This window comes from Bufo gargarizans, chromosome 8, assembly GCF_014858855.1.
Source record: "Bufo gargarizans isolate SCDJY-AF-19 chromosome 8, ASM1485885v1, whole genome shotgun sequence".
Lineage (NCBI taxonomy): Eukaryota > Metazoa > Chordata > Amphibia > Anura > Bufonidae > Bufo > Bufo gargarizans.
In genome coordinates, this window is record NC_058087.1 from 14,734,787 (window position 1) to 14,851,871 (window position 117,085).

General features: G+C 44.0%; 2 protein-coding genes across 2 annotated transcripts; one reads left to right on the forward strand and one right to left on the reverse strand.

The window, feature by feature from the left end:
- Positions 1-2,270: 2,270 nt before the first annotated feature.
- Positions 2,271-46,718, reverse strand: LOC122944649. Its single transcript, XM_044303167.1, has 3 exons — positions 46,596-46,718; positions 32,105-32,494; positions 2,271-2,416 (listed from the first exon to the last, which is right to left on the reverse strand). The coding sequence occupies exons 1-3, from the start codon at positions 46,716-46,718 to the stop codon at positions 2,282-2,284; spliced, it is 648 nt and encodes a 215-aa protein (XP_044159102.1). The 3' UTR covers positions 2,271-2,281.
- LOC122945715 (polypeptide N-acetylgalactosaminyltransferase 3-like) lies at positions 32,247-93,098 on the forward strand. The gene is made up of 11 exons (XM_044304876.1): positions 32,247-32,377; positions 57,693-58,282; positions 60,406-60,578; positions 63,344-63,493; positions 64,916-65,150; positions 69,502-69,619; positions 70,411-70,611; positions 71,772-71,903; positions 81,028-81,132; positions 87,304-87,456; positions 91,717-93,098. Exons 2-11 carry the CDS (start codon positions 57,783-57,785, stop codon positions 91,837-91,839), a joined length of 1,890 nt encoding a protein of 629 aa, XP_044160811.1. The 5' UTR covers positions 32,247-32,377; positions 57,693-57,782; the 3' UTR covers positions 91,840-93,098.
- The last annotated feature ends 23,987 nt before the right edge of the window (positions 93,099-117,085 follow it).

Sequence of the window (117,085 nt, forward strand, 5' to 3'; positions counted from 1 at the left end):
GGGCGCCTCCCCCCAGGGCCCTCTATATCGAGACCTAGGTTTAGTAGGAATGCCGAGTGGAATAATTCGGCCTGAATGTCTCTTTATGTGTGTCACGGTGCTCCTACATGGATACCGCTGGACCCCAGGCTATGGCTCCAAAGCAATAAATAGGGGGAATAATTGAGGGATTTGAAAGAATAATTTGAGTTCCAGACCTTGAGATGAAGTTCAATGGCAGCTTTACTTGAATAAACGTTTCTCCAAAACCATTTCAGGCTTTGACTTGGTTCCAGCAGGCCTTATCATTAAACTGGCAGGCAAACTAAACCCTGCTCTAGCCTTCTCTCACTCTGCTGTACTGACAAGCTGACTTGATAATTTGGCTTCTTCTTTATGCTGCATAACTTTTTAGTCAGACTCCTCATGGCCAACAGAGCTTAAGCTGCTCTGGCTGGTGTGGGCACGTCCAGCAGATACGTGCCCCTGCACAACCTTCCACTTGCAGGGGGTAAACTCCAACTGACTCCAGCTAATCCCCACCCTTCCTTCAGGAGGTAGGGGTAGCCCACTTCCCAACAGAGAGAAGGGGATAGAATGGAATGGAAAACTCCATTTTACTTGCCGTGTTTGCTGCCACCTGCTGGCGAACCAGGCACATTACATGAACAGTTACATAACATTAATATAAATGAACAGTATTGAGGGACCTGGAAATAAATAGGTGACATACAGGTTAGACAATAAAAGATATCAGCATGTTGCAGAATTGGTAACACCACTCTGGGGTTTTACAGACCCTCAAGAGTTGAAGGTGACTATAAATCCTGTGTCTCTGGAGGACTCAGTACATCTATGCAGTATAGGTCTCTCTGTGATTATTTCATTATAAAAGGCCCCCTCTAAACAGATACATAAACCGGGTAAAATATTTTCTTTTACCTTTTTGTGATGATTTTCGGAAAGTGAATTACAAACTAAAAAGTCAGATTTGAAAATTCTCAGTCCAGCATAAAAATGTCACAGACACTCACGTGACAGGTGCCAGAAGATCAGAGAGATTAGCAACACATGGGTCAATCTGACTTGTTCCTTGTGGATCATTTGTATCTGTGTTGTTTTGGCAATGACCACACCTCTTGCAGGTGTTGTTGGTTTGGTCATTTAACTTATTTATTACTGCTTACCCCTTCTGGGAGTGTGGTTTATAGCTTCAGTGTCTGGACTCTGGCCTAGCTAGTTGTTGGATCTTGGTTGAGCTCCTGGCACTGCCTTTGCTCCACGTGAAGTTAAGTGTCGTCTTCCCTAGTTGTATTTTGTTGTATATTGTATTTCCCTGTCTTTTGTATCTAGAACTGAGGGAGACTCCTGTTCATCCTTCTGGTGGAGAATAGGTTGTCTCAAGTCCTGTCACTATACCAGGACCCTACAGTGGTGTGTTAGGGCTCTAGGTTCCTGTATATGAACTTTCCTACCATCGAGGTCAGTTCATACTGATAGGTAGTCAGGGCTTGGATTAGGGTTATTCTACGAGGTCACCTTCTTCTTTACCCTAGTTTCCAGGCCTAGTTCCTGTCCCCTTTCCTCCTGTGCTCTGTGTGGAGTTTACCACCCACACCGCATCCGTGACATTATAAACCACCAAATAACCGTCATTTTGTTTGTCTGCATCAGTTTAGCCATGGATGCTATCCTGCACTGGCCGGACAGCTGCAGGGGCTGTCTCTGGAGGTAGCTGACCTCCGCATGACTGTCTCACAGATTCAGAGACCACAGGTGACTGATCCTATTGGTGGTTACCAGGCCTGTCCGTAACCTAAAGTTGCCCTCCCGGATAGATTCTCGGGGGGAAGTGATAATTTCATTCAGTTCAGGGTAGCGTGCAAATTGTATTTTAAGCTATGTCCACACTCATCTGGGGATGAGAGTCAGAGAGTTGGTGTGATTATTTTATTGCTTATTCATCCCTCCGATCGGTGGATGAATTTTTTAGAGCTCTAGGTCTCATCTATGATGACCCGAATCGGACCTCCCTGGCCGAGACCAAGTTACGCGGCCTGCGTGTCGGGGAGAGCGTTCTGCAGAGATCTATTGCTCTGAGTTTAGGAGGTGGGCTACGGATACTGAGTGGAATGATCCGACTCTCCGTAATCAGTTCTGTCAGGGATTATCTGAGAGACTGAAGGACGCTTTGGCCTTTCATAAGAACCCTGAGTCTTTGGAAGCCGCTATGTCTCTTGCTATATGTATTGATAGAGGCTTGAGAGAGAGAGAGATCGAAGGGCCCACTCTCTCAGGACGTTCAATTACATAACGTATCATCTTCCTCTGACACTTTTGGTGAAGCCAGTCCTGGGTTTGGGTCGGGAGACAAACCCATGCAGTTAGGGGGAGCTACCCCTGGATCCACTGGTAATAGGAAGGGAGTGTGTTTTTTCTGCGGAAAAAGGGGACATTTTATCAATGTATGTCCAGACATGCAATGGCAAAAAGAGAGAAAAAAGACATTTAATTCTCATTTGACTGCTGGTGGAGTGAGAGGAGAGTCAGAAATGTGCATTTGTTTTTTTACCGGTAGTACCCAATTTCTCCTGCTGAGGTGGCGCTAGAGTCCAAGACTGTGGGGATTGAGGTGTTTATCGACAGTAGGCAGGGGTGAACCCGATTGATGCTCAGTTTGTCCGTATGCACAGGTTTTCACCAAGTGTATTATAAAAACACATTCCCGTATTCACTATTAATTCTGCATCTCTTGCTTAGAAGTGTTTGTCTTAAGTGGTGCATGATATCAGATTACGAATGGGGGAGTGGCCAGCAGCGCATGGAGTGAGCCGCGTCTTAGCTCAGCTCCGGTGCTACATCTCTGAGACGGCGGCTCAAAGCGCATCATCCCCGCTCAAAAACTGCCTGCACTTAGACCAGCAAGTACTGACCCAGTCATGACAAAGACTCGGAGAAAGGCGGCCACGGTCAAGTTAACAGAGTTTTCAACAACAAGCGCACCACAAGATGGTGGCGGTGGTGCGCTGTTAAGGCAAGAGGAGGCAGCACATGTAGCAGGCTCTCCTGCAGGCACCCAGCCACTCGCGTCTCCTATACAGGGGCCCTTTCTGCAGTACCCTGCTTCCTCCTCCAACAGCTCAGGGATGCATTTTCTTAATAACATGCAGGGGGCAAGTGTGGCAATACCACATGTCAGCCATGAGTCCTCTCCAGGACAGTTCTTTACAACTGATGGGAGACCCTTAGTACAAGCAGCGCCACTGGATCAAAGATATGGGGAATGTTCAAACGCAATGTACCCACAGCATTATTCTAATATTAATAACACTGGCACAGATAGACCAGTTACAGAATCGCTCCTTAAAGCACTAATGAGTGACTTGAGGTCCTCTTTGCAAGAGGACTTTCGTACTATGTTAACACCTTTGCAGAAGGAAATCTCAGAAGTGGTAAATCGCACATCCCATTTAGAGAATAAAATGTCTGAATTTGCTAAAGCTCATAACGAGCTGGTAGACACTACCAATGAAAAAGATGAGGAGTTGGCGGCCCTTCGCGTAAAAGTGATAGACTTGGAAGACAGGTTTCGTCACAATAATATAAGATTCTGTGGGATTCCGAAAACAGTGAAACCTGACCAACCTGACAGACTTTTTTTACAGTTATGTTACCTCCTGCATCTCCAACTGAGCTCTTCATTGATAGGGCTCACAGAATACCGAAACCTAAAACATTGCCAGCAGACATCCCTAGGGATGTAATAGCATGCATTACTTTCTATCATATTAAAGAAAACCGTATGGCTGCTGCACGCAACAATCCAGTAGTTCTCTCTACACTGACTTGTCCGCAGCCACTCTCAGTAGATGTCGGGAATTCCATTAGGCTGGGTTCACACGAGCGTGTCCGGATTAGGTCCAGATGCGTCCCGGTGTATTGCGGAAAACCTGCGTGAGTAGGTACGCAATTGCAGTCAGTTTTGACTGCAATTGCGTTCCGATGTTCAGTTTTTATCGCGCGGGTGCAATGTGTTTTGCACGCGCGTGATAAAAAAACTGACTGTGGTAACCAGACCCGAACTTCTTCACAGAAGTTCAGGTTTGGGTTTGGTGTATTGGTTGCTAGGTGACAGTCTATTCACTGTATTATTTTCCCTTATAACATGGTTATAAGGGAAAATAATAGCATTCTGAATACAGAATGCTTAGTAGGTGATCAATTGAGGGTTAAAAAATAAATAAAAATTAACTCACCTTCTCCTCTTGATCGCGTAGTTGCCGGTCTCTTCTTTACTTCTTTAATGATGAGCTGCCGGCTAAAGGACCTGTGGTGACGTCAGATCACATGCTCCAATCACATGGTCCATCACCACGGAGAGGAGAAGGTGAGTTAATTATAAAAAAAATGTAACCCTCAATTGATCACCTACTAAGCATTCTGTATTCAGAATGCTATTATTTTCCCTTATAACCATGTTATAAGGGAAAATAATACAGTGAATAGACTGTCACCTAGCAACCAATGTGTGAAAATCGCACCGCATCCGCACTTGCTTGCGATTTTCACTCAGCCCCATTCACTTCTATGGGGCCTGCGTTGCGTGATAAACGCACAATATAGAGCATGCTGCGATTTTCATGCAACGCATAAGTGATGCGTGAAAATCACAGCTCATGTGCACAGCCCATAGAAATGAATGGGTCTAGATTCAGTGCGGGTGCAATGCGTTCACCTCCCGCATTGCACCCGTGCGGAAATCTCGCCTGTGTGAACTCAGCCTTAAGCTACAAAAATCCGGAGAGAGCACAGAATTCCATATAGTTGGGGCTTTCCAGCTAAATTGTTGATATCCAGAGAAGGAAGCCAGCTTGTAGCGTCCACTCCATCAGAAGCTCTACAAATGATCTCTAAATGGAACATATCTGTACCTCATGGATCTGTGACACCACCAAAACCTGCCTCCCCAACGCACTTGGAGGAAGAATGGACCACAGTCAGGCAGAGGAGTTCTCCAAATGACTGAACATGATCGTGAGTAAATAAGCTTTTTCTGTTTTATTTTAATTTTTTCCCTTAGGGAATAATCCTTTATTGTCTCAAGCCTATATGGCCGAATCTGGGACTTTTTGTATCTCCCCCCTAGTAATGCCACTTTCCATCTGATCTAGGCGTTAGATGTTCCTTGAGATGGAACCCACGGTTTTTGTTCTACATTTAATGTTTATGTATTTGTTGTTTGTTCTAATTCTTTTTTTTTGTAGCCGGAGAAAACGCTTCACTGCAACTTAAAAATCCTTGGAGCCTGAAATCATGTAGGTCGCCAGTGATTTGGGTGAGTGGAGGTCGCCAACTAGCGGCCTTACTGGTACATTACAATGGTACTTAAATTTACTTCAATGGATGCTAAAGGCCTAAATAGCCCATTCAAGAGATCTCAATTATGGCGAAGGCCATTAAAACTAAATCTGACATCCTTTGTGTACAAGACACAAACACATTTGCTTGCAGGCGACCTTCACAGACTCAAACATAAGGATTTTCCTGTTATAATTTCAGCAACTGCGAATTCAAAAAAGAGGAGTCTATTTAGCAATACGGGATACTAAAGCATTCAAGCTAATAGACTCTTACACAGATGAAGGGGGCAGATAGGTGATCTTAATAACATGGTGTACACTCTAGTAGCTGTATATGCTCCCAATTAGGGATGAGCGAACCCGAACTGTATAGTTCGGGTTCGTACCGAATTTTGGGGTGTCCGTAACACGGACCCGAACATTTTCGTAAAAGTCCGGGTTTGGGTTCGGTGTTCGTCGCTTTCTTGGCGCTTTTTGAAAGGCTGCAAAGCAGCCAATCAACAAGCGTCATACTACTTGCCCCAAGAGGCCGTCACAGCTAGGCCTACTATTGGCATGGCTGTGATTGGCCAGAGCACCATGTGACCCAGCCTCTATTTAAGCTGGAGTCATGTAGCGCCGCCCGTCACTCTGCTCTGATCAGTATAGGGAGAGGTTGCAGCTGCGACGTTAGGGCGAGATTAGGCAGTGATTAACTCCTCCAAAAGACTCCATTCAGAGATCGATCTGCAGCTGTGGATGATTGAACTGCTGCTATTGAATTGCTCACTGTTTTTAGGCTGCCCAGAGCGTTTTTCAGTCACTTTTTTCTGGGGTGATCGGTGCACAAGCTGCCACCAAGTGCATTTAGTGTGGTTGTTTTTTGGCTATATCCTACATCAGGGTGAAGCTGTCACACCAAGTGCATTTAACCATCAATAGTGTGGTTATTTTTTGGCCATATACTACATCAGGGGCAAGCTGTCACCAAGTGCATTTAACCCTCAATAGTGTGGTTGTTTTTTGGCTATATCCTACATCAGGGTGAAGCTGTCACACCAAGTGAATTTAACCATCAATAGTGTGGTTATTTTTTGGCCATATACTACATCAGGGGCAAGCTGTCACCAAGTGCATTTAACCCTCAATAGTGTGGTTGTCTTTTGGCTATATCCTACATCAGGGTCAAGCTGTCACACCAAGTGCATTTAACCATCAATAGTGTGGTTATTTTTTGGCCATATCCCAGTCTAATTCTGACTGTAAACGTATACCTGTCACCCAGCGCCTAAATAATAGGCCTCAAATTTATAGTCAGCTAAATCTGTGGTTATTGCTGTAGCTGGTCAAGTTATTTAGTGTCCGTCAAAGCACAGTTTTTGTTCTGGGTTGAAATACAATTCCCAATTTAGCAATTCTCTAAACTAGTGGTTTCTGCTGTATCAGGCCTACTTTAAATTTATCCCTAAAAGGGTATATTCGATTCAAGGTGCAGATAGGGTCATTCTCAATAACTTCACACAAACGCTACTGTGCATATCCCAGTCTAATTCTGTCTGTAAACGTATACCTGTCACCCAGCGCCTAAATAATAGGCCTCAAATTTATAGTCAGCTAAATCTGTGGTTACTGCTGTGCCTGTATTAGTGTAATACGGTACCTGGTACCTAAATAGATAGCCAGATAGTGTTAGGCGTCTTTAAAAAAAGGCCTGAATTTGAATTCAATACATTGGGCCAAATAATATTTTTGTTGTTGTGGTGAACGATAACAATGAGGAAAACATCTAGTAAAGGGCGCGGACATGGTCGTGGTGGTGTTAGTGGACCCTCTGGTGCTGGGAGAGGACGTGGCCGTTCTGCCACAGCCACACGTCCTAGTGTACCAACTACCTCAGGTCCCAGTAGCCGCCAAAATTTACAGCGATATTTGGTGGGGCACAATGCCGTTCTAAGGATGGTATGGCCTGAGCAGGTACAGGCATTAGTCAATTGGGTGGCCGACAGTGGATCCAGCACGTTCACATTATCTCCCACCCAGTCTTCTGCAGAAAGCGCACAGATGGCACCTGAAAACCAAGCCCATCAGTCTGTCACATCACCCCCATGCATACCAGGGAAACTGTCTGAGCCTCAAGTTATGCAGCAGTCTCTTATGCTGTTTGAAGACTCCGCTGGCAGAGTTTCCCAAGGGCATCCACCTAGCCCTTTCCCAGCGGTGGAAGACATAGAATGCACTGACGCACAACCACTTATGTTTCCTGATGATGAGGACATGGGAATACCACCTCAGCATGTCTCTGATGATGACGAAACACAGGTGCCAACTGCTGCGTCTTTCTGCAGTGTGCAGACTGAACAGGAGGTCAGGGATCAAGACTGGGTGGAAGACGATGCAGGGGACGATGAGGTCCTAGACCCCACATGGAATGAAGGTCGTGCCACTGACTTTCACAGTTCGGAGGAAGAGGCAGTGGTGAGACCGAGCCAACAGCGTAGCAAAAGAGGGAGCAGTGGGCAAAAGCAGAACATCCGCCGCCAAGAGACTCCGCCTGCTACTGACCGCCGCCATCTGGGACCGAGCACCCCAAAGGCAGCTTCAAGGAGTTCCCTGGCATGGCACTTCTTCAAACAATGTGCTGACGACAAGACCCGAGTGGTTTGCACGCTGTGCTATCAGAGCCTAAAGCGAGGCATTAACGTTCTGAACCTTAGCACAACCTGCATGACCCGGCACCTGCATGCAAAGCATGAACTGCAGTGGAGTAAACACCTTAAAAACAAGGAAGTCACTCAGGCTCCCCCTGCTACCTCTTCTGCTGCTGCCGCCTCAGCCTCTTCTGCTGCTGCCGCCTCGGCCTCTTCTGCTGCTGCCGCCTCGGCCTCTTCTGCTGCTGCCGCCTCGGCCTCTTCTGCTGCTGCCGCCTCGGCCTCTTCTGCTGCTGCCGCCTCGGCCTCTTCCTCCGCCTCTGGAGGAACGTTGGCACCTGCCGCCCAGCAAACAGGGGATGTACCACCAACACCACCACCTCCGTCACCAAGCATCTCAACCATGTCACATGGCAGCGTTCAGCTCTCCATCTCACAAACATTTGAGAGAAAGCGTAAATTCCCACCTAGCCACCCTCGATCCCTGGCCCTGAATGCCAGCATTTCTAAACTACTGGCCTATGAAATGCTGTCATTTAGGCTGGTGGACGCAGACAGCTTCAAACAGCTCATGTCGCTTGCTGTCCCACAGTATGTTGTTCCCAGCCGGCACGACTTCTCCAAGAGAGCCGTGCCTTCCCTGCACAACCAAGTATCCGATAAAATCAAGTGTGCACTGCACAACGCCATCTGTGGCAAGGTCCACCTAACCACAGATACGAGGACCAGTAAGCACGGCCAGGGACGCTATATCTCCCTAACTGCACACTGGGTAAATGTAGTGGCAGCTGGGCCCCAGGCGGAGAGCTGTTTGGCGCACGTCCTTCCGCCGCCAAGGATCGCAGGGCAACATTCTTTGCCTCCTGTTGCCACCTCTTTCTACTCAGCTTCCTCCTCCTCTTCTTCCACCTGCTCATCCAGTCAGCCACACACCTTCACCACCAACTTCAGCACAGCCCGGGGTAAACGTCAGCAGGCCATTCTGAAACTCATATGTTTGGGGGACAGGCCCCACACCGCACAAGAGTTGTGGCGGGGTATAGAACAACAGACCGACGAGTGGTTGCTGCCGGTGAGCCTCAAGCCCGGCCTGGTGGTGTGCGATAATGGGCGAAATCTTGTTGCAGCTCTGGGACTAGCCGGTTTGACGCACATCCCTTGCTTGGCGCATGTGCTGAATTTGGTGGTGCAGAAGTTCATTCACAACTACCCCGACATGTCAGAGCTGCTGCATAAAGTGCGGGCCGTCTGTTCGCGCTTCCAGCGTTCACATCCTGCCGCTGCTCGCCTGTCTGCACTACAGCGTAACTTCGGCCTTCCCGCTCACCGCCTCATATGCGACGTGCCCACCAGGTGGAACTCCACCTTGCACATGCTGGACAGACTGTGCGAGCAGCAGCAGGCCATAGTGGAGTTTCAGCTGCAGCACGCACGGGTCAGTCGCACTGCGGAACAGCACCACTTCACCACCAATGACTGGGCCTCCATGCGAGACTTGTGTGCCCTGTTGCGCTGTTTCGAGTACTCCACCAACATGGCCAGTGGGGATGACGCCGTTATCAGCGTTACAATACCACTTCTATGTCTCCTTGAGAAAACACTTAGGGCGATGATGGAAGAGGAGGTGGCCCAGGAGGAGGAGGAGGAGGAAGAGGGGTCATTTTTAGCACTTTCAGGCCAGTCTCTTCGAAGTGACTCAGAGGGACGTTTTTTGCAACAGCAGAGGCCAGGTACAAATGTGGCCAGCCAGGGCCCACTACTGGAGGACGAGGATGAGGAGGAGGTGGATGAGGATGAAGCATGGTCACAGCGGGGTGGCACCCAACGCAGCTTGGGCCCATCACTGGTGCGTGGCTGGGGAAAAACGCAGGACGATGACGATACGCCTCCCACAGAGGACAGCTTGTCCTTACCCCTGGGCAGCCTGGCACACATGAGCGACTACATGCTGCAGTGCCTGCGCAACGACAGCAGAGTTGCCCACATTTTAACGTGTGCGGACTACTGGGTTGCCACCCTGCTGGATCCACGGTACAAAGACAATGTGCCCACCTTACTTCCTGCACTGGAGCGTGATAGGAAGATGCGCGAGTACAAGCGCACGTTGGTAGACGCGCTACTGAGAGCATTCCCAAATGTCACAGGGGAACAAGTGGAAGCCCAAGGCCAAGGAGGAGAAAGAGGTCGCCAAGGCAGCTGTGTCACGGCCAGCTCCTCTAAAGGGCAGGGTTAGCATGGCAGAGATGTGGAAAAGTTTTGTCAACACGCCACAGCTAACTGCACCACCACCTGATACGCAACGTGTTAGCAGGAGGCAACATTTCACTAACATGGTGGAACAGTACGTGTGCACACCCCTCCACGTACTGACTGATGGTTCGGCCCCATTCAACTTCTGGGTCTCTAAATTGTCCACGTGGCCAGAGCTAGCCTTTTATGCCTTGGAGGAGCTGGCCTGCCCGGCGGCCAGCGTTTTGTCTGAACGTGTATTCAGCACGGCAGGGGGCATCATTACAGACAAACGCAGCCGCCTGTCTACAGCCAATGTGGACAAGCTGACGTTCATAAAAATGAACCAGGCATGGATCCCACAGGACCTGTCCATCCCTTGTGCAGATTAGACATTAACTACCTCCCCTTAACCATATATTATTGTATTCCAGGGCACTTCCTCATTCAATCCTATTTTTATTTTCATTTTACCATTATATTGCGAGGCAACCCAAAGTTGAATGAACCTCTCCTCTGTCTGGGTGCCGGGGCCTAAATATATGCCAATGGACTGTTCCAATGTTGGGTGACGTGAAGCCTGATTCTCTGCTATGACATGCAGACTGATTCTCTGCTGACATGAAGCCAGATTGTCTGTTACGGGACCTCTTTCCTCTGCCTGGGTGCCTGGGCCTTAATATATGACAATGGACTGTTACAGTGGTGGCTGACGTGAAGCCTGATTCTCTGCTATGACATGCAAACTGATTCTCTGCTGACATGAAGCCAGATTCTCTGTTACGGGACCTCTCTCCTCTGCCTGGGTGCCTGGGCCTAAATATATGACAATGGACTGTTACAGTGGTGGCTGACGTGAAGCCTGATTCTCTGCTATGACATGCAAACTGATTCTCTGCTGACATGAAGCCAGATTCTCTGTTACAGGACCTCTCTCCTCTGCCTGGGTGCCTGGGCCTAAATATATGACAATGGACTGTTACAGTGGTGGCTGACGTGAAGCCTGATTCTCTGCTATGACATGCAAACTGATTCTCTGCTGACATGAAGCCAGATTCTCTGTTACGGGACCTCTCTCCTCTGCCTGGGTGCCTGGGCCTAAATATATGACAATGGACTATTACAGTGGTGGCTGACGTGAAGCCTGATTCTCTGCTATGACATGCAAACTGATTCTCTGCTGACATGAAGCCAGATTCTCTGTTACGGGACCTCTCTCCTCTGCCTGGGTGCCTGGGCCTAAATATATGACAATGGACTGTTACAGTGGTGGCTGACGTGAAGCCAGATTCTCTGCTATGGCACCTCTCTCCAATTGATATTGGTTAATTTTTATTTATTTTATTTAAATTTTAATTCATTTCCCTATCCACATTTGTTTGCAGGGGATTTACCTACATGTTGCTGCCTTTTGCAGCCCTCTAGCTCTTTCCTGGGCTGTTTTACAGCCTTTTTAGTGCCGAAAAGTTTTGGGTCCCCATTGACTTCAATGGGGTTCGGGACAAAGTTCGGGTCGGGTTCGGATCCCGAACCCGAACATTTCCGGGAAGTTCGGCCGAACTTCTCGAACCCGAACATCCAGGTGTTCGCTCAACTCTACTCCCAATAAGAATCAACTTAGATTTTTCTAGAGACTTTTCGCGAGGGGGGGGAAGGCAGTCAGGAAGGGATTCCTTCGTTATATGGGGGATTTCAACTCACTTATGTGGCCTGAACTAGATTCCTCTGCGATCTCTAAAACAACTCTCCCCTCTAAGGTATTTTGCCTAACGCAAAAAGAAGGATTATTAGATGTATGGAGGTTGAAACACTCCACCGAAAGGTATTATAGTTTCTTCTCCTCTGCTCATAAAACTAATTCTAGAATAGACCTATTACTGACGGACTATAACATCTATCGAAGGGTGACATCCTGCACAATAGGTCACATAGAATGGTCGGACCATGCCCCTATTTTAATTATGATCTCGGAGAAATATAACTCTCCTTCCACTATACCATGGGGAGTTAATGGAAGGATTTTACATTCTTCCAAATATCTACCCCAGTCAAGGATGACTCTTGAAGTGTACTTCTCTTTTAATGATCGGGGAGATACGGGCATTGCTCCAATTTAGTGTGCTTATAAAGCCTTTATTCGTGGTCATTATATTAGTATAGCATCCTGGGACAAAGCAGAGCGGGATGCTCAGTGTGTGCAGCTTACTGACTCTATTATACAGCTCACCCAAATGAATAGTCTTATGACCAGAGAAGAGAAAAATAACTTAAGGACTTGCACAACAGGTTGCATCTTCTTCAGCTTCATAAGTATGAGCTAGCTTTAAGAAAACTTAAAGAGGACCTTTCATCGGTCCAAACATTGTGAACTAAGTGTCATGATCTGTACAGCGGCGCCCAGGTATCTCACTGCACTTACTATTATCCCTGGGCGCCTCTCTATTCTCCCGCTATGCCCTCCGGTATGTTCGGTCACTTGGTTATAGTAGGCGGAGACTTAGGGGTCTTGGTTATAGTAGGAGGAGACTGCCCTTGTTCTCCTGGGTGTCTTCTTCTCCCATAGGAGGTTTTTTCTCCCAGGCTGTGAGCTCTGCGCTGCGATTGGCCAGCGCTACAGCCTAGGAGAAGGAGACGCCCAGGAGAACAAGGGCAGTCTCCTCCTACTATAACCAAGTCCCCTAAGTCTCCGCCTACTATAACCCAGTGACCGAACATATCGGAGGGCATAGCAGGAGAACAGAGCGTCACCCAGGGATAATAGTAAGTGCAGTGAGATCCCTGGGCGCTGCTGTATATATCATGATACTTAGATCGCAATGTTTGGACCAATGAAAGGTCCTCTTTAAAGCATCATACTATGGCCATAATAACAAGGCCACCTCTCTTTTGGCATCTAGATTAAAGGCCTTACAGGCTAAATCCAAGATATCCTATATATACGATTCGAAAGGGGATAAGATTTTTGACCCTAAAGGGATAGCAGACTCCATAGCCGGGTTTTACTCCAAATTGTATAATTTGAAGGAGGACACTAACACATCCCAACCTGATTCCAAAGCCATTGAAATGTTTCTTAATTCGGTGAAACTCAAAGTTTACATCTGCAGAAATTACTGGGGCCATTAAATCCCTCAAATCCAATAAAACTCTGGGTCCAGATGGACTTTCCAATAATTATTATAAACAATTCTCCTCCATTTTGGTGCCATACCTTTGCAGATTGTTCAATTATGTTCGTGACTCAGGGTCCTTCGCTGAAGAATTACTTTCAGTAACGATAGTTGCATTACCTAAACCGGCAAAAACGCCTGACAAACCTGAAAATTTCCGCCCGCTTTCTCTTCTGAATACGGATTTGAAATGATATGCAAAGAGTTTAGCTACTAGATTGGCGGATATCCTTCCTAAATTGATTCACGATGATCAAGTGGGATTTGTCAAGGGTAGGCAATCAGTAGACGGCACAAGGAGACTTCTGGACCTGGGGGGGGAGGGGTGGAGACCTGTCGAACGCCTTCTCTGCTGCTTTCCCTTGATGCGGACAAGGTGTTTGACAGAGTACATTGGGGGTATCTAGAAGCTGTACTAAATAAATTTGGGATCATTGGCCTGGCACAAAAAGCCATATTGGCACTATATTCTATCCCATCAGCGAAGGTATTGGCCTCTGGTCACTTATCGGATTCATTCTATATTCCAAATGGGACAAGACAAGGGTGCCCCCTTTCCCCCTTAATATTCACATTGGTCATGAAACCTTTGGCGGAGACTATCAGATCATTAAAAGGGATTGCAGGCATTAACATCAATGGGGTAGATCACAGAATAGGGCTATTCGCTGATGATGTCATTATAGCTTTAACCAATCCCCAGAAGTCTCTACCAGAAGTTATGAACCTTCTTTCACAATTTAGTGACATTTCATATTATAAGCTCAACACTAACAAGTCCCTTATATTAAATATGGGGCTTTCTCCCCGGTTAGCTTCTCAGCTAACATCCCAGTACCTGTTTAATTATCACATGAGGGCTTGCCATACCTGGGAATAACACTTACATTTCCTTCTAAAGAATTGTTTGTCTGCAACTATGTTCCTTTGAATAGGACAATCAAATCTGATATATCCACCTATTCTAAGGTGGAGGTATCCTGGGTGGGAAGGGTAGCAACTACTAAAATGATGCTCTTGCTCAAAATACTGTACTTTTTCAGGGACCTCCCTATTTTGATACCCCAAAAATACATCGCCGGCTTGCAATCATTATTGAATGCCTTTGTTTGGAATAATAAAAAGCCTAGGGTAGCTGCATATACTTCTGAGGCACAAGGCGGTTTAGGCCTTTCGAATTTACTGTTATTACCATGATGCAATACTTGATCACGTAAGGTGCTGGTTACAGGATGATAATGTACCACAATGGATTTAGATAGAAAAAGACATTATAAACCCTACACCCTTAAAGAACTATTTATTGGTGATCCTTATAAAAAACTCGATATTGATTCCGTCATTGCCACCGATGAAAGCAAGTTTAGACTAATGGCTTAAAATGGTGGTAAAGAAACAATTGGTGTCATGGAATATATTTGACATCGCCTTACATATGTTGGAACTGCTGATACCAGATATCTATTTTTCAAATTGGATAGCTGCGGGAATTACCAAAGTCCGTCAGATCTGGAGTTCAGGTCAGTTAGTTCCCTTCTCAACTTTAGCTAGTTCCTTTCAGATATCCAATAAAGAGTTCTATAAATACTTGCAACTACAATCCCTTTTGGGCTCCCTTTCAAAAAACCCAAGACTCGCTACTTCAACTTTTGAGATGTATTTTTGGGGCACATCTGACCATACTAAAGGTTTGTCAAAAGTTTATAAACTACTTCTGGAACATAGGGGTCAGGGTTGGTGAGATGGACATCTGAACTGGATCTACCTAATGAAGAACAAATTTGGCATATGGCATTTACTGCAGCAAGGAAATTTTTGAGCTGTGCAACACACCTTGAATCTGCACTTAAAATGCTATATAGGTGGTATATAACACCTGAACGCTGATCACAAATATATTCAGATGTATCAGCAACCTGTTGGAGATGTGTTTTATGTCACCCATCGCCTTCTCACATCTTTTGGCAATGTGAAGCTCTTATTGTCATCTGGGATAAAACACTATTACTGAACAGAATTTTGGGCACCTCCATATCCAAAGATCCTGCTCTCTGTTCATTACTAATAGGGATTGAGGATTTTCCAAGGGTCCATAGGGTCATAATATTTCATATTTTTACAACAGTAAAGACGTTAATAGCTAAACACTGGCGTTCCATCCACATTCCTTCACTTGATGATATAATACGTAGCATGGGCTATAAATGTGCAATGGAGGGCACGATGGCTTCCTGTAGGGGATCTTATGATTCTTACTTGCAATATTGGAATAAGTGGCTGAAAGTGTATCCGAACTGAAAATACCTTGATATATATTCGGCTCACCTATGTGATTATTATTTTTTGCTCCTACTAACATTGCTCTGTTCTTCTCCGGCATAGTTGTGTTGTATTCTAGTTTTTGTTTCTGGTTCCCTCTTCTCCTCCCCTTCTCTCCCTCCCCCTCTCCTTCTTTACTTTATCCACCCTTCCCAGGGTAACTATTTGACAACTGTCTGCCTGTAGCTTGACTACTACTGAATTGTGTATACTGTCAAATGTAACTATTGTACTGTGTATACATAGTATTTCTTTTTGATCATCAAACTATTGGGCTATATGTTTATACACTGTAACCTGTTACCCTTTGATATTAATAAATATTTTGTGAAAGATATCAGATTACGAATGGGTGACTTTCATCAAGAATTTATCTTGTGTTTTGTGTTGAAAGGTCTCCCTGCGCCAGTGGTTCTGGGTTTGCAGTGGTTTAGCAAGCACAATCCAACTATCGATTGGCAAGCTAGGCAGATTCTGGATTGGGGTGATTATTGCATTGACAATTGTCATAATTGTAATAATACATCTTTTTCTGTTGTAACTAGCAAGAATTTACCCTCTTTTATATCTTAGTTTGCCGACGTGTTTTCTGAGAGTGGATGCCAGGATTTACTTCCACATCAGGAATATGATTGTCCTATCAATCTTTTTCCCAGAGCTAAATTGCCTAAATCTAGGTTGCATAACCTTTCTCAAACTGAAAGATGGGCCAGAGAGAGTATATAACCTTCCAATTCTCCAGTGGCAGCAGGGTTCTTTTTTGTTAAAAAGAAAGACTGAGGTCTTCGGCCATGTTTGGATTTCCGTGAACTTAATCGGATCACTGTCCGTGATCCCTACCCTCTTCCTTTGATTCCCGATTTGTTTAACCAGATTATTGGCGTTAAGGTGTTCTGCAAGTTGGACCTAAGGGGGGCATATAATCTGGTTAGGATCAAGGAAGGGGATGAATGGAAGCTGGCTTTTAATACTCCTAAGGGGCACTTTGAGAACCTGGTCATGCCTTTCGGGTTGACCAGTGCTCCTGCGGTGTTCCAACACTTTGCAAATTTCATTTTTCATCACCTAGTGGGGAGGTTTGTAGTCGTGTATTTAGAGGACATTCTAATTTATTCTCCAGACGTGGAAATACAGTTGCAAGAAAAAGTATGTGAACCCTTTGGAATGATATTGATTTCTGCACAAATTGGTCATAAAATGTGATCTGATCTTCATCTAAGTCACAACAATAGACAATCACAGTCTGCTTATACTAATAACACACAAATAATTACATGTTACCATGTTTTTATTGAACACACCATGTAAACCTTAACAGTGCAGGTGGAAAAAGTATGTGAACCCCTAGATTAATTACATCTCCAAGAGATAATTGGAGTGAGGTGTCAGCCAACTAGAGTCCAATCAATGAGATGAGATTTGAGGCGTTGGTTACAGCTGCCCTTCCCTATAAAAAACACACACCAGTTCTGGGTTTGCTTTTCACAAGAAGCATTGCCTGATGTGAATGATGCCTCGCACAAAAGAGCTCTCAGAAGACCTGAGATTAAGAATTGTTGACTTGCATAAAGCTGGAAAGGGTTATAAAAGTATCTCCAAAAGCCTTGCTGTTCATCAGTCCATGGTAAGACAAATTGTCTATAAATGGAGAAAGTTCAGCACTGCTGCTACTCTCCCTAGGAGTGGCCATCCTGTAAAGATGACTGCAAGCGCACAGCGCAGACTGCTCTATGAGGTGAAGAAGAATCCTAGAGTGTCAGCTAAAGACTTATAAAAGTCTCTGGCATATGCTAACATCCCTGTTAGCGAATCTACGATACGTAAAACACTAAACAAGAATGGATTTCATGGGAGGATACCACATAGGAAGCCACTGCTGTCCAAAAAAAAACATTGCTGCACGTTTACAGTTTGCACAAGAGCACCTGGATGTTCCACAGCAGTACTGGCAAAATATTCTGTGGACAGATGAAACCAAAGTTGAGTTGTTTGAAAGTAACACACAACACCATGTGTGGAGAAAAATAGGCACAGCACACCAACATCAAAACCTCATCCCAACTGTGAAGTATGGTGGTGGGGGCATCATGGTTTGGGGCTTGCTTTGCTGCATCAGGGCCTGGATGGATTGCTATCATTGAAAGAAAAATGAATTCCCAAGATTATCAAGACATTTTGCAGGAGAACTTAAGGCCATCTGTCCACCAGCTGAAGCTCAACAGAAGATGGGTGTTGCAACAGGATAACAACCCAAAGCACAGAAGTAAATCAACAACAGAATGGCTTAAACAGAAGAAAATACGCCTTCTAGAGTGGCCCAGTCAGAGTCCTGACCTCAACCCGATTGAGATGCTGTGGCATGACGTCAAGAAAGCGATTCACACCAGACATCCCAAGAATATTGCTGAACTGAAACAGTTCTGTAAAGAGGAATGGTCAAGAATTACTCCTGACCGTTGTGCATGTCTGATCTGCAACTACAGGAAACATTTGGTTGAAGTTATTGCTGCCAAAGGAGGTTCAACCAGTTATTAAATCCAAGGGTTCACATACTTTTTCCACCTGCACTGTGAATATTTACATGGTGTGCTCAATAAAAACATGGTAACATTTAATTCTTTGTGTTTTATTAGTTTAAGCAGACTGTGATTGTCTATTGTTGTGACTTAGATGAAGATCAGATCACATTTTATGACCAATTTGTGCAGAAATCCATATTATTCCAAAGGGTTCACATACTTTTTCTTGCAACTGTATATCAGGATCATGTGAGACAGGTGTTACAGATCCTAAGGGACAATACATTGTATGCAAAATTAGAGAAATGTGTTTGGGCTACCTGTCATCTTCAGGTTTTCAAATGGCTCCAGAGAAAGTTTGTGTTGTATTGGACTGGGATTGACCCGAAAATCTGAAGGCTCTTATGCGGTTTTTAGGGTTCACCAACTATTACGATAAATGTATTCAGAATTATTCGACAATATTAAAACCCTTAACTGACATGACTAAGAAAGGGACGAATGTCTCAGTGTGGTCTGATTCGGCGTTGCGAGCCTTTTCTGTGATTGATTAAAGAATGCTTTTCTTCTGCCCCTATATTGGTGCAGCCGGATGTATCACAACCTTTCATTGTGGAAGTGGACGAGTCAGAGGTGGGGGTAGGAGCAATTCTTTTCGCTCCTACCCACCCGCTCATTTCATGGTGGACGGTAGTTTGGAATTTCAGATCGCCAATATAGTTGACTCTTGAGTTCTCCGTAGATCCCTTCAGTATCTTGTCCACTGGAAGGGTTACGGACCAGAAGAGAGGATGTGGGTACCAGCATCCGACGTGAATTCCAGTCGCTTGGTGAGAGCCTTTCACAAGTCTCACCCAGATAAGGTCAGTCCTGGGTGCCCAGGGGTCACCCATAGAAGGGGAGGGGGCACTGTCACGGACACTCCTGTTACAGGTGCCAGGAGATCCGAGAGATTGGCAACACATGGGTTAATTTGTGTTAGCCCAGTGGTTTGTGCCGGCACCGCTGCCCCTAACCACGGGCGCCAGGCTCCGTCTTTTTTCTCCTGCTGACATGCTGACAAATGCGAGCAGCAAGTAGCTTAACTATGCTATCTGTGTTCCATGCCAGTGTTCCCTTTCTGCTGGAGACTTGCACTGGTGTTTGAGCTTGCGTGGGTGTGTCTCTCTTCACCTATGAGGCAACACATACACGCCCTTTGTCTAACCAGCCGATGGCTGGATTGCTGCAGGTATTTTAAGGTGCTTCCTACCACAGGAAGATGCCTGAGCAACCTCATGGTTTTAGCTTGTCTATATCCAAGTGCTAAGGTATCTCTCTCTTGTCTGCTTCGCTGTGTTCCGGACCTTGCTTATTGTACTCCAGGACTTTGCCTGTTTGCCGCCTGCCTTTGACCTCGTTTATGAACTTTGCCTGTTTGCCACCTGCCCCTCACCTCGGATATCGTTTATGGACTTTGTTTACCACTTGCCTCTGACCTCGGACTTCGCTTGCTGGCCTTGCTTGATCGCTGCCTGTCCTGACCCAGAACCTCCTGGCCCGCACATCCCCTCGGTTATGGCTCAAGCCTATCCTCACCATCAGAGGCTCTATGACCTAACCCCTCAGGTGAACACCGTAAAAAAATAAAAATAAAAACGGTGTAAAAAAAGAAACTTTTTGTCATCTTACATCACAAAAAGTGTAATAGCAAGCGATCAAAAAGTCATATGCACCTCAAAATAGTGCCAATCAAACCGTCATCTCATCCCGCAAAAAAAATGAGACCCTACCTAAGATAATCACCCAAAAACTGAAAAAACTATGGCTCTCAGACTATAGAGACACTAAAACATGATTTTTTTTGTTTCAAAAATGAAATCATTGTGTAAAACTTATATAAATAAAAAATGTGTATACATATTAGGTATCGCCGCGTCCGTGACAACCTGCTCTATAAAAATACCACATGATCTAACCTGTCAGATGAATGTTGTAAATAACAAAAAATAAAAACGGTGCCAAAACAGCTATTTCTTGTTATCTTGCCTCACAAAAAGTGCAATATAGAGCCAAAAATTATATGTACCCTAAACTAGTACCAACAAAACTCCCTCCCTATCCCATAGTTTCTAAAATGGGGTCACTTTTTTGGAGTTTCTACTCTAGGGGTGCATCAGGGGGGCTTCAAATGTGACCATGGTGTCAAAAAAAAAAAAAAAGTCAAAAAAAATCTGCCTTCCAAAAACCATATGGCATTCCTTTCCTTTTGAGCCCTGCCGTGTGCCTGTACAGCAGTTTATGACCACATATGGGGTGTTTGTGTAAACTACAGAATCAGGGCCATAAATATTGAGTTTTGTTTGGCTGTTAACCCTTGCTTTGTAACTGGAAAAAAAATATTAAAATGGAAAATCTGCCCAAAAAGTGAAATTTTGAAATTGCATCTCTATTTTCCATTAATTCTTGTGGAACACCTAAAGGGTTAACGACGTTTGTAAAATCAGTTTTAAATACCTTGAGGGTGTAGTTTCTAGAATGGGGTCATTTTTGGGTGGTTTTTATTATGTAAGCCTCACAAAGTGACTTCTGACCTGAACTGGTCCTTAAAAAGTTGGTTTTTGAAAATTTCAAGATTTACTTCTAAACTTCTAAGCCTTGTAACGTCCCCTAAAAATAAAATTGAATTCCCAAAATGATCCTAACATGAAGTAAACATATGGGAAATGTAAAGTAATAACTATTTTGTAGGCATTAATATGTATTATAGAAGTAGAGAAATTAAAACTTGGAAATTTGCTAATTTTTCCAAATTTTTGGCAAATTTTGAATTTATTATATAAATAAAAATTGAATTTTTGGGACTCCATTTTACCAGTGTCATGAAGTATAATATGTGACGAAAAAACAATCTCAGAATGGCCTGGATAAGTCAAAGAGTTTTAAAGTTATCACCACATAAAATGACACTAGTCAGATTTACAAAAAATGGCCTGGTCCTGAAGGTAAAAATGAGCCCGGTCCATAAGGAGTTAACAGTATAAATTAATTTTTGAAGTTATTACCCGGTTGCTTCAAACCAACTGAAAACTTTGTAAGTTCTTTTTTCTTGAGATGAGGAGGTATTTTGTTTTTTATATTTTTACTGAGACTGTGTAAATGACTAGCACATGGCAGGCAGAAAACATGAGTAACAGACACAGAACATAAAAGATCATAATTATATTTTGTTTGCTTAGCATTGCATGCCTGCTGCTATTTGCTTGAGGTTTGTGCAGTATTTAATTCAGGACTGGTTGTAATGACTCCTCCTTAGGGGTTGTCATACTCATCCCTGTCTGTGACTTTCCAACCACAGTCATAATATGATCCCACTCTACAACAATACAAAAATATCATGAAAGTAGGATTTGCAGAAAATGTCCTGTCTATTATATTTATGGGTATTCTACACAACGGGGAACTTCCCTACTTCAAGGATATATCAAAGGGGTTGTTTCAGAAATGACTTCATTCAGGTCAGCCATTCTTTTGGGGATCAATGGGTGTTTGAGAGGCTGGACCTCTACCAAGCTGAACCTATTGTAAAAGTAATATCAACCTTTTAAAGGTGATGTCTGTGGGATTTCATTATTTATGCAACGCATTTGGAAAGTCTTCAGATCCTTTCAATGTTTTCCCATTTTGTTAAGGCTACTTTCACACTAGCGTTCGGGCGGATCCGTTCAGAACGGATCCGCCCATAATAATGCAGACGGAGGCTCCGTTCAGTACGGATCCGTCTGCATTATTTTAGCAAAAAAAAGCTAAGTGTGGAAATAGCCTGGGACGGATCCGTCCAGACTTTCAATGTAAAGTCAATGGGGGACGGATCCGCTTGAAGATTGAGCCACATTGTGGCATCTTCAAACGGATCCGTCCCCATTGACTTACATTGTAAGTCTGGACGGATCCGCACGCCTCCGCACGGCCAGGCGGACACCCGAACGCTGCAAGCAGCGTTCAGCTGTCCGCCTGTCCGTGCGGAGGCGAGCGGAGCGGAGGCTGAACGCCACCAGACTGATGCAGTCTGAGCGGATCCGCCTCCATTCAGACTGCATCAGGGGTGGACGGCTGCGTTCGGGTCCGCTCGTGAGCTCCTTCAAACGGAGCTCACGAACGGAATACCGAACGCTAGTGTGAAAGCAGCCTAAGTTAAACTACATGTTATGCTAAAATAGAAAATTTACGTTTTCCTCCATCAGTCTGCACTCGATACCCCATAATGAGAAAGTGAAAAGGGAATGTTAGAAATGCTTGCAAATTTATTGAAAAGGAAAATCTAAAAGTTTGCATGGACATAAGTATTCTGGCCCCTTTCTATGACTCTTGACATTTAGCTCTGGGGGACTTCCATTTCCCTTTATCATTTTTTAGATGTTTCTACACCATGATTGAGTCCACCTGAGGTAAATTCAGTTGATTGGACATGATTTGGAAAGACACAGCCCTGTCTGTATAAGGTCTCACAGCTGACAAGGCATATCAGAGCAAAAACCAAGCCAAGAGGAGGAAAATAACTGCCTGTAGAGATCAGAGACAGGATTATGTGGAGGCACAGATCTGGGAAAGGGTAATAATAAAGTTTTTTTAAGCGTCATGTTTGTTGAAAACCAGGCACTGCTCATCATTTACCCAATACCATCCCTACAGTGAAGCATGGTGGTGGCAGCATCATGCTGTGGGGGTGTTTTCCAACGGCTGGGGCAGGGAGAATCATCAGGGTCGAGGGAAAGCTAGGGACAACTTTGTGAATGTCCTTGGGTGGCCTAGCCACAGCTCTGACTTGAACCCAATTGAACAACTCTGGACAGACCTGACCTAACAGAGCTTGAGAGGATCTGCAAAGAAGAATGGCAGGAAATCCCCAAATCTAGGTGTGCAAAACTTGTGTCATCATACCCAAGAAGACTGGAGGCTGAAATTGATGCTGAAGGGGCTTCAACTAAGTCCAGAGTAAAGAGTCTGAATACTTATTTCATTGCCAGATTATTATTATTTTTTAAGTCTTTTACATAAATATAAGGTTTTAAAATTTATATTTTCACTCTGTCATTATGGGGTATTGAGTGCACAATGATGGGGAAACTATTAATTTTTATTTTATTTTAGCATGAGGCCACAACATAACAAATTGTGAAAAAAGTGAAAGGGCCTGAAGACTTTCTGAATGCACTGTATGTGGGGCAGAATGGGAAGCATTAGTCACCTATCCACCACCAATGCTGTCTGATGCTTACAAGGACCCCTCTGGTATCCACTTCCGGTTCTCATCTCAGGACACATGAAATGCCTGGAGATACCCGCTTCATCAATTACTGGGCAAGCAAAGGCGCCACTCTTTGTTTACACTTGAGGTCTAATGAAGACCCTACTGACCATAAGAAGGGATCCAACTGGGATTGTTATTACCTATGTGGATCCTTACTTGCATTTTGGCGTGAATTTGCCCACCGAAAATGTCCTAGTTTTCTTGCTAAAGATGGGCAACAATAGCTGATTGGGACCTATGTCTCTGGGTTACTGAAGAAGATTTTATCCTCTGCCTAGTAACAGATGGGTCATTGGCTTAGTAAATACATGTGGTGTTACTTGTTAGGTTTCCAGAAATGTCTGGGAGGCTCCTGGAAAAATGGGAGATCTACCAGACTTCATTTTTAATCCCATGATGTGGCATACAGGCGTGTAACCACTACAGCCAATCAATGGCCCCGTTGGTCACATGCCGTTAACATTTGATGAACACATGTCATGAACCGTGACCTCCAGAGCAAAGGTGGGATTTAAAGGGAGTCTGTCAGTAGGTTTACAAGACCCTAAGGGAAGTTAAAAATGGTGACAGGGGCCATGAGCAAATCGCCGGCTCGGCTATTTCCATCAGCCCCACAGAAGTGAATGGAGCGGTGGCAGTGCTTGTGTGGTGCACTTCCCATTAATTTAAATGGGACTTCTGAAAATAGCCAAGTGCTCCGCTGGGCTATTTTTGGCACTCCCATAGAAGTGGTGCGCTCTCTGTCACTCTGCAAGTTTCATTCTAAGAATAGGACAAACATTGGTGGCCTATCCTAGCGATATGCCCTCAATGTCCAAGATGGGAATACCCCTTTAAGAACATATCATATTTTCATCAGAATAGGCCATCAATCTAATCAGTGAGGACCGTCCTCTCCGACCGCGGTGCCCCTTCCCCTGGCTTTTTTTCAGCATGGCCGGCACATTATAATCAATGGTCCACCATAAATGACCACATATTGGTGTATAACGCATCACCTGACAGGAATATATTGGCAAAAGTCTCAGCTTTTAATATCTACTTGTATGACTAGCCAGTATAGTCAGTGGTATATCCGTTTGGTGCAATGTTTTTGTGATATATGATTGTATTTTCATCCGCACAATGCCTTGTTGTGTATGGGATGCCTTAGTGGTGCATGTGGACCGCGCCGACATCCTCCATTGTATGCATTTTTTGCTGGGGATAGTCGTCTGCTGCGGTCCACATGCGGTGGGACTGCTCCCCCAATGTAAAACACGCTACAGTGTTCGGGGTTTGAGCAGTTCCTCCATATTTGCCACAATATTTTTGTGTTTTTTTGTTTGATATGCAGTGTATGTGCCTTTACTTGGCACTTAAGCACTTTTGCACCTGGTAACCTCCATCACATTGCATTAGTTGTCCTGCTATGCGGTTGTGTGGAAGCTTGGCTGTGAGCTGGATTACATCACCTTCAGACCTTGTTCACACCATAGGTAGCTTAGTGGTAGGACCCCTTGCCATGCTGAGGACCGTGACGTGGTGCATGATGGGCTCCGATATCTTCCTGACAGGAATATATTGGCAAAAGTCTCAGCTTTTAATATCTACTTGTATGACTAGCCAGTATAGTCAGTGGTATATCCGTTTGGTGCAATGTTTTTGTGATATATAACGCATCACCCACTGATAGTTATGTTTATAGCTGAATAAATCTGTTAAAAAGCAATAATAAAAGACAGGACAAGTAATAGTTAATTTGTGCTTAGTCTTTCCAGTGTGAAAATCACGAGCTTCTATGAAAATGCAGTAACTGTGATGATGTGATCTGCTTGTAATAATAACAGGGGTATTGTGGTTACCACTAAAGTTGCTGAAATCAGTCGGGTACTGGACGAGGTCCAGATAACATCACAGTTTCCAGAAAATGACAAAGAACAGGCTGTCGCTGCCTCAGACCCTATTTGGAAAAAAAACACTGCCTGTGCCGTACTACGGACAGAAGTGGCAGCTGCAGTAGAAACCTTGGGGGTCATTTATGAAACTGGTATAAAGTAGAACTGGCCTAGTTGCCCATAGCAACCAATCAGATTCCACCTTTCATTTTCCAAAGGAGCTGTGAAAGATGAAAGGTGGAATCTGATTGGTCGCTATGGGCAACTAAGCTACTTCTACTTCACACAGTTTGATAAATGACCCCACTTACGTTCAGGGGCGGACTGGCCAAAGACCCTACAGGGAAATGTCCCAGGCGGGCGCCAGAGCCCCCCTCATGGCCAGGTTCATATAAATTTGATACTGTCAGCATTATTTAATGCTAGGAGCATCAGACACCTATTCAATTGCCTGGCGGGCGCAGGTGCCCTCCTGATTTAAAGTGCATGGCCGTCCTCAGGACAGAGATACAGTTGAATACTGGGACAGCACTATTTGGTGCTGCACTGTGGTATCTGGTTCTGCTGGGGCCATATTCTGTTCTGCACTACAGTACTGTTGGCCCCGTGTACTTCTGTTGGCCCTGCCTACTTGTGTCGCTTGCCATTCTGTCAGTCTGGACCCACCTAAAATATGGGAACATTTTTCGTTTTTTTTTCCAGGACCAGTTTAAGTTCCCAGTCCGCCCCTGCTTGTATTATGGGGGCAGCAGCGCCAGCGTCACCCCTAGGGTATATGCACACCACAGTGTAGTTCATGCTGATTTTTGTGAAGTTTTGGCTGAATTTCCACACCAAAACCGTATCTGTTACTTACAGATTCTGACGTGGATTTGCTCCAGGTCTCATCTTTTGAGCTGAGCATCTGGACAAACTGCCGACTTCAAAATGTGCATCTTGCTGGTTTTACCTGCAGCTTCTAACAATTGCAATTATCTACTGCAATCCGGTGCCCATTTCAGCCATGTTTTCCATTAGCAGTTTTCCTCCTCATCTGTTAGGGAATTTCCTTTGTGGAAAACTGGCTGACCTGTTACATGTGCACTTGGCAGCTGAAGGCATCTGTGTTGGTCCCATGTTCATATGTGCCCGCACTGCTGAGAAAAACGATGTTTTGATATATGCAAATGAGCCTCTGGGAGCAATAGGGGCGTTGCCATTACACCTATAGGCTCAGCTCTCTCTGCAACTGCTCTGCACTCTGATTGACAGGATCAGGCCCTGTTAACCCCTTCAACCCCGGGCCTGTTTTCACCTTCCTGTCCAGGCCATTTTTGCTAATCTGACATGTGTCACTTTATGTGGTGATAACTTTAAAACGCATTTACTTATACAGGCGATTCTGAGATTGTTTTCTCGTCACATATTGTACTTCATGACGGTTGTAAAAATAAGAAAATAATAATAATACATTTTTATTCATAAAAAAATACCAAATTTGCCAATTTTTTAAAAAAATTTGCAAATTAGCAAATTTCAATGTCTCTACTTTTATAATAGATAGTGATACCTTCAAAAATAGTAATTACTTTACATTTCCCATATGTCTACTTCATGTTTGAATCATTTTGAAAATTACATTTTATCTTTTGGGGACGTTAGAAGGCTTAGAAGTATGGAAGTAAATCTTGAAATTTTTCGGAAAATTTCCAAAACCCACTTTTTAAAAGGACCAGTTCAGGTCTGAAGTCACTTTGTGAGGCTTACATAATAGAAACCACCCAAAAATGACCCCATTTTAGAAACTACACCCTCAAGGTATACAAAACTGATTTTACAAACTTTCTTAACCCTTTAGGTGTTCCACAAGAATTGATGGAAAATGGAGATGAAATTTCAGAATTTCACTTTTTTGGCAGATTTTACATTTTAATCCATTTTTTCCAGTAGTAAAGCAAGGGTAAACAGCCAAACAAAACTCAATATTTATAACCCTGATTCTGCGGTTTACAGAAACACCCCACATGTGATCGTAAACTGCTGTACGGGCACACGGCAGGGCGCAGAAGGAAAGGAACGCCATATGGTTTTTGGAAGGCAAATTTAGCTGAACTGGTTTTTAGATGCCATGTTCCATTTGAAGCCCCCCTGATGCCCCCCCTGCAGTAGAAACTCAAAAAAGTGACCACATTTTGGAAACTATTGGATAAGGTGCCAGTTTTGTTGGCACTTTTTTGGGGTACATATGATTTTTTATTGCTCTATATTACGTTTTTTGTGAGGCAAGGTAACAAAAAAATTTATGTTTTGGCACCGTTTTTATTTATTTTTATTTTTACAGCGTTTAACCGAGGGATTAGGTCATGTGACTTTTTTATATAGCAGATCGTTACACACGTGGCAATACCTAATATGTAAACTTTTTAGATTTTTTTTCACTTTAGCACAATAATAGCAGTTTGGAAGCAAAAAATAATCATATTTTAGTGTCTCATAGTCTGAGAGCCATAGCTTTTTTATTGTTTGACCGATTCTCTCAGGTAGGGTCTCATGTTTTGCGTGATGAGGCGACAGTCTGATTGGTACTATTTTGGGGGGCATACACCTTTTTGATCACTTGCTGTGATGTAATGTGACAAAAATGCTTTTTTTTTTACACAGTTTTCTTTATTTTATTTTTACGGTGTTCATCTGAGTGGTTAGATCATGTGATATTTTTATACAGCTGTTTGTTACGTACGTGGCAATACCTAATATGTATACTTTTTTTATTTTTTTCACTTTAGCACAATAATAGCATTTTTGACACAAAAAAAAAGATGTTTTAGTGTCTCCATGTTCTGAGATCTATAGTTTTTTTTATTTTTTGGGGAGATTGTCTTAGGTAGGGGTTCATTTTTTGCGGGATGAGGTGACTGTTTTATTGATACCATTTTGGGGGGCATACGCCTTTTTGATCGCTTTGTGTTGCACTTTTTGTGATGTAAGGTGACAAAAATTGCTTCTTTTTTTTTACACTGTTTTTATTTTTATTTTTTTATGGTGTTTATTGGACAGGGTGGATCATGTGATATATTTACAGAGCCGGTCATTACGAACGCGGCAATACCTAATATATGTGGGTTTTGTTTTGTTTTTCAGTTTTTTATTATAAAATAAAGGGAAAGGGGCATTTTTTTTTCTTTTTTACTTTATAAATTTTATTACTTTATAAATTTTATCAAAGACACTTTTTTTTTACTTTACTTTATTTATGACATTCACTTTTGGGGGTCTGATCCCCTCTGCAATGCATTACAATACATCTGTATTGTAATGCATTGCCTGTTAGTGTATGACACTGAGTCATATACTAACAGGTTGCCTAGGAGACCGGGCGTGACTTAGTTGAGAAACTTCGGTAGTTGATTTTTAAAGTGGAAAACAACTTTAAAACTTGAAACCAAACCATACCTTGGAACCGAAGCCGTGATGGCAACCATAGTCCATCACTTCTTTCCATAAGGGCTCATGCACCTGGTCGTGCCCGTATTGCAGCTCACAAACAGCGGGTCTGCAATATGCAGGTGTAACGCCCCAGAATGGCATTACCGCCTTTTATGCCTCTCTACTATCTGCTACGGTTAACCCAGTGTCATCATGTGTATTTATTGCCAGGTCCTGCATAATGTGAATCTGTATTTCTAAATTTGTAACTTTTGAGGTGTAATGTACCGGGTTCACCAGCAGATGGCGGCATCTATGGCAGAGCTAGTTTGTCTAGAGTGGAACATGTTTTCCATTCTAGCCCCCCTCTCCTGAGAGAGAGGAGTTCAGCTAGTTAGAGCCAGGCTAGCTTACCCCCTGCTTAGGGAAGGCAGCAGTCCCTCATCCCTGCTGGGCGAGCCCTGCAGAAGTGAGTCTAGAGTACCCCCTGCAAGGGGAAGGGTGTGTGCAAGCCAGGATAGCACACCTTCAGCTCTTCTGGGCCTAGAGGCTCAAGCTGCAAGCCTCACAAGCCAGGAGTAAAGTTCCCTGGATAAAGATAAAGACAGACCAGACTACAGAAAGGAAAGTTCAGCAGAAAGGAAAAGTTTCTAGAGAGGTTCAGATGTAGCAGAGCCGAAGGTGTTTGCCTGCCATAACTTATGCCGGGGCTTGCTGGTGACCAAGATAGAATTGGACGATTGTTTTCTGATGCAAGTTTATTCCAGTAAAGCTGTTTTCAACCTTAATACAAAGTCTGGACTCAATCATTTCTACAAATCCCTCAACTATTCCCGATGTTTGCACTGCTTCGGACGACAACGTTTGGGGTTCCAGGATATCCAGGTAGAAGCACCGTGACACGTGCACAGCCACAACATCTAAAAGGGACATTATAGGCTACCCTTGCCCCACTCTGGCATTCCTACACCTGGGTACCAACTATCACCAACACCATCTACTTAAAGGGACTCCGAAAACAACTGGTGTCACGACAAAATTATTTCACTTTAAGAGACCCCTGGTAGTACCCTGTCCGTTGCACGGGCACCGGCCGTGTGCACCCCGCATCACGGATGTGGACCCATTCACTTGAATGGATCTGCAACTACGGAGTGCTTCCATGGGGTTTCTGTCCGTGCCTCCGCATCCACAAAAAAGTAGTGCATACACAACTTTTTTGCGGTGCGGACGGACCATGGACCCATTCAAGTTGAATGGGTCTAAATCCGTCTGCGGAATCCGCACGGATGTTGTACGTGCATTGGGGACTGCAAATTGCGGTCCCCAATACACGGAGCGGCCGTGGGCGCTTAGGCGACAAGAAAACACACATGTGCGAGATGACAGTGCGGCCTCAGAATGACGTCGGAGGAGCTAGGAGGGGACTTGAGGATGAGGGGAGGTGCTGGGCTCACTCTGGATGGGCGCGGCTGGGCTTCACTGACGGTCAGGACAACCCCTTGGGCTCTTTTTACAGGCACTCTGCATATATATAAAACCATAGCAAAACTACGGCCTTCATAAGTTACACTCTGGTATATTTCTGACATGCTACAGGAGACGTAATCGGGTCTATATGCGTAATCTTACAGACAGAATCCCTTTTAGGACACACACCAGAGATGCTGCACGCGTGGTCATACCCAGGAGATGAATTAAGGCGACCATTTGAAGTGTATGGGGGTGTCTTAAAGGGGTTTTCTGAGATTTTTATACTGATGTCCTATCCTCAGGTCTAACACGTGGGACCCCCTCCTGTGAGCGCCGCAGCCTTCTCTCTGCTTTTCCTAGGCCATGTGATGACACGTTCATCATTCATGTGGCCTAGGAGAAGCTCAGCCCCATTAAGTCAATAGAGCTGAGCGGGATACTAGCCACAATCGCTATACAATGTACGGCGCTGTGCTTGGTAAGCTGCGAGAAGCCAGCGGCGCTCTCACAGGAGCCCCGGTGTCTTCTCAGAATAGCTGAGTGGTGGGGTTCTCAGGTGTCAGGCCCCCACCGATCAGATACTGATGACCTATCCTGAGGATAGGTATCGGTTAAAAAATGATGGGAAATTCTTTTAACTCTTCCCTGACAGAAGGATTGGACATGTAGGTGTCCGGCAGAAGCTTATTCCTTCCCCCCCCTGAGAACACACGCTGAGCCGAGCATACATGTGTATAGAGGAGATGAGAGGAACAGTTACTGGCCGAATAACAGCTATAGCTAAAGCACCTGGATCTGAATTCTTTTGTAATTGCATGTAATTAAAAATGTTGTATATCCACTGAGTTATTCAATAACATGTATCCGTATAGGGCCACCTGCTGTTTATTCTTTTTATCTTAACAGCTCACTGAGAAGGCCGCACATGCTCAGTTTTCTCCTACAACTGCCTCCTGAGCTGTGATAGGGAGAGAGCTGCAGCAGAATGGACACGCCCCCTGAGCTGCTGCAAAAAGGACACGCCCCCTGTGCTGCTGCAGAAAGGACACACCTCCCTGAGCTGCTGCAGAAAGGACACGCCCCCCTGAGCTGCTGCAGAAAGGACACCCCCTGAGCTGCTGCAGAAAGGACACGCCCCCTGAGATGCTGCAGAAAGGACACGCCCCCCTGAGCTGCTGCAGAAAGGACGCGCCCCCTGAGCTGTCAGCTTGATATAAACCTAACAAAGCAATGAATGGGGAGATCTCTGGATCCGTGTGAGGTACAGGGCAGGTTCTAGCTTTGTTAGAAATAGATTGTCATGTACTATGTGATGTCTGATTTTAATATTTTTACATTAGGCATGGGATAACCCCTTTAAGGTTCTATTCACACAGTTTTAGCTTGTCATCAGAGGTCTAGATCAGGAGTATTTCTGTCCTATATTCTGATGGAAGGATCTGGTGACAAGTTTCACCCACAGGATCTCCCAAAAAAAGTAGTATATCTATATATTTTTCTACTAGATGCTTCTGTGTGATTAGCTGTCTGCTCTTATGGTATCAGGGTGAGTCAAATGAAACGTCAGCTCTGCTACATCTGTATTTGTGTAGATTATGTAGATGTTTTTTATGGAATCTTCACAGGAAAATAACTGCATTATCTTGGGCCAAGTATTACTCTGCATATGATAGATAGATGACATTTTAATAGATGATAGGTAGGAGTAGATACATAGATAGATATAGACAGACTGATTAGAGATAGATAGAAATAGAAAATAAAAGACAGCAAAGAGAAAGAAAGATAGAAATTAGATAGATGTAGATAGACATATAGATAGATGACAGATCTGCAGTTCTTCTCTATTCGCACACCTGTGTGTCAGGTAAGGGCGTCGGCAGGTAGAGTCGCGCCTGCGCACTAGTGACTTCGTCTTGGCTACGTTGCAGGCTCTTCTCACCTGGGTCCAGCAAAGCGGAAGCGATCTGTGCATCCTCCTCTGCTCCCCGGCTGTCACCACCACCTCCGGCTTCCTTCCTCCACCCGGATCCTCCTCCGTCACCTGCCTCCTTCAGCCGCCGCCTCAGCCCGGCACAGAGCTGCAAAGTGAGGAGAAGTCCAGAAGCGAGAGCCGCCGCTCCATCACTGTGAGTACACAACTTCCAGGAACTTTCCCACCTCGTACACCCCGTATCGGGGGCAGCCCGGTGCCTTATATATACGGGGTGTGGAACCACTACTCCCAGCAGAGTACTACTCCAGAACTAGAGAGCCACAGGTTGCTGGCCATTGGTCTGCCTGCGTGATGTATTGGCTGTGACCACTAGGGGCGGTGTGCTATGGGTTGTAGATAGGACCCATGGTGGTGTACTGGTGGAGAAGGTATATAGTATATACTGTGCTCAGCAGGGTTTCAGTCACTTGTACAAGTTCTTTTAATGTAAGATATATCTTTTATTTGCAGCTGCTTGATGTGCAGATTCACGTGCAGTCCTGTGTAAAAAACACTAATGAAATGACAAACCCTCTCCTGGTGATCTGGGGCAAATCTGTGCCCCACAGGGCATTGTAGTTTATGCGGGTTTTCCTTGTGGGTTTTGTCGCAGATTCGCCCCAGATCTCATACACTTTGCATCACAAAAGGGTGAAATCTGCACTGAAAATCTGCCTCGGATTTCACAATCCACGCCGCCTGCTGAAACTTTCCTCCCCGTGTACATGAGAATTAGGAAATCTCCTCTACGTAGTCAGGGCTGTATTAGTATCATGCACATGTATATATTTTGCGATTCACAAAACACGGATCCGCAAAAAAAAAAAAAACTGATTTACATCTGTGTGATGTCAGTGTTGCATCTCCCCCCCCCCCCAAGCCCAATTGAAGTAAAATCCATGCTTAAAGGGGCTGCCGCACCTCAAACATTAGTGGCAGTCGCCAGGATCCGCCACCAATGTCAGATGGGTGTGGGTCCTGCCGCTGAGAATGGCGTGAAGGAGAGTTTGCCGTTCTCCATTCATTTCTATGGGAGTGGTATCTCTGTAAGCCCCATAGAATGGAATAGAGCGGCGGCCGAGCTGGCGCAGTGCACTCTCCATACGTTTCTATGGGGCTTCCGATAATAGGCGAGCTTGCCGCACGGCTATTTCCGGCAATCCCATAGAAATGAATGAAGGGCAGGTGCGCTCTCCTTCATTGTAGGTGCAGGTCTCAGAGGTGGGACCCACACCTACCTGACATTGGGGGCATATCCAAGGGTTATGCCCCCAATGTCAAAGATGGGAATACCCCTTTAAAGATGATCTGTCACCACTCCTGACATCTGTTGTAGTAACTACTTGCAGTAATAACAATTCTCTTTTTGTGACTCTTTGTTGTGCCATTCCTTTATTATTCCTGCTAGAAGTGTATGAATGGATTGCCTGTAGCTTGCAGTAAAGGTACAGATGGGTGTTACCAGTTGGGGGTGTGCCCCTGCACAGCCTGACACCAGCAGCACTGAATAGACAGAGTCAGACACACCCGCAACTGGTAACACCTTGCTGAACCTTTACTTCAGACTTCTGGCAATTCATTTGTAAATTTCTAGCAGGAATAATACAGGAATGGAACAACATTGACTCATAAGAATAGATGCTCCAGAATTGTCATTACATGGGGGAGGCACGTAATTACTAAAGCTGACGTGTCAGGAGAGGGGGCAGGTCCTCTTTAATACACATTGTGTGTATACCCTAATAGCGGAAATTTATGCACATAATTGGCAAAAAGATAGAAAACGCCAAAATATAGTGTCAAATATATTACGAATGTGCCCACTTGTTTTGTGTACTTGCTGCAGTTTTTGTAAATGTACCGGTTTTACTGACGGCTAATGACCTTTTTTTTTAGACAATGCGCTCCTTGTCATCAGCCCTGTGTACACTGGTGACATTTAGATCCGTCCGGTCAGTGACGGGCCTCACATCATCCTGCTCGTGTCAGCTACGGGGGCTTTATATACACACCCGTGTATACAGGGCGTGAGCGGGACTATAGCCAGAGCAGCCGCTCCACGGCCCGGAGGCTGGGGGCCTCTAGGAGGCTTGTACCTGTAGTGGATTCAGTCCATTGGGCCTTTTGTAGAGAGGGGTTGCTACTATTCTCTTTGGTACTGGGTGGAATCGACCCCGTACAGGACTCCTCTCTCCAGGGAACTGCATTGATAACAAGAAAGGGGTGAGAAATCGGGAATGGAGCGGAGGGGGAACATCGGTGGGGGTCTGACACCGCCACGATCAGCTGTTTGAGCACCACTGCCTTCTCACAGCGCCATACATTGTATAGTGGCTGTGCTTGGTATTGCAGCCCAGGCCCGTATGCTGCAGCTAAGGCCACTGTAGCACCGCAGCCTCCTCAAACATCTGGTCAGCGGAGGATTTGGGAGTTGGTCCCCCACCGATGAGATATTGGTCACCTCTCCTGAGGATAGGTCATCAATTTTCTACCCTCGGGAAAACTTCTTTAATTTGACATCCAAAGATCTAGAAAATCTGCTAACTCCTAACGAAGTTGAGCAGCGTGGGGAGGACCTGTGCGCTAATATTACCGGGCTCTGATTGTGTGGGCACTGCCACCGTGACGAGTATGGCAGCTGTAGTACCTGCTCCACTGACCTCCTCCACAGACTGATCAGAGAAACCACAGGGCTACGCAGTTTAACCCTATGTATGCCAGGGTCTAGGTTGACAGTGGCCTCCAAGGGGAAAACAAACAGGATGGTTCCCTCTTCTTAGGGATTCCCTGTTATGCAGCCTAAATGGGTCCATTGAAGGCTAAAAGGCTGCCTGCTGAGTGTGCCTAATGTTAGTGCGTGCTTAAAGGGTTTGTCCAGGATTAAAGGGGTTGTCTTACTTCAGCAAATGGCATTTATTATGTAGATGAAGTTAATACAAGGCACTTACTAATGTATGTGTCCTTATTGCCTCCATCACACTTTACACTACTCGTTTCCGCAAAAAAAACGGAACCGAAACAAACGGCTACATGCCTTAAGTGCACATTTCCATCTACAGGGAGTGCAGAATTATTAGGCAAGTTGTATTTTTGAGGATTAATTTTATTATTGAACAACAACCATGTTCTCAATGAACCCAAAAAACTCATTAATATCAAAGCTGAATATTTTTGGAAGTAGTTTTTAGTTTGTTTTTAGTTTTAGCTATTTTAGGGGGATATCTGTGTGTGCAGGTGACTATTACTGTGCATAATTATCAGGCAACTTAACAAAAAACAAATATATACCCATTTCAATTATTTATTTTTACCAGTGAAACCAATATAACATCTCAACATTCACAAATATACATTTCTGACATACAAAAACAAATCAGTGACCAATATAGCCACCTTTCTTTGCAAGGACACTCAAAAGCCTGCCATCCATGGATTCTGTCAGTGTTTTGATCTGTTCACCATCAACATTGCGTGCAGCAGCAACCACAGCCTCCCAGACACTGTTCAGAGAGGTGTACTGTTTTCCCTCCCTGTAAATCTCACATTTGATGATGGACCACAGGTTCTCAATGGGGTTCAGATCAGGTGAACAAGGAGGCCATGTCATTAGATTTTCTTCTTTTATACCCTTTCTTGCCAGCCACGCTGTGGAGTACTTGGACGCGTGTGATGGAGCATTGTCCTGCATGAAAATCATGTTTTTCTTGAAGGATGCAGACTTCTTCCTGTACCACTGCTTGAAGAAGGTGTCTTCCAGAAACTGGCAGTAGGACTGGGAGTTGAGCTTGACTCCATCCTCAACCCGAAAAGGCCCCACAAGCTCATCTTTGATGATACCAGCCCAAACCAGTACTCCACCTCCACCTTGCTGGCGTCCGAGTCGGACTGGAGCTCTCTGCCCTTTACCAATCCAGCCACGGGCCCATCCATCTGGCCCATCAAGACTCACTCTCATTTCATCAGTCCATAAAACCTTAGAAAAATCAGTCTTGAGATATTTCTTGGCCCAGTCTTGACGTTTCAGCTTGTGTGTCTTGTTCAGTGGTGGTCGTCTTTCAGCCTTTCTTACCTTGGCCATGTCTCTGAGTATTGCACACCTTGTGCTTTCGGGCACTCCAGTGATGTTGCAGCTCTGAAATATGGCCAAACTGGTGGCAAGTGGCATCTTGGCAGCTGCACGCTTGACTTTTCTCAGTTCATGGGCAGTTATTTTGCGCCTTGGTTTTTCCACACGCTTCTTGCGACCCTGTTGACTATTTTGAATGAAACGCTTGATTGTTCGATGATCACGCTTCAGAAGCTTTGCAATTTTAAGAGTGCTGCATCCCTCTGCAAGATATCTCACTATTTTTGACTTTTCTGAGCCTGTCAAGTCCTTCTTTTGACCCATTTTGCCAAAGGAAAGGAAGTTGCCTAATAATTATGCACACCTGATATAGGGTGTTGATGTCATTAGACCACACCCCTTCTCATTACAGAGATGCACATCACCTACTATGCTTAATTGGTAGTAGGCTTTCGAGCCTATACAGCTTGGAGTAAGACACCATGCATAAAGAGGATGATGTGGTCAAAATACTAATTTGCCTAATAATTCTGCACTCCCTGTATATCTGTAAATCAAAGCCAGAAGAGGACCGTACACAAAAAAAAAGTAAAGATTTCCACCTCTTATGTATTTTGGCTCCATTCACACGTCCACAAATGGGTCCGCATCCGTTCAGCAATTTTGCGGAACAGGTGCGGACCCATTCATTCTCTATGGGGATGGAATGGATGCACACATTTGCGGAGCGCGTCCCCGATCTTTGGGTCCGCAGCTCCACAAAAGATAGAACATGTACTATTCTTGTCCGCAGCTATAGGGGTGCCGGGCGGGTGTGTTGCAGATCCGCAATTTGCGTGTCCACAACACACCACGGACGTGTGAATGGAGCCTTATTGATATAAAATACTCGCCAAAATCTGTGCGTGTAGATCGGTTATATTTGTGAATGCCAGTGCAATATTGTGTGAAGTTATTACTAATTAAAGGGGCTGTCCAGCCATTAATATTGATGGAATAGGTAATCGGAATAGGTCGTAAATATCTGATTGGCGAGAGTCCGACACCCGGCAACCCCGCCGATCAGCCGTTTGAAGAGAAGCCAGTGCCCATGCGAGTGCTGCTTCCTCTTCAGTACACTGCTCGCTGTCTCAGGAGTGCAGTGTAATACAAGCACTTGTTCTGCTCAAGTCAATGGAGCGGGTACTTGTAATTACATTACACCGCCGCTTCATTCATCTCTGTGGGAATTCCGACGATAGCCAAGAGCTGTACTCGAATATCTCCGGAACTCCCATAGAAATGAACGGAGCAGCTAGCGGATACTCTGTTCATTTCAGAGGGGCCTCCATTCTCATGATCAATGGGGGTCCGAGCAGTAGGTCCCCCACTTATCTAATAGTTATAACTTGTACCAACCAGAATACCCCTTTAACTACCAGGTATTTCATGACGCTGGTCAGATGTCTGTTGGTTCGGATAATAAAACCATCGGAGGGGATGAAGGAATTGCTGTGTAAGCAGGTATCGTCTGTCACCTCATTGTCACCAATATAACTAACAGCACTGCCCCATAGAAGACTGCAGACACTTTCACAAGCATACCTGCGTGCCCTATGTGTCTGTATTCCATGTCCAGGAAAAGCACTTTTAGGGCTCATGCACAAGATTGCGTGCTGGCCGGGCCCATGCTGCGGACCGCAATGCACGGGCACCGGCCCTTGGGCAGCCACATGCGGATCGCGGACCCTTTCACTTGAATAGGGTCCGCGATCCGCATATGACGGTCCGCACCGCAAAAAAGTAGTGAATGCACAACTTTTTTGCGGTGCGGAGGCACGGCCAGAAACACCACGGAAGCACTCTGTAGTGCTTCCGTGGGTTTACGATTTGTGCTTCCGGACCGCATCTCCGGGTTTGCGGACCCATTCGGTGATGCGGGGTGCACACGGCCGGTGCTCTGTGTATTGCGGACTCGCCGTATGCGGGCGGCAATATGTCCACTGCGGGGCAACGGCCGTGTGCATGAGCCCTTATTCTGCTGGAAAACGGCTCCCAAGTGCCCAGCTGAAAGTGAAAGTAAAAACAGCTTTCACTCCTGACTCGAATTCTGACGGCTATATCTTCTGATGTAGTGGATATAATGCTGTGGTTCTGGTATAGTTTGAAAGGCTAGAATGTCAGCTTTCAAACAAGGTCATATATCTAGCTGGTACCAATCCTAAAATATGAGCGGCTAAAGCAGCCCTCCCCTCCTTAGTCTGGTTTGCTTTGGGCACTTGGAGCAGCAGAGCCGGGCACTTGGCGGCTGTTTTCCGGCAGAATAAAAGTGCTTTTCCTGGACATGGAATACAGACACATACAGGTGAAGCTCGAAACATTTGAATTTTGTGCAAAAGTCTATTTATTTCAGTAATGCAAATTAAAATTAGAATTTTGTCAAAAGGTTGAATATTCTAGGCTCAGTGTCACACTCTAGTCAGCTAATTACTCCAAACCCCCTGAGCAAAGGGGACCCGAGATTGTGACTTTGGGGTTTTCATAAGCTGTAAGCCATAATCATCCAAATTATAACAAATAAAGGCTTGAAATATCTCGCTTTGCATGTAATGAGTCTCTCATATGTTAGTTTCACCTTTTGGGTCCATTCACACGTCCGTGTGTGTTTTGCGGATCCACGGGTCCGCAAAACACGGACATCGCCGGCATTCTCATAGAAAATGCCTTTTCTTGTCCGCAATTGCGGACAAAAATAGGACATGTTCTATTTTTTTTCAGGATCGGAATTGCGGACCCGGAAGTGCGGATCCGGGCAGCACCTCATGCTGCCCCATAGAATTTAATGGGTCCGCAATTCCGTTCCGCAAAATGCGGAACGAAATTGCGGACGTGTGAATGGACCTTTTTAAGTTGCATTACTGAAGTAAATGAACTTTGCACGATATTCTAATTTTTCACCTGTAGGGCACACAGGTATGTTTGGAATGTGTCTGCAATCTTCTGTGGGGCACTGCTCTTAGATGTATTGGTGAAAAAGAGGTGACAGACTCCCTTTAAATACTCATAAAGGAATGAACGAGATGTTGTAATATGGGTGCCACCTGTTTTACCATGACGTCGCCTGCTTTTGACCCACATCTCTTAATTAAATGCAAGGTTGATTAGTGCACGTTCCTGTATACCGGCAGCTCTGAAAGTCATGCAACGTTTCTCATAAAGTTAATAGACGTCGGTACAGACCGCAGGTGACATGAAGCACAAGAGTCAGTCCAGGATATTGCAGACCGTTACAGATTTTTACATCCAGGTGCATCAGTGGATGCACTTTTGATGTTATAGAGCCGGGCAGATCGATATCTAGTTCTTTGGAAAAAGATTCAGGATAAGGCCTCATTCACATGACTGTTGTTCTGGTCTACATCCAAGCTGCATTTTTTGCGGCTTGGATGTGGACCCATTCACTTCAGTGGGGCTGCAAAAGATGCGGACAGAATGTGGTCCGTTCCGCAGTCCCGCAAGAAAAGTAGAACATACAGGGAGTGCAGAATTATTAGGCAAGTTGTATTTTTGAGGATTAATTTTATTATTGAACAACAACCATGTTCTCAATGAACCCAAAAAACTCATTAATATCAAAGCTGAATATTTTTGGAAGTAGTTTTTAGTTTGTTTTTAGTTTTAGCTATTTTAGGGGGATATCTGTGTGTGCAGGTGAATATTACTGTGCATAATTATTAGGCAACTTAACAAATTTATTTTTACCAGTGAAACCAATATAACATCTCAACATTCACAAATATAAATTTCTGACATTCAAAAACAAAACAAAAACAAATCAGTGACCAATATAGCCACCTTTCTTTGCAAGGACACTCAAAAGCCTGCCATCCATGGATTCTGTCAGTGTTTTGATCTGTTCACCATCAACATTGCGTGCAGCAGCAACCACAGCCTCCCAGACACTGTTCAGAGAGGTGTACTGTTTTCCCTCCTTGTAAATCTCACATTTGATGATGGACCACAGGTTCTCAATGAGGTTCAGATCAGGTGAACAAGGAGGCCATGTCATTAGATTTTCTTCTTTTATACCCTTTCTTGCCAGCCACGTTGTGGAGTACTTGGACGCGTGTGATGGAGCATTGTCCTGCATGAAAATCATGTTTTTCTTGAAGGATGCAGACTTCTTCCTGTACCACTGCTTGAAGAAGGTGTCTTCCAGAAACTGGCAGTAGGACTGGGAGTTGAGCTTGACTCCATCCTCAACCCGAAAAGCCCCCACAAGTTCATCTTTGATGATACCAGCCCAAACCAGTACTCCACCTCCACCTTGCTGGCGTCTGAGTCGGACCGGAGCTCTCTGCCCTTTACCAATCCAGCCACGGGCCCATCCATCTGGCCCATCAAGACTCACTCTCATTTCATCAGTCCATAAAACCTTAGAAAAATCAGTCTTGAGATATTTCTTGGCCCAGTCTTGACGTTTCAGCTTGTGTGTCTTGTTCAGTGGTGGTCGTCTTTCAGCCTTTCTTACCTTGGCCATGTCTCTGAGTATTGCACACCTTGTGCTTTTGGGCACTCCAGTGATGTTGCAGCTCTGAAATATGGCCAAACTTGTGGCAAGTGGCATCTTGGCAGCTGCACGCTTGACTTTTCTCAGTTCATGGGCAGTTATTTTGCGCCTTGGTTTTTCCACATGCTTCTTGCGACCCTGTTGACTATTTTGAATGAAACGCTTGATTGTTCGATGATCACGCTTCAGAAGCTTTGCAATTTTAATAGTGCTGCATCCCTCTGCAAGATATCTCACTATTTTTGACTTTTCTGAGCCTGTCAAGTCCTTCTTTTGACCCATTTTGCCAAAGGAAAGGAAGTTGCCTAATAATTATGCACACCTGATATAGGGTGTTGATGTCATTAGACCACAGAGATGCACATCACCTAATATGCTTAATTGGTAGTAGGCTTTCGAGCCTATACAGTTTGGAGTAAGACAACATGCATAAAGAGGATGATGTGGTCAAAATACTCATTTGCCTAATAATTCTGCACTCCCTGTATGTCCTATTCTTGTCGGCTTTGCACAGCACATTCCGTTCCACTAAATGTGGAACGCACACGGCTGGTATCCATATTTTGTGGACCCCAAAAGCATGGTATGGTCATGTGCATGAGGCCTTCATTTATATCTCTGCACAATCTGTGTTTAAGGGTCCAGTGGGTGGTCTCATCAGTCACTGACACCCTTCCATCTATGACTGTGCATAAAGAGAGGGCTGTCAACCACTGACAGGACCACAGGAACTTCGTGCTGAGCAAAGTTTGCATTAATCAACAGCGCAGTGTCTGTACATGAGGAGTAACACAGTTTCTGGCCATTATATCGCTTTTATATTGGATATTCTGTGCTTGCTGAATATCTGGTTTGCAGCTTTCTCAGACATGGTGAGTGGAGACTAGCTGCCATCCACTGCACACACAGAAAGTAAAGGAGAATCTCCTTGCTAACTGTCTCACAGTCCCTCAGTAGGACAATAGAGGACATTACAGAGAAGTACTGACCTGCATTTTGAAGCACTTGTGATGAGCTATAAGCTTCTTATGTAGCTGTGCAGTCCTGCTCGTCTCTCTGACTCCTCTGTTCCTCCTCACTCCTCCCCTCTCCATAGACATTCATTGACATGTGTAAAACAGTCCTCCTGCAGACATGATCCCATCCTGGATGGGGAAAAGCAGTAAGCAGGGGGCACCGGTACACAGTTGATAACAGGAGAACTAGACATTTGTCACTGATAAAATATATTACCAAACTTCTAGTGGTCGCTTGTGCTATTGATTTAGGAAAATCTAGTGACCATTTAAATGAGTCAATTCGGGACCTCTGAGGATGAGAACCCAGCAGCACAATCAAACCACTCAGGTGTATAGTGGTATTATTTAGAAATGAAACTGCACTATTATATGGGAACTATATGGCATTTATTTTGAGTAACAATTTGCATACACTAAAATAATGCAAATAACTGCCTAGAAATGGCAAGGAGGCTTGATTGCTGCCTAGGGCCCCATTTTCTTACTAGCCTTGACTAGGAGGACTCCATGTACAATGGTATCATGCTCCGTCAGCTATGCTGTGTGCACACGGCCGTATAGTACAGCTGTTTCATATAGAGGTTAGTTGTGGCATGTCCCAATGGAGGCTCCAACGGATATGCTTCCATGTCATATACAGGAGACCACACCGGATGAATCATGCAGCAGCCCCTCGGGAAGATGTCTCTGTGTACCACCCATTGGTATAGCCACCCCTTCCTCTAGGGACACATGCTTTGTGGCTTTTTTCTGTACTCATTGGTAGGGTGTCTAAGCTGAAATCTTTTTGATAATTTCTGGAACAGTCTCTAATAGGAATATCTGCTTGTTTAAATTGGGGCTGCACAAGGTACGGATTTCTGTGCAGGAAATCTGCACCAAAACCGCACAAGACAACGTGGATAAATCTGCACTATTTATTGCGTTTTTATGCATTTTTTGGTGCAGAATTTTTCACAGATCTCCCCCTTCCATTCCAGATCTCCGCACAAAAAATTCTCATAAACAAGTAACATTCTGCGAATGTGAAAATCCGCGTCGCAGGTCAATTTCTGAACCTAAGGAAAAAGCCAAATATACATGAGATACACATCTGTGAGGAATAGGGCCTTTGATGACGTCACTACGTTCATCACATGGTCAGTCACATGGTCTTTTACCATGGTGATGGATCATGTGACGGACCATGTGATGAACGTAGTGACGTCATCAAAGGTTCTATTCCTTACAGAACAAGACAGAAGAGATGCCGGCTGCGCGAACAAGTGGATTAAGGTGAGTTAAATTATTTTTTATTTATTTTTAACCCCTCAAGCCCTATTGTACTATACATTCTGTATTCAGAATGCTATTATTTTCCGTTATAACTATGTTATAAGGAAAAATAATAAAGATCTAGGCCCCATCCCGATCGTCTTCTAGCAACCGTGCGCGAAAATCGCACCGCATCCGCACTTGTTTGCGGATGCTTGTGATTTTCGCGCAGCCCCATTCACTTCTATGGGGCCTGCATTGCGTGAAAAACGCACAAAATAGAGCTTGCTGCGATTTTCACGCAACGCACAAGTGATGCGTGAAAATCACCGCTCATGTGCACAGCCCTATAGAAGTGAATGGGTCCGGATTCAGTGCGGGTGCAATGTGTTCAACTCACGCATTGCACCCGCGCGGAAAACTCGCCCGTGTGAAAGGGGCCTAAGACTTTCTTTTTGAATGAATAATGCAAACGGATCCATTATGAACAGATACAAGCGCTTGCATCAGGGCTGTGGAGTCGGTAGATAAATGCTCCGACTCCGACTCCTCAGTTTTTTGTACTTCCGACTCCGTATTTAATATGCAAATGTATTTTATACATTCCTTGAAGGAAAGAAAGAAGTTCTTCTAAGCTCTTCTAGCACAGAGAGGTAGTTGGGCAGAAGCTGCTGTCCTTCTCCTTTGTGTGCTGATCTTCTGCTGAAGACAGGGCAGTGGGAGGATCCAAGAAGGGACATTTATTTTAAAACATGATTTCCCTAGAAGAATCCCATAGTCATGTTTAAAGTTTAAGATAACATTCTGAGTTTACACGTTTTATAGCCTTAGCTGAATGACAGCAGTTTTTCCAATGGTTTACAGCAGGGATGTCAAACTCGTGGCCCTCCAGCTGTTGCAAAACTACAACTCCCATCATGCCTGGGCATACTACAGCTATCAGGGAATGATGGGAGTTGTAGTTTTGCAACATCTGGAGGGCCATGAGTTTGACATCCATGGTTTACAGCTTCAGTCTTGAACTATTGATCCTCCATTCCCTTCACTTATACAAGTGTCTCTAGTCCTGCAAAACACATATTTACTTAATCCCTTATCAGTGAGAGGCGAGGATAACCATGGGCATTGTGTTCCCTGTAACATCAGAACACAACACAATGGAAAGTATATGTATTGCCACTCCTAATTGTGCATTGCGTGCCATATAGTGAAGCATATGAAAAGCACGCTTCTTCACATCACTGAACGCGTTTGTTTTGCGGTTACGTGAGGCACTGCATGCATTGGCCTTTATTCTTACAGTAGAGAAGTCATTAATTATAACTGTTTATGAATTTGGACATTTAAACTTGCTTTTTTATTTTTTTATTCCAATTTAAATTTAGTAGGAGTCGGAGTCGGTTCATTTTTTGCCGACTCCGACTCCAGGTACCCAAAATTGACTCTGACTCCGACTCCAACTCCACAGCCCTGGCTTGCATTATTGGTTCTGATCCGTCTGTACAGATACAAGACGGATCCCCACCGAACACGTTTTTTTTGTTTTTGAAGCCCTTCAGTCTCAGATGCAGTCTGATGGTTATGGGGCTGCAGTCAGCACCAGTATGGGCCTTAATTTGGGTCGAGGATCGTCCAGTGTCTTGACGGACAGCCAATTGGATCCTCCGGCTCAGTGCTGATGACCATTTTTTTGGGTCTTCCACTTGACTTTTTTGTTCCATAACCCTCAGGATCATTTAAGAAATTCCAAATGACTGTCTTCCTGCGTCCCACCTCAGCAGCGATGGCGCGCTGTGAGAGACCCTGCTTATGCAGTTCAACAACCCGACCACGTTCAAAAAGGGAGAGGTTTTTTTGCCTTTGCCATCACAACGTGTGACTACCTGACAGACAATGACAATTAATCCACATCTTTGCACAGATTTGGCCTTTTAAAGGCATGTGGTCCTAAAATTTGGGTCAGCTGAAAAATAGCCTGTTTCAGTTTAATCGTTATTTTCTATTAATTGAATGCTCAAAAAATGTTTTGTCTCACTCCCATTTCTTCTTGTTGCATGTTGAAGCTCTACTTGGAACCTTGTTAAGATCCAACAATGTAAAATATGATTTTTTGCCATTTTTCAAGTGGTCTTAAACTTTTGATCAGGACTGTATATATCAGCGAGCGATTGCCATCTTATATTTGTTGGCTGTGTACCCAATCTCATTTGCTATTAACCCGCTCCTATGATATCACTTTGCCGCCACGCCTAATCTGGAATCCGTTTTACTATTTTCTGGTTGGAAGCTTTGTTCTTGCTTTACATTATCATGCTGCACTGTGCGAACAGCTCCTAACGATATTTACCTATGGTTGGTGCTATCTCACACTGGTTGGATTTGTACTTAGCGTCTCCTGTTACCTAGCTGATAGCGTATTATTACTCTGTGTTACCACTGCAATTACGTGTGGTTCGGCTCTGTCATCATCTGTGTGCAATTGTGGTTATATCTGCTTGTCAGTCCCGTCGGGTGCACTGGGCTGTGGCTTTAGGCTCGCCTTGAATCTGTTTTAACCCCATTGTCTTATTGCTACAGTGTGGTTATTTTTTTTTATTTTTTTTGTGGCGCTATATCATGCTGCACCATGTGAACAGCCCCTAACAACATCAGTCTGTTAGTCAGTGCAATCTTACAATTATCGGATGTTATGTAAAGGGGTTGTTCTCTGGATAGACCATCAGCATCTGATCAGCCAGGGTCCAACACCCGGGATCCCTGCCCATCGCCTGTTTGAGAAGGCAGCGGCGTTGGCGGTAGCGACGTGGCCTTCTCGCTGTTTACCGCAGGCCCAGTGACGTCACGACTAGTATCGCTGGCTTGGGCGGGGCTAAGCTCTGTTCCCTTGAATGGAGATTAGCCCCGCCCAGGCCAGTGATATTAGTCGTGACGTCACTGGGCCTGCCATAATCACCGAGAAGACCCCGGCGCTACTGCCAACAGCTCTCTTCTCAAACAGCTGATCGGCATGGGTCCCGGGTGTCGGACCCCTGCCGATCAGATGCTGATGATCTATCCAGAGGATAGATAATCAGTTTAAACAAAGTGCAGAACTCCTAAACATAACAAGGAGAGTGGAGATAACCAATAGAAAAGGCCTGTTTATTAACTCATAAATAACCAGTAACTAGTAACACATTTTAGAGCCTAGTAATAAACTCAGACTCAAACAGTAATACGGCAATAATAACTTCAGAGTCCATCCTATACACAGGATGACCCATGTAAAACCACCCACACAGGCCAGTGACCCACCTATTCTGTAAATGGGGGGTAGGTGGGTGGGGAGCGTGGTTCCAGGCTTCACGGGCTGCCGCAGACAAAAGGCAAGCCAGCCTGCGGAGCCAGGTCAATTATAGCCCCCACTCCTGAGGTAGACCAATAGCCCCCACTCCTGAACCCCCCACCAATCGGGTACTTGTTGCTAGGGTCCGTGTATCTCTACCTGAAACTCTGCAACCAGACAGGCCCTAAACTTTAGCCAATTACGGCCATCACTGGGCAGAATATCCACTTTGCCTATTGACCACCGCAGAAAACGGCGGGAAATTTTCCCTTCAAAATCCATACTAAAGGGGGCAGAGCCAACGGAGCATGGTGCAGGACGTTTGAACTCAGAGCTCCTCACCACACTACCCGGCTTATTAGCTAAAACAGCACTTTCACCTGCCAAATCATGGGCAAACTCAGCAAGGAAAGAAGCAGAGACCCAGAGGCCACCCTACCGGTCAAGAAATCTCAGGGGGATATGAATAAATACTTCCAGAAGAAGTTATCCCTAATGGCCGAGTGCTGCAAAATGGCGTCTGCAGACAACAGCGATGCGGCTCATGAGGAGGAAGATTCTGATGGCGCGAGTTCTTGCACTCATTTTGAAGCACAAGGTGGGGAAGACCCGATGCCCATTACCAGATCTTTCCTGAAGCACACGCTAGCACAAGCCTTAACGCCAGTAATGAAGGAGCTGGCTGATATAAAATTGGAGGTAAAGCACAAGGGGCACAAAGTGGAGGCTTTGGAGGAATCGCAAGCTGCGATAGTACAGCACAGTAAAGGGATGCAATCTCAAGTGCAAACGCTTCGCTCACAGATTAACAATGCCTACCTGATCTTGAAGATCAAGAAAATCGGGGAAGGAGAAAGAATGTGAGGCTGAGAGGCATACCCGAATCGGTTCCGGCAGAAGAACTGATGGAAGCGGTCCGTCGCATATTCACCATGTTGCTGGGGTAGGATCGCGCGGCCACTATAACGATCGAAGGGTCGCATAGAGCACGGAGGCTGAAACCTCCGGCAGGAGACCCTCCCAGGGACCCTATTTGTGCTTTGCTAAATTACCTGGGCACTGCAGAAGTCCTACAAGCAGCGAGGGATAAGGAAGAAATCCTGCTTGACAACAATAAGATCTTATTATTCCAGGATTTGCCTGCAAGCACTTTGGCCAAGCGCAGAGCCCTTCGTCCGCTGACATCGGAGCTGAGATCCAGGAAGCATCCCATTAGATGGCTGTTCCCATTCGGCCTGAGCACCACCATAAACAGGAGACAGATCCTGGTGAAGCACCCTGATGATTTACACAAGATCTGGGAAGCACTTGATATCGCGCCGATGGACATTTCACCTTGGCTCCCAGTTGCGGACTTTGATCAGCTTCGCCAGTTAATCATTCCTTCTCCATGGAATCGGGTGACGAAATTCAAGTCTCCAATGAAGAGAGTGGATCCAGCTGATTGAGGTCCTCCACGTGAGACTCTTGTGAAAATGCTTTAAAATCCATACTAAAAATAGTATCTCAATCACTGGGCAGAAATCTTCCTCAGCCAGTGAAGATACTTAACATGGGACGATGCTGATATGGCCATGTGGATCCCTCCTTAATGTCCGGGATGTTAGCAGTTTAGCGGTAATCCCATAGAACGAATGGGTTCGTATGCGAGTCACAAGAAATCCAACACTGCTGGATTTCTTGCGACTGGCGGAGCGATCTTAGTAGTTTTTATGGGATCACCGCTACTCCGCGAACCCGAACCAGGCCTAGACAGTTGTCACCTTACATATCCTTAACGGTATGTCTACAGAGTGATTTTTGGGGGCAAAGCATCTCGCTCCCAAGTATTGCAGTGTAGCAGGGCCGCCATAGAAATGAATGGGGTGGCAGCGCAACTTGCATTTTTGCTGCATCCGCAACGTACAAATTGTAAAAAATTAAAAATCCAATGATTTTTTTATTTTTTGTGTTTCATGTGTCACGCCGCGTCCCCATTCATCCTATGGCAGCCCTGCTACACTGAGATCTTTGGTCGCGGCCAGAATCGCGGTGTATACGTACCCTTATATTGGTTTTGGGAGAGGATATTTCAGGCAGACAGCTGTGCTGCAGAGGAGGGTGACGCCTGCAGCGGACACACCTGTTTAACCAACTCGCTCACTCTGTACATAATGGGCGGTTAATTTCCGACATGCCACGGCCATTGCTTGGGCTAGAAATTAAAACTATTTGTGTACTTCAAGATAACCGCGAGAGAATGTAAATTGCTGAGGAATGTTGACTCATCCAGTCCATGTCAGGCTTTCTCCGTGAATTTCAAGGCTTGTCCTTCAGCTAAGAAGGTTGTTCCCAGCAAATTGTAATTTTCTACATACATTTACTTTTATGAATCAGTTAATCGAAATGTCGAAATGAGGTTCAGGACTCCCTCGCCCTGGACCCTCCCTCCAGGAGACAAAATAGTGAACTGCTCTTCACACGGGACTGCTGTTGTGGTAGCCTCAATCTGTCGTCTTATGTCAAGAATTTCTCCTCCATGTAACACCACATCTTCCATGCGGCAACAGATTTGTGGGAAAGGGATGGCAGGCGGAGGCCTCCTGCTGCAAATCAGCTGTTTGCTAGGGGTGCCAGGATCAGAATCCAGGTTGTTCATCTATTCACTGCATCTCTGACAACCCTCTATCTGTCTCTGACAACCCCAATGAATAACAATCCGACCATATTACAGTATGCTAAGCCGCAACCACTTGAGGCCCCTTGTCAGTGACGTCCCCCTCTGGCCAAATAGGCTAGGGGCAACCGATATAGGGTATGCAGAGGTAGCAGTGGCACCCAGGCACTGTTTTTTTTTAGTTTTTTTTTTTTAAGGCAGCCCAGAGGCTGATCCACCATATACGAAGACCCCAGCATTATTAATGACATATGGTACGGTAAGTTGGAGGTCTTGGGGGCTGTTCCAGTTTTTGCATTGAGGCCCAGGAGCTTCAAATTACACATCTGCTAATAAAGCTTGTAAACCCTGCAAGCTACAAAAAGTCATGTAGACATGTACTATAAACCACAGGTCGTATTACACTGGCATGGTGCCCTGGTAATCTGCTGCCTGTTATGCGTGTGCTTCATTTGCTTTGATGCACTTCACTAGCAGCATGATCTCCGTGAAAGTGAACTCGATATCTACGAGTAGGGGCAGCGCTGAGAAGCGGAAGTAAAAACCAAAGACAGTTTTAGGAAGTCTTTACATAGCTGTGGCCACATCTTTTTGTGCAACTTTCTGTTTTGTTACCTCCAGAGCAGACTTCACAATTCTGCTTCAGGCTATTTGTATTTACTGTAGTCAACACGGACATCTTTTTAGCCAAGTAACTAATAACAGAGCCATAATGGCTATGCTAAATACAGTACTGAACCCGTTCACGTACTATATAGTGGGGTTCATCATGTTTCCATTGGGGTTGCTTAGATGTTCTATTACGAGTCTGTAAAACTGAATGTAGCGCTGCATGAGAAGGAGCTATAAGACTTGTAATCCAGGGTAGGTATAAGAAAAGTTGGTGTTTTCACATAGCAGAGCCCAAGGTTAATGTCTGTGAATGCCGATCACTGACATTTAAACCCTCAGATGCCGTCGTCATTTGTCACCACGGCATCTGAGGTGGCTATCCCTGGGAGTGCTGCCCACCTGGGGCCTGAACAGCTCCTCCGTGTGGCGATTGGGAGAGCAGTTTGCTCCTTCTGATAGCTTTGGATCCTTCAGAGGCTATCACAGCAGTAGTTCCTATGGAGGCCTGCAGGTGACAGGGCTCGGAACATAATGGAACTCCCATAGGCTGCAATGGTAATTCATTTAAGTCTATGGGAGAAGCAGTCCAACAATAATTTGTTAAAGTCCCCTCTGAGGACTTAAAATAAAAAATAAAACCCAAAACGCCCATACTATTAAAATATAAACACATTTATCCCATACAGTGAATGCCATAACTGAGAAAAAACAAATATGGAAGTCGACCCCCCCCCCCCTCCCGTTGCCTATGACAGCACCCTTGGATAGCGTCTGCCCCCTCCTCAGGACAGGAAACGGGAAACACAACCACTTTAAGGGAGGTACCAACCTCCCTCACGCCAGTTCTATTTCCTGTCCTAAGGGACAGAGTTTGGATTCACAACTACGCCAAGGAGAGCTGCGGGTGCCCCATGTGAGTGTTTATGAGGAGGGCCTACCCGGCGGCATAAGTCTTCTCAGGAAGCCGCTGCAGAGCCTGGACCTCTGACTCTTCCCCCTGCTCCGGTCCCTTCTCCGTCGGGAGATTTTACAGGTCTCCTGGACGCGCGGACCTCTGTGGCTGTGTCCGCATGTTCGGCGTCTGTCGTCACTTCCGGTTCCGGTTGCAAGGCGCCGGCGTCGCCTCCGGTTTTCGCAGCAGGAGGAAGCACAATGCTGTAGACCGGAAGTGGGGGGGAGCCGGTGCGCGCCCGGCAGAGTTTAAGTTCAGCCAGCTCACACTGCTAGCTGGAGAAGAAGCTAGCAGTATCTGTCTCCATTTTTTTGCTGACTAGGGAGGGAGATCATGGAACAGACGCAGCGCGCAGAACCCACTGAGACCACCAGTGAATCTTCGGTACCGTGGTGGGGTAAGAGGGGTGAATACCCCAAAATCTCTATAGCTTAATTTTCTTATAAGGCTATTTTTATATTTAGGTTTCCAAGGAGAGTAGAAGGGTTTCCAGATCTAAAGATAAAGGGTGTGCTATTTGTAAGAAAGTTACCCTCAGGCTGGGAAAAAAACTATTTGTCAAGTCTGCGTAGGCAAGCTACTAGAGGATTAGGCCCCAAATCTTATGACAAGCCTAAAGCAGATGATCCGGGATGAAGTTAAGGAGTCGGTGAAGGATTTGGTTAATAGCCTCCTGGAGAATCGCCCCAGCACCTCTGCAGCCCCTTCTATTCCCCCCTCCAGTGACCAGGAACTGTTGTCAGGAATGGAGGAAGAGGGAGAAAGACCATCATCGGATGACTCCCTTGATGATCATTTAGCGGGAAAGCCACTTTTTCAGGCTGAAAATATTAGCTCCTTACTCAGAATAGTGAAAGCCACCATGGGGTTGGATAATTGTAAAGAGGCACAGTCTGTTAGAGACTCCATGTTTGAAGGTCTGGGTCCTAGAAAGATTAAGGGTTTTGATGTCCATGAAAATATTGCCGCTGTTCAAAAAAGAGTGGAGTAGACCAGATAGACATTTGTATTTATTTTTTTATTCCCTCTGACTTAAAACGTAAATACCCGTTTGATGAGGATGTTTTGGCGTATTGGATACCCCAGTTGCCCAAATTTCCAGAGAAGCAGCCCTTCCCTTTGAGGACTCTGGTTCCCTGAAAGATCCCATTGATAGAAGGGCTTGGATTTATTTTTAAAAAAGCTGGGAGGCTACAGCGGGTGCCTTTTAGACCTGCCATTGTGGCCACCTCTATTGCAAGATCCCTGAAGATATGGATGAAAGAATTAGAAGCTCATATTAAGGAGGGAACCCCTAGAGATGAGTTGCTTTCCTCCTTTCCAACCATATTGAATGCCATTGATTTCCTTGCGAAAGCTTCTGTTGACTCTTTAAAATTCTCTGCTTCCGCCCTTTCTAATTCGGCTCGTAGAGCCATCTGGTTAAAGGACTGGAAGGGTGACTCATCCTCCAAAGCAAAATTATGTGCAATACCTTGTCAGGGAGAGTTCTTATTTGGGCCTGTCTTGGATGACCTGCTGGAGAAGGGCTTCCCGTCAAATAACCAGCAGTCTCATAAGAGACCTTTTCGCCCTCAGCCAAATAGAAATGGTTATAGGAGGCAAGATGTATCCAGGCAGATTTCAAGTAATGTAGAGTCTATATGAAAATAGCTCACCTCCTCACTACCACGGTCAGCTGCTCAGATGTGAATTCACCCTTCAAATAAAATAAATTGCAATGGAAGACTGGCACACTTAACATATGGGCAAAGTCTGAACCACAAAATGTTTAATACAGACACAATATGTTAATATATAAAAGATGTTAAATATTTGCTGAAGGCAAATAACACACAAATACGTTAAAAAAAGGTATAGTGGCTCAAAATAGGTAGCTAGCAGTTCAATTTGTTATGCATCCTGAGTTATGGCAACAAAGTATCTACTACTTGAATTGTAATGTAAGGCCTCTTTCACACTTGCGTTGTCCGGATCCGTCGTGTACTCCATTTGCCGGAATTACACGCCGGATCCGGAAAAACGCAAGTGAACTTAAAGCATTTGAAGACGGATCCGTCTTCAAAATGTGTGCAGTGTTACTATGGCAGCCAGGACGCTATTAAAGTCCTGGTTGCCATAGTAGTAGTGGGGAGCGGGAGAGCGGTATACTTACCGTCCGTGCTGCTCCAGAATGACGTCCAAGCGCCCCATGCGCATGGATGACGTGTCCATGCGATCACGTCATCCATGCGCGTGGGGCGCGTGGGGCGCCCTGACATCGCTCTGGAGCGCCCCGGGAGCCGCACGGACGGTAAGTATACTGCTCCCCCGCTCCCCACTACACTTTACCATGGCAAACAGGACTTTAGCGTCCTGGCAGTCATGGTAACCATTCAGAAAAAGCTAAACGTCGGATCCGGCAATGCGCCGAAACGACGTTTAGCTTAAGGCCGGATCCGGATTAATGCCTTTCAATGGGCATTAATTCCGGATCCGGCCTTGCAGCAAGTGTTCAGGATCTTTGGCCGGAGCAAAAAGCACAGCATGCTGCAATATTTTCTCCGGCCAGAAAACGTTCCGGTCCGGAACTGAAGACATCCTGATGCATCCTGAACGGATTTCACTCCATTCAGAATACATGGGGATAATCCTGATCAGGATTCTTCCGGCATAGAGCCCCGACGACGGAACTCTATGCCGGAACAAAAGAACGCAAGTGTGAAAGAGCCCTAAGTCTGAAGTCGCAATTTGATGCCCTTAGTTGCAACAGTATAACCCAAAATATCTCACTGCAGTGGTAGAAAAAATAGAAACGATGTATAGCCAATATGGCAATTTGTTTGTATCAAGTTGGATATATTATGTATTTTTGTAATAAATATAATCACTGGTCAGCAAAGTCCTTTTATGCCGGTACTGATAACCCACTTCGTGGGCTTACCTTTATTTGTCCCGAACTGCTCGTTGATTCCCGTGGTACCTTCTAAGACCAACTACAGACCGGCGTCCCGGCTGTTTCTCTGTCGGCGTCCGCATTTGGTTGGAGGTTGATTCACCACGTGGGTGGTACTCGCGGAACTGGCGTTCAAGGAAGCAGGACAGAGTCTTCAGGTATGTCTCGATCAAATCCTCTGGACGCCGACTGAGAAACAGCCGGGACGCGGGTCTGTAGTTGGTCTTAGAAGGTACCACGGGAATCAACTAGCAGTTCATAACATATTGTGTCTGTATTAAACATATTGTGGTTCAGACTTTGCCATATTGTCCCATATGTTAAGTGTGCCAGATTTCAAGTAGTACTAGAAAATCCAAGGGTTATCTTTTTTCTGGTGCAGAGGCCTAAAAAAGCAGTAACAATGACGCCAGAGCCCCGATAGGAGGTTGGCTTTCTCTCTTCACAGAACATTGGAAGAAAATATCAAACAGCCCTTGGATAATCTCCATCCTATCGGAGGGCTACAAAATAAATTTTCTGAGAATGGCACCAGAAAGATTCGTTATAACAGACTATTGATCCAGTCCCCAAAAACAAGCGGCCTTGTTTTCAGAAGTATCTTCCCTTTTAGTAAAAGAATGTTCTTTTAGAAGTCCCAATGTAGGAAAGAGCAAAGGGGCTTTACTCAACATTTTTTTGTAAAAAAAAAATAAAAAATTTAAAAAGCCAAATGGCACCTACCGTACGATAATAAACTTAAAACTTCTGAACAAGTATCTAGTGTACAAGAACTTTTGTATGGAAACAATCAGATTGGTGATATTAAATCTGTTTCCAGACTGTTTTATGGCATCCCTGGATCTCAGGGATGCATACTATCACGTCCCAATACATCCCGATCATCAGATATACTTAAGAGTAGCGGTTCAGTTGCAGGACAAAATCCTTCATGTACAATTTCAGGCTCTTCCCTTCGGGTATCTCAAGCCCCCAGAATATTCACAAAGATTGTGGCAGAAATGATGGCCCATCTGAGAGAGAGAGAGAGATCTGGTCGTTATCCCATATCTAGACGACTTTCTCCTTCTCTCTTAGACGTCAAATCGGCTAGAGCAGCAGATTTTATGGTTCAGGGAGGTATTAGACAGGTTAGGTTGGGACCTGAACATAGAGAAGTCCAGCCTAGTGCTGAGTCAAGTGTGTACCTTTTTGGGGATGTCCCTAGACTCCAGAACACAGATGTGTTTTCTTCCCCTTCTCAAAGCTTGCCTCATCAGATCCCGGGTTCAGTGGCTTTCCTCTCGCCAGTCAGTGTCTCTGAGGGGGGCCAAGTCAGTCTTAGGTCTCATGACTGCGGCTATTTCCGGAGTGGAGTGGGCTCACTCCCACTCGAGACCTCTCCAACATCAAATTCTGGAAATGTGGGACAAAAATCCTTTGTCCCTAGACTCGGAGATTCATTTATCACCCCAGACGCTCTCCTCGCTGGAGTGGTGGAGGAACCTGTTAAACCTTCATGGAGGTGTTCCATGGCAGAGACAAAATGTCTTATTCCTGACCACAGATGCAAGCCCTTTCAGTTGGGGGGCTCACATAGAATCTCTCCTCCTGCAGGGTCAGTGGAATCAGGAGATCCAGGCCCAATCTCACAATTTCAGGGAATTAAACGCCATCTTAATGAGTCTTCAGCTAATAAAAGGCAGAAATGTTCAGGTTTACTCAGACAGCATGACAGCGGTGGCATACATCAACAGGCAGGGAGGTACAAAATCCCTGAGTCTTATGTCTCTCAGTCAAAAAAATCTTTGTCTGGCAGAAAATTCTTATCAATTTCTGCAGTTCATTTAAAAGGAAAAGAGAATGTAACAGCAGACTTCCTAAGCCGCCATTACATTCGCCAGGGAGAATGTTCTTTAAATCAGGAGATATTCAACAAGATAGTTGCATTATGGGGTCTCCCAATCATCGATCTCTTTGCCACCAGAAACAGAAGGGTAAAGAAATTCTTCTCTCTTTTTCTAGAAGAGCGTCCGTCTGCTGTGGATGCCCTAGCTCAATCTTGGAGAGAGGGACTTCTTTACGCTTTTCCCCCATTGAAGTTACTGCCGAGAGTACTGAGGAAGATAAGAGAGGAGACTGCCTCGGTGATAATGATAGCTCCCTTTTGGCCAAGGAGGGTTTGGGTTTTCTTGGCTACGCAGGATGTCAGTATCTTCCCCTTGGGTCCTACCAGTCTTCCTGGGACTTCTGACTCAGGGTTCCATCCTTCATTTAGAGGTGGAAAATCTGCATTTGACTGCCTGGCTGTTGAAAGGCAGATTTTGAGGAAGAAGGGGCTATCAGAGGTAGTAAATACTCTTTTAGCAAGTCATAAGACAGTCGCGTCCAAGATCTACTTGCGTGTTTGGAAAGCCTTCTGTGCATTTGCAAATGGACCAGTCAATGTATTTGAAGCTCCTGACTTGCCTTTAGTTTTAGAATTTCCACAAGAAGGATAGAGAAAGAAGCTTAGACCTAGTACTCTAAAAGTACACATTTCAGCCTTGAGTGCTCTGTTTAGTTTAGGCTGGCTGAGCATCCCTGGATAAAAAGATTTATTACGCCGATCTCTAAATTAGCCCCAGTACAAAAAGTTTAGAGTTCCTCAATGGGATCTAAATCTAGTTATGTCCGCCCTTATGTCAGAGCCCTTTGAGCCCATTAAAGAGAACTCCATAAGGGTCTTAACATTGAAGTTAGCCTTTTTACTAGCCATTACATCAGCTAGGAGAGTAAGTGAAATCTCAGCCTTCTCTACGGAAAAGCCATATTTAAACATTTTGGAAGATCGGGTGATTATTTCACCGGCTCCTTCCTAAGGTGTCTTCTTCCTTTCATCGCTCTCAGGATATCATCTTGCCTTCTTTTTGTGCCTCTCTAAAAAATTAAAAAATTATCAGAATTCCATTGTTTAGATGTCAGGAGATGTTTATTACAGTACTTGGAAATCACCCAATCTTGGAGATCTTCCTCTAAGCTCCTCATTTCTTTTCAATGCCAAGAAAAAGGTTCTGCTGCTTCCTCACAAACTATAGCCAGATGGATAAGACAGGCTATTCTGTTAGCTTATTCCTCCAGGGGGGTTCCCCCGCCGACGGGATTTGGTGCCCATTCTACCAGAGCGGTCTCTACGTCCTGGGCAGAGAGAGCCTCTGCCTCCATTGACCAAATTTGTAAGGCTGCCACCTGGAGTTCTCCCCACACGTTTTTCGGGCATTACAGGCTTCAGTTACCTTCTCAAGAGGGTCTAGTATTTGGATGTAAAGTCCTTCGGGCAGTTGTCCCTCCCTAATCTGATCTCGCTTATAGATCCAAGGGTGCTGTCATAGAGGAGGGGGGGAAATATGTGATTACACTTACCGGTAATCTTTTTTTACTTGAGCCTATGACTGCATCCGCTTAATTCCCTTCCCCCAAAAAATGAAAATAAAAATGTGATAGATATATATAGGTTTCTTATTGGTATGAGATGTTTGTTTCCTTAGTTCTTGAAATAGTACTGGCGTGAGGGAGGTTGGTACCTCCTTTAAAGTGGTTGTGTTTCCTGTTTCCTCACCTGAGGAGGGGGCGGACGCTATCAAAGGGTGCTGTCATAGGCTCAAGGAAAAAAGATTACCGGTCAAGTGTAATCACATATTTCACCACTTTTTTCAGTCCTTCACCTCCTATAAATAGAAATTTATAAAACATGTTCAAAAAATTATACACACTCCAAAATAGTATCGATAAAATGTACAGATTGCCCTGCAAAAAAAATACAGTACTCAGCTCTATAGACATAGATATCTATCTATATACAGTTATGGAGGTAAGATTATTATAATTTTTTTTTTCCCAAGTCTTTTTTTATTTTACTATTAAAACGCAAGAAAAACTATATAAATGTGGTACCGCTGTAATTGTACTGTATCATAATGTATCTACGGTATATCACAATTTACTTTTGTCGTAGAGTACTTTTTATTTTTTTATTTTTTTCGACATCTCTAAATATGAGACATGTACGTATGAGTCCATGGCAATGGCTACTTGTCTTACTTCATGTTCAGGGGCCTCCTAACAGTCTTTCTTATTTTCCAGGTGATGCAGCGATGACTTTACATTACCCACGATGAAACCTTCACAGTAGACTTTTTTTTATTTCCCAGCCCGAGAAGCCCAAAAAAAACAATGACAAACTTTAAGAGGCTGGTGTTGGGCCAGCGCTTCATCCATTGGAAACTCGCTGCAGCGACTCTTATTTTTATGGGATTTGTGTTTTTAATCCAAAAAGAAGTAGTTGACCGAGAGATGGACGAGCTGACCAGAGAAGGAGGGGCTCACGTAAAAAAAAAGAAAATGTTGGACATGATGATTGATGCTGTGAATAATTTTAAAGACTCTGTGCCAAAAATGCAGATTAATGCCCCTGAAAAACAGAAGGACACTGATGGCAAAAGACCTTGTCTACCTGGGTACTACACCGCAGCAGAGCTGAGGCCTTACCTGGAGAGGCCACCCCTGGACCCTCATGCCCCCGGAGCATCTGGAAAACCATTCACACCGGATAAACTCAGCCCCGAGGAAAAGAAAGAAATGGAAGAAGGAGAAAAGAAACATTGTTTTAATTTATTTGCTAGTGATAGGATTTCACTTCACCGAGACCTAGGACCTGACACCAGGCCCCCTGAGTATGTGTTTCTCGCAATTTTTTTCATAAGTCTGTATATTCTGTCAAATCTTTTAATTAGAAGGATCTCTTGAAAATAAGATGAGAACAGAGTGCCCACTGCTGGGACACTCGACTCGTTAAAGGGGTTGTCCGCTTTCCTATATTGATGACCTATCCTTGGAATAGGTCATCAATATCAGATTGGTGGGGGTCCAACTCTTGGCACCCCCACCGATCAGCTGTTTAGAGAGACTGCAGCGCTCTTGGCTGACCATAGACCATCAATATGGGAAAAGCAGACAACCCCTTTAAAGGGATTTTGTCACCTCCCCTAAGCCAAAAAACTATTTTAAAGCAGCCATGAAGCACAGCTTACCTGGATTAGGCTGTGCTCTTTTATCTTGTAATCCGTCCAGCAGTTACTCCAAAAAACGACTTTTATTGATATGTAAATGAGTCCTGAAGGTGCCCAGAGGGGCGTTTTGTTCTTCTTAGAGAGCCCAGTACCGCCCCTCTTACAGTGCCCAGCCCTGCCTTCCTTGTACTGTCTAACCACCGCCCCCAGCCTGCCACAGCCTCTCCTCCCTCTCCTCCCCCTCCCTCACGCCGAACGAACTCTCGCACAGGCGCAGTACCCACTGAGGGCTGCGCCTGTGCGATCAGCAGGAGACTGAGGGCAGGAGCTTCATCCTCGTCACTGGGCATGCGCCGAGCCCAGTGACGTCCGATGCTCGCTCTTCCCTCAGTCAGCAGGGAAGAGCGAGCATCGGACGTCACTGGGCTCGGCGCATGCCCAGTGACGAGGATGAAGCTCCTGCCCTCAGTCTCCTGCTGATCGCACAGACGCAGCCCTCAGTGGGTACTGCGCCTGTGCGAGAGTTCGTTCGGCGTGAGGGAGGGGGAGGAGAGGCTGTGGCAGGCTGGGGGCGGTTAGACAGTGCAAGGAAGGCGGGCTGGGCACTGTAAGAGGGGCGGTACTGGGCTCTCTAAGAAGAACAAAACGCCCCTCTGGGCCCCTTCAGGACTCATTTACATATCAATAAAAGTCATTTTTTGCAGTAACTGCTGGACGGATTACAAGATAAAAGAGCACAGCTTAATCAAGGTAAGCTGTGCTTCATGGCTGCTTTAAAATCGTTTTTTGGCTTAGGGGAGGTGACAGAATCCCTTTAAAGAGTTTCTCTAGCATGTGTTTGGTTTTCCTGCTGCGCTCCTGCAGGCCAGCCAAAGCATTACGGATCTTTTTGAAATCAATGGGCTGTCTGTGTAAAGCATGGATGTGCTGGGTCCTACAGAGCAAAATGCTCTTTGTATTAAAAATGAAGAAACCGGATCCTAAACTAAGACCATTGTAAGCCAATGGGCACCGGATTAGTCCGGAAAAAAACGGATCCACCAGTTTCTTGTGCCGGGCCCAGTTTATTCAGTTTCCCATGCCTCACACAAATACACTACTTGCAGCGATTTTGTGTCCAGCATGGGAACGCAACAAACTGGTGCTCCGTTTGTTTGTTCAATTTTGTCCCCTTTGACAATGAATGGGGACAAAACTGAAGCATTGTGCTGCGATTTTGAGAGCCTGTGCCAGATCTCAAAACCCGAAAAGGAAACAGCAGATGTGAAAGTGGCCTTAAAGAAACCCCTGAAGGAAAGTGAATTAATTTTTTATTATAGTATTGATTTTTTAAATTTACTATGTTGATTCTATTTAAATAGGACCTGTCGCTTCAACTGACATATCTGTTTTACTAACTCTTTGCATTCACTGTGTAATAACTATTCTGGAACATCTATTATATTGACTCTATGTTGTGCCATTTCCTTATTATTCCTGCTAGAAGTTTGCAGTGAAGGTCCAGATGGGTGTTATCAGTTTGAGGTGTGTCCCTGCACAGTCCTACATCATCCAATCAGTGCTGACAGACTATACAGGGACACCCCCCCAACTGGTAACACCCATCTGGACCTACATTGCAAACTAGTAATTCATTCATAACTTTTTGCAGGAATGAACAACATAGAGTCGTAATAATAGATGACCCCGAATGGTTATTACATGGGGGCTGCAAGTAGTTACTAAAACAGACCTGTCAGGAGAGGTGACAGCTCCTCTAACTATTCACCTCTTTTACCTTCTTAAAGGTGCATTGAGCAAAAGTTCAAGAGGTGCCCTCCACTGCCCACGACAAGCATCATAATCGTGTTCCACAATGAAGCCTGGTCCACATTGCTTCGCACCGTCTACAGCGTCATGTATACATCCCCTGCCATTCTTCTGAAGGAGATTATAATGGTGGACGACGCCAGTACAGATGGTAAGCTGGGAAGAGTGGCGTTTGAAGAAATTAATGAAAATTGAAGCTTTTTCATGCAGTAAAATTCTACTTTTAAACTGAATTTTGTGGTCTGTCGATCAAGTTCTGTAATGACTGATGTACAGTTCCCGCACACCTACATAGTCCATCCGCATTCAGAACCACACTGAGAATTCTTCTAGATTCTTATTGGCATTGACTTTACAATTCGCTGCTGGTTATGTGTCTGTGCACCGTACAGTTTACCTTGATGTAGGTAAAATATTTCATGAATGATCCCCATGTTCCCAAGTGTCATCTGCAATGTGCTCCCCATTGATCTCCAGAATTAACCCTTGTGTCCTCCACATTGTGCGTCCCCCCCCCCCCCAGTGTTAGCCAGAGCGTATCCCAGTCTCCACTGACACTGCAGTCCTCTCATCCCCCTTGTAACATGGAAGAGAGGCTCAGGTGTAACTTCCAACAGGTGGCGGCGTGCATCCTACCTAGCAAAAACTATGATCCCAGCCATTAACATGAAGTTGGCTTGTTGCTTTTCTGGAATGGCTTTCTCATGGTAAGTGGGGAAAGGAAGAACACTAAATAAACAAACTTCAACAGTAAGGCTGAGTTCACACGGGCGTGACTGATTTGTTCAGGATGCGTCCCGGGTGTACTGCGGAAAACCCGCGCGAGTAGGTACCCAATTGCTGTGCGTTTTGATAAAAAACTGACTGTGGTACCCAGACCCGAACTTCTTCACTGAAGTTGAGGTTTGGGTTCAGTGTTGTGTAGATGTTGTTATTTTCCCTTATAACATGGTTATAAGGGAAATTTATAGCATTCTTTAATACAGAATGCTTAGTAGGTGGTCAATTGAGGGTTAAAAAATAAAAAATAATTAACTCACCTCGTCCTCTTGATCGCGTAGCTGCCGGTCTCTTCTTACTTCTTTAATCATGAGCTGCCGGCTAAAGGACCTGTGGTGATGTCAGATCACATGGTCCATCACCACGGTGATGGACCATGTGATTGGACCATGTGATGTGATGTCACCACAGGTCCTTTAGTCGGCAGCTCATGATTAAAGAAGTAAGAAGAGACTGGCAGCTACGCGATCAAGAGGAGATGGTGAGTTAATTATTATTTTTTTAACCCTCAATTGACCACCTACTAAGCATTCTGTATTAAAGAATTCTATTATTTTCCCTTATAACCATGTTATAAGGGAAAATAATACAGTGAATAGACTGTCATCTTGTGATTTTCACTCGGCCCCATTCACTTCTATGGGGCCTGCGTTGCGTGATAAACGCACAATATAGAACATTCTGCTATTTTCACGCAACGCATAAGTGATGCGTGAAAACCACTGCTCATGTACACAGCCCCATAAAAGTGAATGGGTCCCGATTCAGTGCGGGTGCAATGCGTTCACCTCATGCATTGCGCCCGTGTGAACTCAGCCTAACACAGACTAGGCTCCAAAGCTAGTGCGGAGGGGGATGGTAACCTCCTACTTATCCCTGAGCCTCTCCCTGACGGCTGACAGTATGAGCTAATCCTGATGGTGGAAGAACTCATACACCGGAACCTAAGACCTGCTCAAACTGTCACAAACCCTAAATTAGGGAGCTGGGATGAGACTTGCCGGGACCTTCCACCGTGAAGGGACCAGCGTGTCCCTGAGACGTAGACACAACACACACACAAAGTAGAAACAGGAGGACTTGGCTTGAGATGAGTAAGAAGCAGGAGAACCACTAACAACCAGCTTAGAACTCCAGAAGGAAATGGCAACCACAAGGTCTGCAGTGAGAGGCGGGCTTAAATAGAGCTGCTAAACCGCAAATGAGCAGAACCTGTGGAGAGGTGAGATTCAGCCCACAACAAAAGACAGCAAGTTAAAACAGAAAGACCTGTCAGACTCACGTGCTGCAAGTCTATCTGATCTTCTCAGACCTCTCACAGGGCAGTCAGTGACAGGCTTTCTACAAGAGTGGAAGTTTCTGCCCAATTATTTAGGCGAGCGTTTGTGAAGTCAGACTCCGATATTCATCCCAAAGATGTTGGATGGGATTGAGGTCAGGGCTCTGTAGACTAGTCAAATGCTTCCACACCAAGCTCACCCAACCATTCCTTTATGGACCTTGATTTGTGCACTGGGACACAGTCATGCTGGAACACAAAAGGGTCTTCTCCAAGCTGTCTCCATGAAGTTAGAAGCTTATGATTGTCCAAAACGTCTTGGTATGCTCTTCACAAGAACTAAGGGGCTTAGGCTAACCCCTGATAAACAACCCCATAGCATTATTCCTCCACCAAACTGACACATTGCATAATGACATGGTTAGGCGAGTTTGGTCTGGAAGCACTTGAGTGGTCTACACAGAGCCATGAGCTCACGCCCATCCAACACCTTTGACATGAACTAAAACAGAGATTGCGAACATCAATGTTTGACCTCACAAAATGATCTTCTGAATGTATGGGCAACATTTCCCACAGATACTTTCCAAAATCTAGCAAAAAGCCTTCCTAGAAAAGTAGAAGCTGTTTCAGCTGCAAAGGGGGGCACCAACTCCATATTGATGCCTATGTATTTAGAATGAGATGTTGTAGAAGCGCCTGTAGGTGTAACGTGTACTGTCCATATAGTGTTGGTAAGAAACGCAGACTCCTTTGACGTGCATTATATGTAAATTATATCAAACCCTACTATTTTGTTGGCATTTAATGAAGAAATAAGTTTACAGCCATAAATTTGTACTTTATGTATTTTTCAGAATACTTAAAGGATAAGCTGGATGAGTACGTAAAGCCGTTTCAGATAGTGAAGGTGGTCCGACAGAGGGAAAGAAAAGGACTGATCTCCGCTCGTTTGCTCGGTGCTTCAGTAGCAACGGGTGACACTTTGACATTTTTGGATGCACATTGTAAGTAATGGTGTAACTGGTTATAGGACATGAGATGATGTACCCTCCCCCACCTGTAAATTAAAGGGGGGGGGGGGGGGGGCTCTAGGGCCCCCTTTACTAAGGCTCCAGTGTCTCCTTTTTTTCCATTGGTATTTATCTGATTGTAGTCTGAGTGTAAAGCATAAGGGAGGAACCGAGGCCAGTAGTATGTCCATTTTGCTGCACTACAGCGTAGTCACCGATCGTAACTCTGCAAGAAGCCATGTTTTTATATGGAAGATATTTGTCTATTTGAGGCCAAGTGTATCAGTTAAATGATGACCGCTTGATGTGACGTCAAGCAGATTTTATGAACCTGTGACCTTACAGTTTACATATGGCCTAAGGTATATTACTGTGAAGTTAAGGGGTCTTAAATAACATGAACTATATATTTGTAGCTTAGTTGCCCAACGCCTTTTCCTTGACCTTGATCGGTGGCTCCAGCGTTTGACGACATTGTTGTCATCGCCTTGAACAAATGTATCACGCTTGGTACTAGCCTCATAGATGGCTAGTGCATGAGCAGTCCGCCCGTAAGGGAGAATGATGTGCCTGCGCCATTTATTTCTGGAGCCATCAATCACGGACAAGGGGCCTTATATTTATAGTGGTATTATGGCTTCACGATATTATCCTCAGGAAAGGGGATACACACAAAGTCAAAAGAATAGATGATTATCAAGTGGGGGAATCCAATCCAAAGAACAGACATGTCAGGAGAGGTAACATATCCACTTCGCTACCCTGTAGCAGGTAAACATTGAATAGGCTGCAGCCCTTGCCCAAGTGCTGTGGGCCCTTCAGGCTGTGATCGGTGAGTGTGCCGAGAGATGGACCTTCACCAATCCGATATTGATGGTCTATTAATATTGTGAAGTTGGAATACCCATTTAACCCAGTAGAAAAACAGTGTGCTGTAAGTGCTATTCCTTTCTAAAGAGATATATGGGTACAGAATATTGTCCCTAAAGACAAACGGGATTATAGAAGGTAAAGAACATAAAATGCTGTCTATGCATAGGTATGGAAAGAACAAGGCCTATGCTTGCCCTGGTGCTATTATAAACCTGTCTTATAAAAGTCAGGGGATGGACCCAGCACTAACTGTATGTAGTTTTATAGCCTCACATTACTAATGGTCTGTTCTTTTGAACATCAGATGTTGTCTGTACACAACCATTTTAGGAATTTATTGCAGAGAACCTGTAATCTAAGACTCAGCATCTCCATTAAAATCCCATAATGGCACATACTGAAAGTACAAAAAGTGAATTATAAGTATAAAATTGGCACAAGAAGCTGAAAATAGCGCGCCACAAACTGACAACCACCCGGCTTGTACACTGTGAAAAATGCGCACTTTTTATTACATGTACTAATTCCCCTGTATGTTCCTAGGTGAGTGTTTCTATGGTTGGCTGGAGACCTTGTTGGCAAGAATTGCAGAGAATTATACCGCTGTCGTCAGTCCAGATATTGTCACCATTGACCTCGTGACTTTTGAGTTTAACAACCCGTCACCATACGGAAACAATCGCAACCGGGGGAACTTTGATTGGGGCTTGGGATTTGGATGGGAAACCGTCCCGAGTTTGGAGAACAAGAAAAGGAAAGATGAGACTTACCCAATAAAGTAAGATGATAAGACCATATACAATATGCATCAGTAAGGCTAAGCTTGAGTTATTCTGGTCGGTCCGGTGCTAAAAATTCGACTTCTTAAGGTGATTGACAACCTATAGTTTGTCATACTTCTTTCCAAGACTTCTGCTTGGCAAGTTTTTCTGGTTTTGTAATGATACATTCCTGGTTCCGTTCTTGTGCAGCTTTGTATTTCAGGATACTGGAAGAAGAACAAAGAGCTGTAAGAGTGCACAAACTGGTTGTCAGTCAGTCAGACAACTAACTTAGAGGCAGAGGGGGTCAATATTCTTCTCTCACCTACCATCTACACTGGGTCTAGGGGTCTCCCCAGGATGGAGCTGGCCCTGCCCTTAACTATCATACTTGAGCGATCAGGTCTGAAAAAGAAAGCAGTGATGTATGAGCAACACCTCCAGTTCTTGTCTGCACTGCTTGAGGCCTATTGTTGCAAAAGTTGATGTGGAACCACTGTGTCAACCAACAGCTTTGACTTTGGGCTAATTCTATGGGCATTATCCTAGCAGTACCCTGGATTTCACCCTTTAACCCCCTGTACTGGGATCTCTATTTTGCTGCCGGGGAGCCACCAGGCTGCTACCTCCTGGTGTAGCCTGGGGAGAGAGGCACTGGTATAGAGCACAGATAGATCAAGAAAGGCTGAAGTCAGGGCTGGTGGAGTTCATGCATTACAGTAAATGGTCCAAGGTCAGGGCAGGCAACAAAGGTTCAATATTTAGTGCAAGTCAGTTCAGGCACTGGAGGGTCAGAATCCAGGAATCAGGCAGAAGTAGGTATATACAAGCAGACGAACGAAACTGCACACATTTGAAGGAACTGGAAGCTAAATAACCTATTTCTCAGGCACCTTCTTCATAGGGGAAGATGTCTTAAGTATCCAAAGGTGGCTATCCATAGGTTTGAGTAAATTAGGGTGCACTTTAGCCCTTTTAAGAGCTGGAGGGAGCATCATACAGGCAGAAGGGAGAGGCTTTGTTGGCAAGAGAAGGCTGCCGCATGCCAGAGAAGATGTGACCAGCGGCCGGATGAAGCAGACGGGTCAGAGCTGCTGGGAGAACAGAGGGGAGAGAGGAGAGGCGCCCATGGCATACTGGACAGGAGACGCCAATATATCACACATTATATACTAAATTGTCAATGCTGAATGATCAGCAGGTTTCCCATACTGCTGGATATTATAAGTGGTCTCCTCCAAGGCATCTCCGCCCCACAATAGTCCCCCTTTAACTAAAGCAACAAATAGCATGCTGCTGTAAAAGAAATCTGGGCTCTCTGTCTGTCATCCTCTTTTTGCCTGATCTTCTTTAGCCAAATATCCTATGTGGAGTAGTACTGTACTCGCTTGCACCAGGACATGAGGGTGATGGTGGGGGTATAGGATGTCATACATATTTTATAACACTTTCTGACGAGTGGGTAGGCTTGTTAGCATTTTTATAGACCTGATTGATATGGGGGTTACGTTCATTCTTCCCTTTTGATGCTGATTGCTAGAGATTTCTTTCTTGATTGCTGAAGATTCCCATCCTCTACAATGTGGTCAGGGAATAATTCCTGCTGCACTGATTGCATTTGTAGACTCTGATGTATTTTTAAAGGGAATGTGTCATCAGAAAATGACCTATTGTTTTTATGTTAACAATTTTAAAACGTTTTAGGAGATCTTTTTAATTTTAATTTTCCATGTCACCATCTATCTACAGTACAGACCAAAAGTTTGGACACACCTTCTCCTTCAAAGAGTTTTATTTATTTTCATGACTATTAAAATTGTAGATTCACATTAAAGGCATCAAAACTATGAATTAACACATGTGGAATTATATACATAACAAAAAAGTGTGAAACAACTGAAAATATGTCATATTCTAGGTTCTTCAAAGTAGCCACCTTTTGCTTTGATTACTGCTTTGCACACTCTTGGCATTCTCTTGATGAGCTTCAAGAGGTAGTCACCTAAAATGGTCTTCCAACAGTCTTAAGGAGTTCCCAGAGATGCTTAGCACTTGCTGGCCCTTTTGCCTTCACTCTGCGGTCCAGCTCACCCCAAACCATCTCGATTGGGTTCAGGTCCGGTGACTGTGGAGGCCAGGTCATCTGGCGCAGCACCCCATCACTCTCCTTCATGGTCAAATTGCCCTTACACAGCCTGGAGGTGTGTTTGGGGTCATTGTTCTGTTAAAAAATAAATGATGGTCCAACTAAACGCAAACCGGATGGAATAGCATGCCGCTGCAAGATGCTGTGGTAGCCATGCTGGTTCAGTGTGCCTTCAATTTTGAATAAGTCCCCAACAGTGTCACCAGCAAAGCACCCCCACACCATCACACCTCCTCCTCCATGCTTCACGGTGGGAACCAGGCATGTAGAGTCCATCCGTTCACCTTTTCTGTGTCGCACAAAGACACAGTGGTTGGAACCAAAGATCTCAAATTTGGACTCATCAGACCATCAAAAAGCACAGATTTCCACTGGTCTAATGTCCATTCCTTGTGTTCTTTAGCCCAAGCAAGTCTCTTCTGCTTGTTGCCTGTCCTTAGCAGTGGTTTCCTAGCAGATATTCTACCATGAAGGCCTGATTCACACAGTCTCTCCTCTTAACAGTTGTTCTAGAGATGTGTCTGCTGCTAGAACTCTGTGTGGCATTGACCTGGTCTCTAATCTGAGCTGCTGTTGACCTGCGATTTCTGAGGCTGGTGACTCAGATGAACTTATCCTCCGCAGCAGAGGTGACTCTTGGTCTTCCTTTCCTGGGGCGGTCCGCATGTGAGCCAGTTTGTTTGTAGCGCTTGATGGTTTTTGTGACTGCACTTGGGGACACTTTCAAAGTTTTCCCAATTTTTCGGACTGACTGACCTTCATTTCTTAAAGTAATGATGGCCACTCGTTTTTCTTTACTTAGCTGCTTTTTTCTTGCCATAATACAAATTGTAACAGTCTATTCAGTAGGACTATCAGCTGTGTATCCACTTGACTTCTCCACAACGCAACTGATGGTCCCAACCCCATTTATAAGGCAAGAAATCCCACTTATTAAACCTGACAGGGCACACCTGTGAAGTGAAAAACATTTCAGGTGACTACCTCTTGAAGCTCATAAAGAGAATGCCAAGAGTGTGCAAAGTAGTAATCAAAGCAAAAGGTGGCTACTTTGAAGAACCTAGAATATGACATATTTTCAGTTATTTCACACTTTTTTGTTATGTATATAATTCCACATGTGTTAATTCATAATTTTGATGCCTTCAGTGTGAATCTACAATTTTCATAGTCATGAAAATAAAGAAAACTCTTTGAATGAGAAGGTGTGTCCAAACTTTTGGTCTGTACTGTATCTTACTAAAGTCCTGCAGTTTTTACTTTGGATTCTAGGCCTAATAATAGTCTCACTCCCTGTTCTGCAGAGATCACTTCTCAGCAGTCATCTCCTTTTCATCACAAGCAGGATTACAATGATCGATAGGTTGTGCAGGATCCACCAGTAGATGCTGGACAGAGCTTATCTACTTTCCTCCCTGCACAATGACAGCTCTATAGAAAACTCTCCCTTAGGCCTATTGCACACGAACATGTGCGCCCCGTAGCCGTGCTGCGGCCCGCAAATGCACAAACAAACACCCGCCCACCGTTGGGCAGCTGCAGCGAATCGCAGACCCATTCACTTTAATGGGTCCGCATTCCGTCCGTTCCGCAAAAATTTAGGACATGTTCTTTCTTTTTGCGGAACGGAAGTACGGGACGAAACCCTACAGATCCATAGCTCTTCTGTAGGGTTCCATTCCGCATCTCCGGATTTGCAGACCAATTGAAGTGAATGGGTCTGCATCCATAATGCAGAATGCACACGGAACAGTGCGGATCCGCAAATGCGGTCTGTAATATGGCAACGGGCAGCACACATTTGTAAGCCTTCAACTCCAGTCTATTTTGTCCTATGGCCCATGTGGCTGCTGTAAAGCAGATCTCTGAATACTGTTAATAGCAGCTCCGGCAAGTTGACTGCCCCCATAATCGTGTACAGAAAATAAATTTAAAAATGTACAAGAAGGAAATGAAAACAGATTAGAAATACAGAATACAGATCCGTATTAGGTTCTAGTTTGTAAAATATTTATTTGATGCACTCCGTTTAAGGGACCTATAAATTGAAAATACTTGGTGCTGCCAGAAACAAAGATTTGGCTCAGTTTTATTGCAGCCTGTCCAATTATCTACTGTCAAAGTTGTTGTCTGAGGGCACGTTTCAGTCAAAAAAGAGAAATTTATTAACTCCATGGAGATTTCCTCCTTGATTACTATTTTAATGTTGATCTTTCCTGTAGGACACCAACTTTTGCTGGAGGTCTCTTCTCGATTTCCAAGGAATACTTTGAGCACATTGGAAGTTATGATGAAGATATGGAGATATGGGGCGGTGAAAATATAGAAATGTCTTTTAGAGTAAGTATATCTGTCTGAAATCTGCAGATGCCTCATTTTTGTAGTCTTTGCTGTAGATCTAATTGTTTTAAAAGAGATTGTGCCACACAAAATATTCTACATTTTTCACACCAGCTCCTGAATCGGAATACTTTTGTAATTGTTTATTATTCAAAATGTATTACAGCCACTGAGCTACTCAGCAGGGTGTATCTGTATATTACCACCTGGTGTTTCTCTGTCCACCTCAGTAACAGTGCTGAAGTGGACGCACATGCTCAGTTCCATCCTTCAACTGTATTCACTGTTAGAAGCTGAGACAGTTAGGGCTTGTTCACATCACCGCTAGTTATTTTTATTCTTCTGCTATGTTGGAGGAGCAGAGCAATGAAAATGACAGAAGTTCTGGATCCAGGACAAAACTGAATCAAACTCTGTCAAATGGATCCCCCTGACTATAATGGGGTCTGTTTAGTTTTAGTTTCGGAGTAAACTCTTTTGGCGAAAAACAAGTCCTGCATTCAGGCTGTTTTGGATGGAATCTGCAACAGAGGTCCTGTGCCGAGCCTCCAAAGCATATGTGAGCTAGACCTTCCAGGGAGAGTGCTGCATCAGAAAGGACATGCCCCCTGAGCTGCCAGCCTGAAATAAATCTAGCAGAGCAATGAATGGGGAGATCTCTGGATCCACGTGAGGTCTAGGGCTGGTTCTATCTTTGTTGGAAAGATATTGTCATGTACTATATGATGTTTGATTTTTACGGTAATCACGGTGTAACCCTGTCAGTGAACATTTCCTCTTTGTGTGTACAGGTGTGGCAGTGCGGAGGGCAGCTGGAAATCCTGCCCTGTTCAGTTGTCGGTCATGTATTCCGCAGCAAGAGTCCTCATACCTTTCCTAAAGGCACTCAGGTGATCATCCGAAACCAGGTGCGCCTGGCCGAAGTGTGGATGGATGGTTTCAAAGAAATATTTTACCGAAGAAATCGGGAAGCTGCAAACATTGTCCAACAGGTGGGTGAGCCCAACTTCTCTCTCCGAATATCAAGCGATCCCAAAAGCCATTGGTGCAGCTCTGGTAGAGATGTTTGAAAGTCTTTTGTAATCTGGATGCATAAATTACAGATGGTAGAGGGGAAAACCTTAATGACCTTGGTTCACCGGTCATTCCTTCTGCACTTAGTCTATGTAGAAGGTCTGCTCGTACTTGACTCCTCGCCAGTTTCTCTTGCCATCGTGCTCTGTGGCAGACATTTATATTCAAGGACTGTCCAATGAAGTTGCAGCAGCAAAGAAAGAGAAATCGCCTGAATGTGGACAAACTAAACTCCATTGTGGCGTCATATGAACAGTTACCATCATTGCCCCGTTATCCCTGAGGAGTTCTAGCAAAACAAGTTTGGGGATTGGGGGCCTCATGTCGGTGAAGGCGGTTGAATATAGACTGCATGGACTGCCGTTACACTGGCCCATGATTTATTTTATCTATTTGTTTGATGCATTTATATAGCGCTGACATATTCCGCAGCCCTTTACGGACATTAGCATCGAGTTCCCTATTAGTATGTCTGGAGTGTGGGAGGAAACGAAAAACCTAGAGGAAACACGGGGAAAACATACAAACTCCATGCAGATGTTGTCCATGGTCTGATTCGAACCTAGGACCCCAGCGCTGCAACCACTGAGCCACTATGATTGCCCTATGACAGTTTGGATTTGCTAAAAGCAATGATAGTGATAGTGAGAACAGCATGGTAGACAGACACCGTAACATGCTGCCCTAACCACCTAATGGGACCATTCCAGTTTGAATTCAGTTTGATTGGCTCGTCGTTCGGATAGCAGTCTAGTCTTAGTAAATGTTTCTGTAGTGTTAGGCTAGGGCTACACTGCCACTGTACAGTGACTGATTGTAACTATTAAACTACAGCAGCAGTTGACATGACTGCAATCTCGTGGACTGCAGCATCATATAATAGTTAAAATCAATCATTCGTGCTACAAAAAGTCAAAGTGTAGCCCCGGCCTTAAAGCACTAAAAGTGTAAGGATGCACAGATCGGAGTCTTCAAGGATCCTCTATATGTAGAAGTTCAGTTGCTTTTAGGTATCTTTGTTGGATATTTTTCACACTGCTGTTCTTTTTTTTTATTTATTTATATTTTCCTTTAATAGAAATCTTATGGAGATTTATCAAAAAGATACAGTTTACGACAAAACCTTCAATGCAAGAATTTTTCATGGTATCTGAATAACGTCTATCCGGAAATGTATGTGCCAGACCTGAACCCACTCATCTACGGAGATGTAAGTTCTAAATCACGTCCGTCTGCTTTTCCTGATATCTGGGTCGATCAGCGTAATGATCCAGTTTTTCAGAGCCAAGAATGAAAATGTAAGAGAAAGGCAGCGCATTGTAGTGTGCAGGGCCATCGTTAGAAATAATGTGATGTATTTACCTGAAACCTAAAAAGCTATATGATGGATGGATAATGAGATATCTATAATTCCGTAATGAAACCATTGCTGTTTGCGTATCTCAATATATCCTTTAAAGGGCATCTGTCAGCAGATCTGTACCTATGACACTGGCTGACCTGTTACATGTGCGCTGCTGAACCCTCTGCACTTTGATTTGACAGGACCAGGTGTGATGACGTCTTACTGCCTGGTCCTGTCAATCACAGTGCAGAGGGAGTGGCGGTTACAGAGAGAGCAGAGCCTCTAGGTGCAATGCTGAACTCTACATTGTTTAGCTTAAAGGGTATGTACACTTTTGCAATATGTTTTTTGTTTATTTTTCTCCAATTGAGGATGAGCGAATTGACTTCGGATAAAACATTCGAAGTTGATTTGCATAAAACTTTGTTCTAATACTGTACGGAGCAGGAGCTCCGTACAGTATTAAAATATATTTGCTCCGATGAGCCGAAGTTATTGCTTCGCGCATTAACTTAATAAATTACCGTAATTTGTACTGTAAAAGATGATAATTACTCTTACCGGTAATTGGATTTTCCGTATAGCCTCCACAACGGCACTTCAGCAGGAGGGAACCCCGCCCCCAGGGGCAGGAAACGACGTAGAAAGCAGAAGAATAAATGCCTCCTCCCCATTACCTTCTCCAGTAAATACCAAAGGAACCAGGATGATGCTGAAGAAGTAACCTTTTATTTGTAGGGAGATATAAATCAAGTTATAATAGATAAAATATGCAAGAAATTTATGGGTGGGAAAAAACCCAGTGCCGTTGTGGAGGCTATACGGAAAATCCAATTACCGGTAAGAGTAATTATCATCTTTTCCGTACGCCTCCCACAACGGCACTTCAGCAGGAGGAATAACAAAGGAATCCATTAGGGGGGGACTGCCGCAGACAGGACTTTACGTCCAAACGACAAATCCGAGTTGGACTGAACGTCCAACCTATAATGGTTAAAAAAGGTGGAAGGACTAGCCCACGTAGCGGCCTGGCAGATCTGTGACAAGGAGGCGGAGGCAGATTCTGCCCAGGAGGTGGAGATTGCTCTGGTTGAATGGGCCTTAAAGGGTTTCTACCACTTAGGTGTCACATATTTGGCTGTCAGACACTAGCGATCTGCTAGTGTCTGCTCTGGCCAACCATCCTAATATAATTGCTTTTGGGGCGGTGGTTTGGCTAAAAAAACTACTTTTATTAATATGCTAATGATCCTCTAGGTGCTATGGGGGCGTCATTAGCACCTAGAGGCTCCGTCTACCTTCAGAAACTGCCGCCGCCGAGCGCGTCCCTCCAGCCCGCCCATCTCCTCCTGAATGCGATCCTCGTATGTATTCTGCGCATGCGCAGTGAATGTCTGACCGCTTCCTTGCTCAGACATCTCCACTGCGCCTGCGCGATGACGCCATAGTGCTCCGAGGAACAGGCGCAGTGGAGATGTCTGAGCAGGGAAGCTGTCAGACATTTACTGCGCATGCGCAGAATACATACGAGGATCGCATTCAGGAGGAGATGGGCGGGCTGGAGGGACGCGCTGGGGGCGGCAGTTTCTGAAGGTAGACGGAGCCTCTAGGTGCTAATGACGCCCCCATAGCACCTAGAGGCTCATTAGCATATTAATAAAAGTAGTTTTTTTAGCCAAACCACCGCCCCAAAAGCAATTATATTAGGATGGTTGGCCAGAGCAGACACTAGCGGATCGCTAGTGTCTGACAGCCAAATATGTGACACCTAAGTGGTAGAAACCCTTTAAGGCCCCCTGGAGGAGTAAGACCCTTAACTGTATAGGCCATTGCAATGGTCATTCTTATCCAACGGGCTATAGTAATTTTTGAAGCTGCCTGCCCCCTATTTCGGCCTGCATACTGGACCAGAAGACGGTCGGATTTTCGTAGTCCTTTGGTGGCTTCCAGGTAGCCCAGAATACATCTGCGTACATCTAGATGGTGAAAGCGTCTTTCCCCTGAAGACCTAGCCCCTGCGCAGAAGGAAGGTAAGGAGATCTCTTGTTGGCAGTGGAATTTAGAAAAAACTTTCGGTAAGAAGGAGGGCTCATGTCTCAGTACAATCCTATCATCAAGGATGGTTAGATATGGAGGCCTGCATGATAGAGCGTGGATCTCCCCCACCCTTCTGGCTGAAGTGATAGCTATGAGAAAAGCGGACTTAAAGGATAGCAACCTGAGGGGGATTGACTCAAGAGGTTCAAAGGGATGGTCCATAAGGACAGAAAGGACCAAATTAAGGTCCCAAGGTGGAACCGTGGATCTAACAACTGGGTGAAGTCTGCTGGCTCCCCTTATGAACCTCTTGACCACATCCAAATCCGCTAGTCTCATATCCAGGAAGGCACTAAGGGCTGAAATTTGGACTTTAATAGTACTGACACGAAGACCTTTTCCCAGCCCTTTCTGAAGGAAGTCCAGGATTACCCTAATATCTGGGGGAAGAGTGGGATTCCAGGATTCCTTGGCAAAAGAAAGGAAGGCTTTCCAAGTTCTCCAGTAGATGTTGGAAGTTACTTGTTTTCTGCTAGAGAGCAATGTGGAAATCACTGCATCCGAGAAGCCCTTGGACTTCAAAATGGAACGCTCAAATTCCAAGCTGTCAATTTTAGTTGGCTGACTGCCGGATGCCAGGCTGGGCCCTGATGGAGAAGGTCCGGAGACTGAGGAAGGGTCCAGAAGTCCCCCTTGGAGAGGTTCAGAAGGAGGGAGAACCAGGGCCTTTTGGGCCAGTATGGAGCCACTAGGATGACATGGGCTCGTTCCTCTATTATCTTTGCCAGAACCTTTGGTATCAGCTGGAAAGGAGGGAACGCATATAGCAGCCCCAAAGGCCATGGACCCGCTAAGGCATCCACTCACCGGATGGTCCCTCGCCGAAAGGGAATAGAAAAGGTCCACCTGTTTGTTCTTCTGGGAAGCGAAGAGGTCTACTCTTGGGACTCCCCATCTGCTGCAGATGTTCTGGAACACTGCTCTTTTGAGGCTCCATTCCCCTGGCCAAATTCTCTTCCTGCTCAGGAAGTCCGCTAGCGTGTTCTCGTCCCCCTTTAGATGGACCGCGGTTATGGACTGGATGTTTGCCTCTGCCCACGAAAAGATCCGAGATGCTATCCGACAAAGGGAACTGCTTCTTGTGCCCCCCTGCTTGTTGAGATATACCACTGTGGTGGAGTTGTCGGAGAGGACTTTTACATTTTGTCCGCGGATGATTGGAGCCAGGGATTTTAGGGCCAGAAATACAGTCAGAAGTTATTTGGCGTTTAAAGAAAGGGGAAGGGTCTCTGCGTCCCAGGATCCCTGCAACAACTGACCCTGACAATGGGCTCCCCAGCCTCCCCCGCTTGCGTCTGTTGTTACTACAATTTGATTGAAGAGTCTCCAAGGGACCCCCTTGACTAGGTTTCTCTCGTTCAGCCACCACTGCAAGGAGAGTCTGACCCCTGGAGGTAGGGTAACTCTTTCTTCTAGGGAGAAGACGCTTTTGTTCCACTTTTTTAGTAGGAATTCCTGAAGAGGTCTCCCGTGAGCCTGGGCCCATCTCACCGCAGGAATCGTTGATGTCATGAGTCCCAGAATCTTCATAATCCTCCGGAACGTGACTTTCGTCTGGCTTGAAAAGACAGAAATTCTTAACCTGATGTCTCTGACTTTTTGTTCTGGAAGAAAAGAGGTCATTTGGGTGGAATCCAGAAGAATACCCAAAAAGATCATCTTTTGGCTGGGTGATAGATTTGATTTCTCTAGATTTAGTTTCCAACCCAGCGACGTTAAGGTCTCTAAGACGAACTTCACCTGTAGCTGCAGTTGAGTCGGGGAGGCTGCTGTAATGAGAAAATCGTCCAAATAGGGTATGAAGCTTATCCCCTTCTGGTGAAAAAAGGCTGAAATTTCTGCAATGATCTTTGTGAACACTCTGGGTGCAGAGGCCAGGCCAAAGGGTAACACTTGAAACTGGAGATGGAGAAGACGCTCCCCCTGAAAAATGGTGAAACGTAGATATTTTTGATGTTTCTGATGAATTGGAACATGGTAATATGCGTCCGCCAGGTCGAGCGTTACCATGGAGCAGCCCTGGGTTAAAAGGTTCACTGTAGATTTTACTGTCTCCATCTTGAACCTTTTGTATCTTATGTATTTGTTGAGGCCTTTTAGATTGATAATTGCTCTGAAAGAGCCATTGGGTTTTTTTATGAGAAAAATTGGGGAATAGAATCCCCTTCTTTCCTGGTCTGCTGGAACTGGAACTACTGCTCTTTTTTCTAACAAAAGGGCAATCTGAGACTCTAAAAGATTGTGATCTGATTTTAACCTTTTGTTCAAAATAAATCTGTCTGGAGGGAGAGTGCAAAATTCCAGCTGGTATCCCTGATGGATTACATCTAGGACCCAGGCTGAATTTGAGATTTTTTCCCAAGCCGGGACAAACTCCTTCAATCTCCCCCCCCCCCCACTGGACTGCTGGCGTCATTGGGAGGACTGTTTTGTGGATTTATCCTGATTAAAGAGGAAATTTCTACCTCTCCCTTTTGAGGACTGCCAAGAGCTAGAGGGATCCTTCTTCCTACGGTCCTGTCTACCCTTTCTTTGGGGGCGAAAGGAACGACGCTGTTGGAAGAACCTGGACTCTGGTGGAAACCCCTTTTTTCTATCAGAGGCCTTTTCCAAAATGTCATCTAAGACAGAACCGAAAAGACGATCTCCCTCACAAGGGATACTGCAGAGTTTATTTTTAGAAGCAGTATCCCCTGACCAAGAGCGTAACCAAATTGATCTCCTTGCCGTATTAGAAAGAGCCGCTGACCTAGCTGATAACTTTACCAGGTCGGCAGAAGCATCTGCCAGAAAATTAGAGGCCTGTTTCAAAATCGGCCAGGAGATCCTCTCTGGGGGTGTCAGAGACCAGGTGTTCCTCCAGCTGGGAGAGCCAGAGAGACAGAGATCTAGCAGTATAGGTAGCAGCTATGCTAGGTCTCAACATGGCGGTATTGGATTCCCAAGCCTTTTTAAGTACGGATTCACATTTTTTATCCATAGTGTACTTCAATAAGCCGACGTCTTCAAAGGGTAAGGCTGCCTTTTTAGAAATTCGGGCAACAGGGGCGTCAACCCTTGGAGTTTTATCCCAAAGAGCCGAATCTTCCTCGCTAAAGGGATATTTTCTTTTAAAGATCTTTGAAGTACCAGCCCTTTTTTCTGGGTCCTTCCATTCATCCCGTATAAGCTTACGGATCCTGTCATGGATCGGGAATACTCTCCTCTTCCTATCACCCAGCCCTTTGAAGATCTGATCCTGGACTGACTGTGACTGTCTAGTTTCTTCAATATTAAGAGTTAACCTTATCGCTTTCAAGAGGGCGTCAGAGTCCTCTACTGAGCATAACGGACCACTGATTTCTTCATCAGAGGAGGATCCTGAGTCAGACGAATCGTTAACATCGTCGTCCTCCATATCCCATTCTATCTGGGGCTCCGAAACCACCTTAGAGGTGGAGGGTTTTTGGGAAAGGGATGCCATTTTTGATTCCACTGCTGAGCTCACTTCCTCTCTTATAATGGATCGTAAATTCTCCACAAGAGAAGGGGAATCCTCGATCATTATTTTGTCCGTACATTTCTGGCAGATAGGTTTTTTACTATGTGCTGCCAGATGCTTTTTGCAAATAGCACATTTTTTCTTCTGTGCAGATTCCCCACTCCTTCCAGATTCTCTATTCTGAAAAGAAAACACAAAAAGGGGCAAGGGCTCCCTTTTATTATAGGGGAAGGAGTGGGGCAACCGTCACCAGGATAAACCCTCAGGTGAAGAGAAAAAATAAAATCACTCCAGAGGAGGCGGCTTACTGGACTGGGGGCCTTAGGGGCATCAGAAGGCTTCTCCGGCTGCAGAGACATGCTGAGGGATCCCACTGCTGCTCTGCTGGAGACACTGAGCGGCGTTTTCTTCATTTCCCGCCGCTATTTGAATAATTTCCGGGTCACATGACCTGCCGGCGCGTCACATGTCGAGCCGGAGTCACGTGACCGGGTCTCGCGAGATCCCGGCCCAGAGATCTCGCGCGCCTTCCGGCCCTGCAAGTGGCTACCTCCTGAGCCGGTGCACAGTCCGGGGCTGCCTAAAGTAAGGATTTACGCCGAAAGCAAGCGGAGGGAGCCGTATCTCGCCCCCAGCGTCCGCTGCTCTGCCTCAGCCCTCCTGCCGAGCAGGGAATACTTACCTCAGGCTGGGCGCATAAAACTTCGGCAGGAGAGAACCTGCCCGCTTTCCACTCATCCCAAGGGACAGGAAACGACTGGAGAAGGTAATGGGGAGGAGGCATTTATTCTTCTGCTTTCTACGTCGTTTCCTGTCCCTGGGGGCAGGGTTCCCTCCTGCTGAAGTGCCGTTGTGGGAGGCGTACGGAAAAAAACATTTCCCGAACTTTGGTTTGGTTCCAAGGTACCACTCATGTCATCGGAGCCAATACATTGTAATACTTTACGGAGCTCCTGCTCCGTACAGTATTAGAACGAAGCTTTATGCTAATCGACTTCGGATGTTTCATCCGAAGTCTATTCGCTCATCTCTAGCTCCAATTTATCTCAAACAAACAAACAAAAAAGTAACTTTGCAAATATTCTGTGCCAAAAAGAGGAGGCAGATGGTAGAGAGTAAGGCAAAACTGCATAGGCGCTGTAGACACAAAACATTAGGAGATTTTTAATCAAAGTGATTTTTCAGAAATGATGGCAAAAGTGCAAATATCCTTTAAGAAGATTCTGGTGGCCACTGAGCTGCGGGGGCTCTGTGCCGGCTTTCAGACACAGATTTTGTGTGTTTGGGCCGCAGTGCTTTTCACAGGATCCAGTGGTGGTGGTGCGGACGACTCGTTCCTTTTAGTTGTTGTGGGCAGGTAAAGTGATGTTGTGGTCCTGTGGTCTGTTGTCTTTCTGTCACAGGACACTTACCCATAGAGTTTGTCCTCTGTTTACAGTCTGCTTCTCTCCTTGCTGTTTGGCCTGTTTCTTGGAAGAACAGGTCGTCTCTGGCCCTGACCTTATTACCAAGGATCTTCAGGGTTTTTAGGGCTCTAGGTATCCTGAGCATGAGCCGCCCTACCTTCAAGGTCCACTCATGCAATTAAGAGTCAGGGCGAGGATTAGGGATGTGCTAGGAGGTGTTCCGTTCCTTTATCCTTTGTTCCAGGCCTTGTGGCATATCCTTCTTCCCTGACATTGTACGGTGGGGAGTTTCCCCCACTCCCTGCCGTGACAGTATGTCAAACTAAGGCTCCTCGGTTTCTAAGCCTTCCGAAGAGGGTGCAGCATGTATCGCCATCCGTTTTGGCGTACATGCTTGTCCTCCGGAGGGAGGGCGAAAGGGGTATCGCCGTTAACTGTGCAGTTCTTGGTAACTGGTGGTTACCATGGTTGTGAACAGTTGCTTGTGTTAGTGCATCCCCTCGTCCAGTTTTCAATGGATCCTATCTCTGGTCGTGTTGCTGGCAGCATTCCTTTGGTGTACTGGCTGTGTGCTGGTTGGGGAATGCTTGCTGGCAGCGATCTAGAGTGGGAACTGTATCTGAATTGGACACAGTGTTCAGTACGATTTCTCCTGACTGTTTGGTGGCTGGCTGCCAGGGGCGTAGTTGTGGTCCTGGTGTACTGGCAACATTGTTGTTTTGCTTGCGTGTGTGTTTTTTTTTTTTCCCTTTTATGTCTGTTTCCCTTCCTTTCTGGTGTTCACGGGGTTAAGGTGTGAGCAAAGTGGAGCTGGGTGTGCTCTCAGGTCTCTTTGTATACTGTTGCTGTGAGACTGAGATCATTGGTATGTCTGCTTTTGTTTGAGAAGGAGCTTGCTCCTTTCTTGGATGATATCTGAGGGTCATCCTAGTTTGACATACAATGTCAGGGAATGCCACCAGGCCTGGAACAAAGGACACCTATCACATCCCTAGTCCTTGCCCTGACTCCTAACTGCATGAGCGGACCTTGATGGTAGGGCAGCTCATGCTCAGGAAACCTAGAGCCCTACAAACCCTGAAGATCCCTGGCAATAAGGTCAGGGCCAGAGACTACTTGTTCTTCCAAGAAACAGGCCAAACAGCAAGGAGAGAAGCAGACCGTAAACAGAGGACAAACTCGACGGGTAAGTGTCCTGTGGCAGAAAGACAACAGACCACAGGACCACAACTTCACTTTACCTGCCCACAACAACTAAAAGGAACGAGTCGTCCGCACCACCACCACCAATGGATCCTGTTTAAAGCACTGCAGTCTAAACACACAAATTCTGGACTCTGTACAAATGCCAAACACAGGAGCAGTAGTGACTGCTTGGTCCACCATGCGGCAAGATGCATGGCGGACCCAGACATCGCTGCTTAACTAAGTTGTGGTTCCCCAGAGGGGGAACCCCAGGGACCCCCTTCCAGAGGTATAGACAAACAAGGGAATGTCTAGCATACATGCTGGACAATAACAAACAGACCAGACATGTAACTACAAACTAGACATAACAACAAATCTCCAAATCAAACCCACACCAAACATAACAGATAAGGTAGGGAAAGGACAAAGGAGACAAAGGGTTGACCTCTAAGATTACACCGGTTGACATTGATGTCCCATAAGGTGGCCCTCAAGGACTAGGCAGATATAAAAGCACCAGCTCCTCAAGACACTGAAGACCATCTGACCTCAGGCTAACAATTCAGAACAAAAAGAGCCAAGAGGCCACACCCAGCTCCACCTTGCACACACATTAACCCCATACACACCGCAAAAGGAAAGGAAAATGGCCTTAAAGGGGGAAGTGCACACGCATGCATAACAAACAACACATTGCCACCAGCAACCATCATGCGCTGCAAAAGTGTCACAGCAAACCACCACCAAGCCGTGACAGCAGTCAGGCATTTAATGATGGTACATGGTCTAAAAGTCCGGTATTGCCTTCTTTCTGCAGATACAAAGTGTCGGCAAGCAGTGGTGTTTGGATGCTGGAGCAGATAATTCTCATGGAGACAAACCTCCTATCCTGTACACCTGCCATGGGCTGGGGGGTAACCAGGTAAAATAGCGGTGTTCCTTCATTCTTTTCACTATGTCATTATGCAAATTTGCTTCTAGTTAATATGAAGATTATCCATATAATAAAAATGATTGGTATGTTCAGATCTTAAAGTAAGTAGCACTATACTTTGATAAAAATGTTTTGAACAGAGGTGGACAGAGCGTGGAGAACACTGCCGATCACTAGAACGAGGAGAGAGAAGGGCTCACATGGCACGTCCCCTCTTCTTACTGCAGGAGGCTGAACTGAGATGGGCCCATAGACTTTCTGTAGAGTCCATTTCTCTTCTGTCTCTCTGGGTGTCTTGAGTTTTATCCCACTACACCCCTCCCTGGTGAAGGGAGTTTGGTGTATATCGCCTTTTATTTGTTTTTACGTTTTCCATTTGATACTATTTACCAGTTGTTTCATGGTTTTATCATATGGTTACTGAGCACTATAGTGCCCCCCTCCTTTTGAATGGTAAGGGGCTTCTATTTATTTCTATATATTTATCTATTTATCCATAGCTCCTACTATGGGTGTACATAGCTCCTACTACACATATGTATTTCAGTAGCGGTCAGGCGCCACTTGGTGATTTTTTTTATATTTTTTTCCTTTTGCCTCATTCCTGCAGTGAGGAGAGAGCACGATCTGGGATCAGTGATCGGTGGGGTCTCAGCACTCAGACCCCCATCGTTCAAAACTTTTGATGTCACGGTGACATTTACAAAGTTTTTCCAGACTATATTGCCGCTTTAAAGAAGGCCTGTCACCTCTCCCGACATGTCAGTTTTAGTAACTACCTGCATTCCCCATTCCGGAACATCTATTCTCATGCCAGCAGTCTGCTGTAAAGGTACTGCTAGGTGTAACCAGTGGCGGGTGTGTCCAATCAGTGCAGCTGGTGTCAGACTGTGCAGGAACACCCCCCCCCCCCCCCCAAACTGGTAACGCCCACCTGTATCTTTACTGCAAGCTGTAGGCAATTCATTCATAAACTTCTAGTAGAAATAGTAGAAGAATAGAATGACACAACATAGTCATAAGAATAGATGCTCCAGCATTGTTATTACATGAGGAATGCAAGTAGTTTCTACAACGGACTTGTCCGGAGAGGCAGCTGGCGGCGCATTCCGCATGTGTTACCATGTAGATTGGATCAATTGTATGTACTATCCGTGTGGTTATGGGGAAACATCCAGTATACAGTTTTTCTGTTGCAATAGTTTTTATTGAGTTTTTCATTTCAAACTGTTAAAGAAAGTACATTACAGTTTGATTTGTTACAGTGTCAGGCAGAATACCATTATAATCAGGTAATCCAATATAATACAATTATTCAGATAACCTTCCTTATTATATGTAAAGAATCATCCTTTTCTTTATTGTGCTTCAAGCAAGCAACCTTCCGTTTTTTTAAAGGGAACCTGTCGTCATGAAAATGCAGCGCAGTCTACGTGCGAGGTGAACCAATTGTGATGTTATAGAGCAGGAGGAGCTGAGCAGATTGTATAGTTTTATGGGCAAAGATTCAGTATAACTGCAATTTATTCCTAGAAACCTCTCTTTTCATGCTTAGGCGTCCTATGGGCGGTGCCAGGCAGTGATTGACAGCTAAGGCTACTTTCACACTGGCGTTTTAGTTTCCGTTTGTAAAATCCGTTCAGGGCTCTCACAAGCGTCCAAAACGGATCAGTTTTGCCCTTAATGCATTCTGAATGGATAAGGATCCGCTAAGAATGCATCAGTTTGGCTTTGTTCTGCCTCCATTCCGCTTTGGAGACGGACACCAAAACACTGCTTGCAGCGTTTTGTTGTCCGTCTGACGAAACTGAGCCAAATGGATCCATTTACGTTAACATAGTCAAAATGGATCCGTCTTAAACACCACTGAAAGTCAAATGGGGGACAGATCCGTATTCTATTGTGCCAGATTGTGTCATAGAAAACTGATCCGTCCCCATTGACTTAAATTGTGTGTCAGGACAGATCCGTTTTCTATGACACAATCTGGCACAATAGAATACGGATCTGTCCCCCATTTGACTTTCAGTGGTGTTTAAGACGGATCCATTTTGACTATGTTAACGATAATACAAACGGATCCGTTCTGAACGGATGCATGAGGTTGTATTATCTGAATGGATGCGTTTGTGCAGATCCATGACGGATCCGCACCAAACGCGAGTGTGAAAGTAGCCTAACCCTGCATAACTAAACGTCAGTCTCTGAGGTGACCGTCCACATGACTCCTAGCATAAAAAGAACAGAGATTTTAATGACAAGTAATACAAAATCTTTTCCTATTAAACTATATATCAATCTGCTCAGCTCCTCCTGCTCCACAACATGCCGCCTGCAGGCTGCACTGCATTTTTATGGTAGCATGTTCCCTCTAAGGGCTCATGTGCACAGCCGTTGCTGCTTGCAAACAGCGGGTCCACAAAATATGGGCACTGTATTACAGATGCGGATCCGCTCACTTGCATGTACTACTTTTTTGTGGTGCAGACCATTGGATGCGGATCGCGGACCCCATTCAAGTGAATAGGTGTGCGTTCGCAGACGGTGGGCACACGGTCGGTGCCCTTGCATTGCGGTCTGCAGCACAGGCCCGGGCAGCACACGTTATGTGCATGAGCCCTAAAACACACAACTTGTATCCGGGCCCCAGCTCGGTCCGTGTAAGAGAGCATAGAGCGTTTTATAAAGCGATCATCTGTCGGGTAAGGGTTTGGCTGCACTGCCGGTAACTTCTATAACTACGGGGTAGTCTCTGTTCTCTTCACATTACTGCCAAGGTGCAGCACTCCAGGCTTTCTGGAGGAGCCTTGGCCTGCTCAGCATGGGTCTTGGAATGAAAATTATAAGGTATCGGTTGTCTTCACATTCTTAAACCTTGAAGCAATCCGCTGGTTAGAAGGACTCTAAGAATCAGTCTTCCCCTCAGTACAGATGAAGCAGAGTAAAATTCCCCATACATACAGCAAGATAGTCGAGATATCATAATTATTATTTTTATAGGAATCCAAGTAAACTGACTAATGTAGTATTAGCCGAGCTGCGCCTCACTGTTTATTACAGTGCAGCCCAGGGTAACATGACAAATTCAGCTATGCTATACTACGCTTGAGTACACTTTAGTTAGAGCAAAATTTGTATCTCTAGTGCATTTACTGACGTGCATAACTCATTGGGGTAATGTTTCCCTCACTGGTCGGGCACTTTTAGCAGGTGTGCACATTCAGCCATTAAATATTAAAGTGCCTCTGTCATCAGGCTATGTCTGTGATGGCTAACCTCTGGGACTCCAGCTGTGGTACAACTACAACTCCCAAGATGTACACTTGCTTGGCTGTTCTCCGCTGTGAACTCTGTAGAAATGATAGGAGCATGCTGGGAGTCATAGTTTCACCACAGCTGGAGTGCTGGAGGTTAGCCATCACTGGTCTATGCTACCCTATGTAAGGACAGCCTAGTATGGGGATAGGTCTGCTCTCTTATTAGCCAAAATGGCACGAAAAATATTGTTCCGTTTGGCTAGGAGGAGTGATAAAAGAGTGCACCAGAGACATGGATGGGGCAATTATTAAAGGGGTTGTCCCATTAAGACAACGTATCTCCTGTCAATTGGCCAAGGTATGACCACTGGGGCCCACTTGAATGGAGCGGCAATCACGCATGCTACATTCTGCTCTATGGGGCTGCTAGAGATTGCCAAGCACTTGTATTCATCTCTCTCCAGCAGCCCCATAGGGTTGAATGAAGCTTCGGACGTGCATGCATCTGTGCCGCCTTTTCAAACAGGGGTCACAGGCCCTGTGCCGCCCCAGCATGGGGCCCTTTGCAAATCAGATACTTATCCTCTTTCCTGTGGATAGGAGATGAATTTCCTTAAGGCCCCTTTCAGACGAGCGAGTTCGATGCATCAGACTCGCAGCGTAAGTATGCGGCAGCACCTGTCCTGACCTCCCAACACTGATGCTCCTTATATTGATTTATGATGCTATATAACCCTTACAGTTCTGGAATGTATTGTATAACACTGACATAGTGCTGCCAGAACTGTAAAGGTTAGATAGCATCACAAATCAATATAATGCTATGCAAACCCGTCGGTGATGGGAGGTCAGGACAGGTCCTGCCGCATACTCGCACTACCAGTCTGATACGTGGAATTAGCTTATCTGAAAGGGGCCTTAATGGGACAACCCATTTTAAAGGGGTTATGTAGCGCTCAATATCTGATTGGAGGGGTTTGACTCATGGCATCAGCTGATCGGTGGGATGCTGGGCGTCAGACTCACCGTTGATTAGCTATCAGGATAGGTCTTCAATATTGTAGCGCTGCACAAACCCTTTGAGGCTGGTGTTTCATACTGAAGGCTTATGAAGTGTGCTGGATTAAGGTGAAACAAATTTATTAAGAGATGGAGATATCTTAATACATTTTGGTACATCTTCTGGCACTCTGTATGCCAAAAAAGCAAATCCACTCATGCTATGTGAGCTGGCGTAGGTTTGTGCTATCATGTAAGCTAGTGTCTGATGGAAATTATAGTAAATCTATTCCACTAAGCCCCAATCATTTTTTCTTTTTTTCCAAAATGCCTGGAAACCATCAGCATGCTGACAGATTTCTGATCATGTAGCCAGAGGTGTTGCTTTACTTTAACCTGTGTACTGCACACTTTTCTGTAAGGATTCTTTTGTGCTCATAGCAAGCCCATATACTATTATTATGCATGTGCGTGGGCAGTAAGCACATAGATTGATCCTGAGATCTTTTCCCGAAGACCAAGAATAGTCACCCTGAGGATGCGCTGCTAGGTTTTAGCACACTCCGAGATGAAAGGAATTATCCTCATTATTCCCATTAAGTCCTGGACAGACCCTTAGCAGGAAGAGCTCCGTCCTTTTAAGCACTTAGCATGCTCTCTTGCTTCTCTTGACCATAGCAGAATGATACTTGAAGCATGTGCGTTCACCATTGTGCATACAAATTCTTTACTGTAGACAAACATTGAATTTGGCTCAGGACCTGCAGCGCGAACACACTGTGACGCTTATTTTTCTTCCCCGAAACAATGCACCATTTATAATCAAAATCCATTGCGCTATTTGATCCCTTTCTGATTCATAAGACCCCAATATTCCAACTGATGACACAGTTAGCGAATTTTCTCCCTAAAATAGAAGCTCCCAGGAATTAGAAGATCATCTTTTTTTGCCAGGAGCATTTCTATAGGATGTGGCTGGAGAGTGGAGCTCGAGTTGGTTGCACTCTGGATAAGATAGGAGGTGGGATATGCCCATATGAATGCCCTTGATCTAAAGAGCATCTGTCATCAGTATCAGCTGATAGGGTTGATCCGGAAGAGCAAACCAATACTTTATATATGTGTCTCCGTTGCACTGTTCCCAAGATATATCACTTTTTAGTGATGTGTAAAATTTGGTCTTCGGTGCACTGAGGGATGGGCCCAGGCCCTTCAGAGCACTAAAGCTACTCTGCTCTACACCTTTAGCCAAATTGCTTGACTCTATTAATCAAGGGGACAGGGGGAGTAGTAAGAGGTGCAGGCTGGAGAAGCTCTGGTGTTTAGAGCCACCCCCTTGGTGCACCAAAGACCCGATTCACATAAGTGATATTTCTTGGGGCTGGTGCAATGGAAACCCACACATAAGGATCATTTCACTCATCGGGGTCAAACCTACCAGGCATTACGATTGGGTTGATCCTGAAGACAGATGCTCTTTAAAGGGGTTACAGATATTGTAGGTCTGTCCTTAGACAATTGGAGGGGTCTGACACAAGGCAGGTCACCACAGCAGTCAGCAATTGGCTGCAGCAGTGTGAAAATGGACGTTTACCTCCTGGGAGTGCAGCCGAGTTCGGGGAGAGAAGTAGCGGGGAGCCGGCACCCAGAAGCAGGTAAGAATGCTCATCTTTGTAGATCTGTCCAGTTGGAGGATGGACAATCCCTAACCTGGACAACCCGTTTAATTTACTTAATGTGGAGAGTGGAGCTTAGCTGCTGTGTATAGAAGAGAGCGGCGCTGTTCTAGGAGTGGGGGGTGCAGACCCTCTTTTCTACTTTTGGACAACACATTTCATATTTCTGTTGCTTTTACTGCAGCTTAATATCCATATTTCTTTTTCTCTCCTTTTTGCTCTTTTAGTACTTCGAATATACACTAAGTCATGAAATTCGACATAACATCCAAAAGGAGCTGTGTCTCAGAGCTGGTAAAGGGCAGGTTCTCCTTAAGAGATGTAATTACAAAGGCAAAGGGACAACTGTTCTACCTGAGGAAAAATGGGAACTTCAGAAGGTATGTTCATGGAATTCACTGGAAGAATAACGCTGCTGAGATTTTGCACCTTACTAGACAAAGTTTGTAAGACCTAGAGGAAAAGGGGGGTTGGCTTAGCAGGGAGCTGCGTGACTTAAAATTTGGCAATGTGCTCCAAAATCGCACCAATATTTTGGCACACGTTAAGCCGACCAATAAGCAGTGTAAAGTTAAAAGTGCTTAACATGTCTAGAAAGATTCACCAAATGTACCACACAGTCTGAACCAGTCTAATATGTTTGGAACTCCTGCAGATTGCCTGGTCCAATATCAAACCTGATTAGTAAATCTATCAAAATTTTACCCACTCCTCATATTTTAGTAAACCTTCTGCGTAATCCACCAGTTAGTATGCACCCATCATTTTGAGTTTTTCTTCACTGGAACATATCCACAATTCTGTTCAGATTAATTTCAAAATCTATCTTGAGAGGGGCCAAGATCGCTATTGTGTTAGGACAGTGACGGAGTAGATGTCACCATCTCTGATGGTTTAGAGTAGTGATGAGGTTAATGATAACCTCCCTAGTGGTAGGACAATAAACGGGGTAATACCAAATTCTTTGGTGGTCTAGGGTAATAAAGGGGTTAATACTAAGTTCATTAGTGGTCTAGGGCTTCGGAAGGGCATAAGATCGCATTTTCAGGCTGCTTCATGACGGCAAACGATGTTGAAAGATAGCATAAAATCTAATTTGATACAAGTTAGCGAGAACAATTTGGAGTCAGTTTGGGTTACCTTGCAGCTTGTTAATCATAAGGTAACTCGTGTAGGTGTGATATATAGACCACCTAGCCAAGTCAAAGAATTAGATGATCTACTAGTTGAGGAAATAGCTAAAATGACATTGAAGGGGGAAGTTATCATTATGGGAGACTTCAATCTTCCAGATGTAAACTGGAAAACCAAAATGGCTAGTTCTGCCAGGAGTACAGATATTCTAAATTCCCTACTGGGATTATCTCTACAGCAAGTAGTGGAGGAGCCAACCCAGAAGGAGGCCATTTTAGATTTAGTATTCACAAATGGGAATTTGGTATCTGATATTACTGTAGGGGAAAGCTTGGGATCTAGTGATCACCAGTCAGTGTGGTTTACTATAAGTACAGTGACTGAGTCACACCACACAAAAACAAAAGTTTTAGATTTTAGAAAAACTGACTTTTCTAAAATTAGATTAGTGGTACACTAGTCCCTATCAGACTGGAACAGTTTCAATGGAGTCCAGGAGAAATGGGACTACTTAAAAGTGGCACTATTGAAGGCAACAGAAAATTGCATTAGGCTTGTCAGTAAAAGCAAAAAAAGGAAGAGACCACTGTGGTACTCAGTAGAAGTGGCCAAAATCATTAAAAACAAAAAGATAGCATTTAGGAATTATAAAAAAAAACAAAATGAGGATGACTGACAAATTTATAAGATTAGGCAGAGAGAGGCCAAACAAGTTATAAGAGCTTCTAAAGCACAGGCAGAAGAGAAATTAGCTCAGTCAGGGAAAAAAGGCGATAAGGCATTCTTCAGATACATAAATGAAAAAAGGAAACTAAAACAAGGAATTACCAAATTAAAAACTAAAGAAGGAAGGTATATGGAAGCAGATAAAGAACTAGCTGACTGCCTCAATGAATACTTCTGTTCAGTTTTTACAAAGGAAAATGAAGGAGAAGGACCTCAGTTAGGAAAGAAGACTAATGAATCTTTTGACGCATGTGTCTTTACAGAGGAAGAGGTTCTAAGTCAACTGTCTAAAATTAATACAAATAAGTCGCAGGGGCCTGATGGGATACACCCAAAGCTATTAAAAGAGCTCAGCGGTGAACTAGCAAAACCATTAACAGATTTATTTAACCAATCACTGGCAACAGGAGTCGTCCCAGAAGATTGGAAATTAGCAAATGTTGTGCCCATTCACAAGAAAGGTAGTAAGGAGGAATCGGGCAACTATAGGCCAGTAAGCCTGACATCAATAGTGGGGAAATTAATGGAAACCATACTTGAGGAGAGGATTGTGGACCATCTAAAATCCCATGGATTGAAAGATGAAAAACAGCATGGGTTTACTTCAGGGAGATCATGTCAAACTAATCTTATTGATTTTTTTGATTGGGTGACTAAAATAATAGATGGCGGAGGTGCAGTAGACCTCACTTATCTAGACTTTAGTAAGGCTTTTGATACTGTCCCACATAGAAGGCTTATCAATAAAGTGCAGTCATTGGGCTTGGACTCCCATATTGTTGAATGAATTAGGCAGTGGCTGAGGGACAGACAACAGAGGGTTGTAGTCAATGGAGTATATTCAGACCAAGGTCTTGTTACCAGTGGGGTACCTCAGGGATCTGTTCTGGGACCCATATTGTTTAATATCTTTATCAGCGAAATTACAGAAGGCCTCAATGGTAAGGTGTGTCTTTTTGCTGATGATACAAAGATTTGTAACAGGGTTGATGTTCCTGGAGGAATACACCAAATGGAAAAGGACTAGAGGAATGGTCAAAAATCTAGCAACTAAAATTTAATGTTGATAAGTGCAAGATAATGCACCTGGGACGTAAAAACCCAAGAGCAGAATATACAATCAGTGATACAGTCCTAACCTCAGTATCTGAGGAAAGGGATTTAGGGATCATTATTTCAGAAGACTTAAAGGTAGGCAGACAATGTCACAGAGCAGCAGGAAATGCTAGCAGAATGCTTGGGTGTATAGGGAGAGGCATTACTATTAGAAAGAGGGAGGCGCTCATGCCGCTCTACAGAGCACTAGTGAGACCTAATTTGGAGTATTGTGCTCAGTACTGGAGACCATATCTCCAGAAGGATATTGATACTTTGGAGAGAGTTCAGAGAAGAGCTACTAAACTGGTACATGGATTGCAGGATAAAACTTACCAGGGAAGATTAAAGGAACTTAACATATATAGCTTGGAAGAAAGACGAGACAGAGGGGATATGATAGAAACTTTTAAATACATAAAGGGAATCAACAAGGTAAAATGGGAGAGAATATTTAAAAGAAGAAAAACTGCTACAAGAGGACAAAGTTTTAAATTAGAGGGGCAAAGGTTTAAAAGTAATATAAGGAAGTATTACTTTACTGAGAGAGTAGTGGATGCATGGAATACCCTTCCTGCAGAAGTGGCAGCTGCAAATACAGTGAAGGAGTTTAAGCATGCATGGGATAGGCATAAGGCCATCCTCCATATAAGATAGGGCCAGGGGCTATCCATAGTATTTAGTATATTTGGCAGACTAGATGGGCCAAATGGTTCCTATCTGCCAACACATTCTATGTTTCTATAGCGTGACAGTCGGTAGAAATTGAAACCTGCTTTTTTTTTCAGCGCCACCACCTACACTGGCACTAGTTGTGGTTATGGCAGCGAGACATTATTTTATATTGCGTGGCCACAAGTCTCCATGAAGCCCTAGCCTAATATTCCTGGTGGTCTAGGGTAGTTAAAGGGGAAAGTCCCAATATATACCTAGCGGCATACATTAATAAAGGGCTTAATTCCAACTTCCCTGTTGGCCTAGGGTAGTGGAACAGATAAAAAAAACACTCCTGGTGTTCTGGGGTATTTAATAGCAACATCCCTCATTGTCTAGGGCAGGGTTCTTCAACTTCGGTCCTCAGGGCCCGCCAGCCGTGTTTTCAGGATTTCCTTAGAATTGAGCAGGTGATATAATTAGTGTCAGTGCACCAGGACTTCAGATATTCTCAAATCGTGATTACCGGTAGGTGGGCCTTGAGGACTGGAGTTGAGGAACACTGGAATAGGGTATTGAAGAAGTCCATCCAAATTAATGAAAACTTTTCCCCATGGTTTATGGAGTCTGCACAAGACAAATTTACCACGTTAGTTTTTGGCCAGTTTCACATGAACGCGTTCTTTGCTGGAAACACACGCCGCATGTAACAGCTGCATTTCCTGGACCGAACGCTGCTCCTCTGGCCTAAACTCACAGCATCTAATTACTTACAGTATACTGTAAGTTTGTGCCAGATCGTGGGTTTACTGTACTGTACTCGCGTAGTGCTATGGGTACAGTAAGGTCAGACAGAAGCTCACAGCATCTTAAATCATTATGGTGCTGAGAGTTCAGGTCAGAGGATTATGGTTCGGTCCGGACATGGAACGTGTTTCTCGGACTGAACATGCTTAGCCTCACTGTTACCTCACACAACTATAGAGTTAAATGATCTCCTGACTAGCTTTTCCTTTTTCGTCTTTTTCCAGGATCAGCTCCTCTACAATGCTGCATACAATATGTGCCTGACTGCAAATGGCCCCAACCCAAGTCTTGTGCCTTGTAACCCCTCGGAACCTTTTCAGCAATGGATTTTCCGACAAAGCCCTTAAGAAAACGATTGACCCCTTCTCTTTAACACTGTGATAAGAAAATACACTGTAACGTTTTATGCCATCGCAGCCGACTTGGTTTAGTTCGAAAACAGCTAAGTCTGTTGGGTTACGAAGGAAAGAACACTCGGAACGTTGTGGGTCTGCTGAAGATGCCAAAGAAGGTCTTAAGTCTTAGTTTTTTTGTGTGCGTTTACATGATGATTGTTAATGGGTCGGGGGGGTCTCTTGAGTGTTTACAATGACTACAAAAAACTTCTGGACAGGGGAGAGGGAACCTACCTTAATGGAGAACTCCATTCAGAAATTCTATATAGATTATTACAAGGTGTTTGTGTGTTCCTTGCATGCACATTGTAGACTGTGTATCTGCTGTTGCAATATGGTTTCTACATTGTATCCGCCAGTGGCTGGTTGTCTAGTTGATGCATGCACCAGCAATTTATTAGACTCCAGTGCCTTTTTGAGACTTTTCGATATATACAAGATGGCGGGTGCACAATGTTATGTGACGTGTAAGCTTCACCCGGGGTAGCAGACGTTTCTGATATGGCAATTGGAAATATTGTATCGTCAGACCTAACAAGGAAAAAAAAAAAGGGGGATTTAAAACTTGTTGCTATTTTCCAACCTGGGGTTTTATAGCTATGTCATTGGGTAAACGTATGGGATTACAGTTTCTGTTTAAAGCCTCATGCACGCGACCGTTTTTCGGGTCTGCGGTTTTTGCAGCTCGGGTGCTGACCCATTCACTTCAATGGGGCCGCAAAAGATGCAGACAGCACTCCGTGTGCTGTCCGCATCTGTTGCTCCGTTCCGTAGCCCCTCAAAAAAAAAATATATATATAGCATGTCCTATTCTTGTCTGTTTTGTGGACAAGAATAGGCATTTATATTGAAGGCTGTCCGTACATGCTTTGCACTTGGTACGCAGTAAACCAACCAATAGGTGATGACAAAGTGTCAGGTCTAGCAAAATTTTATAATATAACGTTAGCCACTGTGATAAATTTGGAGCAACTTTAGATATCCGGGTCTAAGTTTAGCTGTCGAACTATTAGGATTAGAAAATTGGACCTGATTTTCTTCATACAGCACCATTTATTTTTCAGCATTGGTCTGTCTCCAAGATTATGTTCAAAATTTTCAGTGGCAGAAATGGTGGTTTAGAACATAGTTTTGGTTAAGAGCACGTGTCTGACCGACCCAAGAGAATTTATTATCTAAAAACAGGGAGGGAATAGTAAAGCGTGCCAGGCCTTTCCTTTTGAAAAGGATTATTATTATTATTATTATTAATATATATATATATATATATATATATATATATATATATATATATATATATATAAATAATATATATTTATTTTTTTCCTAATTGTTGATGGCCTTCGGCTTAATTTGTAGTAATTTTATATGGTATATTTTGCAACCGTTTATCATAGAGCTGTTGGCACTGCCTCCTTTAACTACAAGGTGCGTACAGTTTGGATACATTATAATTAGGGACCCGCCCAAGACAGCCTATAGACTCCTCCATGTTCCATACTTTAACCAGTAGGTACCCTCTTCACTACTTGAAAGAGCTTGCTTAAAGTGCGGACATTTGACTGTTTTTGATTTCCCGCTGCTTATCAGTGTAATTCACTGACTCAGGGATAAGCAGATGCTGTTAGTTGTTAATTTTTATCATTAATTTTAATTGTATTAATTTCACAGTTTTGGGGGGTTTTTTTGTTTTTGTTTTTGGCACCTTGTCGGAATTTCATGCCTTATTTTAGAAATAGATGGTAGTTTTATTCTACTCCTAGAAACGAGTGATCTCCAAAAGAAGGCCATGGCTTCCTGAAAGAGCTGATCTGCAGGGGATCGTTTCAGATGTCTAATCCCCATCGATCTTATATTGATGACCTATCCTGAGGATTGGCCATCAATATAAAAATCTCAGACAATCCCTTTAAATAATTAAATGAAAATATGTTACGAACAAGATAGTAATTGCAGTACAAAAAATAATGCTGCTTCTTTCATGATTACGTGGTGGCAAAAATTCTGGATTTCTAAATTGCTGGTTATTGTATTATTTTTAAGGTCACGTTGAAGCTGCTGGTAAAGGTTACAGAGGAAATTCCATTGTCCACGTCTTTCTTATTAGACCTCTAAATCTCTATTCCAAAATAATTGGCTTAGATATTCTTTATTTAGGATTTAAATTCCATCCAAGAAGATCGTCCTAAAAGGTTTATTTTGTTGTTTGTGTGGATTTACTGTATTTGTTTTTTACATTTTTGTCATGCGTTCACTTTTTAAGATGAGGCTTTCTTGATGCCGTATAGGCTCAACGAGGTGGGAGGATGCCTCTCTCATCTACACTTTGTGGTGTTTTTGTTAAGCTGGCCATGCTCATTTAATGGCGTTTCGGCTCAACGATTGATTGGCCGATAGCCATCTCTCCTGACTGCCCCATACACATACAATGTGTTGTCAGGGAGAGAGGAGAAAGCCACTGCCAGACTCTTCTCATAGCAGCTTATCTCCAGGGGGAACGAAAGGATTCACTTTGCACGATCCTGCTCTCATCAGACATTATTTGTCAGGGAGAGTCTGGAGCTCCCAATACACATTAGACTGTTGGCGAAACCCGCCATTCTCGATGGATGTGCCTTAAACTTTTAGACTACAGTATGTTCACATTGGCAAAATCTGCCGCTGAGTCCTCATTCAGGACACCATCAACAGCTTCACATTGACTTCAATTTAAAAAATCTCAACCATGTGTACATGGTAGAGTTTTTCCTGCACCCGATTTAAAAAAAACACTTGCGATATGGCATGTTACTACTTTGATTTGATTGTGCTTTTCTGCAGAAGTCAGTAGGAAAGCGGTAAAATACGTTGATGGGTAGGAAGTGTATCTGGAGAGTTATTGGTGATGTTTCTGCCTTTAAAAAAGACCTCTTTTCAGCTGATGATTGTGCTACTGGTCTACTACTAATTTTTCTGCTGCAGATTTTGCCATGAGAACATAACCTAGGTAAGATTGCAATTTGCCGTAAGTCGCCTAACTTTAGGCAGTTTTTTTTCCTTTTATCGAGTAGGAGAGCCTCGCAGCTTACAACAGCCATGAGGAAGTAGGATTGAGAAAAACTGAGTCGGAAGGCCTCTTATCCCTTGGGCTCAGAGCACCTGCAAGGCTTGTATCTATGGTATGCATGTCCTTGATACCTGTCTCCCACATATACTTTTCATGATCCGACTTAAGTACTGGGAGGTTGGAAAGTCCATCCCACAGGGTTATGGAAGGTTCTAATAAAGTATGTATTTTTGATGCAGCGTACACTAAAATGTATACACTAATATAACTGCTGAGGCAGTGCTTCTCACTCTGCCTCTCATCTCCCCTGCATTTCGGTCTGCCTCTCATTTCCCTACATGTGCTGTCTAAAAGACAACCTGTTTGTTGTCCATAGCAACCAATCACAGCACAGCTTTTATTTTCCTACAGCGCTTCTTATAATATTGTAGACCTATTTTTACCAACCTATGGTTCTCCAGCTGTTAGAATACTAAAACTATCATCATGCCCTGATGGCCGAAGGCTGTTGAGGCATGATGTGAGTAATGTTACAACAGTTTGAGAGCCACAGGTTGGAAAACATAGGTCTACGGTATTGTAAGAAGTACTCTAGTGATATAAAAGCTGTGCTGTAATTGGTTGCTGTGGGCAACAAACACTTTGTCTTTTAGACAGCAAATGCAGGGAGATTAGAGGCAGACTGAAATGCAGGGGAGATGTAAGATCCAAAACACTCTATTCAACGGGACACTCCCAAAAGTGGCATAGAGGTTTCCTTTGTAAATGGGCAACTAAGGCAGAGTTTTTGAAGGCATGACTAAAGGTGGCCATACATCATTCAATAGCTGTTAGCTGAAAGATCAGCTATCTCTCAGCTCCCCCATACACATCAGGTTGGCCAATGTGTGTGTATTTAATTGAGAGAGGGAAAAAAGCTGCTGCCAGAGACTTAAAGGGGTTATCAAAAGTCTAAAACATGTCCAGGCCCCTCATATAGATTATACTTACCGGCTCCCACGTCGGTAGGGACGAGCCTCTCTAGCATGGCGGGTGACACTAGGGAGGCTTGTCCCCGTTTCAGCCTGCTATTGGCTGCTCCCCCCATTGCCAGATGTTTTGATCCATGGGAGATGCAGTGGCAGCCGTGCAGGGATCTGGAGTAACACTGGTTCCGAGGAGCAGGGTAAATATAACCTATATGAGGGGCCTGAGCATTAGGGGGCATGTTTTAGACTTTGGATAACCCTTGTATACAGCTGCTTATCTCCGAGGAGATCAAAAAGATCAGGCAAAAATATTTAATTATTTCCCACCTTCCTCTCCCCAAACATCATCTGTCGAAGCCCCTCATACACATTAAACAGTCGGGCCGAAATTGCCGTTCTTGGTGGGTTCAGCCAACAACACACTAATGTATACTGGGACCTTTTAAAAAAATAAAAAAATGTAAATAATTAAATAAATGATTTTAAAAATAATGGATCTTTTCTTTACCTCTGTAATTGTTCAAAATACGACAATGAGTATTTCTAGAAAAGAAATTCATTAGAAAATATTTATATAGATAGATGTGTACCTGGGAAAAGCTGGGTATATACACTAGTCATTAAAGTAGATGCTCTAGGCCAGTGATGGCGAACCTATGGCACGGGTGCCAGAGGCGGCACTCGGAGCCCTCTCTGTGGGCACCCGCACTCTGGAAAAAGTCTATGGTGTACCAATAAGCCTTAGACTTTTCCTGCCATTCATCAGCGAAGGGCGTGCTATGAACGGCACAGTCAGAGCACTGAATGTAGGCAGGCTGTTATAGCTAAATGATAAAGTACATGGAAGATACACTATATTGGTATTGAGGTTAAATTGCAGTGTTGGCACTTTGTGATAAATAAGTGGGTTTAGGTTGCAGTTTGGGCACTCGGTCTCTAAAAGGTTCGCAATCACTGCTCTAGGCTTTGCTTTTGTCATCCAAAGGGCTTTAAAAATTATAAAATCTCTTCATATAAGGCAGCTATATCACCTAGGAATAACCACACTTGTCATTTTGTTAAAAAATTATCATTTATACTGATTTTATGACTTTAAGCCTGATACTCTTTGTTATGCCTAGGGCGGGGTCTGCAGGGGCGGTGCATAACACACAGAGAATTCCCGTGTCATGCTCCACCCCCTCAGGGACTGCACTGTATCTGTTTGTCCTGGAGTGTTCCCTTAAACTGCAGGAATTTTTTACTATTGAATTATAAAAATTGTTACCAGTCTGTAGGTGAAACAGAATTGTTTGCATTTAACCTTTATTTATTACGCTCCTGTCTATTCTATAGCTCTGTATGATGGCTTTCCTAAATAATCTACTTCAAGGGATCTTTGTATGTTGAGAGAGATATAGATATATATATATATATATATATATATATATATATATATATATATATATATATATATATATATATATAAAAGGAAAACAATGGCGGCACCGGAATACAAGAAGGGTGCTATGTCCAGGGATGTAGCAGCTTACCCCATCAATAGGAAACGAAAAAAGGACAGCACTCCAAGTAAAAGTGATGATGATTTAATCACCCATGTGCAGGCAACGTTTCAGCTCATACAAGAGCCTTTGTCAAGCAATGAACACAATAAAAGAAGGGGCATATATAAGCCAACCCCTATGACATCACAAAGTAATCAATTAACAATAAAGTGCAAATAGTGCATCAATAGTATATAGAAAAAATACACAAAATTGTGAAACAAGGTAGATACAGTGACCGATCAATATTATGTCCAATACATCATACAATAAATGCATAATCGCACAAAACTGTATACAGATAAATTGATTGGACAATACATATCAGGTGTATAAGGTATATATTAAGTGGGAAAGACTGAACGATGCTGCAAAAAAGAGGAGGAGCGACAGCCTACCCTGTGTTGCCAGCCAGGTCACACACGCCATGTATCGCCATTATGGCGTTCGGATGGATCCAGTGCGCACGCGCCAAATCAAGTGAACAGCAAGATGTAACTTCCGCAAATGACGCAGCCCGAGCATGCGCATAAAGATAAAGAGCTGCGTCGGCCATCTTGGAAATGGTACAAAACCTCAGATGTAGACAAAGAGGCGCAAATAATGAACCAAATTGTACATATGATAATCATATGGCGAAAATATGCGCAAAGAAATAGAGAAACAATATTATTAAGCAATATATAGTTATTCACCAATGTGTGTGCGCCAGCCTGATAATGAACAGAGTAGCGCTAAACGGAAATAATACCGTTTGCCTGTTAGTGTGTCCATGGGGAACAAGAAAGGGGATGCATACAAAAGATGCAGCCCAATTCAAGAAGGCACCAACTGGAACAAAACCCGCAACAATGTTGTAGGTATGTCACAGAAGGGCCCATAGTTCCCAAAGGACACACAATCATAAAGGACACACAGTGAACAACATAGTGCATTAAATAAGAAAAAATGCATCCAGGCTATAGAACATGGACAATGTTTCAAGACATGTGGGCAATTGTGGAACACATCGGGTACGCTTCACCTCATCAACCTGCAGCATCATTCATGCCTGTGAAAAAGGAAGAGAAAAGAAGAAAAATGAGAAACTGGCTTAATAGTGTTCATAATACACTACGTATCCTCAAGGGAAACACATAACGCATACATGGCAATTGTGGGGCAAACTAACACTCTAAATATATAACCCCGGATTATAATCCACATTGAGCCCATTGGGTCTCAGACTATTAAGGGTGTAGATCCAGAAAAGCTCTCTTTTCCTCAGAATCAACACCCTATTGCCCCCACGTCTGGGCATGGGAATGTGGTCAATGGCCCAACATTTAAGATCTCTTTCGGAGTGTTGAAATTCCGTGAAATGTTTGGCAATGGGGAGATCTTTTCTTTTTTTGCGTATGACCAACTTGTTAGAGCGGACATTGGACCTAGGTCCAAATCTGTCCAAACTTCTTTAACCACACATGGCAAAGGCAGTTTCCCCTGTTTGTGTTGCATTGACTGCAAGTATATGGGCAGGGGACCTGCCTTTGTCCATCCAACTACTGGAGTTTCTTATCCTATTCGATTTCATCTCACATGCAGTTCAAACTTTGTGATTTATGTTCTGATTTGCCCGTGTAAATTACTATATGTGGGTGAGACGTCAACGGACCTCAGAACGCGATTGAACAATCACCGATTGTCCATACGCAAAAAAAGAAAAGATCTCCCCATTGCCAAACATTTCACGGAATTTCAACACTCCGAAAGAGATCTTAAATGTTGGGCCATTGACCACATTCCCATGCCCAGACGTGGGGGCAATAGGGTGTTGATTCTGAGGAAAAGAGAGCTTTTCTGGATCTACACCCTTAATAGTCTGAGACCCAATGGGCTCAATGTGGATTATAATCCGGGGTTATATATTTAGAGTGTTAGTTTGCCCCACAATTGCCATGTATGCGTTATGTGTTTCCCTTGAGGATACGTAGTGTATTATGAACACTATTAAGCCAGTTTCTCATTTTTCTTCTTTTCTCTTCCTTTTTCACAGGCATGAATGATGCTGCAGGTTGATGAGGTGAAGCGTACCCGATGTGTTCCACAATTGCCCACATGTCTTGAAACATTGTCCATGTTCTATAGCCTGGATGCATTTTTTCTTATTTAATGCACTATGTTGTTCACTGTGTGTCCTTTATGATTGTGTGTCCTTTGGGAACTATGGGCCCTTCTGTGACATACCTACAACATTGTTGCGGGTTTTGTTCCAGTTGGTGCCTTCTTGAATTGGGCTGCATCTTTTGTATGCATCCCCTTTCTTGTTCCCCATGGACACACTAACAGGCAAACGGTATTATTTCCGTTTAGCGCTACTCTGTTCATTATCAGGCTGGCGCACACACATTGGTGAATAACTATATATTGCTTAATAATATTGTTTCTCTATTTCTTTGCGCATATTTTCGCCATATGATTATCATATGTACAATTTGGTTCATTATTTGCGCCTCTTTGTCTACATCTGAGGTTTTGTACCATTTCCAAGATGGCCGACGCAGCTCTTTATCTTTATGCGCATGCTCGGGCTGCGTCATTTGCGGAAGTTACATCTTGCTGTTCACTTGATTTGGCGCGTGCGCACTGGATCCATCCGAACGCCGTAATGGCGACACAGGGTAGGCTGTCGCTCCTCCTCTTTTTTGCAGCATCGTTCAGTCTTTCCCACTTAATATATACCTTATACACCTGATATGTATTGTCCAATCAATTTATCTGTATACAGTTTTGTGCGATTATGCATTTATTGTATGATGTATTGGACATAATATTGATCGGTCACTGTATCTACCTTGTTTCACAATTTTGTGTATTTTTTCTATATACTATTGATGCACTATTTGCACTTTATTGTTAATTGATTACTTTGTGATGTCATAGGGGTTGGCTTATATATGCCCCTTCTTTTATTGTGTTCATTGCTTGACAAAGGCTCTTGTATGAGCTGAAACGTTGCCTGCACATGGGTGATTAAATCATCATCACTTTTACTTGGAGTGCTGTCCTTTTTTCGTTTCATATATATATATATATATATATATATATATATATATATATATATATATATATATATATATATATATATATATATACATACATACATACATACATACATACATACATACATACATACATACACACACACACACACACACACACACACACACACACACACACACACACACACACACACACACACACACACACACACCTACCTTAATGCACAGGAATGAACTTTTTCCTATGTTTCTACAAGTGGGATTCGATTTATTTAATGTGGCCTTGACTAATGTTTTTGAGACGTTAAATGCAATAATAAGGGGAGAGGTTTTGTACAAATCTTTGCTATAAATGTATATTTTTACATTTTTGAAGGATATATTAAAGGTCATATTGGCCAAAAAGGGGGAAAAAGCAATAGCATAAAATTAAGATTATTTTAGGATAAACTGATTTATTTTGTTTCAACTGTGTAATATAGAATGGTGGAAATAAACCAATTTACAATTGTGACTTGTCTTCTGGCTTTATGTGACATCAGATTTGTGTGTGTGAATACGATGGTGTATAGATACGTGTATTTATTAACCCTTCAGGATATAATGATAACATATTCAGAAAATCTGTATAGATAGCTTCTGCCGGTATATTATATCTGTTACAGGACATTCCTGCCAAGAGAAAGTGGTATGTGAGCATTTGTGGAAGAGTAGAGTGCTTAGCCATCACCACCTGTCTCATAGACTTTAAATAAAGCAGTGATGCTCAGTCATCACTGTTCTCCTGATCGGTGATGGTTCCAGTAGTCGGGATAACTTCTTGTTGCTGGAATAACCTTTTAAGAATACTGGTCATTTCAGAGCTGACAACGCTGGTGGCAGTGTCCGTAGTTCCTTGGCCAACCGAGGAGGGGAGACGAGGGGAACATACAATAGTTCCAACAGAGGCAGGGCAACACTCTCCAAAGCCTGGGACAGTTTCATGACACCCCGCCAGCACCCTCAACCTAATGTGCGGCCTAGTGTCACAAGGAGAGAAACTTTTTTTAATATGGTGAAGGCGTACATATCAGACCGTGTGAGCATCCTTAATGATCCCTCTGTGCCTTACAACTATTGGGTGTCAAAGCTGGACATGTGTCACGAACTGGCGCTCTATGCCTTGGAGGTGCTGGCCTGCCCTGCCGCCACCGTTTTGTCAGAGCGGGTATTTAGTGCTGCTGGTTGACTCTTATAAAAATGAACAAGGCCTGGATTTCCCCTGACTTCTCTACTCCACCGGAGGAAAGTGGCTGAACATAAAGGCACTTTAAATGTGGCTTTTATGGTGTATTGAATACACTGTATTCCCATGCACCCCTTCCATCACTAAAAAGGGTATATGGTTCAATATTCCTGTTCTCGTTCTCCTCCTCCATCATATCAACATGCTTATTAGGCTGCCCTCGCTCCTAATGTTTTAGAGGGTCAGCCCAGCAGCAGACCTTCACCCCTAATGTTTTTGAGGGACACAAGCAGGCCATCAATCATAAATTTTCAAGGCTGTGTATGATGCCCTCCTTTATGTGTAATAAAGAATGTTTTAGAGTGCTGGTTCCTTGTAATTTTTGGCAGCCCTTTCACTTAGTGCATAGGCTTTATGAGTGTAGGAGTCCCACTACCTGAACAATTGTACCACAATGTGAATGAGGCCCTCCTTTATGTGATATACAGGTTGTATCGGAGTGCCTCTTCCTTGTAATTTTTGGCAGGACTTGCACTTTATATATAATGGAAAGAATGTTTCCTAACACTTGTTCCTCTAAAATCGATTTTATCTTTGGTTTTGTGCGTATTATTGTCAGTCTGTAAAAGTGGCGTACTACTCGGACAACATCGTTCCCAGCAGCGACCTGGGAGTCCAAGATGCATTCAGACATCATCCTCCCCATGCTGTTCCCGAACTTCCGTTGTGCTCTGTAGAGCACCCAAGCATCCCAAAGTGTTCTACTCTAGCACCCTACCACATAAGGGAGTCATGGCACTTAGTGATGTGCCATCTCTTCTTCCGGCATGAAAACCTCTTTTAGCATCAGGTATCCACGTTCTGTTTGGTCAGTTACAGTAGAGTAAAACCATATTGTAGCTGTGCCCTTCAGAAAACTTTTCTCTATGCTCGAGATATCCCAAGATGAGTGACACAAGATGGCCAGCTTTGGGGGAAAATAATAATTGTTGGGCGTTGTTTATACTGTGTCTAAGCAAATTTGTATGATGATCGTAAATTGTCCGTCACGAAAAAATCAAGATGGTCGCCTACTGTATATACATGATAAAGGGATGAGGTATTTTACTTATATAGGGACAGCCCCACCAGTGTTTTACTGCTGTGTTTTTACCTGTTCTCCTTAAATTCTGCATCTGCTTCCCTGCAATCTGAAGTAAACTAATATGCGCTTGCCACACGCTGAAGAAGTGACTGATCTAGGATGACAATTGTGGTAATTTAAACCAAAGAACACCACACTGCAGGTGTGTTTTATTAATAGTGGGTGTCACCTGAACTCCTGTTACCTTGGAAAGAAAAAGTTCACCTTCTAAGTTTAACCACTTCAGTTCTCTCTCACTCCTATCATTTCAGAGCCTATGTTTCCATTAATATAGCCTCATTTCAAGCCATAACTTTTTTGTTCCATCGCACCTGAGCCTGATTGCTCATATAATGCACTGTGGTACATCTGTATTGCAGTGTATTATGCCTGTCAGTGTAATAATGACAGGCATCCTAATATCTTTTTCAAAATGCAGGAGAAAGAGTAATCATGTCATCCCTATAGTGAGCAAATCCTCACAATCCTTTGGTAGAAAGGAGCCTGAGCCCACGTCATCCACTCACCGTAACTGTCTGCCAAGATGGGGGTAATTGCCCAAAAGCTTAGTTCTGCCAAAATGCAGGAAGGGGTAATACATTGCTGATCATGAAGAACCCTATGTCGGCAAAGGAGCTGTTGATACAAAATGGGAGGCCAATTTCAACAAGTCTATTGGCAGAGTTGCTTAGTTGTATATTTTAGATGCATTGGAGCCATAAAAAGAAACAAAAAAACATTGCAGAGACTGGGTCTATATAATTTATGCTTTCTAATCCAACAAAATAATATACTTTGTGTGCTGTCTAATGCCTCCCTGGTTTGTAAGATGTTTTTGTAAGACAATTGCCCTCCATATTTTTAACTTCAGCTCGAGTGAAGAAACCTCAAGCAGTGGTTATAGATAGTTCTCTCCCAACCGGCTGTGTTTGATGCGTTGTCCTTCTCACAGTAACGAGATACATTTGGCTCTTGCTTTGTGGCTTTCCTGCACGTTCGTATTTGGCCACTTCCTCTAACCCTAAACTAGGAACTATGACTCTTCTACGTCCAAACATTTGTAACCCTGAAAGCAGAAGTCAACCACAGAAAGACGCTTAAATTAGAAGTTGGGGATGTTTAACAATTAGGTTTTCAAGGGCTCCCACGAAAATACGTTGGCGTGATCTTTCCGCTTGTGTCTGCTCATGTAATAAAGGAAGTTTTGAAATAGCTACAGATTGTTAAATGCTACCTTATGGTTTGTTCTGTAGCAGGGTTGTATAAACTATGATCTATAATGCCATTCTGTGTGGGCCCCCTTCACGGCACAGGGATATTCACCTACTGTGTCTCCTGATGGTTCAGTAATGGTGCAGAAGGTCAAAGAAGAGAATGTTTCAGTGCTGCTCCAATAAAATCTGTTTGTACAGTAGCTTATTCAACACTATCCACCATATTGAGTGGCCCCTATGTCAAGATCCCTCTCTTTTACAAGCTTTAAGGATGTGACGGGGAAGACCTAAGCCAGTTATCTATTCACAGACAGCTGTTGCCCCTCATCAGTGTGGAGTAGGATTCTGGCTAACCAGGAGCAATACCTTGGAGACTACTCAAACAAAACAATAGCTGATCTTAAGGAGACCAGCTAAAGAAAACACAGTGGAGCCTCATTTAAGATTCACCCCTTTGCTCGGTTTTCCTTCCTTTGGAGGATATCTGGCTTTCTCTGTGTTGAAGACCCATAACTGGGGCTCCACAGTTATTTTGCATATAACTGTTTCCCAGGAAGCTTTGCATTTTGGATTGCTGCGTTAAGACTCTTAAATGAGGCTCCACTGTGTTTTCATTAGCTGGTCTCCTTAAGATCAGCTATTGTTTTGTTTGCTGAGATTAGGGATGAGCGAATAGACTTTGGATGCTTCATCTGAAGTCGATTTGCATAAAACTTTGTTGTAATACTGTACAGAGGGGGAGCGCTGTACAGTATTAGAATGTATTGGCTCCAATGAGCCAACGTTATTACTTTGTGAAGTCTCACAAGACTTTGTGCAATAACTGTGAATTAATTATTACTGTAAAAAACCTTTGCACCGAACTCTGGTTCGGTTCCAAGTGGTGCCTTGGAACTGAACCCAAGTGTGGTACCAAGGTTTTTTACAGTAATAATTCACAAAGTTATTACATAAAAATATTAAGAAATAAAAATTCCAAATTTTATTGTCCCCACCTCTCAATTAATGCCAATAGATTTTAGTTTTCTGTTCAGTTGTTTAAATGATATTGGGCTATTTTCATATTTCTGTCTGCTCTTAGAAAAGTTGGATGACAGTTGACAACCACTATAGCCACCATGTCAACCCTGGCAAATGATGTCATCAAGGTTTCATGTCACCTAAATGGCAAATCTACATACACTATGTTGGGTATGTGTGTGACGTTTCGGTTCTCTCTCAGAACCTTTTTCAAGCCAAGTGGAAAAAGGTTCTGAGAGAGAACCGAAACGTTGCTGTATGACATGTGTGAATAAATAGCAAATTCTTTCACTTTTAAGGAGTGCCATGGATTTTTGCAATATATATTTATTATTGAGGAGGAACATGGGAGCCCTCAAAGGTTACAGGTCAGTACATGTACTAATGGTGCAGGGGCACAGGCGGACCTGGGGAGCGTACTACTGGAGGCACTATAGGAGTCATTAGTAGGGGCAGTCCAGGCATCAAGATGAAGGTATGGCCAGCTTGGCCCTGTTGCCCACATCTCACCTACTTAGTCCCCTGCCCCATATCTTAATTAGAGACAACTGGAGGGGAGAAGGACAAACCGTGGCAGCCATTGATGGCCACCACAGAGGGATGACTACTGGGGCAGTATTTTGCCGCAATATGGTATTGCTGACCACATCTACTTGTGTTACCCTGCTTTCTTTCAGTTTGGACCCGCCACTCTTTAGTTTTTGTTTCCCAGGGCCACACTAAGTTCCCATTTTTTATTTTTTTACCTCAAAGACTGCATCAGCTCCTATAATATAGTTGGACAGTTTATTACCTACATGCTATCATTGTACAGGGCCTAGTGTAAGATTCAGACATCTCACAATGTAAATTACCACAGCAAGCTCTTTCTGGATAGGAGTGCTGGAAAATTTCGAAATGTCATCTCTGAATCCTCCAGAATAACAAACGGCTGCACAGGATTGATACAAGATAAGTTATGTATGTACAAAGTGACTCAAATTAATTTGGTCTAAAAATGTTTATAAATGCATCTATTAACCACCAGAGGGCGCAGTGTGTAAATCTATTCAAATGTTTTGTGGATTGTTTGTAAATTATAAAAAAAATGTAATCCATTTCTCTTCTTATCACAGCTTTGGATCAGACACATCGTTGTTCACACTAATTAAAATTATAAGACTTAAATAAGAAATGACTTTGTTCTCTGAGGAAATAAGATCATTAATGCTCATTATTCTGGATTTCCGCATCCTAGATAATGGCACAGGGCTTTATATACTTATTTTTAAACTCCATCTTACTTGACCAGTTTTCGAGATCTCTTTGCTATTGCATCGCCCTCTGTGTCTGCAATATAGAAGGGCAGTGACTGCCTTCATGTAAGGCCTCATGCGCACAACAGTGTTTCTGTTTTGCATTCCGCGGATCTGCATAATGGATGCGGGTCAGTATGCAATCTGCATTCTTTTGCAAAGCGATTGGACTTTGATAGGTCCTTGATCCTGATTTTGCAGACATATTCTATCTTTTTGCAGAACTGACATGCAGATGCACAAACCACAGGGATGATTTCTGTGCTTTCCACATCCGTACGTCTGTTACGCAAACGTATGGAACTTGTTCTGTATTTGCCTGCAAAATGTGGCCAATGGGTCCCCAACCAATGTGGCTGGTATACTTTTTTGCGGATCTGCAAAATTGTGGACTGAAAAATACATACGGTCGTGTGCAGGAGGCCTAATTCAGTACAGAACTGGTAGAGGACTATACTAAAAATAAGAATGACACCCCTTGATGATACAGCTTCATACCTCAACGCCATTTCTTTCAACCCAGGACAAGAGTGGCCAACTCTCCATTCCCTAGGACAGATTGAGGGCATGATTTTATGGCCATTAATCCTTCTTTCGTTTAATCTCATGTGTGCCCATCTTTCACTTTGTAATGTATTAAACAGTAAAAACCGTATGCTTGCGACCTAACACTCCAGAATGCAGTCACATGACTCTGTCCGCGCTTCTCCTACAACTTCCCGTGACATCACGATTTGTGCTGGAAGATCACTCCTACTGAGGATGCAGAAGATTGTAGGGCTGTGCCTTAGTTAATTAGATGTAATATATATATAGGAACCACGGCACTCGAGAAGTCGTTTTTCAAAATTCAATTCATTTATTGTCCATCCCAAAAGGATCTTTTTTTATATATTGCAATTGGCCAACGTTTCAGTCCTACTAGGACCTTGATCACGGCCTGTTGCTGGAGATCATGAGAAACCGGGAGGACTCGCGGTTCCTCATGATCTCCAGCAACAGGCCGTGATCAAGGTCCTAGTAGGACTGAAACGTTGGCCAATTGCAATATATAAAAAAAGATCCTTTTGGGATGGACAACAAATAAATGAATTGAATTTTGAAAAACGACTTCTCGAGTGCCGTGGTTCATATATATATATATATATATATATATATATATATATATATATATATATATATATATATATATATATATATATATATATATATATATATATATATATATATATATATATATATAATGATTGACTCCTTCCACTGAGCACCGAACATCATACCCAGGAGTGCCATCCACTACAATCAATACATTAGTTAATTAGATGGACGACACGGAAGGAGAGGGAATTATCAAAACTGGTGTAAAAGAAACCTGGCTCAGTTTTAGTTGTCCATAGAAACCAATCGGATTCCACCTTAAATATTTCAGAACCTGGAAAATGAAAGGTGGTATCTGATTGCAACATGTTAGATTAAAAGAAAGGTGGTTGATAGAAGGTGGAAAACCCCTTTAATTCATTTTCCTAACACAATCCATTAAACAGAGAGATATAACTAGCCCCCTCCCCATTTTCTCATGGGCCCCATAGGGAACTGCATTCTCAGCCGACCACTGACACGCTGTCGTGAGAGTACAAATCCCAGCATGAGTACAGCCGAGCAAGAGAGCACAATGGGAGTTGTAGTTTCACAGTACCTGGTGGTTGCTGACCCCTGCTACTAGGGGTGTATGTGCAGTACCCCCAGCGGGCATCTGTAAATGGTTTGTTATATATTGCACCCAGTATAGCTGTAAATGGATGATACAGCCAGGGTTAACAATTGTGGCTAACCCCTTGTAGGAGACTAGGTGGTCACAAGCTCCACTCCTAGCTTGGAAGAATCTAGACCAGAAATCAGCAACTTTCAGCACTCCAGCTGCTGTAAAACTACAACTCCTAGCATGCACACTTAACTTGGCTGTTCTTGTAACCCCCACAGAACTGAAAATACAATTCTGGGAGTTGTAGTTTCAGAACAGCTGGAGTGCTGGAGGTTGCCAATCCCTGGTCTGGACTACAGTTTGAAGAGAGAGAATGCTGTTGCCACATTCTCCCTTTTCTCAGGCACAGAAAAGTACAGAGATTCACTAATCTCTGCTCAATCTAGAGAAAGAGACAGACAAAGGAGAGAATTGGAGAACTATGGGTAAGCACCGGAGTCAGCAAGGTAGCCTGCTACTACAGCCATTCTTACTTTACCGCTGTGAGATTGTATAGAGAAGGACCAGCACTCGCTCTAGTAGTAGTTTCAAATGAATTTAATGGTCACATACAGTACAGACCAAAAGTTTGGACACACCTTCTCATTCAAAGAGTTTTCTTTATTTTCATGACTTAAAATTGTAGATTCACACTGAGGGCATCACAACTATGAATTAACACATGTGGAATTATATACATAACAAAAAAGTGTGAAACAACTGAAAATGTCATATTCTAGGTTCTTCAAAGTAGCCACCTTTTGCTTTGATTACTGCTTTGCACACTCTTGCCATTCTCTTGATAAGGTAGTCACCTGAAATGGTCTTCCAACAGTCTTGAAGGAGTTCCCAGAGATGCTTAGCACTTGTTGGCCCTTTTGCCTTCACTCTGCGGTCCAGCTCACCCCAAACCATCTAGATTGGGTTCAGGTCCGGGAACTGTGGAGACCAGGTCATCTGGCGCAGCACCCCATCACTCTCCTTCATGGTCAAATAGCCCTTACACAGCCTGGAGGTGTGTTTGGGGTCATTGTCCTGTTGAAAAATGAATGATGGTCCAACTAAACGCAAACCGGATGGAATAGCATGCCGCTGCAAGATGCTGTGGTAGCCATGCTGGTTCAGGATGCCTTCAATTTTGAATAAATCCCCAACAGTGTCACCAGCAAAGCACCATCACACCTCCTCCTCCATGCTTCACGGTGGGAACCAGGCATGTAGAGTCCATCCGTTCACCTTTTCTGTGTCACACAAAGACACGGTGGTTGGAACCAAAGATCTCAAATTTGGACTCATCAGACCAAAGCACAGATTTCCACTGGTCTAATGTCCATTCCTTGTGTTCTTTAGCCCAAACAAGTCTCTTCTACTTGTTGCCTGTCCTTAGCAGTGGTTTCCTAGCAGATATTCTACCATGAAGGCCTGATTCACACAGTCTCCTCTTAACAGTTGTTCTAGAACTGCTGCTAGAACTCTGTGTGGCATTGACCTTGTCTCTAATCTGAGCTGCTGTTAACCTGCGATTTCTGAGGCTGGTGATTCGGATGAACTTATCCTCCGCAGCAGAGGTGACTCTTGGTCCTCCTTTCCTGGGGCGGTCTGCATGTGAGCCAGTTTCTTTGTAGCGCTTGATGGTTTTTGCGACTGCACTTGGGGACACTTTCAAAGTTTTCCCAATTTTTCAGACTGACTGACCTTCATTTCTTATAGTAATGATGGCCACTCGTTTTTCTTTACTTAGCTGCTTTTTTCTTGCCATAATACAAATTCTAACAGTCTATTCAGTAGGACTATCAGCTGTGTATCCACCTGACTTCTCCACAACGCAACTGATGGTCCCAACCCCATTTATAAGGCAAGAAATCCCACTTATTAAACCTGACAGGGCACACCTGTGAAGTGAAAACCATTTCAGGTGACTACCTCTTGAAGCTCATCAAGAGAATGCCAAGAGTGTGCAAAGCAGTAATCAAAGCAAAAGGTGGCTACTTTGAAGAACCTAGAATATGACATATTTTCAGTTGTTTCACACTTTTTTTTATGTATATAATTCCACATGTGTTATTTGTTAGTTTTGATGCCTTCAGTGTGAATCTACAATTTTCATAGTCATGAAAATAAAGAAAACTCTTTGAATGAGAAGGTGCGTCCAAACTTTTGGTCTGTACTCTACATGTAAGTGACGCGTTTCGGCTACTGAGAGCCTTTGTCAAACATGTTCGACAAAGGCTCTCAGTAGCCGAAACGCGTCACTTACATGTATGTGACCATTAAATTAATTTGAAACTACTACTAGAGCGAGTGCTGGTCCTTCTCTATACAATTGTCTGTGGATCTTCTCGGGACACGCGCACCGCATCGCTGCAAGCAGAAGTGCCGCTTGTATCTTCTTCTGGATTTACCGCTGTGAGAGTCGCCTTTAACACATCCTTCACACTTGTACATGTCCTGCCCAGAAATGCCATCAAGACCCTATATCCTGCAGTGGACACTACAGCCATTATTTCCAAGGTATCGTTGCCAGCCATAGATTCTACCGAGAGACTGTGCCCTCTTCCCTCTCTATCTGGGAGAGAAAGTTGCACTTTGTACAGTGTCTGCTATAATTGGATGTACTACAACTCCCATTTTGCACTTCAGTAAAGAGAGATGGTGTATTCTATCTTTTAGCCTCATTTTCGGACTCCTACACCATATGCCGGTCATTGCACTCCACACGCCCGTCATACATTATTTTAAAAAAAGACACTGAAAAACAGCTTTTAGGTTGATTTCTTATTTCCAAAAACCATCATTTTATCTCAAAGTTTGTATCATTGTCTATAATGCATTACACACTTTAATTTCAATTACAATTATCAGTCTCTACAGATTCAGCTGTCCATCATCATCTTTCACTCTTATTTCCAAAACAAAAAAACAACCAAAAAGAAAAAAGTTTTCATTTGACACAGTAGAAAAGAAGAGATGCAGTCATTTTAACAGCAAGGCAAACCTACAGTTTCAAACCAACATGTACATAACATATACTTCATATCAATATAAAGACAGCAAAATACTGAACAGATAACGAGGTGTCCTATTGCATCAAAAATGTAAAGTCCTCTCAGGAAACATAATACAAGCTGCAATTTGCTTGTCAAATTTAGAAAATAATAATAATGTCTTTGAAGTGGAAAGGAAATTTGAGGTAAAGTAAAACGCATTAAGTGCCCATTTTAAAACGCTGATTAAATCCGTTCTTCCCTGTGTATTTCAATTTGCCAGGTCATTTTCACAGTTCGTTTGTGGACAACACGTGCAAGTAAATAAAAGCGATTTGGTCAAAATGAAGGGAAGACCCATGGACTCCTTGTTGTAATGAAACATGGTCAAAATGGGTAAAAGCAGCCACAATGAAACTGGCCTTTAATGGGGAAAGAATGAATCGTTAGTTGGAATCTCCAAATGATTTCAATGTTATCTCTGAAAAACAAAATATCTTCAAAAATAAATCCCACTTTCCGGTCAATCACCCTCAACATATAATCACTAACAGGAAAATATTCCAGCTTTCTATGCCAATTGACTTTTTTTTTAATTTGTACTATGAATTGTACAGTCAACTGTTTCCTTATGAACTTGAGTCTTACCTGCTGTGTAAAAAGCTAAAAGTTGACCATGCTCATTACTCTACAGCCGATTTCAGTAAAAACGATCGTTCGTCAGGTGAAATTTAGCAATGATCATCGCAGCCGTCATAGTTTTGGCAGAAGTCTGCCATGTTTAAAGGGTCACTGAGTTTTCATAACCCTTTTAATATGTCATAGAGACATATCAATGGTTTTGATCATGGGGGTCTAAGTGCTGAGACCCCCACCAATTGCTAGAACGAGGAGAGAAGTGCTTGCATGTCACACTCTGTCCTCGCTGCAGGAGAGGAAGTGAGACTCACTAAAAAAGTCTATGGGCCCATCTCGATTCTGTCCCTTGCAGGAGAGAGTGCAATAAGCAACTGCTTCCATCTCCTCGTTCTAGCGATCAGTGGGGTGTCAACACTCCCCACCAATCAAAACCTTTTATAGGTCTCTCTCCCAACATTTTTGTCGCTAGTCCTCGCATGATCTTTCTGTGAATGTTCCCATAACGATCACTTGTTCTTTGCCTGGTGTCATAGAACATGTACGAGCAGCCAACATGATGTCATAGAACATGTAACTAGCAGCCAATATGAACTTCAATTCAATTCTCAACTTGGATCATTTTTGTTTCAAGGATCAGAAAAATCATTAATGGATCCATGTTCCTTTCCATATATTTAGTGTCAATTATGGTTATGGGTCTAAATAACAGCAATTAGATTTTTTTCAAAGCAACGTTTCCTTTATCTCGTTACTGAAGTCTGTATTTGTATCTATCAAAATGGGAATTGGTCATGTAAATCCGACCACTGGTTTGGTCATTCTTCAGTCAAAAATCAGGTTATGGAGAAGCAGTGTGAATTTAGCTGACTGGAGGAGTTAGATGGCAAACATGGGGCATTATGTTGACACTACCCAACCTCTGCTCCCCCCCCCCCCCCCCCCCCCAAATATATTCACTTACATTTTAGATTTGATCCTAGTTTTAAAAAACAAAACAAAAAAGACGTTGCCGCAAATGAGCCACCTTGCCCCACAGCTCTTGTGAGAACATCCCAACCTTACAGCATACTACCATGCATCTGAAGAGGGGAAAAAAAGTCTAAGGGGCTGTTCACCTGGAGTTTTCTTATTTTATTTTTTATTTCATTTTTTACAGCAGATCTTGGCACGGATTCAGTGGCAAAAATCCACTGGGTGGCCAGACAGAAACTGCCTCCTATTGTTTTCAATGGGAGGCTGTGGTTTATTGCTGCAACCCAGATGAGAAAGTATATATCCGGCAGCAAGGCCTCCCACCGAAAACAGCAGGTGGCAGTTTCCACGCAGTCACCAGTTTTTTTTTTGGCATGGAATACACCCAAAATAAAACTGTGTGAACAGACCCTTAATCCTCACACTCAAGATGTGCAGATCTGTATTAAAGTTACCTTAACCTGACATGGGCCGGGCTCCTACAGGACCTCTGAGGTACACAATATCTTTCATATAAACCAGTGAAAAAATTGTGGTACACGCCGTTGTAGGTCCTATTATGGAGGTATGCTCCGCTAGCTGTATTGCCTCTCGGGGAGATTAGGATGCCTCACAAATGCACCATATGGTGGCACGCAAAGTGCCAAACCTTCCATAATACTGAGCCCTATGCAGTCATACAGGCACTGTGCATGCCGATCTGCAGTTTGCATGGTTCCTTATGAAGGAGACCGGTTATTCATTTATAACCAAAAATAATCTTTTCCCACTTAAATTAAAATTATTTTCATGGTCCAAAAGTCTCAGCGTCAGTGCAGTAAAAGCTTTAGAACTGTACATGTGCATTGAAGCAGCCATGTTTAGTGCACTTTTATTGTTAGTGTTATTGCCAGTGACAATGACACCAGCATATAGTAGTGAACTCATTACAGCAAAGCTTTTACTTTTAAGTCCCTGTATTAGGGCTGTTTTACAGGAGCGTGTCCAGTGCAGGAATCGCGCTCCGCATGTGAGCGTTATCCTCTGTTCTAGACACTGCTTGTCTTGCTGGAGCACACAGCATTATACTGATTTATAATGCTGTGTGCCTCTGCATGACCTCACTGCTACAGAATCCTAGTGACAAAGCCGTCCGTATGATCCTGTAGAAGTAAGGTCATGCAGAGACACACAGCATTATAAATCTCTATAATGCCATGCGCTCCAGCGAAAAGAGCAGTGTTCATAACGGAGCATCACGCTCACACACACAGCGCGATTCCCGCACTGGACGCGCTCGTGTGAAACAGCCCTTAAGCATTTTCCAAAATAGCAGCTTCTTAAGGGGTTTTTCAGAGATTCTGATATTGATGACCTATCCTCAGATCAGTGGAGGTCTTACTCGCGACACCCTTCGTCCAGTGATGTCACATTTGGCGGTCACATGGCTTAGGTGCAGCTCAGTCCCATTCCAATGAATAGGGCTGACCTGCAATGCCAAGCACAGCTGTCATCCAACGGCAGGCACTGTAAGCTGCTGTGGCATCCTCAAACAGCTGCATGGCAGGGATCCCAGGTGTTCCACCCCCTCCGATCTGATATTGGTGACCTATCCTGAGGATAAGTCATCAACATCAGAATATCAGTAAACCCCTTTAATATTAACAGATTTACCCCTTACCACAGCAGGGATATTCCGATACCTTACAGTACTGTATTGCTGGAAATGTCAAATTCCTTGCATTTCCTTCCATTGCAGACCTAAATAGGAAATTAAGTAGAAAGTTTCTCAATATTTTATAGTGGAATAACTCAAGTAGACCATCTCTTTGAGAAGATCACCCTAGATTTGGACCACATTTTTTCCCTTATGTATATTGGCCCTTCTCTTGAAGATTACCCCCTGGATGGTCAGTGTTTAAGGTACCTTTAAATGCTATCAGTTTTGCCATATGCAGCAAGGCTTGATATTTTTATGGCTATTCTACACAATGGCTTCTACAGATTGTTCTGCCAGTGTCTCACTGGCCAAACCCCGGTGGACAGAGTTGATGCCAGCATTTTAAAATGTAATCATTTAAGCTTTTATTTTTCTCATGAACCCAGTACGGTTAATTCATTATGGTTGCCAAATCATAGAATGTTGCAACTAGAGAAAGGCCTGTGCAAAAAGAGGGCAGTTTCTCCAGTTGGGGGCCTTTACAGTTTAGGAAACACTAGTCTACACAACCCCTTATAAATCACTCTTAACAGCAGGGGCGTAGCTATAGGGGGTGCAGAGGTAGCAGTCGCTACCGGGCCCAGAAGCCTGAGGGGCCCAAAGACCCTTGTGCCACATAAGAAGACACTGGTATTATAGAAAGTGTATGTAAATTAAACCTCTGGCTGGACAGAAGAGGTTAGGTTAAAAATTTGGTATGGAGGATGGGGGTGCAGTTTCAATTTTTGCCTCATGCAGCACGCAGGTTAGAGGGAAGGGGGGCCCAAGCTGAACTCCTGCACCAGGGCCCATAAACCTTTAGCTACGCCCCTGCTTAACAGCCATGCCACTCAGGTTTGTATGTAATGGGAACAAACTTTAAAAATGACCTCTACCTGTTTCTACCATGTCCCCATTTTCTCATATTGACCACTTGAGATATAATGTGCATTAGTATGTATACGTTGTATGTGCTGTGTGCACTGCACCCGCTTGCCTGTCTGCAAAATGCCACTTCCATACTAAACATTGACACCATAAGCACAAATGTCATCTTTGAAAAAAATATTTGTGGAGGCAGTGCAGAATTTCTATTTCTACCTGATCTTGGACGAAGGATTATATACCGTATTTATTTCTTTATAAGACACACCTTTTTCCCCCCAAAAGTGTGGGGGGGGGGGAGAATGACAGTGCATCTTATGGAGCGAATGCTAGTAAGTGCTTCCACTAGTATGCCAGAGCCATGGGGAGCAGTGACTGTAGACACCACTCCCAGATCTTCTTCCGGGAACTGTGCAGTGTCCTGCCTGGTATAAACATCACGTAGGCATGCACTATGACCTGATGCTGTACGACATCAGGTCACAGTGCAGTGCAGAGTCGGCAGAAGACCAGGGAGTGGGGACTGCAGGAAGAGCGGCTGGATCTGCAGAGTGGTGGCACCATCAAGAGCAGGAGAAGTAAGTTGTTTTATTTATTTTACTGTCTGATGAAGATTGTGGGGTCTGATCTGAGGTCCGATGAAACTTTTTCTTCTGATTTTCCTCCTCTGAAACCTAGATGTATCTTATTATAAGGTGTGTTATAATGTGAAAAATATGGTATATTAGTAAATTTTTGATTAGTTCCTAGACAATTTATGAATTTTAGGACTCCTATTGAGAGACATAAAAGACATTCAGGTGGATTGACCAGGGAAATGTGAATGACCACACTTGCCACAAATGATTTTGACAGATTTATGTCAGACTCTACTCGATTAATCCATAAAGGTCAACTCCTATTAATTTTGGTAAATTACGTTCTACTTTGTCTAAATTCAATTGTTGATTAGTCACAACTCAATGAAAGGCATACAGGGGTCGTCTCCCACTTGGGTCCCCTCTCAAAAAAATTAGCTTGTCCATGTATTAAATGGTCAACCACTCACATGGGGTTTCTGTAGCTGAACCTATGACAATTATGTAATTGTTGAGTTGTCTTCAAATATTTGTGACATCCTATACAGAACCAATTTATTGTCAGGATAACTAAGGTTTTAGTTAATATTGTATGTTTGATCTGTGAAGGCCCATTATAAGATGGTGATAAGTATCTGATCCGACCTCCACTGATCATAAGAATAGGGTATCTGGGAAAGACACTGCCTAAGCTCCACAGTCAACCCCCAGGAGGATTTTCACCAAAGTCCAGAAAAACATAGAACGCCTCTAACAGGCAGGATCCGTACCCAGAGAAATCCTTCAGGACAGTGTCACATACAGCATTTTTTTGCAGCAGTTTTTTTGAAAGCCAGAAGTGAATTTAAGAGGAATGTAAAATACACCAGTAGAATTTATATTTCTCCTTTGAGCTTTAGCTCAAAAACTGAATAAAAAAATGCAGTGACGTTTTTCCAAAATAAGTTGCATGTAAAACCATCCTTAAAAAGGAACATACAGTACATTAAGCCAATTGCAAGGCCTTTTGAAGTGGAGCATGATAAAAGCAGTCTCTCTGGATGTCCATGTCACCTCCCTCCTACCCCCACCCCAGGGCCTGCTCCCAGGTATCCGTTTTGCCCAGAATGTTCCTCTAAGGCTCCTGTTTTGACCATGAGAAAAACTCAACATTTCTTGAGTTCAAAACTACCAGAATCCAGAAGGATCCCATTAGAAGTTAAAGGAGTCAGTTAGAGACTTTTTGCATCTGTTAGGAGAAGAATA

Coding starts and splice junctions, on each gene's coding strand:
- LOC122944649 (XM_044303167.1), bottom strand. CDS start 46,718: ATGGATTTTGAAGGGAAAATTTCCCGCCGTTTTCTGCGGTGGTCAATA. Junction 32,495..46,595: donor GTCTGGTTGCAGAGTTTCAG/GTAGAGATACAC, acceptor GTGGCTCTCTAG/TTCTGGAGTAGTACTCTGCT. Junction 2,417..32,104: donor CGCCCTTACCTGACACACAG/GTGTGCGAATAG, acceptor CTTTTTCCGCAG/AAAAAACACACTCCCTTCCT.
- LOC122945715 (XM_044304876.1), top strand. CDS start 57,783: ATGACAAACTTTAAGAGGCTGGTGTTGGGCCAGCGCTTCATCCATTGG. Junction 69,620..70,410: donor ATATAGAAATGTCTTTTAGA/GTAAGTATATCT, acceptor TTGTGTGTACAG/GTGTGGCAGTGCGGAGGGCA. Junction 71,904..81,027: donor ACCCACTCATCTACGGAGAT/GTAAGTTCTAAA, acceptor TTCTTTCTGCAG/ATACAAAGTGTCGGCAAGCA.